Consider the following 144,179-nt stretch of genomic DNA (forward strand, 5'->3'; position numbering starts at 1 on the left):
AACTTTTAACTGATTTAGCTGATTACTCCTTTCTACATTTCATTCTTGCTTTCCTCCATCCCCTTGTTCGCTCTAACATTTATACTCTATTCTATGTAAGCTACACCTTCTTGTTTCCTCTACATTTCCAAATAATTTTGAGTAGTCTTCTTCCTCCAGTTTATCCTGCTTACTTGCTGAGGAACAGAAATGAGCAAGTTAGAATTTTATCTATCTTGTAGTAGTCAAGAATTATGCAAGGTCAAATCACCATAGATGGAGGAGAATCTGAAAACAAACTTATTTGGAAATGGCAGTGCTTTTGGTCAAAGGCATCTGTGGGGGAGAATGGTGAAAAGACAAGTCAGTGAACGGTATCAAAGGGTATCAAACTGTTGACATTGAAAGAAATAAATTGAAAATGGTGTGCTTATTAAAAATAAATGACATTTAAGAAAGAACCTGGTTCATATGAAGCTATCAGTGAAGTTAGGCTTGAGAGACAAAGTAGTGTCATAGATAAAACTTGGGCTTTCAGTCACTTGGGGTCCTCAAGAGGGTTACTTAGTTCAAGCACGCAGCTAACTGCTGAATGGGAATGACTCACCTGCTCACAGTGGGCAGGGTCTACTAGCTCTTATTAGGAGTCTGTAAAGCAAATCAGAGTCTCTGGTTTCCTTGCCTTGGTTCAACCTCTTCCCCGGGTGTTGGGATGCCACTATAGTGAGACCAAAGTAAACAGAGCTCAAATGTCATCATCTGGCAGCCTTTACCATCTAGAAATCAAATCCAGAGGCTGTTAAACCAGCTGAAGGAAATCAAGCTTACCAAGAGAAAGGAGTCATAGAAATATTGAGATTAGATGTTTCCAGAAGTGTTTAGAACTTGTCTTTTTTTCTCTTTGGCTATGTGTATTCTTTTTTTCTTTGTAAGAGAAAGAGCCAACTGCATACATAGCTGTCCTTGTTCAATGCATTCCTATAAATATATACATACATGTGTGTACATTCTTGTAAGTGCACTCATTTTTGTGTGGGCAGGCTCCGGCATCACACATACAGGACTGTGCATTTCATAGTAACAGAACAGCTGCTTTTCAGAGCTTCCTTTTTTGTTCAGTCAAACCCGGGACAGATTTCTGTGGTCCTCCGCAGAGAAACATTTGACCTTGCCTCCCTGCCTCACCAGGGTGCCCACACTGATATAGCCTTTCTTGTTGTCAGTCCTGGTTTGCCTTCTAGCATAGCATCTTAGTGTCTAGGTCTCTTCTTTAGGTGTCGATGTTGACGTGAGTGTGTGGCCAAGCAGGGTACGACTATGGCAAGACTGCCCTGAACAAAACAACACCACAACATGGGGCACGTTTGTTTTCTGTGGTTGTCTCCTACATGCATATTTCTCACTCAGTTATCAAGTCTTCTTGCTCCTCACCAGTATTCTTGTTCTTTCTCCTCTTCCTTCTTCTTCCTCTTTCTGTCTCGGTCTGTCTCTTTGTCTCTCTCTGTCTCTGTCTCACAAATACACACACACACACACACACACACACACACACACACACACAAACAATCTTCCCAGTTTAGTGCTCTCAGGCTTTGATTTCTGTTAGTAGTCCAAGGTAACTTTGTAGGGTACGTACTCACCATCTCTGCAAAGCATGGATAGAATAAAACAGATTAATAGATACTCACAGATGAAACATTTCCCTTTCCAGGTAATGTATTTACATAACTATAGGTGCAATGTGGTTCAAAGATGGACCTTTCAAAAAATCTGGCGCTGTAGTGTATTGGTGATGGAGAGAACAGATGTTTGAGGCGGACAGCTTTCCAGGGCTTCTGATATCCTACCACAAAGGCTCAGTTGTCCATGATTGAAGTCAGCCCAGCAGAAACATGCCTGATAAAGGAGAAGATTACACTGCTTTTGAACCATACAGGACCTGTTGCCTTGGCTGGGTGAATCAGCACTGATGCTCAGAAACCTGTCAGGGTGTCTACTTGCAGTATAAATCAATAAAAGAAGATTGCAAAATTAGACCATGTACACCAAAGAGTTCAGCTTCCTTTTATGGGAGAGCTGTTCTAGGTTGTGATCATAATGGGGTATTAACTTGTTTTATGGTGTATGGTGGGATATTTTTCATTTTCCTTGCCAGAGTAGGCAGCTGTCTTTACAGATAAATCTTACAAAGTTTGCCACCTTTGAGGAGTCATCTGGTTCAAAGCAGGATTGTTCTTATAACCTCAGGAAAAATTCAAGATCTCTGCTCTCTTAAATATCTTCAGAGCAAGACGTGTTAAAATCTTATTTTGTATTCCATGCCTCACATTCCTACAGTAAAAAAGTCCCTCCCACACTGGCTGGTATGGCTTAGTGGATTGAGCACTGGCTTGTGAACCGAAGGCTCACAGGTTCGATTCCCAGTCAGGGTACATGCTTGCGTTGTGGGCCGGGTCCCTGGTTGGGGGTACATGAGAGGCAACCACATATTAATGTTTCTCTCCTTCTCTTTCTCTCTCCCTACCCCTCTCTCTAAAAAAAATTAAATATTTAAAAAAAAGTCCCTCCTAAGAGCTAACTCAGATCTTTTTGCCACAATTTCAGTCATTTTTTTTGAGCATTGTAAAAGTGAGAGCTAAAAACTTAAAATCCTTTCTACAGATTGATGGTCAATTTGTCTACAGAAACTCTAGGTGAATACAAAGTGTCCTTGGAACTTTTCTGGTCCTGACATCCATCAATCTGGACCACTTTTCATTGTGATCCTTTGGGTTCTGGGATGCCTCTTCAATGATTTGTTGAAGGGACAGAGAGTAAGGATGCTCAGTATCCCTTCTGACTTTTCTGGTCATGTAGAATTGGGGCTATATTTTACAAGAGAAGAAGGCAATGAAGATACTTCTTGGGTGACTTCAGTGGAGCAGCTGTGGATGGGACAGTACTGGGAGTTACTCTCTACTGCAACAAGGAGAGCTGTGTTGGGTGACTGACACACGAGGTTTGCTCAGCTCAGCCACCCACTGTGGGTCCCAGCCTTGCCCAGGCCTGAGTATTAACCTCAGGGCTGCTTTTTCTGCACATGCTTCATTTACCAGCTTCCAACTGGCTCTGTATTTCGGCAGCTCAATGCAGGGGTTGTGCTGAGGAGGCAGCCAGCCTCTGGGAGCCAGGGCCCAGACTGTAGAAGAACCGATTAGCTTTTAAGAGCAGACCTCCACCAGACAGGCAGGAGTCTAAAGAGTAAATAGAGGTGCTGGCCTTGGAATTTTTTTTTTAAAGGCCCCGAGGGGTTTGTTCACCGGTGTTTGAATTTCTATAGAAAAGCTCTGTGGAACTCTAAATTAAACCAAGCTGACCCCTTTCACAGCCTGAGTTATTTACAGTTCACAGGTCTTCGGAGAGTTGCAGTTTGCATGCAGTTGAAAATAGGTCTCCGGTTGGCAAAGGTAGCCTACTGTGGGGCTATTTGCATCACACTACCTTGCTTTCCTTTGGTGTGGGAGAAAGCTGAGAAATGGAAGCCAAAAGATGTGGTCTAGCTGTAAACAGGCCTTTTTGTTTTTCAGCAAAGGGAAGGCGCCGCTGTTAGGAATAACTAAAGAAGAGCCAGCTACTAGAAAGCAAATAACAAAGTTCTCTCTATAATTAAATGCATTCCTCAGAATAACAACTAAGTCGTCGGAAGGAAATCAAGTAACACCCCTCCCCCAGCGCAACTGATTTCCTTTGCAGTTTTAACAATCCGATCAGTCAAGCAGACTGGCACTGATTACAGCGCTCAGTTTCCCATTTTGCTTCATACTGAAAGAGTAATTAAGTTAAATAGCTTTCAGTGCTTGAGATCTGGTTTGTGTCAAACTCAAGTCACCTGCTAGTTCAGGTTTGTAGATCAGCACCTTGAACTTACCCTTGGCCCTCACTTGTACTTACATAAAACCAGGGCTAGGTCTTGTACCTTGGATGGGGTGATCCTGAAACCCCACACAAAGCTCATTTCCTGTGATTGAGAATGTTACTCTCTTTTCCAAGACTGGTGAACTCAGCTGGGATGATATTTAGGAGAAACGTTTTGTGATTTATCAAATAAAGGAGGATGGTTTGCTAAGAGAAAGCCTGAATTTAATTACAGTGACAAAGCTGGATGGTAAAAGTACAACAACAGAAGTTGTAGTCTAGAATCAGGGGGAATGTGATAGCAGGACTCATACTTCCTATTTATAAAAACAAAAACAAAAACTAGAGGTGAAGTTATAGCTCATCCCTTTTTTCCTTCATCTACAACTCAGTTTAAAACACACCATTCTCTCTCTTCTAGGTAGGAGAGTGTCCTGGGTGTGGCTATCGGCAGTGATGACGGAGGGTGTGAATGCAGGGAGTGAGTGGAGTGGGGAGGAGGGCTGGCTAGTAGGGTGACTGCAGAAGGACAAGGAGCTATAAATCAGGCCTTTACGTTGTTTACACCTTACTTGGAAAATATGACAAACATACACAAAAAGCCACGAAAACACATTCATGCAGAAGAATGTGTCACTCACAACATTCATGAAGTGAAAGAATGAGTGGGCAGAATAAAAGGTGGGTGGTTGGCTAAAAAGTCAAGGATTTCAGGAGAAGAGGTTGTCATCATTGAAGCGTTCTCCTGAAAATGGAATTGCCTGTCTGCTGGGAAGAAAACCGTGGACCCTATTTCTCAAAATGGCTAAATTTGAACACACTGTTACGTGAATAGATTAGGTAGGATATGATGACTAAGCCTCTTTATTCCTATGCATTAACAGAATACTTACTTAAGCTCTAGGCAAACACAATTTTGTGAATGTGATACAGAAATTAAGTGATAAAATGTGGACATCTCAGAGTGCCAGTTTTATACAGTCTAAGTTAGGGCACACACAAGGAGAACAAGGAAGCTTGGCAACAGAGAAAGTAGAAACCAAGGTAATGGGAAATGAGCCCTACAGACAGAAGGAAAGAACAAATCTGTAGTCCATGTTCAATAGTTAGACTGGATATATCTGTATAGGAACCAATGGTTTTTCTGGGCCTGTGTGGGAGTCTGTAATCAATTTTTGAAGATGCAGGTTACACGTTGTTCTCTCTGGGAAGCCTTCCTGACTGTGCAGCCATTCCTTTCTCTGCAATTCCCCAGAGTTTCATTCTGCATTGCAATTATTTGCCTCCTTTTGCAAGGGCAAGAATCCAGCAGGTATTAGCAGGCAGAAAGTGCTTATTCATTATAGGCCAGGAGCTGTGCTAGTTCCTTCATATAAACCATCTTATGTAATCCTCGCAACACCCTTTTATTCTCATCATATGTATGCGGACCTTGGGCTAAGAGGGCGGGCAATATGTGTGGTAATAGGTAAAGGCAGTCTTCAAAGCAGAGGTTTTCAGACAATAGGTTCTCTGCCGTTTGCTCCATAGCAACTCCATTCTCTAGAACAGTGAGTCATATGTGAAATTTAAAAAATTTTAGTAGCTGCATTAAAAAATAGAAACAAGTGAAATTAAAATTTTGCTATAACATTTTGATTTTGGAATAGTTTTAGATTTTACAGAAAATTTGTGAATGTAGTGTGGAGATTCCTGTATACCCCATTCCCAATTTCCCCTAGCAATAACATCTTACATCAGTGTGACATATTTATCACAAATATTGCATCCATACTGATACATTCATTAACTAATGTTTATACTTTATTTAGGTTTCCTTTGTTTTTACCTAATGCCACTTTTTTGTTCCAGTGTCCCATCCAAGAGGGTATCCATCCTGTCTCCTTAGCTCCCTTTTTTTTTTTTTATTCTTACCTGAGAACATTTTTTTTCCCATTGCTTTTAGAGAGAGGCAGGGAGAGAGGAAGGGAGAGAGAAACATCCTTGTGAGAGAGAAGCAGCTGATATACACCTGGACCGGGAATCAAACTGGCAAGCTAGGCATGTGCCTGACTGGGAATCAAAACCACAATCTTTTGGTTATAAGATGAAGCTCCAACCAATGGAGCCACACAGGCCAGGGCTCCTTAGCTTCCTTTTTGATTGTGACAGTTTCTCAGACTTTCTTTGCTTTGATGATTTTGACGGTTTTGAGGGTACAGGTCAGGTATTTTGTAGAAGGTCCCTGAATTGGAGTTTGTCTGATGTTTTTCGCATGATTATATTATACATGGGTTGTGATATTGTGATTTATAATAAGAAATTATATTTGATCTTCTCTGTTTCTGCTACAGAATTCCTAAAACCCTTGTAATTTCCTAAATGATGACAGCAATAAAGGGGTCTCGATATTTGTAATAAATTCCTTTCGGCCTCACCTGAGGTTATGTTAATGAGGTGACCTTTGGAAAGCATTTAGGGATGAGGGCTTTCAGTCCCACTCTCAACCTCTGGGGAGGGGAAAGGGGTATGAGGTTGAACCCATTGCCAACGGCCAATGATTTACTCAGTTATGCCTATAAAATCCGCCTCCATAAAAACCCAGAAGGAGGTGGTTCAGATAGCTGCCAGAACCAGGACTACTCCATGTTCAGGGCCCCAGTCTCCTTGGGAACTGAAGTGTCTGACTGTACTGTCCATTCCTATCCTTTTATATACTTTGTAATAAACTGGTAATCTAGTAAGTAAAATGTTTCTCTGAGTTCTGTGAGCAGCTCTAACAAATTAATCAAACCAAGTAAGGGGTCATTGGAATCTCTGATCTAGAGCTGGTGGGTCAGAAGCACAAAGGTCAAACAGGACTTGCCACTGCTGTTTGAAGTGGGAGTTGGGGCGGAGTCAGTTTTGTAGGACTGAACCCTTAACCTGTATGAGTTGAGGCTATCTCCAGGTAGCTAGCATTAGAATTGAACTAATAGCTTAGGGGTAGTGTTAAATTGTACACATACCATGGGGATTATGAGAGTTTGGGAGGAAGATCATGGAGGTACATTGCCATTCTCATCACATCATATCAAGGGTACATACTGTCAATGGCTTACCACAGATGTTAACCTTGATCACCTGGCTGAGGCAGTGTTTGTCAGGTTTCTCCACTGTAAAGTTACTTCCCAGCCCTTTTCTTACTGTATTCTTTGGAAGGAAGATTTATAGGGTGGGAGTTATGTTCTACTTTCTTCAGGGGGGAATATCTATATAAATTATTTGGACTTCTGTGTGGGAGACTTATCTATTCTCCTTCATGTATTTACCTCTTGAAAATAAATAAAAGCATCATTTATTTATATTTAGTATAGATTCATTACTATTTAATAAAATTAATTTAGTCATATTTTGTTTAACTCCATAGATAAAAATATTATTATTTCAATTCATAATCAACTAAAACATTATTTATGAGATATATTTCAATTTGTTTTCATAGATGTCTTCAAAATCTGGCATGTTATTTATACTTATCCCACATGTCAATTTGGATGTTAAATTTTCATCAGAAATATTTGATCAACACTTAAATTTTATAAAATTTGCAATTGAAAAAGTAGGTTCGCATACTCAATTCTAAACCTACCCCAAAGTTTTCTAATAATTAAAGCAATTACCAAAAAGTCACTTTCCATTAATATTTGCATCCATTTGGCAAAATTGGTTCATTTAAATGCATATATATAATTAACACCTGAAAATTATATAGAACCAGCTACTATAAATCACCATTGCACAGTACATTCTCACTTGTTAGAAGGGAAGGTAATTAGTACTAAAAAGAAGCACTCCTTTCAAAATTATGTTTACCTAGTAACTCGGTTGGTTTAAATAAAGAATTAGGTAAGAGAAGGGATGAGAAAGAGACTCAGTATGATTATAATCTGTCTTAAAAATTCTAACCTCAAAGAGAAATGGTCACAAATGAAGAGACATGCATGCCATTGGTGTTAATACCAGAAGAAAAATAATTTCTCTCCAATTTGGAAAATAAGTAGATAAAATGGGGTAAGAAGCTTCTGATAACAATAGGGCCCATGGGTTTCAGCTGCTGAGGCAAGACTAGGACTCAGATTCAATTATCAACACCTTGTGGCTGTTCTGTTGTTCTTGAAGGAAAAGGAGATAAAACTTACAGGTCTTAAAATCATGTGAAATTTGGAAACACCAGGGTACCATATCAAACCCAAGCTTCACATTTCTTTTGATTCTTGATACAGATTGAATTTCTTTATTTATCTTGTAGAAAGGGGAAAGAGAACTAATCTGTGTTACTACTGTATATCTAGAGGAAAAGCAATCATGATTGAAAGTATGTTTGTTTTGTTCTAGTATCGCCTCTTGCTTATCTATCTCCTAAGTTCACAAGTCTTCAAGGGAAACGGATTTAGATGCCAGATCCCACCACACATTAACAAGTCTGTCTGGCCTGCCACAGTTGCTTGATGGTAGTGGAAGACATGAGACTCCCGGGTCAGAGACACAGGATAGTTGACCATAGCAACAGCAGGAGGCAAAGTATTGTGCTTTTGCAATGGCTCCCAAGGCACAGTTTCTATAAGGCAATGCAGGGAGCCAGGTGGCACCTGTGCACACAGAGTACCATGCATTCTGAGAGAGAAACCTTGAGCTTAGGAACCAGAATCTTTTATGAAGGACAGTCCACATACATACCCTTGGCTCCAGAGGGTAACATCATGTCTTCCAAAGCTGTTTACCATGCAAATATCCTTATAAAGATCAAAATGAAGGCAGTCAGCGTCTCTGCTTGCAGGGTACAGAAATGTAAAACCTGTGGAAAATTGTCTCCCAACACTCAGTAGCTGTGTAATCTAATGTCACATTTTCTTCATCCTTTAAGTGGGGATAATATCCATCTCCTGGCTGGGCTGTGGGGAAATCCTCTTTCCTCTCTCTCCTTGGGTATAAACCATCAATAATAAAGATTTTCTCGATCTCTTCTCCTGTCTTTCCTTGGAGTTGTTCTTAGGCGGTGACTTTTGTTTTGCTAGCAGATCCTTCTGTCCCCTCCATTCGGTAGGTGGAAAGCAAAGCTGTAGAGGTGGGCTTCAGGGTGGCCAAAGTCAGAATTCTGAGTTTGCTTGGAGCTGGTGTTCAATCCAACCTTGCTCACAAACATGTAAATTACTGAGGTCTTTGAGACACCTGAAGTCCAGGTGAGCCTAACTTGTTTACAGAGTTAATGCTGTGTCACACACTACCTGAAACTTGGGTAAAAGTGGGCTTTTTAGACGGGAGAGCATGCCAGCTGGAGCCTTCCAAACAAATGACACATTTTTCTCTTCATGCCTGCAGAGCCAGCAGCTATAACTGTACTGTGGGCCTCTTCTGGTTCATCTTTTTAATAATTGATTTGATATAGTTTCAAAACTATGTCTGAGTTAAGTAAATTTTACTAGCTCTGTCATCTCAGTATTATTGCTATCAAATTAAAAGTGGTGTTGTATAAATTGAAAAGCACCTTTATATTTATCACAATTATTATTTCACTTTTTCTTTTAGTTGTGGCAGCAATTCATATAATACTGTTGATTATAATTAAAATCTTTGAAATATTGAACCATGTTAGAAATAATTGCAAAATAATTATCATTGAATTTTATTATGAAAATTTCTATTTCAACATAAAATCCCATACTATATTGCGAGGTCACAAATGAGTTTTTACTTTCCTCAGAGCATCAGATTTAGCTCATTTACATTCAGTGTCATGTCAGTGAGAGAACACAAATCACACTGTCATTTTTGTGGCATAAATCATACTGTCATTTTTTTGTCTTTGTTTATTTTATATTTGGCAAACACTTCTTTTGTTTCAAGAAAATCTTGAATTAGAGTTAACATAGTAAATCTTTGTAAAACTTTTCCTCAACTGGCAAGCATTTGCAAAGCATACAAGATCATTATATTGTCTTCCATTTCTTTTAACAGTTTACAAATGGATGATTCTTCATAGCATTTGCGATTTACAGAATGATTTTAAGAACTTTATATCATGGAGTCTGCCTCAGAAGACTGATCACAGATACTTTAAATATGCATTAACATTAGCATAAAACAATAGAGAAAACATCAGTCTCTTGTTTTGTAATTATAAACAAAATCTAGGTTATTAAAATTTTTTTTAACCTAATATAGCTAGAACAATTTTTGTCATAATAGGAACTAATAAAGCTAAAATAATTTGATAGTTTAAAAGATTAAAAGATTCCTGTGCTGTGAATTTGATTTTTAGCATGGGAATTGATAACATTTCTTAGTAATTTTGGAAGTCCTTTGAGAAAAAAGATAATCAAAATATTTTAGTAATCAGGCTGTGACTTGTATCATACAACTTAACTAAAACTAATGAAAGATACTTGCAGTTTTTCAGATTTTGAATCAGTTAGTCTTTAATATTCATAGTAAGATCTTGGGTTCTATATGCAATCATTTTATGGCTTTATTGAAGATCTTTTACTTTTTTAAAAATATCTTTAAAATTTTTTTCTCATAATATTCTAATAATATTTCAATAACTGAAGTAATTATTTATTGCACCATGTCTTCATCTAAAATTGGAGTTCTATTTTGTACAAGGATCAAAACCAGAGTTGCAAACTTAGATCCATTGAAAAATAATTTAAAGTTTTATTGAACATTAAATCTAATTTCCATAAATTAATTTTGACTGTTTAAACTTCTTATCAAATATACATTTGCTGAAAATGCACCTTAAATTTGCCTACTTAACTTTGGGTGTGTATATATATATATTTACACCACAAAGAAGCAAGTTTTTTATTATACCTTGCTGCAGGAAATTGCAATGCTCATTCTTTGCGAAAACTCTGACATCTTCTTCCAGTCTCTCTCTCTCTTTTTTTTTCTTCATTACTGTTATGGCTGTAACAGTAGATTCTAATTTCCACTTGATTTAGCATAATTATGCCTTCATTTTAAATTTAAAAATTTGTGCATACTTATTTTTTTGCACCAGAAATATAATTTACTTTTATTATGATTAAAATAAATATTTCAATTTAATTATCAAGTGTAACTTCCATAGGTATTGCTATGACTTCTGCTCTCTATATGAAATATTCAAATAAGCATACTAAAATGCTATATCTGCCCATAGGAAAAAAAAATTATTCAAAATGAATCAAGCCATTGACATCTATTACATTAGTCATGCATTTATGTGTGTACTAAAAACGATGCATGGACCAGAATCACAGACTATAATGTAACAATTATATCTTACATAATGCACTGGTTAAAGTACAATGTAATCCACTAAAACAACATAGTAGTGTTTAATGGAAACAAGTTTATGTATATTTAATTTTTTAATTTAAATTAATTAAAGTTAAAATTAAAAATTCAAATCATTATTCACAATGACTCTATTGTAAATGTCAGTAGCCACATGTGGTTAGTAACTTCCATATTAACAGAGCAGTTCTGAAAGATAAAGTCTAAATGATCTGACTTTAATTCTAAAGTCAAGGTCCATAGAGAAGAAAGCCTTTAATCCCTTAACTAGGGGCTGAAAAAAATTGACCAGAGATTATAGGCACTTTCTGCCTCAATATGTTTTCTTACATTGGATATGTAAGAAAAAAAGGAAAAAGAAAAAGGAAGAGGCTCAGTGGTAGTTAATAGCTAATTCAGCTCACTGGAAGTAAATTTCCCTATCTTTTATAGCAGACCTCATCCTAAGGCAGACATGCCCCATTGGGTTTTAGGTTGTAAAAGAGAAATTTGACTTGTCCTATAAATGGATGAGGATGGAGGGGAGGAAGATTTTGACCCACTATTCAGAAGGTCCTTGTAACTATCAGAGCCAGACAATGATAGGACATACTGCCTTAATTGGGCTCAAGGTCTCTGTCACTAGACTGGTTCATCTAGAAATTGAGTGCAGAATTTAGGGCATTCCAGCATCAGAGTAGGGACTAGGCCTGGATGACCCAGGGAGTCTGTTCCAGTTTTTAGATTTTGTGGATCAAATTAGGAAAGGCATAACTGACTTTATTTTCTTTTAGAATAAAAGTTACTTGTGTGACAATGTATTTGTGTTCTTTTTTTTTTAATTCAATATTTTATTGTTCTATTGCAGTTGTCCCAGTTTCCCCCATTGTTCTCCAATGCCCCGCCGACCCAATGCCCCCTGCCACAGTCAAACCCCACTCTGTTGTCCGTGTCCATCAGCCATTGGTAGCTGTTCACTGACTAGTCCCTTTCCCTTCTTTTCCACTTTATCCCCCTTCCCCCTCCACTCTGGTCACTCATCAATCTGTTCCTTGTTTCTGTGCATCTGGTTCTGTTTTGTTCATTTCTTTGTTTTGCTCACTGAGTTCCTTTTATAGGTGAGATCATATAGTATTTGTCTTTCACTGCCTGGCTTATTTCACTAAGCATAATACTCTCCAGTTCCATCCATGCTGTTGCAAAAGGTAAGAGTTTCTTCTTTCTTTTGGTCTATGAAGTGTGTGGTGTTTTTGTATTTCATCCCAAATCCTAACAAGCAAAACTGTTCTGGCCATATAGATAAACATAATCCTTTGACAATTTCTCTATTGACTAATACATGACTCACTTTGACTCTGTTTATGGTTTTATACCCTTCTCACTCTGAGAGAAGATTTAAAGCAGCTCACAGTAAAAACAATATACTTAGGCACTTTAGAAAGTCAGGCTAAACAAAGGACCGTTTTTGGGTAAAATAGTTATTTCCAAAGAGAGAAAAATCCAGCCCCCCCTCTGTCTTTTTAATAATATTGATTGGTGACTTGAGCCCAAGGTGTTTAAATTTAAATCAATAGTAGGTTAATGACACAAATGAGATTATATTTTACTTTTAAAACATAGTTGCAGATTAAATTATCTGAACACTGTAAAAACTCACCCATCCTTGAAGCACTGTTTCTAAATGTAAATGAATAGCCAAAGTCAAAACAGATGAAAGCAACATGACAATCTTCAAATTAATTTTTCCCAAATGCACAGCATTTTCACATACTTAATGGATTTAATACACAGCCACTCTAAGTAAAAATCTGCTTTAGTAGACAACCACATCAAATCTAACCTAATATAATTAAAATTGTTTACTGCTACCATGTGAGTAATGTAAGATGTATTTAATTCATTGATTTACTCTAAGGGTCTTAAACTATTATTTTAGAAATAACATTTTAAAGTGGTGTTTTACATTTAGAATTTATTCCCCTTTATCCTTCCAGAATCAATAAAATGAGGATATTGGGCTATGTAATGTCTGATGTTGTGCTCTTCCTAGTCTATAATTTCCAATATTTCTTCTATCCATGCCTCTTTCACAGAGGAGACTACCTTGTTTTCTACACTGCTGTGGTTCCCCATCCCAATATCAAGCAGATCCATAAAGGACTACCACTGTTTACATGTTTACCCACAGAGACACACACATCTCCACAGAATGAGGCAGAGATAGTGAGAAACTGCAGACCCAGAGAGAGAGAAAAGACAAAGCATAGTCACAGAGGAGTAGAGTTCCCAGAGGTAGATGAGCAAAAGTATCAATGTAGTTCATACTGACAAACTAAAAGAAGCCTGGATTCTTGGCCACTCTTTCCTCCTGTTGTTGCAGTGAGCACTCAGTATGTCCAGGAATTCTGTTTCAGTTAGCTCTTGTACCCCATGGGATTCTTTCCAACACCCAGATCCTTCTTTCCTGCTTCCCATCTTTCTTTTCCTCTTCACCCCTCAGCCAGGTCCTAACTACTCAACCAAGACTTCTTTCCATTCAAGAATTTCTGCCTTTGCTCTATATTTCTAATTTTTATCCTTAAACCAAAAAGTTTGGTGGCCTCCTCATCTCACTCACCTGTTCAGATTTCTCCCTCTCCCTTCTTTCTTACTTTCTTCCATGTCACACAACCCTTTGCTAATTGTAACTCCCTAGTGGTTTATTCTTTGGATTCCCAAGTGAATTACCAGATTTATAGGCCATCAGAAAGGTTGATAAGTTTGAAGGTCAAGTACCAAGAATTTAGCGAAATACTTCTTTTTGATGTAGGCTAAGAAGTTGAAAATGATCTGATCAGAATAATTTAATTGCATAGAGAAAGAAGCAATGTACAGTATCAGTGGGGCGTTAGTCATTAAGCTGAGGCAAAGAAGGAAAGATTTAGGTGAACTATTTAAGAACCCACTCGTTTGTTTTTATTCAGCATATATACAGTGTATTTTCATTTGTGTCAGCCCTGCCCTATGAAGCTTGATCTTTGGTATGGAAGACAGATGTGAAATTATATATGTGTTATATATAGATAAACAATTTTGTTTCTTAGACGATAAAGGAGTGTTTGGGGCAGGGGGAGAATTGGAATCAGATGGTCCTGGTATAGTCCTAACTCAAATCTAGCTGTGTTGTCATGAGTGCGTTATTTAATTTTTCTGAACCCACTCACCAAATTGGAAGTTGACGATGATCTACCTCACATTATTGTTCTAAATAGTCAATTAAATAATTTATGAAAAGTGTCCAATAGAAAAGTGACATATGATATAATGAATGAATCTTTGACAAAACAATCACAGTGCTCAGACCTATAGCCAAATGTTTTCATTTGGCAGAACCATTTAAATGTATCCCTTTTAAAATTTTGGGTTTGCAATTGATTTACAGGGAAGAAAAAAATGTTAAACTATGGGTATTTGTTTAAGAAAATAATGATACTGCTACTTGCAACAAAAAGTTTTTAAAAAGGCCAAGTTAATAGAATTTTAAGTAGTTACTATTTACATGTCAAAGATGAATAACATATTTTTTCAGACCCAAGTAGTTTAAAATCAGTTGGAATGGTGTAACAAATATACTCAAAATAATAATTTTTGATATTTGTTAATGTGGACTGCATTTTCTCTCCCTTCAGACCTCTTCCTCCAAAAACCTCAGAGAATGGGGCAGTGAATGACATAATACATTAGTTAGCTATCACTGCCTAACAAATTACCCCAAAATCCAGTGACTTAACATAAATTATTTCTTCCCACTCACATGTCTGCTGCCCAGTTGGGGGTCTGCTGATATAGGTTGAGCCATGCTAGGTAGCTCTGCTTCAAGATGAGGGTCCAACTGGAACTGACTTTTTGATATGGCTTGTGCTCACTTTTGTTGCCTGTATATTCATTGTTAGTCACAGGATGAAGCAATATCAGCTACTCAGTGAGAGATCCTTTTTATGATCATTGCAGAGACCTGAAAGTAGAAGCAGAAATACTGGCTGCCCTTAAAATATAAACCTGGCGCTGGCATATTGTCACTTCTGTGCATGAGCCATTGGCCAAAACTAATCACACAACCCGATCCCAAGTCAAGAGGCAAGGGAATAAACTCCACTTCCAGAAAGCAAGACTCTGCATTCTCACTTGGCAAAGATTCTATCTTAAAGTAGGCTGGGAGTTATGGGCAAGGCAAGTACACTCACACCCAGTTTATAAGCTTTTTCAATACGTAGGTTAAAAGGAAAAAAAAAAAGAAAAAATGGTAAGGAAATATTATGGAATCACAAATTTCTCCATGAGGCATAGACAAGGTCTGTCTGGGAAAAGTCCAGCCATTGTTAATAAAATGAGAACACTTTGCATGACATTGATTTAACCTAGCAGCCAAGGAGAGTGGACTGGAATGTGCATGTGTGAACAATGACAACTTCACTGTACTAGTCAGAGGATGTGGTAGATGCCATTGAATGAGCATGTGTACTGCGTGGCCCATCACATTAAAAATTACTGAGTGAGTAGGACAATGAATCTGCATCAAATTTTGCGTTAAGCTTGAACATTCCTCTGTGGAAACTATTCAGATGATTCAGAAGGCCGCAGCTATGGGCAGCTGGTGATTGGCAGCTTTATCACCACAATGCGCCTGCTCATGCATCATGCCTTATTGCAGAGGTTTATTGTGAAACATCAAATCACCCAGATGATTCAGCCTCCCTACAGCCCAGATTTGGTCCCTGCAACTTATGGCTTTTTCTAAAACTAAAATAACCTTTGAAAGGGAAGAGATTTCAGATTATTAATGAGATTCAGGCAAATATGACAGAGTAGCTGATGGTGATTGGGAGAACTGAGTGAAGTCCCAAGGTGCCTATTCTGAAGGGGACTGAGGCATCATTGTCCTATGTACAGTGTTTCTTGTGTCTTGTATCTTCTTCCATAAATGTCTCTATTTTTCATAGTACATGGCTGGATACCTTCTGGACAGACCTCATATTCTAATAGACCTTTTTGAGTTTTGAAAGATCCCCTTGCTCAGTTGTTAAGTCCCACTGGATAGTATTTTGAACATTTCAAAATAAACTGTTTCAGTGAAGCTGAAATGTACTAATTTTGAATACTTAGCCATCTGGAGCATTAGCTGTTTAATTACAGCTGAAAACTCATGAATGAACAGTGTGAGGCAATTTTTCTTTCCAGCAGATCCCAATTTCTTTGTCTTTATTCTCAGGAGAGAGAAAAAGGAATATGCCAGTAGTCGTATTGTGCTATTTCTTGGGCTTTGTTCTTTTTCTTTTCTTTTCCGTTTTACGTATGCTCATCTTAAAAACATTGTCAAGCCATGCCAAGATCCATGTCTCTTTCTGATAAAACATCAACTATAAATGCAATATATCTGTTATATAATATCTGTTATATAAAATAACAATAGTAATAGAGAAGTACTTTATATTATTTTGTCAACTGCATTTAGGGTCAGTTTCCTTGAAGCTTATGAATTTTATATTTCTTTTGGAGCGTATTTCTCTCTGTTCAATTTATTAAATACTCTTTATAACTAACCACAATTATAAAAATAAAGACAATGATGGTTCTATTTTCAGCATGAGAAACAACATTAGCCTATAATAAAGTAAAAATTTTAAGAGGTTTCTTAAAACATTATCAGATGTAATACTATATTTAAAATTTTATATCATTCATAAAATTATGATTTTAAGAATCTTATTTTCCTATTCTTTCCTAAACATACTAAAGATCAGTAAAAGCCAACTAGGTAAACACTGTTAAATGAACCTAAGGTATGTTCAGTCCTGGTCAAGTAGTGTAGAATTTGCATATTTAATTTAAGATGCTTCACTGTCATTGAAGAGCTTGCATTCTGGTTGAGAAGAAGAGGCTGATATGAAATGGTCAACTGAAAATCTTGTAGTGCATTATATGCTCCATTTTTCTGCACTAAAGGTAACTTTCCTTTCTCTACCCTGTTTTAATTAGGTCTATACTCATTGTTATTATCTTTCACCCAACCTTGCTTATGTCCTTTAGAGCAACTCTCACAGCTGTGATTCTATATCTGTATGCTTGTTTATTGTCTGCTGTCTCCATTAGATCGTAAGCTCTAATGGCAAGTACATTGTCTGGTTTATGTACTGATAAATACTTAGTGCTCAGCATAGGGGTCAGCATCTATAAATACTGTTGAGTGCATGATTAATGAATGAAAGGAGTGAATAAATATCACTGAGTGAGTAATAGAAGTTCTTAGTTTGATTTAGTGTGTTACATGGAAGACATGTAATTTAGGTTTTGTTGTTGTTGGTTTTTAGAGGTAATATGCTAGATGGTAGAAAAAAGGGCAGTCAGGAAAGTAGATGTGAAAAAACGTGAGGAACCACCTGCTTCTCCACTGCCCAGAGTGTCTAGGTGCTGAGTCAGCCATGAAGGTAGAAGTCCATACTTCAAGGAGCAGAGGGTGAGATTGTGTCCACCCTGGTCTCAGACTTCTCAAAAGTGGCTCTTGGGGAGCTGAGTGTGTAATAATAAGAGCATCTTATTACTAAGAATAAATTGTAATAGCAGCTACTATCTACAAAGCACTTTTCAATATGCTGCATCTTATGGTTAAGTGCTTCTGAAGTATAATCTCATAATTCTGAACAACAGCTCTAAGAGGTAGGTATTATTACTGAACCCATTTTACACTGAGGTGACTATGGATCAAGAGAGGCTAAATAGTATGAAGTGTCTCTGCTGGGATTTGAACCCTGTTCTGTCCAAAAGAGTGCATGCTCTTAGCCCATGCCTCTCTCAAGGAAAGAGAAAGAAAATAAAACAAGGGTCTACTTCTTTTTCTGATGGATTAATTTGATTCCCTTTTTATCTTGTGCATGAAACAACTTTGGGACAGGTATTCATTCTTCCTTTTAATCAATAACTATTGAATTTCTAGGCTCTTTGGGATATAAAGATTTACTCATTCACCTAGTCAACAAATAGTTCCTAGACAGCAAATGTACCGGGCACAAGTCTGGGATACCTTATCAGAAAGTAGCAGTCAAAGATCCTATACCCTCACGAAGCTTACATTCTAGATAGAGAGACAAACCATAATCAATAAACACAATAACTAATAAGTGAATTACATCGTGCTTTAAAAAATACAATAAAAATAAATTTAAAAGGGTATTAACTGAGATGGATCCAAAGGTTAGGATCCTTACCAAGGAGATCAAGGCAGAAGAAAGGCCAGGTTGCACAGTTAAACAGGGAGTTCAGATGAGCCTCAGCAAGAAGCTGACATTTGAGCAAAGATATGAAGGAAGTAGGGAATGAGCTATGTTCATTTCCAGGGGGTGGGGTGGGGAGAGATATTCTAGGTCAAAGGAACAGCTAGTGCAAAGGCCTTAAGGCAGGGTAAGGACAAGGAAATAAAATAAATCCAGTGCTTTCCAGGAGTTCACATGCTTGTGGTAAAAAAGCTAAACAAACAAAGTAATTACAAATAATTGTAGTTGATGATAGTAAGTAGTAATTAGAAGGTGTGTGCCTGGAGGCATTTGGTCATGTCTTACAGAGGAGGTGAAGTTTTCATTTCTTTTGTTAAGCACAGGAAGTTTTCTGATTGACTGGGGAGAACTAACAGGAAGCAAAGAAGAAGCCCATTGGAGTATTGCATAGTCAGGAAGCAAGAAGTGCATCCTGAAGGTGACCAGGGTTGAGGGGTTGGAAAGGTAAAATAGGGTCAGATTGTCAAGAGTCTTCCTTCCTAGAACATTAATTTTCTTGAAGATGATGTGGATGCTCTGAAGGATTTAAGAAAATTGAACCCTTAGGAAGTTAAGAAACTTATAGGGATGGGGGCATCTATAATAGTGTTAGCAATTAATAAAAGAAAGAAACTTATAGGGACACAGAGCTACTAAGTGGTGTTGCCAAAATTTAAACCTTAGCTTGTCTGACCTTTGAGCCCAGGATGACACCAAAATTCTCCTTACCTGTGTAAGGGTGTGATGTTGTTAGTTACTGCAGAATAGTTAACTTCATGTACTGGAGAATGTTCTTGTTAGAGAAGACTGGTAGTCAGTGGTCAATGGGAGGTGAGACTTGTCTTTGGGAGTTGCAGAATCCACTCTGCATAGAACTCTACTTTTTCAAGGAACCCAGAATTCATGTCACCAGTTATTTTGCCAATGGTTACATCATAGACATAAATGGCCACTAATATTTCTCACTTTTAATAGCTGAGTGCATGGTGTCATAAGTATATTAAGTGAGTTCCTTGAATTCATCATCCAGGCACTCTCAGACCTGAATGAGGACGTGGCTAAACAATCTCAAATAAAAATACATGAATGTAGACTTCTGGTCAAGATGGAGGCATAGGTAGACATACTTTGCCTCTTTGCAAAACCACAGAAGGATCACAACTAACCTCAAAACAAAACCTTGCACAACCATAGAAGGATAACAACTAACCTCACCCAGAACTGCAAGAAAATCAAACTGTATGGAAGTATGACAGCCAAGGAATTAAAGAAGCCACATTCATCCAGATGGGTAGGAGGGGCAGAGACGGTGAGCTGGGGTGGAGAGGATGCAGTGTGGTGGTGGTGAGGCAGTGACAGCAAGGTGGTAGCAGTGAGGCGGTGATGGCCAACAGAGTGGGTGGCCCCAATTTCATGTGTGGTGTATAAAAGTTAGGAGGGATACCTGGGGAGTGAGTGATTTCAGCCCCAGGCTAGACTACACAGCCCAGAGTTCCAGCCCTGGGAAATTAAAGCCTCATAACTTGTAGCTGTAAAAGCCAGTGGGGATTGGGGTGGGGCAGAAAAAAGTGCCGGTTTCTCAGGAGAGTTCACTTAAGGGCCCACACAGTCCTAGAACATATGCAAACCCATCCATTCTGGGAACCACCACCAGCGCAACAGCTAGAGGGGCTCCAGTCATATGGGAAGTGTGTGAAGTGACTGAAAATGGGGTGAGTGCCGAGTAAGCTTCCAGCAGTCAGTCAGTGGCACTGTCCCTTCTCTGACCCTTCCTCTACTTACAGAGTCACAAAGCAGTGAAGCAGGCTGCCTTGCTCTGGTGATTACCTAAGGCTCTGCCACATACAACATAGCAGATGTGCCAAGACAGGTAGTCAAAGCAGCTCTACCTAATACACAGAAACAAACATAGGGAGGATACCAAATTGAGGAGACAAAGAAATACGCTTCAAATGAAAGAACAGAATGAAACTCCAGGAAAAGAACTAAATGAAACAGAGGTAGCCAATGAATCATATACAGAGTTCAAAACACTGATCATAAAGATGCTCAGAGATCTCATTGAGTACAGTAAAAGCACAAGGGAAGAAATGAATGCTACGCTAAGTTAAATAATGAAAAATCCACAGAAACCAACAGTGAAGGGAAGAATCCTGGGTTCTAATCGATTATTTGGAACAAAGGGAAGAAATAAACAGTCAACCAGAACAGAATGAAGAAACAACAATTCAAAAAAGTGAGGAGGAAATGAGAAGAGTCTGGGACATCTCCAAAAGTGCCAACATCTGAATCATAAGGATGCCAGAAGGAGAAGAGGAAGAGCAAGAAATTGAGAATTTATCTGAAAAGAAAACTTCCCTAATTTGGCAAAGGAAGTAGACATATAAGTCCAAGAAGCACAAAGAGTCCCAAACAAGTTGTACCCAAAGAGGACCATACCAAGACACATCATAATTAAAATGTCAAAGTTAAAAGATAAAGAATGAATCTTAAAAGCAGCAAGAGAAAAACAGAGAGTTACCTACAAAGGAGTTCCCATAAGACTGTCTGCTGATTTCTCAAAAGAAACTTTGCAGGCAAGATGGGACTGGCAAGAAGTACTAAGACTGATAAAAAGCAAGGACCTACAACCAAGAATACTATGTCCAGCAAAGATATCATTTAGAATAGAAAGGCAGATAAAGTGCTTCTCAGACAAGATAAAGCTAAAGGAGTTCATCATCATCAAGCCCTTATTATATGAGATGTTAAAGGGACTAATTTAAGAAAAAGATCAAAGCTATGAACATTAAAATGACAACAAACTCACAACTATCAACACATGAATTTAAAAAACAAAAACAAACTAAGCAAACAAGCAGAACAGGAACAGAATCCTAGATATGGAGATCATTTGGAGGGTTATCAGCAGGGAAGGGAAGGAAAATAATGGGGGGAAAGGTGCAGGGATCAAGAAGCATAATTGGTTGGTACAAAATAGACAGGGGGGTGTTAAGAATAATATAGGAAAGGGTGAAGCCAAAGAACTTACAAGCATGACCCACAGACATGAACTAAGGGAGAGATTGCTCTAGGGAAGAGGGGTACTGGGTAGAGGAGGGCAAAATGGGAAAAACTGGGACAACTGTAATAGCATAATCAATAAAATATACTTAAAAAATTACATGACAATAACAACAACAATACATGCATGTATTCAGTTGGCAGGAATATATTAGGCCCTATTTTTAGGAGTTGGAACTACATGTAACTATAACTACATGCTGAACAGACAAGCTTGGTGATTTAAATTGAAAGTGCATTGAAATTAGATGAAGGGATATTGGCTCAGTCGTGCAAGGTAATCATAGCAAGTTTCCATTTTCTGAAAAGGTCAATGTAGAAGGTACTGATATAACACTACTCTTTGCAGAGATGCTTTTGCATCATGATTGTTAAAGAAAAGTAATATATAAGCCTGAACTTAATGTCTTGATTTATTAATGTAAGTGTGAATATACGTAAGTTTAAGGCAAGGCCTGTAATATTTACATCATCCCTACTGATTTTCTGTTTCAATTTCTTTGCTGCTGCTGCGTGTGAGTGTGTGTGTATTCTAGGGAAAGATTAATGAAAGCATCAAACTTTCAGAATACACTTTTTAAACTTCAACATAATTTTGCTTGTCATTAGTTGTGGAGAAAAAATGCCATGGACCTGATTATGCCACTATGTTATCTTAGGAGGTTGGGGTAGGGGGAAACTGGTAAGAAAAGTAGATGTCTAAAATTTAGGCATTCGAAAAACAAAAAGTTGATCTCTCTCTCATGTAAGGTTCAGCCTGGGAATCCAGGTCTAGGGAAGCTCTCCCACAGGCTTCACATGTCATCCGAGTGCTGCTGTCACAGTCAGCCTGGAGGAGGAAGGAACTTAGAGGAGTGCACTTGGATATTGTTAATGGGTCAGATCTGGATGTGGCACACAACATTCTGGTACGATGCCCAGGGAGAGAGCCCAGTCGTGCACCACAGCTCACTGCAAGGGAGGCTGGGAAATATAGTTGTGTGCCCAAACAAGGAGAGAATGTGTTCTGATGCACAGCTAGAGGACTCTGCCTTCACTAGTGACAGCTTTTTGTTTTCTTTTATGCTGACTGGAGAATGAGTCCAGTAGCAAAAAAGCATCCCCCCTTTATTTACCACAGATTCTGTGCACTAAATAATAAGATTCATGAAATCTCCAGTCCCACAACTTAGTATCAGCTCACTTGACTTACATTTCTCACTTTATTAGCTTTCCCATGATTTACATCAATTGAATATTTTTCATTCACATTCAGGATGATACTAATTTGCACTTATTAATCAGTGATTCTCACACTTCATCAGGTTAAAATTAGAATTTTTTTAATCCTCAGTCGGAATCACCTGGAGTGCTTGTTAATACACGAATTACTAGACCTCATAGTCTGATTTTGTAGGTCTGGAGTGGGATCTGATTATTTGCGTTCCTAACAAATTTCAGGTGATATTGAATCTATGCTCAGGGTCCACGCACGTTTAAAACCACTGCCCTAGATTCTACTGAGACACCTGGGTTTTCCTCTCTGCTCTCTCCCACATTTTCACAGCAAAACCAGTCTTCTCTGAACACAAATGGACTTGAAGATTTCTGCCCACCTTCTGTAAGGCAAAACTGAAGTCCTGTTTGTGCTGGTAAGTGTTTTTGGTAAGATGTTTTAGTCTGGAATTGTGTTCTCTGACAAAGTTAAATTGGAGGGGTAACTGTGATTTGATTTATTGCAGATCTGAGGGTAACTCATTCTTTTCCACTCCACTATTCTAGTTTTTTTTTTTTTTTTTTTTTTTGCTTAGGTTTTCTTGTCTAACTGCCTAAATTCAGGTGTTGCTTGAACTCTGGCTCACATATGATATTTAAATAGTCTTACTCAAAGGCTGCAATGTGTTCCTTTCATCTCTCTTAGAAAGGTGAAATGCAAGTCCTCATTACTGGGTAAGTTGTGATTGTTATATCAAATGCCTGGCTGGTCTGGGACTTCTAAGAAATGTTTTAAAGTTAACAACCTAATAATCTTTGGGATAAGTAAAGGAACGATATGCCTACAAATATATATTTTTATGGTTTTATATCTTGGTTTTCATTCATTATTTGAAATAATATGCTTATTATTGGTTACTGCAAGTTGCCTATATATCCCAATATTAATCATATGTTAAAAACGTGGTTCTTTTGTTGTTCCTCACATAGCTATCTCAGGGAAATAGGATTCTGCATGAACCATGATCCTGTCCTTGACCCAATTTGTCTGCTACCTTCTTTTGGTGATTTAGAGTAAAACACAACAGGTACTAAATCAGCCTGGGGCTGGGAAGTGCAAAACAGATTTGAGACAACAGTTTCAAGTCTTACAGGTAATTAACTCCACATGATTTAGCTGGATTTGTACCAAGTGTTTGTCTGCCCATGCTGAGGAAAATAGTACTTTGTCCCTTTCATCAGTGGATCTCAAAATGCTTCATAAACATTTATTAATGCTTATCGCACATCCTATCATCCCTATTTCCAGATGAGGAAACTGAGCAACAGGGGCTGGGTGCAGTGAAGTTTTGAGCTGAATATTCATTTAGGTCTCTTGACCTTGGGGTCATGCTTCTTTCTGTTGATAGAACAGCTGGCACCACATCTTAAACTTTTGACAACCAAACTAGCCCTTGTATCAGCCTAATCTATTCAAAACACAACAACAAGATGGAAGGTTAGGAAAGATCTAGTTATGTTTTATGCAGATAAACCTTGAAAGGAGTGTGTGTATGTATGAGCTCATATATGTGCATGCTTCTGAACATGTATATAATCTTGAGATGGAATTATTTCTTGCTTAGACAGCATTCTATAAGAGTTAATCTATTAGACTTTGCCCTAGTAGAGAGAGTAATCAGTAGACAGCATTCTATAAGAGTTAATCTATTAGACTTTGCCCTAGTAGAGAGAGTAATCAGTTGAACAATTGAACAATGGAGTAGGAATGAAGGGTTGACTCTCTCCATGTGTCAGGTCATGAGTTAGCTGGGAATAGCGTCTCACCCCAACTTCCAGGGAGGGGCTACACCTCAACTCAGCTTTCCACAGGACAAGTAGCTTTTCCTCCCTGCATGGAAGGGGCTACAGCTAAATACAACTTCACACCATGTATTCACTAAGTGCTAACAGCTGGTGTTCCCAAATACCTCCCTGCACAGCAGGTGCCTGGCCCAGGCTGCTTGTTTAGCACCTGTAAGACTGCCCTCACACTTGTCTTATAGAAAGGGAGAGCAATAGGTGGATGGAGTTCCTCTCCTGGAGCATACCTCCATGGCCAGGCAGGCCTCTCTGCAGGAGACACATGCACCTGTTGACCCTTCTCCTTTAAGTTGCTGCCTGCACCATGAAACATTGCCAGTGTTTGCCTAAGCCCTTTGTACAATGTGTCCGTTCTGGGCAGGAGAGTCATCACTCTCAGTGAGATCCTCAGTACAGTCCTGGCATCTACAGTGTATCAATAGTAAGAACATTATTGTTTGCTTTTGTTGAGACCTTTTTGGAAAATGACAACATAATTAAAGAGTCTAAACTCTGATTGTGCATTTTACAGGGCAGCAGCATAAGCATAATATATGTTTAACATCACACTCTCTCTCTCTCTCTCTCTCTCTCTCTCTCTCTCTCTCTCTCTCTCTCTCTCTCTCTCTCAGTGGTGGATTTTGATCAACTTGAGGTCCTCCTTCCAGAAAGAAGGTCTTTAGAATCCTCTAGCTAAGGTGGCAATGAACACAGTTATTGCTTTCCTCTGACCTATGCCTCTTTCCTTTTTGCCTTAGATGTGGGTTTCTCCTTCTGTGGCTCAGGCCATTGTTCCATGCAGTTCGGTAAGATGATGTGGGATTTTTATTACTGCCTTCCTGTCATTTTGGTGGAAATCAAATGATGGTGTTCATTGGAATTATCTAGAATCTTAGTTAAAAACAAATTCCAACTTCCTGGCCCTGCCCTCAGAGGTATAGATTTAAATGTCTTGGATGGGGCCCAAATGGCTGTGTTTTTAACAAACATGCTTAGATCATTTGGAGGCATATGGTCCATGGACCACACTTTGAGAAGCATTAGTTGCCTTAGTTATTTTTTTTTTGTCTGTTTTTTTTGTTTGTTTGCATTTGAAATCATTCTAAGTTTATTTTGAGTACAGTCTTTGCTAAAGCTTTACTCTATAAAATACTGGTTGCTTACTTTGTTAGATAAACCCTAGGAATAGCTTTAGGTGGTTAACTGGTCTCAAAGCTTCCTGTCTAGATCTGTCCTGCCTGTGATCTCTTTACCCTCAGGTGTCCTCTCTTTCATTACAAGGGTAAAAAATAGAATTTGTAATGTTTAGGAAGCGTACCTTTTAGATAAGAGTCCTAGTTAAAAAGAAGTCTCTCTATTACAAATGGTTATGCATAACACCATCAGGCACCCCTCAGGAGGAAAGTACTGAGTTTTTATTATTTAAATAACTAAAATCTTATTTTATTATTTAAAATAAGTAATACAATTATTATTTTAATTTTATTATTTATTGTCTTAGGAAATTTAATGATCAGTCAAAAAGATGTCTCCTTTCTGTATAAATATATAATATAAGTATTATATATTGTAGAATATTAAAGGGCATTCTAAGTTTTGCAAGTTGAATTCCTGATGTTATTGTCCTCTGAATCATCCACTAGCCCTGTGCAGTGACCACACCTGTCAGCAATTTAATTCTAAGTCTCTGTTAGTTAGTTCACTACCATTTTATGTGGGTGAAAAACAGTAAACAAGAAGATTGACACTCATGGTTTCTCAACATGGAAGCTATGTCAGCTCAGGCTGCCATTACCAATACTATTGATGGCGTGGCTGAAAAACAAATTTATTTCTCACAGTTCTGGAGGCTGGGAAGTCCAAAATGAAATTATCAGCAGATTTCTGGCTGTATCCTCACATAGCAGAAAGAGAGAAAAGCTATTGTCTCTTCTTATAATGGTAGTCATCTCATCATGACCACCCTCATAATTTAATTATCTCCCAAGAGCCCTTCTCTAAATGCCATCACATTGGGTGTTAGGGCTTCCACATATGAATTGGGGTGGAGTGTGGTGGGTGAAGGAATGCAATTCAGTTCCTGGCAGCAGCTAATAGTGTGCATTACTTTAAAGACTGCAAACTATGACCTATAGGCCACGTAAGACACACCACCAGTTGTTTTAAATAAAGTTTTATCAAAACATAGCCACACTCACTTATTTACATGTTATCTATGGTTGCTTTTATGCTACAAAGATTGTACAGCCCACAAAGCCTGAAATAGATATTATCTGGTACTTAAGAGAGAAGAGTTTGTTCACATACTATGATATGAACTATTTCTGTGGTCACTGTCTACATGGAAAAAACAGCAAGATTTTAAATAAAATTTGACCCTCTGAGGCACAGTGTCTCTTGTGAGCTTTTCTGAAGTTTTGGGATCACTCATTTAAAGTACATTTGCAATACTTTAGAAAAACTTACCATTGGTATTGCCTTGAAAGATGTCTTATACCAGAGTTTTCTAAGTGTTATTCTTAGAAATGCTAGTAACCTTTAGATATGACTGTTTTTAATTACAAACATGTTTGGTAAATAATGGGATGAAAGTTATCTTTTAAAAAAATTTTTCTATAGAATCTCTTAGAGCTTCAACATGCTCCATCTCTAACAATCAAATATAGCATGGAATATCTTCCAATTTATTTAACCAAAGAGTAGTTTTTGAAGGCCAGTAATGGATGGATTGATTGATTAGTTGATTATATATCTAATTTTTTTTGATGGGGAGAATGGATTAGGATTTGTTGGCGTAATTCAAGCCCTTAATTTTTTTTGTTACAACATGGTACTAAATAAGCATGATTTGTGTTGTTTCACATTTCGGTCAGAAAATCCTATCTGATTTGTTGTAGTTCTGCTCACCTACTTGAAACACTATTAATTTGTGGCTTCAAAGTCTTATTTCAAACCACTCCAATGACTGGAACTGCTCATTCTAATTGTTTTTAAAAACTTGCTGTTGGAAACAGCCTTTGAAGACTGCCTCCAGAGGTGGTTCAATTATTTAAGATGTTGATGCAGAAAAGCAATACATCCTGAGAAAGACACACTTTAATTAATATGTCTTCTGGCTAATCGTTCTTCACATTTTATTCTGTTGTCAAGTTTGCCTGGGTTGTTAATAAATAAGGATGAGTTTTGCTGCATTTAAGAAGCTGCAGTGATTGTGGTCTTTATATATATATATATATATATACATATATATATATATATATAGAGAGAGAGAGAGAGAGAGAGAGAGAGACCATTATCTCATTACATACAGAAAACTTGGTTTTGTTTCCACCTTCCCTTGTTCCCTTGTGTGGTGGGTGGAGGTCATGGTGAGGTGCCCATGTGGAGAAGTAGTTCCAGAGCCTGTGCCATGTTCTAGCTTTACCAGGAGCTTTACCCTTCAGTTCACCATTGGGCTGAATTCATGATAAATGTGCTTTGGCAAGATCCTTCCACTGTCTTTTTTTGTTTGTCTGTTTTCTGATGGCTGTGGGGACTTTTATTATTGATATTTTACCTTTTCCCTACGTACAAATCACTGATTACCCTTAGAATTGCAGTTGTTATTGTCCAGACTGATCATCCCAAACCAATGATTGAATCGGTGGCTCTGGGATTAACTGTTACCCGTCTGTTCTGAGCCAACAGTTCCCCATTCAGGTTGGATAAATTCCAGAGACATTTATGAGGTTTAAAATTAATACTTTCTGGTAATTTAACATACCCAGAAAGTGTTATGTGAGCATTTAAACTGCTTTCTCCAAGCTACTTCAGATGGCAATCTGGAGGCCTAAGCACCTGGAGCCATTAAACAAGCAGGTGTGGAATGGGCAGCCTAACTCTGTTGGCTCAGGACCTACGGTGTAAAATTAACTTGCAAATCACAGCAGAGACATTCAGGTGTGTCCTGAGACCTCCGCTGCCCCTACAGTGTTCCCACAAGTGAGCTTGTGCTTCTGGAAGCAGAGCTCTAATCTGTATTGACTTCCTGTGCTGTATTTGTAGGTGTTGGACCATAGGTGCCTGTGTGGATCAGGACAGCAGTGACCGAAGGCAGTGGCAGTGCTTTTGTTCCCATGTCCTCTTTGGGAGGAAATCCTAGCATCTTAATCAGGAATAGCTGTGCTTGTAGGAGTCAGGTGTTTTTCTCATTATAGTTCACACCTGTGCAGACCACAAAGTGCCTCTGCCCTAGGACATATGCTCATGGAACACTGCTCACTGGTGGTGTTTCTCTCTCAACTCCCAACTTTGAATTTTTCCAGTGGTGTGTTGGAGTCAGCTTGTAATGGCTCCCAATAACCGATGTTGTGCACATCTCTTTTCAACTTCATTTCAGGGTTGTCAGGTGGCTTGAAAACAGCCAAGGCGGAGTGTGTGTATTAATACAAATCAGGGCTTTTCCCCCACAGAGGACTGGGTGTTAAACATTTACTAGCACACCACTCGATCGTTTCTCCCTGATCTAGTCTCCCAGGACTTACCTTTGACATGTAGAACTTCACTCAGTGTCTGCACAACTGAATCTAAATTATTCTACTTCTGGAACTGATATCTTCAGTTCATTCATCAATTTATTCATATCTGAACACATACTGTATACTAGAGAGTGTGTTGGATTCCAAAAATAAAATATAGTATGTCTTCTCCTTTAAAAAATTTATTGACTTAAAATTAATACAGTTTGCCTCTTTAACTTTTATGAGGATTCAATTCACTGGTTTTTAAATTATATTTGCAGTGTTGTGTGAACATTACCACTGTCTAATTCCAGAACATTTATATGATCCCCCAAAGAAACCCCAGCTCTCTTACTCCCCCAATCCCCTGTCAATAGCTAATCTGTCTCTTTGAGTTTACATCTTCTACTGGACATTTCATATCAATTGGATTATACAATACGGTCTCGTGTGTCTGTCTTTCACACAATGTTCTAAGGGTTCATCCATGTTGTAGCATGTGTTAGTCTTTATTCCTTTTTATGGCTGCATAACATTGCACTGAATGGATATACTACATGTACTTATTTGTTCATTAATGATGAACCCCTGTGTTATTTCCCATATTTGGCTGCTTTAATACTGTTGTGAACATTCATGGACACCTTTTGTATGAACATTTTTAATGTTTTGGATATATACATTGGAGTAGAATTGCTGGGTATCATGATAGTATAATGTTGAATTTTTTGAAGCATTGCCAAACTGTTTTTCGTAGTGTCTGTACCAGTACACATTTCCACTGGCAATGTATTAAGGTTTGTCCTTAATACATTCTTGCCAACACATTTTACTTTCAAATTATAAAAAAGTATAGTTATCCTAGCGGGTATAAAGTGGTATTTCATGGGGTTTTGATTTTTATTTCCCTGATGCCTAATGATATTTAGCAATTGTATGCGTCTATTGGCCATTTGTGTACCATCTTTTGAGAAATGTTTATTCAAATCCTTTGCCTATTTTTTAGCTGAATTTTTGTCTTTTTGTATATTCTAAATCCTAGACTCTTATCAAATATATGATTTGCAAGTACTTTTTCCAATTCTGGAAGTTGTTTTTGCTTTCTTAACAATGTCCTTTGGTGTAGAAATTTACCTGTTTTTTTCATTTGTTGCTTTTGCTTTTGGTGTCATGTTTAAGAAGCTGTTACCTAGTCCAAATTTGTGAAGATTTACACTGACATCTCCTTTTAAGAGTCTTATAGTTTTAGCTCATATGAGGGTATATTAGGTCTTTAACCTATCTGAGTTATTTTTATACAAGTGATGACCCGCCCCCCCCCCCCCCACACACACACAATGGAATTAACGTCTGGAGGGCAGGCCCCTTGTAGTACAGGCTTCCTCCACTAGGTGACTGTTCTAGAAACCTATCTATTCAGTGGACCAGCTGCTGTTGTTGCCAGAGGCTGAGTTTGGCTTCAGTGAATTTTTTTGAAGACTCTTTCAATGCATTTGCCCATTTCATGATGGGTGATGTATGAGCGCACCTGCCCACATTGCACTGAGTGTTCAGCAGTTTTTGACCAAAAACAACATGACCCCCATGCCCCAACCCTCCCTGTTTACCCAATCTCACCCTGAGGAACTTATTTTTGTTTCTCTGGATTAAAAAAGTTCTCAAAGGGAAATTTTTTTTTAAATGTATTTTATTGATTATATTGTTAACAAAGGGAAATTTTTTATCGATGTGAAAGAGGTGAAACAAAAACGGCAGAAGCACTAAAAAAGGCATCAAAACCAACCAGTTTAAAACTGCTTTGAGCAATAAAAAACGTCTTGCTAGGTGTATTGCATTGATTGGAGAGTACTTTGAAGGTGACTGAAGTTTAAACATGTAAGAATAAATACACACGTTTTTATAAATTCTGGGTTTTTTGGGGGGGGGGGTCTTCTTGTATGTGGTATGAGTTAGAGGTCCAATTTTATTCTTTTGCATGTAGTTATCCATTTGTTCCAGCATCATCTGTTGAAAAGATTATTCCTTCCTCATGGAATGATCACGGTACTCTTGTTCAAAATTAATTGACCATAAATGTGAAGGTGTATTTTGGCCTCCTGATTCTATTTCAGAGATTCTCATGTCTGTCTTTATGCCGGTATCTTATTGTCTTGATTATTGCAGTTTTGTAGTAATTTTTGAAGCAGGGTAGTATGCATCCTCCAGCTTTGTTTTTTAAGACTGTTATTCCTGTTCAGGACTGGTCCATTTTTGCAAAGAAGGCAGTTGGAATTTTGACAGAGATCGTGTTGGAACTAGATCAATTTGGGGAGTCTTGAGGTCTTAAAAATACTGGGTTGGCCAAAAAATTCATTTAGTTTTTTCCATTCAACAGCTCTAGTAGTGCTTAGTTGTCTTTAACTTCATTTGAAACAATTTTGTTAGATTATATTATACAGCTGTCATATTAGCGTGCATTTTAAAAAACATCAAAACTAATGAATCTTTGTGAGGCCATTTTAATACTGAGGATAGAAGAAGATACGCAACGATTTTGGCATATTATGCTTTATTATTTCAAGAAAGATAAAAACGCAACTGAAATGCAAAAAATTTAAAAAAGATTTGTGTAGTATATGGAGAATGTGCTGTGGCTGATCCAATGTGTCAAAATGTCTTGGTACTATTGATATTTTGGCCAAATACTTTTTTGCTGTGGGGCTGTCTTATGATTGGAAGATGTTTAGCAGCACCACTGGCCTCTACACATTAGAAGCCAATAGTGGGAGATAGCTACCATACTCAAAATATCCAAATCAATAAAATTATTGGTGATAATGAAAAATGTGCCTTTTATTTTACAGGAAAAACTAAACAGACTTTTTGGCCAACCCAATATCAAGCTCTTCAGTCCATGAACACAGGATGTCTTTACATTTGCTTAGGTCTTTAATTTCTTTCAGTAGTATTTCATAGTTTTCAGTGTACCAAGTCTTGCACTTCGTTGGTTAAATATACTTCTAAATATTTTATTCTTTTTTATGTAAATCTAAATGGAATTATTTCCTTAATTTTAATTTTAGATTGTTCACTGCCCATGTGTAAATGCAACTGATTTTTGTATATCTATCTTATATCTGACACATTGCTGAAGAAGAGTGTGATTTGTGTGTGTTTGTGCATGTATTTTTAAGGATTTTCCAAATACAACAAAAAATGATATTTACAAATAGAGATAGTTTTACTTCTTTCTTTCTAGATTGGATGCCTTTTATTTCTTTTTCTTGCCTAATTACCCTAATTCCAGTTCAATGCTGAACAAAAGGAGAGAGAGCAAACTTTCTTGTCTTGTTCCTGATATTAGGGTTAAAACTATTGGTTTTTCATCATTAATATAATGATAGCAGTGGATTTTTTATAGATATCCTTTATTAGGTTGAGGAAATTCTTTTCTCTTCATAGTTTGTTGAGTAGTTTTATAATGAAATGGTATTGTATTTGTTAAATTATATTTCTGTATCCACTGAGATAAGCATATGAATTTTTTTTTTTACCTTTATTAATCTGGTTTATTACATTGATTTTTTTTCTTCTCTTTTGGTATGTTGGACCAACCTTGGATTCCTGGGATAAATTCCCCTTGGTTATGGTTAACTGTCCTTTTATTCTACTAGATTTGGTTTTTGTTGTTTTATTGAGGACTTCGCATTTTTATTTGTAAGGAATATTGGCTTCTCATTTTCTTTTCTGTGATCTCTTTATCTGACTTTGTTATCAGGGTAATATGGGACTCTTAGAATGAATTATAGTGTTCCTCTTGTATTTTGGGGGGGATAGTTTGAGAGGATTGGTGTTACTTCTTCTTTAAACATTGGGTAAAATTTACAGTGAAGCCATCTGATTTTGGCTTTTCTTTATTGGAAGTTTTTGATTTCTTAATCTCCTTAATTGCTATAGGTGTATTCATATTTCCTATATCTTTTTGAGACAGTTTTAGCAGTATATGTGTTTCTTTGTATTTTCTGTTTCATCTAGGTTATCTGATTTGTTGACACATAATTATCCATAATATTCTTTTTATTTCTGGAGGGTCAATAGTAATGCCCAACTTTCATTCTTAATCTTAATAATTTGAGACTTCTCTCCTTTATTGGTAAGCCTGACTAAAATTTTGTCACTTAAAACAAATCTTTTCATATCACTATTTTAAAAATTGTGTTTTTAGTTATAGTTTATGTTCATTATTATGTTAGTTTCAGGTATACAGCATATACAACCAACTTTTGATTTTGTTAATTTTCTGTTTCATATTCTCTTTTTCACTTATCTCTGCTCTAATTTTTATTGTTTCTTTCCTTCTTGCTTTGAATTTAGTTTTCTAGTTTATTAAGGTGGATGGTTGAGTTATGGACTTGAAATTGATTTGAAAATGTTTAAGATTTAGACAGGGTCAGAGATTTTCCTTTTCTTGCAAGCAAACAAGTTAGTCTTCCACAGTTTCATGGATGCTAGTTAAAGATACTCCTGGGTCAGAGACAAAACACAATTTATTACTTGTAATAGAAGTATCTCAGACTCTTATTCCTACAGGATAACATGAAAAAGGTGACACCTACTCACACAATGAGATGTGTTATAGGAAAGGAACCCTGAACTTATGGAACCAGAATCTTTTATAATGGCAAGTAAGTATGCCTATACTTGATTCCAGAGAGAGAGAGACTCTCCTCACCTTTTAAGGCTTTTTGCTATACAAGCATCTTTAAAAAGCTAGTCTGCAACAAAGTGCAATTACTGCATCATACATAAAACATGCAGAAATATGAAAATCCCATGGAGAACTGTCTCCCCAAAAGTCAGAATAAGATTATACAAAAACCATGGTCTTAAGAGAGGTGGCATGGACTCTGGGTTTTACTTTGGGTAAAATGATGTCATGGTAAGATTATGAAAAACGGGACATGCTCATTTATGTTTTGAAAAAAGAAATTACTCTGGCTTCTCTGTGGAAATTAGACTGTAGGGAAGGAAGAGAGCAAGACAAGGCTATTTCAGTATCCAGGACAACAGTGATGCTGGTTCATTTAGTGGTGGAAGCAGGGTTAAGTTATAACAATGAGTTTTGATTTTGTTGGTAGAATCCATTGGATTTTCTGGTGGGTTGGAGAAAGTTTGGGAGAAAAATGGGAGTTAAACATGACTTTAAAAAAATTATTTATTTTTAGAGAGAGGGGAAGGGAGAAAGAGAGGGAGAGAAATATCAATGTGTGGTTGCCTCTTGTGCACCCCCAACTGGGGACCTGGTCCAAACCCAGGCACGTGCCTTGACTGTGAATTGAACCAGTAACCTTTTGGTTTGCAATCCACTGAGCCACACCAGCCAGGGCTAACTAAATATGACTTTTATGCTTTGGCATGAGCGACGGAATGGTAGTTCCATTTATGAGGTAGGCAACACTGGATGAAAAACAGGTTTGGGGAATATAATAAAGGTACTATTTTGGATTTGTTGCATTTTAGATGGCCATCTGACATCCAGGGGAGATGAAAAAGACATAACTGGATATATGTCCACAGACTAATGTCTGTGGTTTGAGAGAGATTAGAACAGACAATACAGACTTTGAAAGGCAATAGTATATTTGTCACATAAGATCTTGAGACATCATAAAATTACATTGATACAGAATATAATAGTCAATGATATCAAAATACTGAACCCTAGTGTCCTTCTGAAATTTGGAGGTCAGAAAGAAGAGGATTCAGCAAATGAAAGAGAAACCACAAGACAATTTGACCTTAGAGGTAGATAAATGATAATGGTGATGATAATAATGATGGCTACAATACTACTAGGTTGGGAAGTTGTTTAGAAAATAATCTGATTATTTTGTAATTGGTGAGATTAGCTCCTTAGTGTATAAATTAGAAACAATGTAATTGCTATTCTGCTTTTCGTGAAAATGAAGCACAAATTTGGAAAGATGAAGATAGTTTTAATGTGGGGGACTGGGAATAAGGGGAGCGTGGACAACTGAAAAACACGGTAAGGTATCTGGAAAACCTTTAGATTTTAAGTTATTTTAATAGCTTGGAACTAATATATCTGTTTCCTCAAGCCTTCAGTAATGTATGCTACACAAAAATGCTCTTAGTGTCTGGTATGTGTGCGTGTGCATGTTCATGTGCATGAGAATGAAGACAATTGTCTACATCTGATTCAAAGCAGAGAGCAGGCGCAGAAGAAGCCAGACGTCTTAAGGGAGTAGTGTGATATAGATTTGTATAGATATAAACCTGAAACCAGAGGGACATGGGAAGAGAAATCACTAGGAGTGCAGAGAAATCTTAGGGTCAGAGGATTAAGCTGGCATGTAGGCGTCACCTTTGTGACCAGGTGACTGCCTGATTCTTCTATCATATTAACTGCTTTGGGCCAGGACCTCTTGCTACTTAACTTTCAGTATTTATGCTTCTTAATTGCTCAGACTCTCAGTCCTGGCTGCTGCTGGACAACACCATTGTGCTGTCAACCTTGCTCTGACCTTGCCCTTTCCTTCTGAAACAGGCCAAGTGAGATTAATGTGCTTTTTATGCTTCCAACTAAATACAAATAATTAAATGGAATAAGGACATGGTCTTCTTGGAAGCAAGGAAGACTGTATCTTAATATGTTTTTAGCTGCCAAGTTTTCAAAACACACCCTGTGTTCTTGTTTTTGTAGATGGTAGTAATTAATTTCTTGTGTCGTCACTTGTAAAAATAAACTCCATATTTTAGAAAATATTTTTTGTTCTCCCTAAAAGGATGTTTAGTTTTTCACAAACTTCTTCTGCCTTTAAGACAATGGCTAGTTTATTATATTTTTGATAGAATTTGAATCCTCGTTTCAATATTTGAAGACTAGACAGAGACCACAGAAATAAAAGACTAATTATATTCAAGTAACAGGAAAAAACTATTTTATAAGTTTGTAAACTCCTTAAGAGTTCTCCATAAATTACTGGATTAGATAATGCTATTCCTCTGATCTCTACCTAATGTTGTCCTTCTCTAATCCTCTCCCATCTCTTTCTCCCTTCTTTTATCCTAAATGTATCCTCTAAACTCCAATGCTAAAAATTAGAATCACTGTTGAAGAGAAAAAGTTGAAAGTCCAGATCTCATCGAAATTCAAATCTTAGCTTTAGAACTTTCAATCCTTGTGAATGTCACAAGTTGTTTAACATTAATGCCTTAGTCTCCTAACCTTTAAAATGGGGATAATAATACAGTATTCCCATACTTATTGTGGGTATTATGTTCCAGACCCCCCCGCAAAGTAGGAACCTTACATTTTTTTCTACACTCTTAGACCTATGTAACTTTAACAACATGTATATACAGTACTGCAAAATCCCATGATATAGCGAAAAATCCACGATAAATAGTTAAATATAATATTTTTAAAAATCCTGCGATCCACTGAAGCTGCGATAGGTGAACCGTGATATAGAGAGGGACTACTGTAGTACTCTATCATAAAGGGCTGCTGGGAAATTTAAAATAGATAATATATATAAGGTGCTTAGAACAATACCTAGCATAATATACACTCAATAAATGCAACTTTTTGTTAGTCTTCAAAAAGACTCACATTTAAACAAGAAGCAAACTTGAGAAAGGTATGTTTTGCAGTGATGTCCTTTTGTATAGAAGAATAAGCTGGATCTGGGAGAAAGAGTAATCGATTTTAAAGTAGACAAAAAGAAGACTGATAAAGGCCTATCTTCTCTGAACTGACTCAGAAAAGACTGCACCAGTTGGTTTTCTTTCTCTATAGCTTCTCTTCTATGTGGATCTGCCACTTAGATGGCACTGAAAAAGTCAAGAACCATATGATTCCACTCATATGTGGAATATAAAATTTAAAGTAACAAGTAAATCAACAGGAAAAACAAACAAACCAAAACTCAGACACAAAAAACAGTATGGTGCTTTCCAGGGGGTTGGGGGCTAGTAAAAGGTAAAGCAGTCAAGCATATGGTGATGGAAGGAGATTTGACTTTGGGTGCTGGGCATGCAATGCAATATGCAGATGATGTATCATAGAATTGTACTCTTGAAACCTATAAATTTTCTTAAGCAATGTCATCCCAATAAATTAATTTAAAAGTGTTATTTAATATCGTCAGGTCTACTTACTATTTGCCTTGCAACTAACAAAAACGGTGACTTTGAGCAATTAATTTAACGTTTGGAGTTCTGATATTTTAATACCTAAAATGTGAAAAACACCTTAGTAAGAATCAAATGTACTATGGAATGCACCATGAACATATTACCAAGAGTGACTGCTGGTTGGAAGCTTTTTAAGGTTCCGCTGTTTGAAAAAATCATAACCACCTCTCATTTGCTAACCTCATTTGGTCCTTGCAGAGTGACTTAACCAACACAGCTTCTGCTGTTTCTAGGGAAATTACTTCAATTAATCCCTGAATCGCAGCCCTCTCCCCTGGCACAGCAGATAGCAGCTGTTCAATGCCCCAGAACAGGAGACAGCAGTCTTGGTTTGTGAAAAGGAGGACAAATGTTTTGTACAACTGTAATCACAGGGGAGTTTAGGAGTGGGTAGACATTTTTCCAGAGGAGAATAATTTCTTCTCTTTTATTCAGAACAGCAAAAGCAGCTTAAAAACTCATACCCATGCCATGACAAAAGAAATCCATTTGGTCAGGTCCTTCTGTAATGGCTGTTCATCCTTAGGGCCCAGGCACTTAATCTCTGAATCACCAAAAGACTAGAATGTAAAGACCCTTTGGAACAGTGATGGTCTGTCTAGTCAGAGACCTTTTCAAGACACTTTAATCCTTGTGTTAATGACACAATAACCTGAAAATGGTTCTTTGTAACTAATCTAAACCCCATGATTAAGTAATCCCAACTCAGCTGATTAAAAAGTCTTCTGATTTTGATAAAAATTATTTCAAGGTACAGACAATTGTATAACACTTTATAACAGCACACACACCCCTCCCCCTGCCTGGAAGTTGTAGAGTGTGGTAAGTTTACATTAGGGCCCTGTCTCCTATTGGATTTCATTGGAAATATCGTAGCTATTATAAATATTCTTTTAGTGGCTAAAATCATAAGCCATTTTTTGGACCCTCTAGTGCCTCTCAGAAGTGGTCAAACTGCTTTACATTAAATTTTTATAAAAAACAATTTACCTTTGAACAGGTCCTTGGTTTTCTTTGTGATGTTTCTATGTAATCTTTCCATTAACAGAATCAGGTATTTTTGGCAATTTTGTGTTAAATGGAAATTAATGGAAGTTTAATTCAATAAATTGCATAGCATTAAACCCAATACCCATTGTGAAGTGATGTGGGATATTTTAGCCAGGGTCTTAGCTTTCCCTCTTTCTCTCATGCCTCAGACTGGCTTCTACTTTGATAAAATTATTTGTATATTTCTCAGAGCTATTTTCCTGATAATGCAGGGTTTGTATCCAAGGTGGCCTATCTGATCCATCTGTGTATCTGTTGAGGTTCATGCCTGGCTAAACAGCTTTCTGAAAGGCATTAAGAAATGTTCTTTCAGACTAACCACAGGAAAGAATAGTGAGGAAAGCATTATCTGTTCCAGCTGAAAGAACTGATTTTTTTTTTGTATTTAAAGAAAAAGTTAGAAAAGAATTAGTGATTTATGAGTGAAACTAAGTCATGTAGGGGCTCTAAGAAGTGAAGGAGAGGGACTTCCAGCCAAGATGGAGGCATAGACTGACATGCCCCATCTCCCTCTACAACTAAGAAGGAATACATCTACCGCAAAACCAGAAATAACCAGAAGTTGCAGGAAATAAAGCTACATGGAAGTCCAACATATGAAGTTATAAACAAGTGGTGCTTGTCCAGATGGGTAGGAGGGGCGAAGCCAGGGTGGAGAGGTCAAGCTGTGCTGGCAGCAGCAACTGCGGTGGCGGCAGCAGGACAGTGGTAACTACAGACACCCATATTTAAAAAGAGGCGAGAAACACCTGGGGAGCACTCCTGGTGCAGATGAGACCCATCAGCTCACGATTCCAATGTTGGGTAAGGCAGACCCCCATTGCCTTGGACTGTGAAGGCCAGAGGGGGTGGAGATAGCGGAAGAAGCTCCTGGTCTCTCAGGGGAGAGTGAACAGCAAGAATCCATCTTCGACCCCCTCCCCCACACAAAATGCCACAGTGTGGCGAGAAGGGTCACCTGGAAATGACGAGTGCATGGGGCTCTGCCCCCTATAGCGTAGGAGGTGTGACAGCCCCGCCAAGGAAGCAAAGGTAAACACAAAACTGTCAGGATGGCACAGATCATGACAGAGATCCCAATCATGCAGCTGATTAGACAGCAAATATCTGATCTAACCGATCAGCAGATAGAAAATCTTTCTGAGGCATAGAGCTTTGGTTATCAGAAAGCTTAGAGACCTAACAGATTCTTAAACAAGACAGGGAAGGAATGAAGGCTAGTCCTGCTGAAATGAACAAAAACACATACAAAACTAGTGGTGAAAGAAGGAAAACCAGGGATCAAATCAACAAATCAGAACATAGGGAAGAAACAAACAATCAACCAGTGTAAAAAGAGGAAATGAAAAGTGAGGAAAACGAGGAGAGGCTCAGAAACCTATGGGTCAGCTATAAGCGGGCCAACATCCAAATCATAGGGTTGCCAGAAGGTCAAGAAGAAGAGCTAGAAATTGAAAAATTATGTGAAAAATAATGAAGCAGAACTTCCCTAACTTGGGGAAGGAATTAGACTTACAGGTCCAGGAAGCACAGAGAATTCCAAAAAAAGCTGGACCCAGGGAGAACCACACCAAGACACATTATACTCAAAAGGTCAAAAATAAGGATAAAGAGAGAATCTTAAAAGCAGCAAGAGAGAAGAGAATTATGTACAAAGGGGTCCCAATAAGACTCTCTGCTGATTTCTCAAAAGGAACTCTGCAGGCAAGAAGGCACTGACAAGAAATATTCAAAGGAATGAAAAGCAAAAACCTACAACCACAAATACTCCATCCAGCGAAGCTATCATTCAGAATAGAAGGGCAGAGAAAGTGCTTCCAGGACAAAGTAAAACTGAAGGAGTTCATCAGATCCAAACCACTGTTATATGAAGTGTTAAAGGGACTTGAATAGGAGAAAGAGGATCAAAACTATGAACATTAAAATGAAAACTGTATCACAACAACCAACAACAGAAGCTAGGGAATTGAAACAAAGGCAAACTAAGTAGGAAATGAGAATGGGAAAAGAATTATAGGTATGGAGAACATATTGTGGGGAGGTCAGCTGGGAGGGGGAAAGGGAGGGAGATGGTACAGGAATTAAGAAGCATAGTAGGAGGGAGTGGAGTAGACAGGAAAATGTTGAAAAGAACTATGCATAACAAGGGACATGGACTAAGTGGGGGGAACTGGAGGGAGGAGGGTCATTGGGTGGAGGGGAACAAAGGGAAAAGAAATTGGAATGACTGTAACAGCATAATCAATAAAGCATATTAAAAAAAAAAAGAAGATGTGAAGGAGAGATGATTCCCAGGAAAGGAAGTTAAATGTAGGTGAAAGAAACTGAACAAGAACAATAAATTAAGCTTAGGAAAACAGGAGGAAAGAATCAAGTATAGATGTAAAAACTAATGAATTAGAAGAATAATAGCAGAATTATTAAATATATACAATACTATTTTATAATAAAACAATTCATGATAACAAATAAGAATATCCAGTTTTAGGTCACTAGCTCATCTAATCAAGAAAGAGAAAATACCCAAATATATAATTAAGAATGAGAAATGTGAAATACCCACACCACAGAGAAGATATCAAAGGTGTATATGAGTAAGCTAATTGATAAGAAAACTTGGATGCAAAACTCTCTAGAAAAATATGAATTACCAAAATTAATTAAAAGTTAAACATGATAGGCCAGTAATCATGAAAAAAAATGAGAATATTAGGCAAGCTATAAACATTTGAACCTGTATGATATCACAGAGGAATTCTTTTAAATCTTAAGCAACAAGTAATTCCTACATTATTTCTACTGTTCTGGTTTTGTTTTGTCTGATTCCTTCACATTCCATCTCTTTCCCTCCCCTCCTTCCCTACTCCACCCCACCAAGCCAGAACCCACTCACACATAAAATATAATAGATTACTCTTACCCATAAATATTGTTAAAAACAAGCCTAAGGTGGAAAATTTCAAATAGAATATAAGAAAAAAAGGTAACCCTATAATTAGGTAAAGTGTATTAGAACTTTTGTGACTGCATGCGTAAAACTCAACTGAAATCTTTCAAGAGGCCATATTGGTTTATGGACTCAGCAGACCCAGGCTTAAGTATCTCTTTAGACATAAAAAGTATCCACAGGCTCAAACAATACATTATCTTTTACTTATCAGTTCTGCTTCTCTCTGTGTTGTGTTAAAGTAACCAATCAAGGAGGCCATTTGACTGGGTGGCTCTAAAGCCTTGGTAACCTATGTAAGGAAACCAAAACCTAAGCCACAGTCACTGCACTTGAATCTGAGAAAATGAAACTCAAGAAAAAAACAATCACAAAGAGCCAACTCAGCTTTCCCAAATAAGGCACTGCTCAAGCTACAGCCAATCAAATAATTTCCTTGATTTGCTTCTACATCTTCTCTAGGAAAATTCAGCTTAGCTTCTCTTGGTGAAGAGCTCCTAACCACTTTTGGTTTGGTGCTGCCTGATTGGATTGATGTGTGCTTAAATAAACTGAAGCACATTAAAATTTTCAAGAGCTTATCTTTCAAGAGTTGGTGACACCTTCCTCTATATTGAAGGAAAGATGGCTAAAAGCAACTTGAGCTACATAGTCTCTAAGCTCAGCGATTCCAATTGTAAGAGATCATTTTTCTTTCAGCCTTTTGACAGCTACCCCAGGAAAAAACTGTGGCGCACTCATGTGTTGCACGCTTATCTCTGTCTGCTTCAACCCACTGTATTGTTTCCTAAGCTTTATCTCTGTGCCCTTGTATATTGCCAATAATTGAGTGTGCCTTTAAAACATCATGAGATGGGAAAAAAAAAAAAAATCATGAGATGGGGAGAGGCAGCCCCTCAAAGAAAGGGATGCTGACAAATCAATACAATATGATCATTACCTAGGGTTCCTTCTAGAATACAAGTCTGGTTCAATACTATAAGATGCTTATTATGATTTTACTATATTTACAGTTCAGATAAGAACAAACATCAGATCATTTCTTTAGACGCTGAAAATACAATTTTTATTTGAAAGCATGACTGACAAACTATGCTTATTTAGACCTGGGTATTTGGCAGGAATTTTACTAAAAAGTGAAGTAAACCTGTTACTTCAAGGAAGGCAACTGACAGTATTTGCTGCCATTAATAAAATTTAAGCTTTCAAGTAAAAATTAGAATTTTTGAAAACTTGAATCTACCACTATGAGCTTGACAGTTTCCAAATACTAAAGCTTTTACTGTGCGATTGATGGTAATACTAACAAATGTGATTTTATTGATAATGTGTAACACAGTGCGCCAGTTTATCTGGAAGATCTGCCTCTGAACTCAGGGCTGCAATATTTTCCAAACAGTTAATGCAGGACTTCCAGAATCTATCAAGCGTGTCTAAAGGAACTTTTCAAAGTACAAGATAGACAAATGCATTTTCATGTAACATAGCATGAGAAATTTATTTCTATGTTTTCAAATCTGCAAATTGCAACTTAACTTTAAAAAACGACCACTTTTCAAATTTTAGTGGGGTATCAAAAATAATATACACAATTATTTGTAATGCTTTAACATATTCCTTCTTTCTCCAACTATGCATTTTTTATAAGGTTGCACTTTCCTCATATACTTAAACCAAAACAACGTATTGCAACAGACTGAATTCAGATAATATGAGAATACAGTAGAAGATAGCTATCTTCTATAAAGGTAAACATTGAGGAAATTGACAAAACTTTGAACAGTAAAGCAATGCCACACCTCACTAAATTTTTTTACTTTGGAATACATAATTATTTTTCATAAAAAATCTTATTTGTCATACCATATGCTAGGTTTATTATCGTTACTTGAAATATAGAAATAAAAAAATTAATTAGTTTTAATTTCAAATATTGAGAGATATAACCCATGTAAAAATGTTCTTTGAGGAAGCCTCAATACTTTTTAAAAGTATAAAGACACCCTAAGTCTAAGGAGTTTGGAGACTGCTAGCATATGCTAATCTCTCAATTTGAAATTCTCCTTTCCAAATCTGCTTCTCTCAGCTGACTCCATAACTCAGTCTAAAATAAGGTCCCCAAGCTCCCAGACAGGCTTATGCTTCCTGGCAAAGAACTCCCATGAGTTCTCAGGCTGCATTCCCTCCTGCTGCCTTCTTGCTAAGTCAAGAAGGTCCTTTCTTGGTCTTCATAAGTACTTAAGAGGGCATTTGAAGAGAGGGCCATATTTTACTTGGTGTTAAATTTTGGATCCTTTCAGAATAGACGTGTTTAATTTTGAAGTTTACTCCAAATACCAAATTGTGATTGTGTTAATTGGTATGTTTTATTTGGTGTGTCTATTTCCTCCTAACCTTATTCTGTCATTGATCACAAAGACTTTTCCTCTTTCCTCCATCCCCAGCCATATTTCCACCAGGTGTTGGAGGATATTATATTGCAAAATATGAGGGTCAGACCCATTGCCATTTATTCAGGCTGGTCTGTGTAAATCTCAAGAATTAGAAACTATTGCTTTTCATCTCTGCTTCTGAAAGTACAGGTCATTAGAACAGGTACTAGTAGTCCATGGAGAGAAAAGTGTAATTGGTTAATTCAGTTTTTCTTTTTAAGATTTTTATTTACTATATTTTTAGAGAGGGGGAAGGGATGGAGAAAGAGAGGGAGAGAAACATCAGTTTTCCCAACTGGGGACCTGGCCCACAACTCAGGCATGTGCCCTGACTGGGAAACGAACCGGTGACCCTTTGGTTTGCAGGCCACACTCAATCCATTGCACCACACCAGCCAGGATGGTTAATTTAGTTTTGATTACAACATTATTGAGGGTTAGTGAGGATCTTACAAAGATTCTAGACCGTGAATTAAGCATCTTGCATTGTGAAGCAGAGGGCTCTCCCACTCTTAAGGTGCCCTGATAAATTGACTTTGGTAGACGTCTTCTTAGGGTGGGTGAGCACATTCCCTCCAGGAATAAGTCTCACTTGAAAGAATGAAATGAAAACCTACCAAAAACAAAGACATTATTAATTTCAAGTGGAAAATATAATTCACAAAGCTGAGGTCAGTCACTTCTCATGTGTAAAATATTTCCTTTTATATACTATGGTCACCTTGGTATATATTATTATACAGGAACCAACCAGAATAATTTTATTTACACTCTTAGATTTTCAACACCATTAGTCCCATGAGCTCAAAAGTGCTGCAAACTTCAAAGTATATACATAGCTACATTATTATTCCTCCAACCACCCTTCTCTAGCAACCCCCAAACTTCCGACACCCTGAGTAGGTGAGTAGTAGTTAAAGAAACTATATATAAGTTCTTGTCTTCTTGCAAGGTGCCACCTCCTGGGGTGGAAGGAAGAAATATAAAAACAGTTCTGAAAATACATCAAACCCTCAACGGTGTTTTTTCTTGATTTGTGTGGAAATGAATTACAGCATATAGATTAGGTTTCCCCCCAAATTCAAATGACTTCAGGGAAATGAAAGAGAATAGTATATGGCACAGATATAAACCCCAGCAATTTCTCTTTCAAATAGTTTTATGAAAGCTCACCATTGTTTAATTCAGTCCCTAACTATAAACTTAGACTATTTTAATTTTTGAAGTTAACCCATAAAATTATTGCTCTTTTTTTCTTAGGAAGTCACATCTACTAGTGTTTTAACATTTCACTTAAAAACAATCTGAGTATCTTTGTTCTCTTCTGATTCTTAATTTGCTTTCTCAAAGGGAAAGATTTAGTTCATCACTGAGTTACTTGAAGATTAATGTTGAAGTCCATTCCATATAGAACAATGTGTATGTAAGTCTATGTGTATATATGTATGCGTGTATGTGTATTTATAATAATGTAAACATGGATATCCATATACATATACATACATATATTTTCTTTTTCTTCCTTGTTAATTTGAAAGCCTTGATAAGTCTTTCAATGACAATTCTAAGTGTCAGGTTCCACAAACTAGAATGTCATCACAATTCTGATTTACAGTCCTGAGATTTACTGTAAACTTGTCCTTCTAGGTATTTAAAAATAAAGCATTTTTTCAACAGTGTGTTGTTTCCTGTATGATCCTTGCAAAGGCTGTAATTACATGGAATATAACACACAAGGGATCCAAACTTTTTGCTTATTAATTTAAAAGTCTGCAAGACCTCCTACAAGTCAGAACACCCATTATAAAGTGTGGTAAGTGACAGTTTTTGGTCTTGTAACTTTAAAAAAATCATCAGATTTTGAGATTGCATTGCAGAAATCAAGGTAATAGCGTATATTAATTGTTAATGTATAAGTAACACATGTTAGGAAGACTGAATGTTTGCTATCCAAACTTCTTGTTATTATGTATAGTGGGGGAAACTGAGGCTCTGAACTTGACATTTTGCTGAATAGAGAGTCCACATCTCTCGATCCCCATCCATCCTCTGCTCAAAATTAAGTGAAGTCATATTTTTATTAATGGACTTAAAAGGAGAAAACAAATTCTTGTTAAGCATTTTCCTTGTCCTCACTTGATGCAGTTCAGATTGTGAATGTATTGTTTGATATCTTAAGGCCCTTTAGGGTGTTGAGATCATGCATATTGACTCTCTGTCAGGGCTCCCTTGTTACTGAACGTGTGGGAAGCTAAACATACATCTTGAGAAATTTGTGTATTAAAAGTAACTCATCCAAACTCAAATAAAAATAGAAGTCACATGAAATATTTTCTGTGGTTACCGTGGGTCGCAGGGTTGAATGAAAGTTCTTGGAGCCTGACAGTACAATAAGAAAAATAAATCTGATCAGCTCAAGAACTGTGGAGGCATGAGAGCGATGGTTCTAGACTACATCACAACAAACAGGGTTTGCCGGGTAGGAAATACAGTTAACAAAGTTGAAGAGCTTAGCTTTTGGTCTGTGTAAGTATTAATACCAAAATTTATTTTAAAAGAATTGATTTAGCCCTGTTAAGAAATAGGAAGAGACAGCTCCCCTCTGTCTGAGATGCTGCCTTTTGTTGGCTTAATATTTCTTTAATGCTGTTTGGAGCTTTACTTATTTCTAGCTAAAGACACTCTTAGAGGAACATTTAGTTGTTTGAAATTTCTCAGTTGCCCTTTTTCCCTCCTTTGCATAGTTGCCCTCATTTCAGGAAAAGGTGTTCTCAACTGTGGCTGATAGCTCTCTGAGGTCTTAAGGATGCCCTGGTGTCTCACTCAGGGCATTGAGCCACTAAGTGCATGCAGAAAGGCAAATGCAGAAAAACGTGGGAGTAAAAAAGGAGATTATTTCAAAATCAGCATACTAATAATTTTTAAAAGCTACTTAAAGAGCCAGTTTTCCTCAGTGCTTGAAACGCTCCCTTGAGTGAGTTAAGAAGCAGCGTTAATCTCTCAGCACTCAGAGCCCCAATTTGGCACATGGCTCCAGTTTTACATCTGTGGTTTCTTAGCCTGAAAGAGTTAAAGCTCTTGAGGAAAAGAGGGTGTTGGTGTGTTCCTGGTTTTAATTATTCCAATTGACTGTTAATCAAATGTAATAAATAATGTCTGCTTTAATCATATCATATTTATTAAAGGTTCACATCTTATCAAGTATGAGAATTTAAACATCATATTTCAAACCAAATATTTCATTAAACTGATATTTTGACTTTTCATATATTCTCTGTGTGCTAAGCATATGTGGATTTTAACAGTCTTCCTAATTTTATCTGCAAACTGCCTTATGTTTATAATCAGACTTAGGTCAGATGAGATAGAATATTGCATGAAAGGTATTAACATGTGGGATATGTGGCTTTTCAATAACTTTGGAATGAAATACCCCTCTCTTCTATCTGACATGTTTATTCTAATTGTTCATTACCCTTTTTTTTTGCTATAGAAAAACAATGTAACCTTAAGCAGATTGATGGAGATACAGGTTAGGAAATGCCAATTCACAATAGCATTAAGGATGTGTGTGTGTGTTCTTTTTTGTTGTTGTTGTTGTTTGTTTTTTATATTTGCAGGTTTATTATAAAGTATATCACGCAGGAACAGCCAGATAGAGAACTGCAGAGGGCTAGTATGGGGAAGGGACATGAAGCTTCCTAACCCTCACTGGGTGCATCACCCTCCCAGCGCCTCAGTGTGTTCACCAACCTGGAAGCTCCATGAACCTTCTTTAAAAAAATTGTTACTCTATTACAGCTGTCCCATGTTTTCTCCTTTGCCCTCCTCCGCCCAGTCCATCCCCTGCTCCCACAGTCAAGCCCCACACTGTTGTCCATGTTTATGGGTCATTCACACATGTTCTTTAAATCCCTTTTCCTTCTTTCCACCATTGTCTCCCTCCCCCATCCTCCCTTATCACTGTCAGTCCTTTTCTTGTTTCCATGTCTCTGGTTTTATTTTGCTCATTAATTTGTTCTGTGCATTAGATCCCTCTTATAAGTGAGGTCATATGGTATTTGTTTTTCACTCACTGGCTCATTTCACTTAGCTTAATACTCTCCAGTTTCATCCCTGCTATCGCAAAAGGTAGGAGTTCCTTCTTTCTTTCTGCTGCGTAGTACTCCATTGTGTAAATGTGCCATAGTTTTTTGATCCACTCATCTACTGATGGGTTCTTGGGCTGTTTCCAGCACTTGATTGTCGTAAATAGTACTGCTATGGACATCAGGGTGCATAAATTCTTTTGAATTGGTGTTTCAGGATTCTTAGGGTATAATCCCAGCAGTGGAATCTCTGGGTCAAAAGGCAGTTCCATTTTTAGTTTATTTGAGGCAATTCCATACTGTTTTCCATAGTGGCTATACCAGTGTGCATTCCCACCAACAATGTACTAGAGTTCCCTTTCCTCCAGATCCTCACCAGCACTTGTTGTTTCTTGGTTTATGAATGATAACAATTGTGACAGGTGTGAAGAGATCTCTCATTGTGGTTTTAATTTGCATCTCTCTGATAGCTAGTGACATTGAGTATCTTTTAATAAGTCTATAGGCCATCTGTAGGTCCTTCTTGGAGAAGTATCTATTCATGTCCCTTGCCCATTTTTAATTGGATTGTTTGTCTTCTTGGTGTTGAGTCATATGAGTTCTTTACATATTTTGGAGATTAAACCCTTGTCCGATGTATCATTAGCAAATACATTTCATATGTTCTCCCATATGGTTAGTTCCCTTTTAATTTTAATGATGGTTTCTCTAGTCATATAGGAACTTTTTAATTTGATACAGTCCCTTTGGTTTATTTTTTTCCCTTTATTTCCCTTGCCCTAGGAGGTATATTGGCAAAAATATTGCATGTGGAATATCTGAAATTTTACTACCTATGTTTTCTGTTAGGAATTTTATGGTGTCATGCTTTATATTTAAGTCTTTTATCCATTTTCAGTTCATTTTAGTGTATGGTGTAAGTTGGTGGTCTAGTTTCATTTTTTTGCATATACCAGTCCAGTTCTCCCAACACCATTTATTGAAGAGATAATTTTTACTCCATTGTATGCTTGTGCCCCCTTTGTCAAATATTAATTGATCATAGAGATGTGGATTTATTTCTGGGCTCTTTATTCTGTTCCATTGATATATTTGTTTGTTTTTATGCCTGTACGAGACTGTTCTGATTGCAGTGGCCTTGTAGTGTGGTTTTATATCAGGTGTTGTGATCCCTCCAACTTTATTCTTCTTTCTCAAGATTACTGAGGCTATTCAGGGTCTTTTTTTGGTTTCAAATAAATTTCTGGAGTGTTTATTCTAGATCAGTGAAATATGTCATTGGTATTTTAATAGGGATTTCATTAAATCTATAGATTGCTTTGGAAAGTATGAATATTTTAATGATGTTAATTCTTCTAGTCCTTGAACAGGGTATATGCATCTATTTATTTGTATCTTCCTCAATTTCTTACTTCAGTGTTCTATAGTTTTTCGAGTACAGGTCTTTTACCTCCTTGGTTAAATTTATTCCTAGGTACTTTATTTTTCTTGCTGCTATAGTAAATGGAATCCCCCCCACCCCATAGTTTCTCTTTCTGATAGTTTATTGTTGGTATACAAAAATGCCATCAATTCCTGAATATTGACTTTGTATCCCACTGTTTTGCCAAAATCAGTTATTAGGTCAAGTAGTTTTTTTGGTGGAGATTATAGGGTTTTCTCTGTTCACTATCATGTTGTCTGCAAATAATGACAGTTTTACTTCCTCCTTTCCAATTTGGATGCCTTTTATTTCTTTTGCTTGTCTGATCACTTTGGCAAGAACTTCCAATACTATGTTGAATAAGATTGGTGAAAGCAGACACCCTTGTCTTGTTCCTGATCTAAGGGAAAAGCTTTTAGTTTTTGTCCATTGAGTATGATGTTGGCAGTAGGTTTCTCATATATGGCCTTTATTATGTTGAGGTATATACTCTCTCTATTTCCTCTTTGCTGAATGTTTTTATCATAAGTTGGTACTGGATTTTATCAAATGCTTTTTCAGCATCTATTGATATGATCGTGATTTTTGTCCTTAATTTTGTTTATGTGGTATATTACATTTATTGATTTGCAAATAGTATACCATCCTTGAATCCCTGGGATAAATTCCACTTGATCATGATATATGATCTTTTTAATGTGTTGCTGGATCTGGATTGCCAATATTTTGTTGAGGATTTTAGTATCTATGTTCATTAGAGTGATCGGCCTGTAGTTTTCTTTCTTTGTTGTGTCTTTACCTGGTTTTGGAATTGGGATAATACTGGCCTCATAGAAAGAGTTTGGGAGTCTTCTCTCTTGAGGGATGGGAATTAGTTCTTCCCTGTTTGGTAAAATTTGCCCATGAAGCCATCTGGTCCAGGGCTTTTGTGTACTGGGAGTATTTTGATTACTGCTTTGATTTCTCTAGTTGTTATTGGTCTGTTCAGGCTTTCTGCTTCTTCTTGATTCAGTTTTGGAAGATTGTGTGTTTCTAGAAATTTATCCATTTTTCCCAGGTTGTCTGATTTCTTGGCACATAGTTGTTTGTAATAATTTCTTACAATCCTTTGTATTTCTGTGGCATCAGTTCTTACTTCTCTTTTGTTTCTGTTTTTATTTATTTGGGTCCTCTCTCTTTTTTTTTTCTTGATGAGGCTGGTTAAAGGTTTGTCAATTTTGTTCATCTTTTCAAAGAAGGACCTCCTGTACTCATTGATCTTTTGAATTGTTTTTTTTTTTTTTTTTGGTCTCTCTGTAATTTAATTCTACTTTGATCTTGACTATTTCCTTTCTTTTATTCACTCTGAGCTTTGTTTGTTGTTTTTCCTATAGTTCTCTTAGATGTAGTGTTAGATTGTTTATTTGAGGTTTTTCTATCTTTCTTAGGTAGGCCTGTATTTCTATGAACCTCCCTCTTAGGACTGCCTTCACTGTGTCCCATAGGTTTTGGGTCATTGTGTGTTCATTTTAATTTGTTTCCAGGTAATTTTTGATTTCTTCCTTGATGTCATTGTTAATGTATTCATTATTTTAATAATGTGATATTCAGTCTCCATGTATTTGAATGTTTTTGAGTTTTTTCCTTGAAGTTGGTTTCTAGTTTCAAGCCATTGTGGTCTGAGAAGATGCTTGATATGATTTCAATTTTCTTAAAATTTTTAAGGCTTGTTTTGTGTCCTACCATGTGGTCTATCTTTGAAAATGATCTGTCTTTGAAAAGAATGTGTATTTTGCTTCTTGGGCGAAATGCTCTGTAAATATCAATTAAGTCCATTTGATTTAGGGTGTCATTCAGTGCCACAGTATCCTTGATTTTTTGTTTGGACAATTTGTCCATTGTTGACAGTGGTGTGTTAAAATCCTTTACAATGACTGTATTTTTGTCAGTCTCTTTCCTGATGTCCTCTAAGATTTTCCTTATGTATTTAGGTGCTCCCATATTGGGTAGATATATTTTTATGATGATAATATTCTTTTGTTGGACAACTCCCTTAAGTATTATGTAGTGACCTTCTTTGTCTCTTGTATGGCCTTTGTTTTGAAGTCTATTTTGTCTGATGTAAGTATTGCTACCCTGCCTTTTTTCATGTCCATTTGCTTGGAATATTTTTTTCCATCCCTTCACTTTCAGCCTATGTAGATCTTTTGTTCTTAGGTGAGTCTCTTGTAGACAGCATATATGTGGGTTGGGTTTTCTTTTCCATTCAGCTATCCTATGTCTTTTGATTGGCGCATTTAATCCACTTACATTTAAGGTTATTATTGATAGATATGTATTCATTGCCATTTTTTCCCTTTGTGCCTGTGTTCCTCTTTCTCTCTCTTTGTCTGCATCTTCTTAAAGCAGTCCTTTAGCATCTCTTGCAGTACTGGTTGTGGAGATGTATTCTTTTAGCCATTAAAATTTTTTTTTTTTTTTTTTGGTCAGGGAAGCTCCTTATTTCCCCTTCCATTTTAAATAAGAACTTACTGGATAAAGCAGTCTTGGTTGCAGGTCTTTGTTATTCATTACCTGAAATATTTCATGTAATTCCTTTCTGGCTTATAGTGTTTCTTGAGAAATCAGCTGGTAACCTTATTGGAGCTCCCTTGTGTGTTACTAGCTGTTTCTCCCTTACTGCCTTTAAGATTCTCCCTTTGTCTTAAATTGTATTTAAAATTATGCCATGCCTTGGAATGGCCCTCTTTCAGTTCATCTTGATTGGGGCCCTCTTTGCTTCTTGAACTTCTATGACTTTTTCCCTCACCAAGTTAGGGAAGTTTCCTGTCATTATTTTTGAAACAGATTTTCTATCCTGTGCTCCTTTTCTTCTCCTTCTGGAATCCCTATGATGTGAATATTCTTATTTTTTATGTTGTCATGCAGCTCTCTTAAACTATCTTTGTAGTTTGTTAGTCTTTTTTCCTTTTGTTGCTCTGACTGGCTGTTTTTTTTCTACCTTGTTTTCCAACTCGATGATTCAATCCTCTGCTTCACCTAACCTGCTTCTAGTATATTTCATTTTCTCCTGGTTCTTATTCATAGTTTCTATGCCCTTTTTCATGCTGACTTAGTTCCCACTGAGTTCCTTGTAGTTCTTGTTGAGTTCCTTACCATCCTTTTAACCATTACTTTGAACTCGTTATCTGATAAATTGCTTGCCTCAATTTCATTTAGCACTCTTTATGGGGATTCCTCCTTTCCTTTCAATTGGAGGTTCTTTTTCTTCCCATTTTAGTTGACTCTTTTGGTTTGTTTCTGCATGTTAGGTTGATCTGCTTTGACTCCCTGTGTTCTTGAAGTGGCCTTTTTTGGTAGGAGTCCTGTGGGACTCAGTGGTACAGTCCTTGAAATCCTGAGCTGGATGCGTCTGGCATGCCTTTTATGCAATTTGTGTGGCCTCTCTTGTGATTGTGGTTTGGTGGTTGTTGGCTTGTTCATTAGTGGATTCTCCCCTCTGTCTGGCAGACTGAGTCACAACCCCCACCACATCTTGTACGCTGTCGTGCAGGATCTGCCAGAACAAAACAAAACAGCTCAGCAGACAAAATCCACACCTGCAAAAGTGCTCCCCAACCACTACCACAATGTCAAAACAAATGAGCTAAGATAATAAAGGTGAAAAGAGACTAGGAATAGTAGTATATGAAAGGAAAAAAGAATATGAGGTGACTAGTGGTAAGAAAAGTGATTTTGAGAGGGAAGGTGGGAGAGAAACTATAAGAGTAGGGAATATAAACAAGGCAAAGAAAAGGAGAAAATAAAATTTACAACCTAAATAAAATAGGAAGGGAACAGGGAACAATGCAGTAAGGAAAGGGAAGAGTACAATATAAGGTTTGGAGGAAAAAAAGTAGTGAAAAGATAGGAAGCAAATTGAAGAAAAACAACCACCACAGTGATATCAACAATGAATGAGCAAACATTAAAAGAGGTGGAAAGAGAATAATAATATAAGAAAGAAATGCAAAATTTTAAAGGTTGTGAGATGTCTAAAGGAAAGAAAAGTGATTTTGAGAGAATAGAGGGAGAAGAAGTAATAAGTGTAAGGGTTAGAAACCAAGCTAAAGACAGGGAGAAAAAAATCTTAAATGAAAATAAAACATGGCAGGAGGAAGACGAAATGGAGTAGGACAAGGGAACCATAACATATGAGATTTTAAATAAAAAAACATAGTAAAGAACTAGGGATAAAAATGAAGAAATGCAATAACAAGCCTAATATCAATGACAACTGAGCAAATATTAATAAAGATCTAAAGACAATAAGGCTATTATAAAAAACAAAAAATGATGTGAGATGACAAATGGAAAGAAAAATGGCTTTGAGAGGATGAAAAGTGGAGAAATAGTAAGAATGAGGATAAAAACAAGGTGTAGAAAGGGAAAAAAATAAAATTTAAAACAAAAATAAAAAAGAGAAGGAAAATGGAAATATTGCATAAGAGAAGGGAGTAGTAAAATATGAGACTTGAAATAAAAGTAAAATAAAAATATATATAAATAAAATTAAAATAAAAAATCATGAAAAAGAAGAAAAAGCAACAATTTTAAAACTTTGCAGGAGAAAAAATGGTGCAAATAATGAAAAAGAATGAGGTGGAAGTCATCTCTGCAGAGTCTCGTGTTTGTTGGGCTACTGTTTTTTCCTTTAGGATTTGTCCCTGATGTCAGCTGGTGTCCCAGTCTAGCTTTACGCAGCTTGTTTGAGGCTACAAGTGATCCACAGTCTGTGGCTGTCTCCTTCAGGCTTGGGTGGTCCTCGCTGTCCTGCCCCTCTGGCTTTTTATCAGCACAAGGGCTCTGGTGATGCACCTAATGTTTGACAGCACCTCATGGACCACCTCCACCTGCCTCTGTAGGGGACCTCTGGTGCAATCAGATGGTGGGACCCTTGGATCACCCCCTGGGAGGTGCTCTTCAGTCTTCAGGGAAGATGGTTGATGACTTCTCCCACCCACCCCTTTGCCACATGTCTTGGCCTGTCCCAGGTTATTTCCAATAATGTGTAGTTTCTGATAAATTAGCCAATCTGTGTAAAAGGGTCAGCTTTTTCCTGCTTGGCACTGATGGCAGTTCTATGTGAGAGCCAAGGCTGGGTGGGGCTCTGATTCTCCAATTTCTAATCTCTCTGCTCTGCTGGTTTCAGTGGAACTAGGAGGAGCCCGCATAGCATTTGATAAAGTTCATAAAGGGCTCCTTTGGAGATTCTCTTTCTTTCCCCTGCAGATATGAGCCTGGCAGGAGGTTCTTGATCCTGATCTTACTATTCTGCAGAGTTTACAAATCCTGCAAGTGGGCGGTGGGCATACCTTCCCCTTTCCAGAGGTTTGTACTCCCTGGTGTAAGGGGACATGTCTGGCTGCAAAGAATCTTAGCCACTCAGTTTAGTTCCTGCCCATCCAGTTCCTAGCTCACTGCTTTCACAGAGGCTCAGACCCAAACCCTCCCTCCAATCTGCACACAGCACCCCACTTGCTAGCTGCTCTGGGTGGGGCTCCGCAGTCCTTTTGTCGTGCGGCCTTCTTACTCTTCCTGGCCAGCTGGGTTCAATGGGCACAAACTGCGCTTTCAGTCTGGCCTCTTGGCTGGTGGGGCAGCTGCGTGCCTGTGTTGGGTGCCTGCCCAGCCACACCTCTGCTCCCCTCTTTAAAAAAGCCCCTACGTGGCACCCACACTGCAGCTCTAAGCCGCTGCCCAGTTCTCCATGCACTCCACATCCCCAAAAGGCAAAACGTCTTTCTCAGTCGGGGCTGACCGCAGGCTGCTGGTGCCTCTGACAATTTTAGGTGAGACAGACTTCCTTTCTGGACTCCCCAGGTTGGCGCTGGAGCTAGAGACATGCTGCTCACTGTGTGTGTGCAGCATGGGTCTCCCAATTAGTCTTCCCCGATTAGTCTTGGGGGTTCCCTGTGCCAGACCAGGCCGCTCGCTCTGGAAGGGGTGAGAGCTACTGAGCTGCGTTTTCTTTCCTTTGTTCTCTCTTCTGCTACAGGAATCTTGCTCAGGGTATTTCCCCTTCAACTTATAAAATCTCTTACTGGACGGTGCAAAGCTTCCTCTCTACTCCTTGGCTTCAAAAATTTATATCAATTAAGATTCCGTTGATTATTCAGGTCACTTGTTGGAAAATAGACTGAAAACCCATGCCGGGGCACAAGCAAGGGAGCTCAGCTTCCACCTACTTGGCTGCCATCTCACGCCACCCCCTGCACTTCTTCAGTTAGAGTTTTTATGGAGGCTTTATTATGTGGGCATAATTCACAAAATCACTGACCATTGGTAATTAATGTAACTGCTAGTCCCTCTCCCTCCCAGGGGTTGGTGTGGCATCGAAGGTGACTGAAATAGCAGAGGGGATGTGAACCAGCAGCACCCCCTCTCCATCCTCTCCCTTTGCTAGTATCTTTATCTCCCATTGGTGTCCAGCAGCAGTCCTTGTATGACGGGAGCTGTCCACCATAAAGTTGATGGGAACAACTCACTGTGGTCAACCCAGCCTGCCTGAGTGATAGACTGGAGAAAGAGCACAGGTCTGCAAGGTCTTACTTAGTCTGCTCCTGACCTCATCTGTGTGGGTGCCAGTTACAGACATAATCTTCAGTGAACCTGTTTTAGCTCATTCCTATGCGCTTTTGTTGTTGTTGTTTTCAGGTTTGTTGCCTCCACCATGCTAATGACTGCCAAAAGCCAAAAAAGGTTGTGCTCTCTCTCTTGTGTTCTAGTTTAACTAAAGATCGAAGTATGGGCTAAGTAAGCCAGAGAAACTTCAAACATTTGTTGACATTTTATTTTCAGAATATCAAATTCCCTCTGATTTGGGATCATTTCTGTCTATGTAAGTAGATCTTTCAGGATCCCGTGAACTAAGAAGGGCTGTTCGTTGTGAGGTGGGGTCACAGACCAGGCTCGCTGGCAGAGAATGGAATGTCCCAGTGATGGCAGCTGTGCTTGTCTGCTTGCTTGGTCTGAACAGTTTCTGCACATTTATCTGATGATTTATTGCAAGCCCAGCTGCTTTGCTTATTTTTTTCAGTACTTGAAATTAAAACAGATTCATTTGTAATTGAAGCTCAGAGAGAAATAATATTAAATATGACTTTCCATCAGACAAGGGGCAGAAGGTACAAATTTGTCTCATGATTTAAAGCCATCCGCAGACAGATGCATGGTTATTTAGAGTAGACCTCTGGATGTTGGATGGAATGCATTTTTAGCTGTAGGAGGTGCTTTCTCTTGGGACTTGAGCTTAGAAACAACTGTGTTTTTCTGATTAGTATAACCAGCACTAAATCCAGAAATAAAATGAGACTTTTAAGAAACATGCACAGACACGCCTACACACATTCATTCATGCTTTTACACACACACACACAGAGTATTGTATGGATTCAGATCTAGAGTAGAAAGAATGGAGTGGAAATATTTTTAATAGTAATAAATGAAAGCACCAGTTGAATCTGAAAGAGAGGAGTATAGGAAAGGCGGGAGAAAGCTCCAGAGATCTCTGTTCACGTGGTCTGGCAGCAGTTTTTACAATTACTGTGTCCTTCAGAGTAGAGAGCTGGTGTCAGACTGACAACTGCAAAACAGGCCATTGTTTAAAGAGCAGCATTCAGTTTCTTCATTCATCCATAGTCTTCACTTGTTTGTATTTATTTATTCGTTTTGTCATTTTAATAGCATTTTAATGAGAAATATGGTTGTTTCTCCCTCTTTGCAGGTTCTGTGGTAGTACTGGGGGGACTCAAAATTACTAGGGTGAAGTCCCTGATTTGTGTGAGTGTATGAGATAGACTTATAATACATTATTTTTATAGTGACCACATGTAAATAGAATATACAAAGTGTTATAGGACCACAGAAGAAAGAGTGGCCAGCAGCGTTACTAAAAAGAGCTGTTAGTATGGTTATTGGCCCTTGAGAATTAATCTTTTCAATCAATCCTCTTTTCCTGAAGATCCTAAATACAAGGGAATCTCTTCTATTTTTTTTATCCCTGTTAATTTCCCTTCTCTTCTTCATTTCTCTAGGGTTTCTGTCTCTTTATTTTTTTATTCATTGAAGACTTAAGAATTAACCACCCCCATTTTATTTAAATTCGGGAAGACCCTGAATATTAGCTTCCAATGTGGCTAACTTCTGACCCTAGTTTCATTAAACAAAGAAAACAAACACAAAAAAACACCTTTCAAATATCTTGTCAAGTTTCAAGTGGGACAAACAGTAAATATTCCTGGCAATATTGAACAACCCCATGGATGCAAGAGGCATCCCCAAAGAAGATGCAAAAGGCAAAAGATACTACTCTCCCAAGATCCAGAGTTACTTCCAAAGATAAACAAAAGAAAGAAAGTCTTAGACAATTTCCCTAAGCATTGGCAACGGTCAACAGATCCTAGTCACAAATGCAGTTCAACCAATATTTCTGTCTGGCCATATTTTGGGGGTCCCCAACCTGATATGACAAATTACGTTCTCGGGACACAAAATAAGAGATACAAAAAGGCGATAGCTCTCCCGGGGAAAGAATGGATGGACGACTAATGGATACTCAAAAGCAAATTCACAAATCCCAACTGAAAGATGCAATTCTTACAAATGTTTTTTGCCTGCCTATCTGTATTTGGAAAGGAAGGGACAGCGTGAAATGTCTCCTTCCTCTCTTCACCAGGCACCTCAGACAGAGATCCAGGAGAACTGACTTTGATAAGAGCTCACCCTGTGCTGGCTTCTGCCAGTGTTCCCAGGTCCCCTCTGCAGGCTCTTGAGTGAGTAAGGTCCCAAGTGGTTCTCATTCTGGTCTCTGGCAACTATATAGAGAAGGAGAAGTAATTTTCCCCATTCTCTTTATGGTGGGTGCTTGGTTGAGACCTCTTTTTCTTTTAGGGCATCTTGTAAATGGATAAACTTATCTAGGTTAAAAGTTCTCCCCTTTGGCCACTGTAATCCAAGATTATTTTAGGTAAAGTTAACCTGTTGTTTAGCCTTAAAACAACACAATGGAGTGAATCCAGCTTAAGTCGGGCTGGGCCTGGCCCTGGTCCGGCCCTGGCTGGTTTCCAGTGCTGGTCCAGAAAGATAAATGCTCAAAGGGTGACAGCTTGTAATGTAAAACAGTGGAGCTAGGATCCCAGAGGGACTTACCCACCACATCCAGAGGCAGCGAGAAAACAGTGAGCTCAAGGGGCTTAGCAGGCACCTTTGCCAGGTTGCTTGTTGCCCCTGGGGGCCATTTGGAGTCTCCTTTAGTTCCTTCTGCCTCTGGAACTGTTAAAAGAAAAACTGAGGCATAGTAAAAATCTTAAGAGTTTATTTGAGCAAAAAATGATTCGAACTGGACAAGATCCAATCTAGCAGATAGAAAGGAGCCCTGAGGGGGAACTGTACAAAATGAGAGAATTTTGTAGTCAGGAGGTAGTAGGAACAAGGAGGTTATGTTAGGTAAAAAAAAAGAGGGTTGGCTATTACAAGATTACTTTAGAGGATGGCAGAGGTCTATCGGGCAGATTACCTAGCCAGTGATGATCAGGTGATTCCTGACTGATTGATTTAAGATTGCATTTCTGGGAGAAATTAAGTGTTGGTTGGTGATGTGTAGTTTCACACAAGTGACTCCATTTTAGACCCGTTCTCTTGGTTTTAACACTAAATATTTTGGATATTAGCCTCTTATGAGATAAGTGATTTGCAAACGTTTTCTCCCGTTTTGTAGGTTGCCTGTTCATTTTTTTTCCTTTTGTCGTGCAGATGGTTTTTTGCTTTTGTTGCCACATTCAGAAAAACCACTGTGAGACTAAGATCAATGGTATTTCCTTCTTCTAGTAGTCTTATGATTTCATCTCTTAAATTTAAGTCTTTAATTCATTTTGAGCTCTTTTTGGGGGTGGAGTGGGGAGTGAGTTGTTTAAGACAGGGGTCCAATTTTATTTGTCTGTATGTAGTTATCCAGTTTTCTCAACACCACATATTGAAGAAACTCTCCTTTTCTCTATTGAATATTCTTAGCTCCCTTGTCAAATATTAAGGCACCTAAACAAAGTTCTGGGAAGCCATCAAGAGGCTGTGAAAGAAGAAAACAAGCAAAGCAGCCATTCTCTGTAATAAAAATAAGGAAAGATCTAGAGATCAGAGATGACTTTCAGGTCTATAGGCGACATCCCTGCCGCTACCTGTTTACCCTTTATTAGCTGGCTGCCTCCAGAGAATGAGAAATGCATTTCTTGGGCCTCAGTTCCTAAATCTCTTAACTGGGAAGTGCGACTAGATCAGAGTTTTAAAATCTTTTCTTTTTTGTAGCAAATGAGAAATGTGATGACCTCCCCAGTGCAAATCCCATTCATTGTCCCTAAACCTTTTTCTCTCCCATGAAGTTTTAGCAGAAAGCAAACAAGTGCCATTATTTTAGGATGGCCTTGAAATCTCAATTTAAATAAGTGAATTTTGCTGTTTTAATGATCATAATACTAAGTTACTTGTGATCTCCTCACATTGTTATAGACAACTGCTGAAAGGGATTCCATAAAACTGAAAGAAACATTCAATTTCACATTTTATTCTGCCTGTGCTAAAAGAGGTTAATATAGCCAGGCCTGAGACTGCTATTCTTAAAAAGGTCTGTTTGTAAGGTTGGCCCTTGGCTGGCACCTGGAAATTTGACTGGTAAATAGTTCCCTACATTGATATGAAGTTTTTCCTAAATGATAAGGGTGACACAGTGTGTCTAAATTGTGCAAACAAAATGGTTTATGCTGAACATCTGCTTTCTTTCTGGGAGTCTAAAATTTTGACACGTGCTAGGTAGAGGGTGCCCATGTGGCCAGCCCCTCAATAAAACCTTGGATGCTGAGACTATTGAGCTTACTTGGTAGACAGCACTTGACAGATGGTGTCGTAATTTACTGCTAGAGGAACTAAGCACATCTTCTGTGCCTCTGCTGGGAGAGAACTCTTGGAAGCCTGCACCTGGTTTCCTCTGGACTTTAACCCATGTGCCTTTTCCCTTTGCTGATTTCACCTTGTATCATCTCACTAATGTCTACATTCTGAGTCTTGTGAGTCCCTGTAGCAAATCACTGAACCTGGAGGTGGTCTTGGGGATCCCTGAAAGAGTGCCACTTAGTAATTAAAAATAATCATTTGTTGAACAAATACTGGCTATGGAATATCTTTTGGGGTGAGGAGACAGAGTAACGCGGGAGGAACAAAGATGAGCGACACATAGACATAAGCAGTTCAGTGGGTTAGGTTGGGAACAAAGGCAGTGGGGAGCGATTAGCAGGTGGGGCAGATGAGAGGGGGTGGGGCATCGAGTGTGGGCTGGTCTCTTAGATGCTACACTGAGATTTACAATGGAGATATTAGGGTTGTGATGTGCGCTTCTTTTAAATTCCACTGTGACATATAGGTGATTTTGCCTGATCTAAATCTGGGTGCAGGGAGAAGCCCCAGGAAATGTTAGAAAAGAGTAAGGATATATTTGATCAGGGTTGTTCAGAGACATAAAAACGAAGGATTATGTGGTTAGTCTTTTTCTAACTAAGGGGGGAGGTGTTAGTATTGAGTGAGGGACACTTTTGAATAGTTTTCAGGTTGGGGCCCCAGGAATTTCAAGTCAGCTTGTTACCAAGCAAACCAGGGCGCATTCACGTGGCACCGTGGTGTATGACCCAACAATTAGTGTAGGGAAAAACAGGCCTTTATTTACAATATTCCAACCTTGGGGGGGGGGGGGCTGGGAGCACTCTTGTTCAGAGCTCTGTTTTCCCACAAGACCCAGCACTTCTCTTGCTCCTCAAAAGGCTCTAAACCAAAACCAAGCCCAATAGTTACCCATCCCTTATCTATCATCTCTCTCCTTTAGGATCTGGGATGTGTTATCTTCATCCTCCATATAATAGTCCAGAAAAGCATGTGCCGTGTTCCACTGGATCATGGTGAAGTCCAGGAAAGGCACAAGTCCTAAGAGAGTGTCTTCTCAATATGTCCCGAGTTCCAAGAGTCCAGATAGAGTGTGGGTCTGCAAGGCAGAGTCCAGTCCTTGGTGGCTTCACAGTCAGCTAGAGATGGCATGATCAGAGCAGCAGCGTGCCTGCTTTCTTACTAGCCTAGGCTGCATTGCTGAATCCTGAGTGGTTTACTGCTTCCCACATGGCTGCTACATTATTCTCCTACATCATGGCAGCCTTACATGTTCCTCTAACATGCTCCTTTTCTCAAGGCTTCCCGCCCTTCCTGGAAGTCCCCTATATCTTTTGCCCCAGGGCAATAACACAGCTATTATCTAGCTATCAGCTTGCCTTAGATATGCAAAGTATCTTAAAAGCTGTATTATCTCCTTCCCCCATCCCCCAAACCACAGACTGGGGGGACTTTGGGATCCCCCTCACCCCCACATCTATACTCTGTTTCAAACTGAATGGAATCTATATCCTTAAGTAGCAATAAGCATTGGTTTGATGATCATGAAAATAACTTACCGAGTGCTTTCTGTGCAATGGATACTATCCTAACTTATATATGAAGTTGAACCTTTTAATCATTTCAACAACCTATGTGATAAGTACTTTCCTTATCATTCCTATTTTACAGATATAGAGTGGAAGACCAAAGAGTTACTTTTCCTCAGGTTATAGTGTGTAGACCAAACTTCTAACTTCTGTGTCATACTGCTGTGGAAGTTACTATAGGGTTCATTTACTGAAGGTATGACTTTTTTTTCCAATAGCATATGCATTTTCTAGGAATACTCTAGAGCCCACCCAAGAATACTGGAGAACTGGGGAGAAAGGAAGTGGCCTCTTTTCCTGCCTGACACGTGGTGAGGGAACTGGGGGAAAGCAGCCAGTTCGGTGCTTAAATGCCTGCTTTAGAGTCAGAGGAGCCTGGACTGGACCTGCTCTGCTGCTTCCTGGCTGGCTGGTTTTGAATAGGTTGCTTAGATTTCTTTGTGTCTCAACTACTTTATTTTGAAATAAGGGGAAACTAGTATCTATATGGTTGTTGTGAGGACTAAATGTCTTAAGATCGTAACTGTAAGAGTTCGGCACACTGCCTGGTACATAGTAAGTACTCAACAAATGGTAACTATTACTAATCAGCAGGGGATAGGTTATTCTCATACCAATTTCAATTTCATGGCCACTTTTAATTTACTGCTCATTATGTTCTGTGGCGTTTGCATATAGTATTTAATTGACTGAAAATCCCATTAATACTTCATAATGGAGTACACAAATTACATGGGGAAAACATTGTTAGAATGTTATAAAGGAAGGCCTACTTTTCTCTTTTATAAACATCTATATCTCATGAGGATGACTATATCACAGTGGTAACTGTTTCATCCACATGGAACCATTAGACTCCTCATGAGCAGGAGATGAAGTCATTTTATATAGCTTTACCTCTTTTCTGTATACCAGTAGGCAAAGTGCTCTACCCCCATTCAGTGCTCTCTCTACCACCACCAGGACCATGTCAGTCAGCTCCCTTCCCCAGGGCAAACGTCTGACTCCTGTCTTTACTTACTTGTCAGCCATTACTCTGAGGAGGAGTCTTAGCAATTCTGGTATATCCTCAGCTCCCACCTTCTGAACATTAGTCAGTTGCGGTTTCACACACATGGGGACATGGTGGCAACTTCTGGGATTGGTTTGCCACCACCTTTATCCTGCCTCTACCAATGACCTGATGGTGACCTCAACCGCATGTCACTGGCTGCCTTCTTTCTGCCCCCTGCCTCCAACCTGTCTTGAAAAAGGTGAGAAAAATTGTTCCTAAGGCCTCATAAAGGATAGTAGAATACAGAATCAATTAATCAGATATTATTTGAAAGTTATAGGAGAAAATTCTTGATCTATCTTTTGATGGTGTGGAAACAATTGTTGTCTCTATTTCAGTCATATGAAACATCTTTAAAACTTTTTTATTAGATGCATATACCTTCTGTACTATTATTTACTTAATATGTTTAAAGTCAAATGTCCCCTTGGGAGTGGAATTGCTAATACAGTTCATGCACCTAGATCTCCTCACCTTGGTATCTGGTTTTTTAGTGCAAACCTAAAGTCAGTTTATACCAACAAGATAGTAGCTGGACCATCCTTACCTGTTTTGTGATAGAGAGGATCATATGAGATGTAAAATCAGACTACACATATTGTTTATGGAGGCTGTCATACTGACTTAGAAGAAAACTAAATAAGTTTCCTGAGATTTATCCTTCTCTTGGTTGCTATGCAGTATCTAAATCAGGGCACTGTGTTGTTCTTAGAGGCACTAAAGAAGAGCTACCCTGTCCTTCACTTGAAGACTCATCACTTACAGAATGGGTAGCTGAGATTGGGGTGCTGCTGATTGCTTGACAAGTCATGGGAGGGGTAGACAGCTCACAATCAGCAGATGCCACCACAGTCCTTACCTTGTCCATGTGTTTTCCAGCTGTGCCTTTGATAAGGCTATGAAAAAGCATAATGCTATTTCCCCTTCTCTGGATCTATACTTGGATAAGTCCAAGTAATTCTTACTATTGTAGGAGAAGAACATACCCACACCACATACAATTAAAAAGAATTTTTTGCTCAAGTTACAGTTGGGAATAGGTTGGGAGGTCTTCTGAGGCATCTATTCTCTCTTTTAAAAAAAATTATTTTTTTGTTTGTTGTTTTGTTTATTTTTAGAGAGAGGAGAAAGGAAAAAGAGAGGGAGAGAAACATCACTGTATGGTTGCCTCTCACTTGCGCCCCCATCTGGGGACCTGATGTGCAACCAAGTCATGTGCCCTGACTGGGAATTGAACCAGTGACACTTGACTTGCAGGCTGACGCTCAAATGAGGCATCTATTCTCTAAATGCTTACTTTGGGGTTTCTGCTGCTGTGTGGTTACAGCATCATGGACCAGACCAGAAGACCAGATCTTCCACGGAAGATCATTTGAGATATTTTAGAAGCCAGGATTAGCAGTGGCAAACTTCACTTCTCTCCCTATCCATTGTTTACAACAGTCTACCTAGATACAATACAGATACAAAGCATAGTTGTCTGTGCTCAGGGTAAAAAGAAAATGCTTTGAACACATAGCATTGCTTCTATTCCACTACCAAAGCCACTTGACCTCCACATGAAGACCTAGGCTTGCGTTTGGATTTGGAACTGATTTCCTAAAATCAGGGGGATAATGGAGAAGTTGTAGTCTATAGTTATGGTATTCAACTTGAGGTTTATCTCTGACCTGTGTCTCAGTTCTAGTTATTTGGCTCTTGCCATATAGCTGAGTCCAAGTCCTCACCTTGTAATAACCATAATGTATTAGTTTTTGATTGCTGCTATAAAAATTACTGAAAGTTTAGTGACTTTAAATAACACAAATTTATTACTTTACAGTTCTGTAGGTTAGAAGTCTAACATGAGTTTCACTGGCACACTAAAGCAAGGTGTCATCATGGCTGCATTCTTTTGTGGGGTTCCAGAGCAAAACTAGTTTTATTTTTCCAGATTCCAGAGACCATTCACATTCCTTGGCTTTTGGCCTCTTCCATCTTCAAATTAAACAATGTTGCAACTCTGACTCTTCTTCCATTGTCACATCTCCCTCCCATCCTCACCTCAGCTGGGAAAGGTTTTTCTTAAGGACCCATATGATTAGATAATCTAGGATAATCTTCTCATCTCAAGGTTCTTAACTTTAATAACATCAATGTTCCTTTTTCCATATAAAGTAACATGTTCACAGGTTCCAGAGATTAGGATATGGTTATCTTTGGACCTTTTATTCTGCCTACCACATCTAACAAACACTGATATAGTGCTTACTATCTAGCAGTTTCTCTATAATGCCCCTTACATGTATTTCCTAACTTAATCCTCATAATCTTGTGAAATAGATCCTAATATTACATCCATTTTCAGATGAAATTTTAGATGACGAAACTATGGTTTATAAAGGTTAAGTCATTCAAGTTCATAGAGCTGGGAAGTGGTGGTGATGATATGCAATCCTAGGCAACAGGCTCCAGTATCCAGACCCTAATTATGACTTTATATTATCCGTGTGCTGAAGCATAGTAATGTATAGTATATAACATGTAGCAATATATAGTGAGTTGTATTAGAGCTCTGGTATGCACTTTAACTTATCACTGAAAACCTCCCTGTCTCCTATTTTGCTTTCTTCTTTCCATTTTCTTACATATTAGGCCCTCCTGTTCCTGAGCCCTCGTTATCCTCAGGCCTGGAGTCCTGTTATTGACTTTAAGTGCATGAATCTTGTTACCTCCTAACTTACTTCTTAATGCTAAGTCTGGATTTTTTCTAAATATGGGTTGAATACTACTACTGATGGTCCATGAAAGGTATAATCACTTTCAATTCTCTTTTTTATATTTCCATATAAATCCAAGACAAAGCTTCTCCCTAGCACTTAGTCTTTCACCCTAACACTTGCTAATTTTTCTGTTTAACAAAAGAGCAGGCTAAAATCCTTCTGTGGAAAAACAGTAGTGACTGAAATTTAATAATTTATTTTTTTATCCTTACTAGAAGACTTTTTTTTTTTTTTCAGAGAAAGAGAGGAAGGGAGAGAGAGAAACATCAGTTGGGTTGTCTCCCATACATTCCTCGGCCAGGGATTGAACCTGCAATCTTGGTATGTGCTCTGACCAGGAATCGAACCCACAACCCTTTGGTTATGGGACAATCCTCCAGTCAACTGAGCCACACTGGTCAGGGCTAGAATTGTTTTAATTGTTATTATTTTGTTTACCTTCCATTGATGGCAGGTGATCCTATTTTTCCATTTACAAGCACAATGAATGATCAACTTACTTTTAAATAAAACTTTATTCACATAAGAGAAAAATCTATTTTAAGTAAATATTAAGTACTTAAAGTGGGAGAGTAAGTATGTGATTATGATCAAAATTGTGAGGGAGGTTTATGAGTGGATAATGTTAGTGAAATACTCGGTGACTGCCTGCATCCTGTACTGCTCTGTGTCCTATAGGACCACTACCTGATGGGGATCTTGTTGGCTCTCTGGGCCATCTCTGGGTGCCTGGCTGCCTGCCTGCCTGCCTGGACTCCCTGTTTTGCCCTACAGTGCTTTCCTGATACATCCCCCACTTCCATTCCAGATCCTAGCTGCTCTCAGTCTCCATCACTCACTACACATTTCCCTTTCTGGTTCTCTGTGATGAGATACAGCAGCTGAATGGATTCAAACTGCTCTACTGGGACTGTAGACTGAAATCCCAGGAAATGAACTGTGACTTACAAAGTTATAAACCCGGGCATTCCAATGAGAAGGAATGCTAGAAATTAACTTCTCACATTAGATGAGATTTTGTTAGAGAATGCACTTTAAAAATAATGTGTGAGAGAAATGTGAGGTTTTTTTTTAATACTACGCCTATCAGAGATGGCATTGTGACTAAAGTAAGGAGGCTTTCCCCATCAGCAAAACCCAAAGCCAGTCTCACTACAACCTGGCTCCCCCGACAAAGACAAAAAAGTAACAACAGTTAGATTGTTTTCAGTCTGAGGTATATAGCAGGTATTTGCATACACTTGATTTACATAAAAACACTAAAAATATCTGTAATTGTATGTGTACAGATAATGCAAAAGAAGATATTAAACTGAAAATCTAAATTTTCACTGTCTTCTGTTAAGATTTTTTTCCTCCACAAAGAGGGCAATATAATTTTTCTAGATCTCTTGTACTCATCATGCCAAGTAATATTGTTGGTTATATTTTATATCTTGATTAGTTTAACCAAGTAAAACAATGTTGAGCAAATTGTGAAAGAGGCAAAATCTATTTTCTAACCATCCTATTCTTTTGCTTTTAACTACACTTTTAGATTCATCTTTCCCTCAGATACAAATATTTTTGGCTGTTTTTGTAGGTTGGGAATGCTAGAGATCAAAGTTAATGGACTTGATTCTTTGTACTTCTTCACTCGTTTGCACAGGGACTTTAGAGAGCAGGGTGCTAGCAGTAAATGATGGGCACCTTGAAGCCTGCTTATCTCTTGTCTATTCATTTTGCTTTCACTGCTGTTAAGTGAAAAAATTCATGCAATGAAACTCATATACAGGGTGAGGAAAAAGTAGGTTTATGGTTGTTTGTATGAAAAAAAATAATAAAAAATACAGGGAGACACTCTGTTTTTTGCATACTCGCAACTGTAACCCTACTTTTGCCCCTCCCCCACCCTATATATTGTGGTATTAGGGGACTAATATGCTGCTTCCTGTAGAAGAAAACTTATGTCCTTTTTAAAGCTACAGACATTTTGTTTGTGACATCAAGATATTTAGAAAATGCAAATGAACTTTAATTTCATATACATGAATTTTACACTTATGTATTTGAAACTGAGTTTCCTCAGAACACACTGGCCTTTGGAGGTTAATAATAGAACTAATAGACTGGCAACAATCATAATAAAACTGTTTTTTGGAAGAGGCCCTTGTCTGGTCAACTTTGTTCTTAATGAGTTTGGGGTTCCCCAGGCATGCCTTTTCTGTCTGTGTACCCTCATAGCCATGAGGTCTGCTGCTGCCCATGCTGTGTATACTATTCCTGGAACCAGCAAGGCTCTCTGAAGCCCAATAGCACTACCTTCTTCTATTGTTGCAGTTACTCAGTCCACGTTTTCACATGCTCTAATCGAAAGCTCTAACCAACATCATCCTCTTACTCCTCACTTGGGATTTGATCCTGAGCCTTGGAATCAGAGTCTTCAGTGAAACAGATACCATGATGAGTTGAATGGTGGCTCCTCTAAAAGACATGTCCGTGTCCTGACTCCCAGAACCTGTGAATGTGACCTTGTTTTGAACAAGAGTCTTGTTAATTAAGGATCTTGAAATGAGACCTTTCTGAATTATCTAAATGGGCCCTAAATCCAACAACAAACGTCCATATAAGAGACAGAATAGAAAAAGACACAGGCAAAAAAAAAAGAAGGTCATGTAAAGATATAGTAAGGGGTTAGAATTTTTCAGCCACCAACCAAGGAATACCTGAAGTCATCTGAATTTAAGAGACAGGGTAGATTCTCCCTTGGAGCCTTTAGAGTCCCACTCTGCTGATACCTTCCTTTCAGGCTTTTGGCCTCCAGTACTGAAAGAATCAATCTATGTTGTTGACTACCAAATTTAAGGCAATGTGTTATACAAATGTACTTTTCAGACTTCATTTCTATTTCTTAGCTTTAAGATTCCTCTATCCATTCCTGGGAACTGGCTTCAGGACCTTCTTTGTGACAGCCACAGAATCAGTCCTCAGTCAGACGCTGACTCCATGACCTTGAAGCACACAATGTACGTCAGTATCCTCTTCCTTAGGTCCAAGTTTGTGTGTGTGTGTGTGTGTGTGTGTGTGTGTGTTTTCCCCTCAGGGACTTCTCTGGGGTCTGTGATAGACTCTGTCTGCTTAGGAGATGGGTCTCTAGCAGCCACGTTAATTTACTCTTGCCTTAGCAGGTAAGTTTAGAGATAGACACCTGACTCACACTTAACCATCAGTGTGAGATGGTGGTGTTTGGAACCCAGAGCAATGGGCAGTTGGAGTGGTCACATATAAATTCAGAAGTGGGTATGGCCACATTTCATAGAGGATGCTAGGAGCAAAGGAAGGACATCTGCAGAGAGAGAAAGGAATAAAGTGGATCTACAGAGAGGAGAAAGAAAGCATGACCCCAAGGCTGTCCACTTTTCTGGTTCAGCCTGAGGAATACATTTTGACTCTATGTTCTTAATCATGAGTGCAACACACTGCCATTTTTCCTTATGTAAGACTGAGTAGGTGGACATCGTCGTGAAAGAGTCCTACATGACCGCAGATCCTAACCACAGGCTCCCCAGTTACTGAGAAGAGTGAGACTCACACCAGCACCCTGCTGTTTATCACTTCATAACCAGCAAAGCATTTTTACCACATTATCCACTCCAACCTTGCACAGGAGAATGAACTTTGAGGCCCTCCAGGCAGGAGATCTGACCATATTTGGCTTAACAAAGACACTAAACTTTAGAGAGAATGATAAGGACTCTGGATTTCCAGTACTATTCTGCTGTGTAAAACACCCAAAGCAAATCTAATCAACTTCAGCAGGGTCTTTTTCAGCATAGACAGTTCTGAGCAGAAGGAATAATGGGACAAGTGCATTCTGTGACTCAATTCAGGCCAGTCGGTGAGAAAGAGAGGGTTGGAGAAAGACAGGAGAAGGACTCAGGCTGAGAGCTATTAGGAGCCCTCTGCCTTGGAGAGGATAACAGGGAGCATTTAAAAGGTAATTGGGACCCTGATGTGAGGAGTAGTCACAAATAAGCCAATAAAGCCACATATAAGTTTGAGGCATCCAGCCATGATTAAGCACCATTAGCTAACCTGTTAGCTTAGAAGTATTTGGCTCTTGGAAGATAGTTTTACTCTAATGCATTGACCTATGCCAGTTAACCGTAAGTGGAAAGCAGGCTTTGTGGTTACATATTTTAGGTTTCAACATTTTAAAAAGAGTTTGGGAACACAGATGATGAATATCAGAGAAGTTTCCTGCAATTCCCATCATCCTCCTCATCTTCAAACCTAGTTCAAACTCATTGGGGGATTTTACAGTATAATTATCAGTCACTACTCTCTTTCTTTTATAGCCTATTTTTCCTCTCTAAGCATCTGATTTGCAGCTACTTCTGCTAGCAGTATAATTTTTTTTTTATGGTGTGTTAGGCCAAGTACAATAGAAAATCCTACCAGTGGTTTGGTCACTCATTCAACCAATATTTTATTGAGCACTAACTATGTGCTAAGCATTGCTCTGGGAGCTCACAGCATATCAGTGAAAAAAAGATCTCTGCCTTTTTGGAGATTATATGATAAAGTATGTTAAAAAGGGCAAGTGCTATAGAGCAAGGATAAGAAATGGGGAGAGTGGGTTGCTGTTTCCAATGTGGTGTGCTATTACTGTTACTATGTTTCAAACTGTTTCCACTCTGCTGATCTTCCATAAAATCTCCTTTGATCTGCCCTATGATCTGTTCCTCTACAATTCTAACTAAATACTTAAGGATGGCACTGTGATCCTGATTTTAGGATTCCTACCTTTGTCTATGAAAATTGAGGTAATACTAGTAAGGGCTCAGGATTTTGGGTATTTAGCACATAAAAACTCAGTAATGAGGATGATATACTATAGTATCTGTGTGTAATTGACTGCATCACTGTACCTACTCCAAAGCCTTGCCCAATGAAAGGGCAGCCTTCTTTCCCTGTCATCATAACAGGTTTGGCATTAATCCTGTTCCCTGACTGTCCCCCATTCACCTTATTAGGAAAATCATTCAGAGTGGAGGAAGACAAGTACATCTTACATAATCGAACTGGCTATTTCTGACGTTTTTAAAACAAAATTTAATTTTCTATTTCTCAAGACTGAAAAGAGAAATTTCCATTTATTTTCTAAATTACCTTTCTTGCCTTCTCCACCTTCTGAAGAGTTGATACTAGCAGGGAAACCTTCGACATCAAACAAATGAATCTTTTAGTGAGATGTCAGGATCTGAACTTTCTTAACCTGATTGATTGGGAAAGCCTTTCTGATTTCGAGTTCTCATTTTGCCTTTGAGAACCAGCTACGTAATGCTCAGGGCCCAGTGCAAAGCGAAGTTTTGGAGCCCATGTTCAAAGTTATTAAGAATTTCAAGATAGCAACAGCCGACTGTTAAGCCAAATACGGGACCCCGCTGAGCAGGCCCTGAAGCTGGCCCTATCTTCCCCACTTCTGTGTTTGCATCAGGTGTCCACTTGGTTTTAAAGTTACAGGCAAAAAACAGTACAATAAAAGCATATGGTAGCACTTTTCTGCTTTAACTTCATGAGAGGAACTTTGTAATTAAACTGAGAAAAAGAGCTAACAAAGGAACTGCAGAAAACACAAGTCTTTTTTTTGTGTAATTAAAAGAAAAAATCTTTTAAAAGGAATTAATCTAAGAGAAACAATCAGAGAACTAGTTCAACAGTTTCCGATTAAAAATAATCATAGCTAAATTATAATCTGTTTAAACAAGCTTTCCAGGTCTGCATATGATATTCACATACCAGGAAGCATAATGAAATAGGAAAATAGAGCTAGAATAAACCAGATTTTAATGTCTAGTTCTTGGAGGAAATGGGAGGTAAGGAAAATCCTTTCCATTTTGGGAAACTGATACGGTCTTCATCTATTTAAGCTGTATTTTCTGATTCACAACTGCCACGATTGTCTTCTTCATCATTATTATCCATTTACACTTAGGGGTATGGCACTATTATATGATGTGGTTTATGACCACTGATATAAATACTTTTGGTACCATTTAAGCAGAATCCCCAATGGAAGTTAAAGTCATATTAGTAATATTGGTTCTAGAAAATTACAGACATGCTACTGCATGCATATAGATCATTGTGTGCATGTATGTGTTTGGATGTTCACACACTCTCCAACTGTTGAAAACGTAGTATTTTAGTGGTTGGCAAATGATGACCCTTGGGCCAAGTCTGGCCTACAGCCTTTTTTTTTTTTTTTTAATCAGGTTTTATTAGAACCTAACCACACATCCTTTTATTTGCTTGAGTCTGTGGTGACTTCACACTGCAAAGACAGAGTTGAGTAATTCCTGCAGATTCCTTACAACCTGCGAAGCCTAGAATGTTTACTAACTGGCTCTTTACAGAGAATGTTTGCTGGTCACTGGTTTAGTTATTTAAAGTAATGATACATTTATCTAGCAGATGATTAAGCCTGCAAAATAAAAGAGACATTGTTTATTCACATACATTAATTTTTTAAATAAGTGTGTATGATGAAGCAATATTTTAAATAATTTAATGGGCATAAATCAATATTGAGAAATATTTTTTCTTTAATTATAACAGAACTATATTGTATGTATTCCTGACATGATTGATTGATTCCCAGCTTGTCATCCTTAATATGCAGTGTTCCTAAGAGGTTAAATAATCATATATTTTCTTTAAAAAAATAATTTTTAAATTACAATTGATGTACATAATACATTAGTTTCAAGGGTACAACCCAAAGATTAGACATTTATAGAACTTCTGAAGTGATCATCTCAATAAATCTAGTGCCCATCTGATACCATACTTAGTTATTATGATATTACAGATTACATTCCCTGTGCTGTACTTTACATCCATACAACTATTTTGTAACCACCAATTTGTGCTCCTTAGTCCCTTATCCTTTTTACCCAGTCTCCCAAATCCCCTCCGCCCTGGCAACCATAAAAATGTTGTCTATATCTATGAGTCTCTTTCTGTTTCATTCATTTGTTTTTTCTTTAGCTTCTACTTATACATAAAATCACATGTTATTTGTCTTTTTCTAACTTATTTCACTCAGCAGAATACCCTCTAGGACCATGCATCTTGTTATAAATGGCAAGATTTCATTCCAATTTATGGCTGAGTAATATCCCATTGTATATATGCATCACATCTTCTTTATCCATTCATCCATTGGTGGGCACTTGGTTGCTTCCATATCTTAGCTATTATAAATAACACACTTCTGATTGGGTGTTTTCTGTACCGTATCTTCCAAATTGCTGATTTGACCCTCTGCTTCATCTAATTTACTGTTGATTCCTTCTGATTTATTCTTCATTTCAGTTACTAAATTCTTCATTTCTGAACATAATGTTTTAATGATTCATCCATATTGTGGTGTCTATAGGTGGTTTGCTTCTTTTTGTTGCTGAATGGTATTCCTTTATATGATTGTATCACAAAGTGCTTATACAATCTCATATTGATAGACATTTGGATTATTTCCAGTTTTTTGCTATTGCAAGAAAAAAGCTGCTGTAAATATTCTTATACAAGTTTTTTCGTGGACATGAGTTTTATGACTCACAGAACAATGTTAACTTTATAAGAAACTGTTGAAATTGTTTTAGGATTGTTGCAGCAATTTAAAATTCCTACCAGTAATGTAAGAAGGTTACTCTACATACTTGTAGATAAAATACTATTAACATTTGATTCTGGTTGCCTTCAGAAATAATTTTTAAAGTGTCCTCTGTGTCAGATGGGGTTCTTTTGGTGCATGCAGCAGAAACAGATTCTTGCTAAGTTTAGGAAGCAGAAACACATTCGATGCTGTTAGTGGCTTGCACAAACAATGGGACTGGAAGGAACCACAATGACTGGCTGATGGCAGGAGCCATCCCCTGAGGGTGGGGATGGAACACCCAGCCCCACCTTGAAGATTGAAATACCAGGCAAGAATAGCTAACATATCTTAACACATTGTATGCGGGACACAGAAAATTACATTTTTTGCAAACTGTGCATAGAGAGCCTTTATCTTTCATAGTAACGATGAAGAATACATTCTGAGGTAAGAAAATCAAAGTTTTGTAAAGAAAATTCAAAGCAGTTTTCAATTTATAGTGATTTCATGTAAGGACAAAATTCGTGTGCATACTTCAAAAAATCTCCCGCTCCCACTATAATGCATCAGCGCAAACCCCCCACATATCATACAATGTTAATTGAATCAGATAACTGTCTCTTGGCTGGGGATCTGTAGGTCCCCAAATACATTTCTACTAGGTATTAATTCCTCAATTATAAAAAAAGTTGTTAGGAAGGGGGATAGATCTTTGAGTGTCAAATTTGACAAATACCCACTATAATCTTTTGAGTTTTATAGATGATATTTCTCTCATTGTCCTGATGTATATTTTTATAAGTATCTTGCCTTTTCTTTTTACTGTTTTTGTATCCCTTATTTCAGATGAGGAAGCAGTCTCTGCAGACCCAGTGTTCACCAAGAGCATAGTAAAAATCTTTCTTTCTTGTGTTAATTTCAGCTTTTTGACAGTCTGACCCAGCAGACTGTGTGAAAATATACAATCTCAAGATTATACTGCTTTAAGGTTTTTAAATCAGAGAGCCAGAATCAGTTTTTAAATTAAAAACAAACAAAACCCTCCCTTTTGAATTTTTGACTAATATGCAGTAATTAAACCTACACAGATAAATAGGGACATGATGTTTTCTGCTAGCAAAGCCTGTGTCATTTGCCAAAATTAATCCAAATTCAATCCATGGGTTTTGTAGCTTTTCAATTTTTAAGATTTTTTTCTTCCAGTTTTATGAATTTTACCTCTTTCAATGATTTTATAGCTGTTATATCAGAAAATTAGAAGGGATATCAGTAACTGACAACCATGTTTAACTGAATATGTATTTATCACTGATTCTGTATACTCAAGTAGGTAACATAATTAAACATTCGGTCTTTGAAGAGTCTCTTGTTTGTTTGCTGTACTAATTAGAGATACTCTCAGGACTGCAAAGGAAGGTTGGAAATGAAAAGTTTTCTACATGGGAATTTTTTGGAGTTTACCCACTTCTTCTCCAGAGTGTACATTCAATGGTTCGTTCAAGAAACATACTCAAGTCTGTAATCAGCTCTCTGGGAGGCATGAATACCAACCATCTATAACAAGAGTTTAGACTCCGATTTGGGAGAGAGTTATTTTCTCAAGAATAAGGATTTATTTTTGGTACATTTATACAATTACCTCAATCAAATGGTGTATTTATATCATTGTCTTCTTTGTAATGGTATTTAAATCTGTTCTATTTAATAATAGAACGCCGATGTGTTTTTTCTTATAAAGATGAGTTTCCATAGATGTTTATCATAATCGTAGGGCTTCTTCTGAAATTTCTGCAAAAATGAGAGAAACCAGACTGGCACTCACATACCAGGATGGATGAGAGAACAGCAAGTGAACAAAGGGAAAAGGCAGGCTTTTGCGTTTTCCCTGACTATTCGTATGTATCTAATATAATTTGTTCCAGTACTGAAAAAAAGAGACAAGGTATAACTGAAAGAAAAAATTAATCCATTCATCAAAATTAAGCCACATGAATAAGTAAAGGTAGGCATAAATAGGAGAGAAAATACATTTCATGTTTATCTTTTCCTCCAAGTTTGAAGTCAAATGCACAGGAAGAAACTCAGTGTATTTCATTTCGAGCTTTTGAAGTCTTTTCTTGAAACTACAAATGATTGCTTTGCATTTTAACATCAAGTTCTGGGCGTGATTGTTTATTTTGGAAGTCTTTTTATTTTTTATTTTCTCTGGTTAAAGAGAACTAAATCCTGATCAGTACATGCAAGAACAATTGCCCTTTCCTACAGAGAAGTGTACCAAAGTGTGTCTGAGTAAGAAGTGACCTCCAAAGGGAACTTAAAAAGATATTCCATTGTAGCATCCAGCATACCATATTGGAGGCCTTAGTTTGGTAGGACCCATACCGGATATCTAGTATTTTTTTCTGTACGATAATAAGTAATAAAAAGTATCTGATGTATTTTCATTGGTAGAGGAGCTAGAAGTGAAGGTTCTTCTGAGAGCTGAATGACATCTGCCAGGAGCTCCCTAATCCCTTCTCTCTAAATAACTTCTTGTGAGGTCAGGATTTTGACCCTGTATTTATCTGCTTTGCTCGAGCTTCTAAATAGAAAGATGCTGTTTGCTGAGTGTATGATATGGGAATTAGCTCACAAAGGCAAGGTTGCACAGGATTTATGTAGCCATGTGCTTCCATTAAAGTCATAAAATCTGCAGCTACAATGCCCAAGTATAGCAATAAGACTGACTTTTAGTTTCTAAAGAGAAAGTTCTCATCTTGTCAAAAATCTTGGAAATATATGAGTACTAAGGTAATTTTAAGTGAAAAAAATACTTTTCTAAATTCTATTTTTTATTCATTTATTTCTAGTGGTTTTCGAAAACCTGCTTCATTTGGAAGTATTCTTTTGACCATGGTGCATGTGAGAGGAATGTCCTATACTAAAAGAAAATAAATTGAAAGTACTTAATCCTAATTCATAAAATCTGAAGACTAGAAGCAGCCTCTGAGATAATCAGTCCAGTCTCTTCCTAAAGATCATCGTCACTTGAACATTTCTAGTGATTAGAAACTCATTATGTTTTAGTCTTTCTCTTTGGGGACCTGACTAGAAGTTCTTTCTTATCTTGAGATTAAATCTGCATACCTGTAATTACTATGTCTCAGAGCAATACAGAGGAGATGATCAGTTATTTCATATAAAATAGCAACTATTTTAGGCCTCTTCAAATATTTGAAGAAAGTTTGTTCCAGTCTTCCTGTCAGCCTTCCGCCACCCACCATCACTGTCCCCAAGGTTAAAAACATTTACTTTTCCAGCCACTTGTCATAGAATGTTTTCAGTGTTTCACCAAACAAACCTCCTCTGGACAAAATTACAGTCTCTGTAACACTCAGATAGTTTCAGCCAAGTAGAATCACTTTAAACCAAGTGGTTCTTGCTCCTACCGATACATTTGAAGTACCTGGGGGAAGAATTGCACTCCATTTGGAGACAGTCACTTTAAGTTGATATGGGATAAGGCTTGGATATCAATATTTTCTAAGAAGTTTCTCAGTGAAGAAGAGGTAGGATCCTTCTACCCCAATTGCCTGGGTGCAGGGCAGGAATTTAGGATTGAGGACACAGCTGACTAATAAAGGTGTGAATAGGCCTAACTGAATCTTGACAAAGCCTGTCTAAGTATTTCAGGAGAAGGTGATATTTACCGTTTATCAAATGCTTACTCAAAGCCTGACATCAGGCTAAGTATGAACTCATGTAAGTATAAAACTTATAAAGAAGAACCTGAGACTCAGTGTAACTATTGACACAAACAAGGTCATCTTGCCAGGAACGAAGAAGCCAGGAGATTCTACACCATGCTTGTTGATCCTTGATCAGCAGTCTATTCTAGCATACCTGGCCTGCATCTAATAAGGGCCAGAAAAGAGTTGGTGGTTATTGCATTATAAGGGTTAGTTTATAGGCTACTGGTAGGCTTAGTGTGGGTAAAAGCTGGGGTGAGGCCCTTTGCTGTTCAGATTACTTGTTGCCTGGGGCAGGGAAGACCCAAGTAGACAGGTTTCTCCTACTGTTGCCCTTCTTCCTCATCCTTGCCCACAGAATATTCTGAATACAGGAGGAAAAGCTGGGGATGGAGAACAGTTCTTTTAAAAGGCAAGTTACCTGGCTGCAGAAATGGTTAGTGTAGTAGAAGCCATCTCTCTCCTGACCCTCATGTGGATTTTTCTCCTATACTTCAAACCAGAGCATCAGGTCTTTCTCCAGGAAGCATGTGAGAAGAAAATAGGGCTGTCACCTTGAGCCGACATAAAAAACTGATCACTTTTGACATACTGACTGCCCCATTCTAACTCTTAATTCCTGATATTCTTTTAGACCTGAAGAACTGACCATTTGGTACACAAAAACCAACTGTGTTAAGCACTTGATCAGATTCTGTCTGTCATTGGAGACATTCTGACCACATCATACAAAACGTTTTCTCAGATACATTGTCCTTTGTGGGTCCTCATGAAGGCATATAGTAGAGGCAGTAGTGAGAAAACCTGCAGCCCATAGGGGCCATTTTCTATTTAAATTGTAATATTATTTAAAAAACCAAATCTTTGGTTTTTAGCTTTGTCTATATTTAATTTTTCTAGTCTGTGAACTATAAACATTGCCTGTTAGTTACAAATATTGACATTAACAGGTGACAATTATTAACCTGTTTATGGAATACCTTTTTCTTTTTAGACCTGTTACATGGACAGGCTTGGGTCAGATTGGCTTACATCTTATTGAAACTTTAGTCACAGACAATATGTATTACTTTCCCAAGAGTTTGTTCATTGGTTGTCTTACTTTGGGTTGCCCCACAAGCCAACAGACCTGAGTCAGTGATTTGAGTGTAAGAAGTTATCAGGAAGTCAAGGAGTATTGGCATAGGGAAGGAGAATTGAGGTAGGGAAGGGAAAACAGAAAATACAGGTCAATTATTAAGCTGCCTCCAACAGTGAGTAATTTAATTACACAGAGAAACTCTGGAAAGTAGCAAAACCCAAGCCTTAGAATTATCCTGCCATGGAACAAAGGATCTGAGGTATTTGTACCACCACATCTTTCAGTCATTGGGTAAGGACTTTTTCTGACTGTTCTCAGGTACCTCTCTCCTTTAGAGAGGCAGAAGCTGGCTGTTGGAAGTCTGGTAGGGTAAATATGGAATGGTACCTACATATATGGGTCAGAGGAAATTTTGGGGAAACACAGTGGACAAATTAAATGTGGTATCTGAGAAGGAAAATAGAACTTATTATACTGGCCATGAGAGGTAGAATGAAATACATTTTATAAATATTTTATTTATAACTATTAAGTTTAAGTCTTTCAATTATAAGTCTTCAGTAAATACTTTTCTTAAATAAATACTTTCTAAAACTGTTATCAGAATGGTCCACATTATCCTAGAATTATAAATTGAAAAAGGTTTTGGTCCATACTAATCTCTAAAGATTTAAAAATCTTGCATCTCCTAAAATATTTATTTTTTCCTAAGTTTATGTTACTTTAATTTTATTTATATTTAACATAGTGCTAGCCACTTACTGTATAATATAAAGGAGCTTATAGTGAGTCTCTTTCAACTACAACATAATACATTTTAAAAATAGGTATGTGTAGATTGTTAAAGGAGAGCATATTACCATTGTGGCAGTAAAAAACAGCCACATATTCTTTTACACTCCTCCTGTTGATAAGTAGGGTCTATGTTCCCTGCCCTTGGTTCTGGTGGGCTCTGCAACTACCTTAATAGAATATGGCAGAAGTGATGTGCTAATTTGCAGGTCCTGGCCTAAAGGAACTGGCAACTTCCACTTTCTGTCTCTGGGAATGCAATATTCCCTCTGTGTAACCCATCTGCCATGATGTGTTGTGAGAGTCTCAGGCCACCCATTTGACATCCTGTATAGGTGCTCCATCAACAGCTACAGCTAAACTCTTATCAGAGAACAAGAATCAGCTTTCCACCATGACAATGAGCCATTTTGTGTGTCCAGCCCATGTGAGTCTTTGCATGACCACTTCCTCAGCTAACATCTGATTACAGGCTTATGGGACACCTTAACATAAGAACCATTCAGTTGAGCCCAGTCAACTCATAGAACCATGAGAAGTAATAAAAACACTCTTGTTTTAAATCACTAAAGTTTTAAGGGAGTTTCTTATGCTGAAATAGATTAACTGGGCCACCCATTTGTGTTTTAGGGAAGGCTTCTTAGAGTTATAAGAAGGCCATTTTTTAAAGACCTTCTTATATACATATACAAGGTTATTTATTTTGAGGTAGAAGATGAGTTTTAGTTATTAATAAAAGTCAAAAGAAACCGTAAGATCAGTAATACAGAGGTGTAAACAGTGTGGTATATTTAGGAAAATAAAAGCAATTAAATTTTCCTAAGATTAAAATGATGATAGAGAAGACTAAAGAGTAGAAATTGGACTGATCATGAATGTTTTAATGTACTTCTCAAGGATCTGTGTCCACTAAGTGGTCTAAATTTTCTTCAAGAAGCTAACAGTCTCAGGTCATCATTAACTGGATAACAGTAAACCCATTGGTTCACCCAAATTTTTTACATATACGTTAATTAACAATGAATAAGGCTCATTCTTTCAGTTATCCAGAATTACTGAGCATTTAAAGAATGAATGTTAAAGGGATTAGAAAACCAAAAACTCATACTTCTTTTCCTTCAAAAGCTTAGGATGTTTTTAATGTCTGATGCTGAAAAAGTAAAAGCATATAGAGCAGTGAATGATAGATGGAAAAATGCACCTTCCAAATGCTCTGGGAGTTAAGGGAAGAAAACATGATTATGACCTTCATTCAACCCAAGAAGGGGATACGGCTATTTACATCTTGCTAAGGACTGTCAACATCACCCTAATCCAACACCACGGCAATGCTTATCTTCAGAAATGACTAATTCTGTCCTGGCTGGTGTGGCTCAGTAGATTGAGCGCTGGCCTGTGAACCAAAGGGTTGCCAGTTCGATTCCCAGTCAGGGCATATGCCTGGGTTGAGGGCCAGGTCTTCAGTTGGGCGCGTGTGAGAGGCAACCACACATAGATGTTTCTCTCCCTCTCTTTCTCCCCCGTCGCCTCTCTCTAAAAATAAATAAATAAAATCTTTTTAAAAATGACTAACTCAGCTATTTGAAATAATAGCAATGAAAGCCAATATGTAAATAGCATTAATTATGTGCTAAGCACCATTCTAAGTGCTTTGGATATACTAACTCATTCAAAGATAGTAATCTGCTTAATTTTAAAACAATTCTATGTAGTGCTAGTATTATCCCCATTTTAGAGAGAGGCCACTGAGAGAGTCATTAACTTGCCTAAGGTCAAATAGCAGCAAGTGGCAGAACTGGGATTTCAACACAGTCCCCACTCCTAAGCAGTACATTACTGCCTCTCAATATGCTATGGGATTTATCTGAATGTGTTTTGTTTTTTAATTAAAACATTTTTAAATTCTCACTTTCATTGATTTTGGAGAGAGAGGAAGGGGAAAGAGGATGAGAAAGAGACATCAATGTGAGAGAGAAACAGAAATATCTATCAGTTGCCTCTAGTACGTGACATCAAATGTGCAACCTAGGTATGTGCCCTGACTGGGAATAAAAATTGCAGCCTTTTGGTGTATGGGATGATGCTCCAACCAACTGAGCCATCTGGCCAGGGCTGAACATGTTTTATAAAATATTACTTTTTAGGCATTGGCCAGGTAGCTCAGTTGGTAAGAGCATCATCCTGATATGCCACGGTAGAGGGTTTGATCCTTGGTCAGGGCATATACAAGAATCAACCAATGAATGCAAAATAAGAACAACAAAAAATTGATGTCTCTTTCTCAAATCAATAAAGTAAAACATAAAAAGCTAAAATTTAAAAAATGATTACATTTTAATGACAAGTTGGTGATCCACTTTTACTTCCATTGTTTATTACCTATGAATGCTATTGGAAAATAGCAAAGGAATATTATTTGGTCAAAGCAGCAATCAATTAAGCTATTGTTTGACTATTTTAAATCATTTTTATCACATACTTTAATGTGAGACTAAATTTATTTTTATTGCTATGAATTCTTTCATAAGAAAAATAGAACCAGGACTTTGTAAAAACCCCAAAATCTTTGAGTAAACTCTGATGGCTCATCAAATATATACATTGATACTGCTGGTTAAAATCATGTTTGTGCCATGGTTCTAACATTTCCTTGATGCTCTTGTTTGAACATACCCATCAATTGGACCAATTTGGCCAGATAAATCAGCTTACAGTGAGAAGAATTGAGGGTGAAGGGAGGGCATACACCTGTGGAAAGAGTGAGCAAAGCACAAGATCCCTTTTGCTTGTGTAGTAATTGCACACGAGAGTCTGTCCCAGACACCCACACACGTGACAGGCGTTCTGTTGGTTTGTTTCTTTTTTCCCTCTAACAAAGCTATATTTAATTTAGTGCTCTTTGCTTAATAAAATCACTGTCTCACTAGCTTCTAAGGATGACTGGGAACAGGCAGACCACCAGTACTTTAACTTCTCATTTTTACATAGACGTAGACCCAGAGTAGAATTGTTTGAAACATATGATAGTAATAATAGTAATAGGAGGAGGAGGAGAAGGAAGAGGAGGAGAAGTAGCTGCCATTTATTGTGAATATACTACACATCAGGCCTTATTCTAAGCACTATCTCATTTATTCTTCATATCAACCCTATGAAGTAGGAACTATTACAGCCCCATTTTAAAATGAACCAAGAGGTTCAGAGATCATTGGTAACTTGGAAGGGCCATGCAAATGGTAAGTTTTCAAGCCAGGAGTTGAACCAGTGGTGTTCTAAGACAAGTAATTTGAGAATCTCTTAGGACAAAGTGCCCATCAGAGTTAGGTTGGCATGCTCGTTTTTTTGTTTGATGCTTGAAAAATTCCCTTTCCCCCAAATTTGGCAATGCTACACTCATAGCTCACCTCTTCCTTTAGAGCAGTGGTTCTCAGCCTTCCTAATGCCATGACCTTTTAATATAGTTCTTCATGTTGTGGTGACCCCCAACCATAAAATTATTTTGGTTGCTACTTCATAACTGTAATTTTGCTACTGTTATGAATCATAATATAAATATTTGATATGCAGGGTGTATTTTCATTGTTACAAATTGAACATAATTAAAGCATAGTGATTAATCACAAAAACAATATGTAATTATATATGTGTTTTCTGATGGTCTTCGGCGACCCTGTGAAAGGGTCATTCAACCCCCAATGTGGTCGCGACCCACAGGTTGAGAACCGCTGCTTTAGAGGCTCTCTCTGGAAACTAGCAACTCTTTTCAAAGTCATTGTTTGGTGAGATTTGAATAACCTTGCAAGTATTGTACCAGGAAAATGAATAGTAGACTGCTTAAAAACTGGATAGATGGCATGCCTGTGCCAAATTCTCAGTCAGTCAGGGATTGAAGGGTGTATCCCTGTGGATCCTTTCCAGGAAGGGTATGTGGAGGTGTATCCAGCTGACCAAGAGAAGGAAAAAGGAGAACTCAACATCATGTGTCAAAAGACTGGCAAGTTTCATCGAAACCAGTGTAAAATCTAGAAGATTAAACTATTACAAATATAAGCACAGAATTCAATGAGAAATCTTGGAACTATTATTAAAAAAAGTAGTTCAAGTGATAAAAAAAATCAAGCTGGTTCTATAACCCTCAAGTAAATACACTTGTAATTGGAAAGTAAAAGGGTAGGCCATTTAATGAGTGGTGTGATCAGGGCAGGACAGGAGAACGCACAGGCCGAATTGACAATGCTGTGCCTCCCTGTGGTGGAGGTGGAATCCATGCTCCTGACAGAATGCAAAGCAGTAGGATAATGCCTAATTTTCAGGCTACTCAATAAAATATACACTTTCTGTCCAGAAGGTATCCAGCCATGTACTATGAAAAAGAGACATTTATTGAAGAAGATAAAAGACAAAAGCATTGTATATAGGACAGTGATGCCTCAGTCCCCTTCAGAGTAGGCACCTTGGGACCTCACACTGTTCTCCCAATTGCCATCAGCTGCCCTGTAGTATTTTCCTGAATCTCATCAATGGTCGAAATCTCTTCCCTTTCAAAGGTGGTTTTAGTTTTGGTAAAAGCCAGAAGTTGCAGAGTGCCAAATCTGGGCTGTAGGGAGGCTGAATCATCTGGATGATTCAATATTTTGCCAAAAAACTGCACAAGATGCATGATGCATGAGTGGGTGTGTTGTTGTGATGAAGCTGCCCATCACCAGTTGCCTATAGCTGCGGCCTCCTAAATCATCCAAATAGTTTTCGCAGAGGAATGTTCAAGCTTAATGCAAAATTTGATGCAGGTTCATTGCTCCACTTGCTCAGTTGTTTTGAATGCAACAGCCACGCAGCGCACATGCTCACTCAATGGCATCTACCACCCACAGTGACTTGTACAGTGGAGTCATCATTGTTCACACATGCACGTTCCAGTCCACTCTCTTTGGCTGCCAGGTTACATCAATGCTGTGTAAACGATTTTCATGGCTGGATTTTTTTCCCAGACAGACCTAATATATATATTTGCAGGATTTCCCACAATCCCAGTCTGAGTTTTTTCTTGATCTGAATTAGAGCATCACTTGGTGTTAACAGTTCAAAAAATATCATGTCTAGCCCTGGCTGGATAGCTCAATTGCTTAGAGTTTTGTCCCTGTATGCCAATGTTGTGGGTTCCATCCACAATCAGGGCACATAACAAAAGCAACCAAAGAGTGCATAACTAAGTGGCATAACAAATCAATGTTTCTCTCTCTCTCCCCTTTCCTCTCTCTCTGATATCAATAAATAAAAAAAAAATTAAAAATATATTTTGAAGATGCTCAAGTTTTAGAGCATCTAACCAACTCTCAGACCTGAGACTACAGTGGCCCTTTGTGTGACAATAACTTCCAGGTGCTTCACTTAGGTGCTATAGACTTAGTTTCACTCCCCCCCTCACTGTATCCAATCTTTAACTCTTTCTAACACACAGAATTTCACTTGGAATGTGTTTTCTCTTTTCTTCATGGATGAGAATCCTTTGTTCATCAAGGCCTCTCTTACTATTCCAGTCTCATTTATCTTCCCTCAGTTCTCACAAATCAACCTTTAATAATTGTGTGGATGTTGCCACAGATTTTTATGTATGTTAGTATCTTTACAACTAGGTAATAAACCTCTTTAAATGGAAACTATATCCTGACTTTTCACAATTCTGAATGTGTATAAAATGACTAATAAATATGTGTAGTTTAAGAAAATTTGCCCATGTCAGCTTGGTTGGCACTTGGTCTTGGGGAATTGAGGGCTTCCTTATTCCTATGTAGAGCCTAAAATAAACACCACTTTGTTATTATTTCATCAGCATCACTTTATTATTAAATATTCCCCCTAGGTGGTTGGCTAGCTCTCTGCACAATGATTTTTTGCTGTAGAATTTCAGGAACACACTTGCTTCATTCAGTCAGGGTCAGTTCTATCCAGTTGTTGCTTAGCAATAATAATGACATGTTGAGAATCATCTAATGGGTTTTGAACACTCTGAGCTGCGGATAGCCATGGGCAGCTGGTTGGTTAATTGTGGCCTCGAGTCATTACCAGGAGGCCAGTGCCAATGAGGAAAGAGAAGTGCTGAACCACCGCACAATGCATTTTAAATCACATTTTGGTACAAGTACACATTAAAAAAATCAAACAGTAATAAAATCCTTAATATGCAGGCCATTTTCATGTGCTTGAAACAATAGACATAGACATTTGGCCTGAAATAACATGTTCTCCCCAGGAGCCCAGGAAGCTATTTGACTGTATGTGTGGCTCCTGCCTTCCAGAGTGGGTGATGGATGTTGATGGCCGTGGCACCGGTGGCAGAATGGTCACCTGCGGAATGGCCACTTGTAAAATGTCATTTTTGAACAGAGCTGTTTGTGAATGATTGGAGTATATGTTTGTTCCACACTCCCACCCCCGCCTTTTAAATATAACTCAAAATAAGGTGATTATATTCCTGCACCTGGGGCCTTTCATGTCAGGCGTAAGTTGCCAGTGGACCATGAGTCCCAAGTTATAAAATCCTGAATATATGTGTTTCTACTAAAAACCTTGGAACTGCCCACTAGCAATTAGAGACTGACTAATGCTCTGGATGACCTCATAGTTTCCTTTCTTTTTCAGGCCCCAGAGCTTTGTGGTCATGTCACAATTAGTGATGTAGAGATAGAATGTATATATAATGTTGTCATTACTGATGACTATTTCTAGTGTCTTCCTGATAATGTTACTACTATTTAGAAGAGTGATTTTCTACCTTTTCTGTTTATCTCATGGCACACATAAACTGATGACTAAAATTCCATGGCACACCAAAGGTTTTATACTTTTGGCTGATCTGACAGAAAGTAGGTATAATTTTGATTGAGTTACAAAAAATAATAATAGTAACAATCTACCCTTTTTGCTCCAATGTGACTATTTTTTCATTCTTTTCAATTACAGTTGAAATACAATATTGTATTAGTTTTAGGTGTACACCCCAGCGATGAGACATTATATAACTTACTAAGTGATCATCCTGATAAATCTCATACCCATCTGACACCATACATACTTATTAAAATATTATTGACTATATTTCCTAGGCTGTACTTTACATCCCCATGACTATTCTATAACTACCTATTTGTGCTTTTTAATCCCTTCACCTTTTTCACCCATCCCCCCAACACCCCTCCCATCTGGCAACTGTCAAAATGTTCTCTGTATCTCTGAGTCTGTTTCTCTTCTGCTTGTTCATTTATTTTGATTTTTATATTCAACTGTTGATAGATATGTACTTATTGCCATTGTATTGTTCATGGTTTTTTATCTTTTTTCCCCTTCTTTTTAAAGAAGACCCTTTAACATTTCATGTAATACTGGTTTGGTGGTGAAGAACTCCTTTGGCTTTTTTTTCTAGTAAGCTCTTTATTTGTTCTTTAATTCTAAATGATAGCTTTGCTGGGTAGAGCAATCTTGGTTGTAGGTTCTTGCTTTTCACCACTTGGGATATTTCATAACAGTCTCTTCTGCCCTGAAATGTTTCTGTTGAAAAATGAGCAGACAGTCTTAGGGGAGGCTCCCTTGTAGGCAACTAACTGCTTTTCTCTTGCTGCTTTTAAGATTCTCTGTTTGTCTTCAACATTTTGCATTTTAATTATGATGGGCCAATAAGTTGTGAGGACCAGCTGTGACTACAGTGGAGGTGCTACTGTGCAGGAGCTGACCCTACAGAGTAAGACTTGCTTCAGTGTGGCTTTCATACTCATGGAGTTCATCCCTTGAGTGTGTTACTTATGGAAGTGTTAGGGTCATAATCCAGCATGGTCTGAAGCTATCCACTGGGTACACTGGCTCTGGGGCCCCCTGGAAGGTGCAAGGTCAGCCACTGTCTATGCCCTGCCTGGAGTCACCTTGCATGAGCTACAGCGTGATCTTCAGATGGTTGCTACTTGTGCTGGGCTTGGTAGTTCCAAGGAGAAGCCAAGCAGTGAACCAAGGCTGGATGCTGCTAGTGCCAGGCCTGGGGCCACTTAGCAACAGGTAGGGGGTATGCAGAAGCAAGATGTTGCTATTTGAGAGTTTTTGGGAAAATCTGAGGCATGAAGCATGAGGCATATGGAAAAGCCATTGGAAACTGCTTGTATGGGCCCATGAATTGGATGGGTCTAGGTCTGAGGAAATCACCAGAACAGGGCAAACAACATGAGCCCAGTTGATCGAGACTCTGATATGGCACCCACCTGTTGGATCTCAGAAAATTAGCCATGGCCTCTGTCAGCATTATCGTTTGGCAGAAAGCTGTCCCCAGGTTCCCATCCTGGTGGCAGATAATTTACTTCCTCTCCTTATCTCCCTGGTTCCTTTCAAGCTGCTGCTCCAGCACTGGAACTCAGAAGGAGTGAGTCCATTTAACTAAATTTGTGTACTGGCCTTTAAGACGAACTGCTTGGGGCCCCAGTAGCCCTTCATCTCTCTCAGCCTCAATCCCTGCTGTTTTTTACAGCCAGAAGTTATGGGGACTTCTCTTCCTGGCACTGGAATCCTGGGCTGGGGGATCTGGATGGAGTGGGGCTGGGACCCCTCACTGCTGTGACCTCTGCCGCCATGACATCCCTCCTGATTTTAAACCACCACATGTGTGGGATCAGCGTGTTCCATATCTCTGTCCCTTCTGTCATTTAGTTGTAATTTTGATGTGGTTGTGAAAGGATTTGAGTACCACATTTACCAATGCTGCCATTTTGAACATTGGTTAATAAAATCATATAGGTTTCAAGTATACATTTCTGTGGTACATAATCTGTATATTGCATTGTGTGCCCACCACTCAAAGTCATATCATCTTCCCAAAGTGACTTTTAAAAAAATCAGGTGCCTATACTTGTATATGAAGAATTCTGGTACCAAGAAGTGACCAATCAGATGCAAACCTTATTATGCAATATGACCAATAAGATGCAACTTTTATATAATCTATATATTTGTGGTTCAAGACAGGGCATTCATACTGGATTGTGATTGTTGTGTTGGCTGTTGTCGTTTTATGATTTGACAATCTAAAGGCAAAGGGATCAATCAAGTATTGCATATTTTAAAAATTCTTACAGCACACCGTGTGCCTCTTACGGCACAGTGCTTAAAAATCACTGACTTAGAATATTAAGATCCTAAAGTGTTCTAGGTGTAAGACAGAACAAGTCTGGGAATCTGAAAGATAATTCAAGTAAAGAAAAGGATGGACATAATTACAGAATAAGAGAAAGAAGTCAGGGACTGGATAGGTATTTCAATAGGTGATCATCATCGGATGTAACATACAATACAGAGATGAGTTTATGATCCTTTAAGATAAAAACATTCTGGAGAGCATCAAGTGAGAAAGAGTATGGCCAGTGACATTTCATTTGATGAGGTCTAGTGCTTGGTTCTTTGCAGAATTATTCTAATTATAGTGCAGTCAATTCATATTTTGGTTAGCTTTCCTGCAGAGAATTTTCCTTGTGGTTCTCTGTATTCCCTTATTCCTAGAACAAGGGATAAAATATTTTAAAGTAACTTCTGGGCATATATTCATTAGCAGGTAGGGTCTTTGAACTTTGAAAATGAGATGTGAAGAATGAAAGATTCTGTCTACCTCTAGTAAAACCCCTAAGTAAGTTTGAAGTTTGTTTTCAAACAAAAATGGCTGTACTTGGCTACAAAAGATTTATTTTTGCTGCTATCATCAGACCAACTCACAGTCATTGGTACCGGATTCCTTTCTGGAACATCAAGGTCCCAGGATGCTAGTGTACCTGTGCATAGGACAGAGCAGAGCCTGGCATCTCTGAGAGTGCACCAGGGGAAAGATAGACAAACCCCAACAAGAAGAAAAATTATCCTTGAAAAACGTATCTCTTAAGAAAACATGCCTGTCTCTTTCGGATACTACCTTTATGAAGTCACTTTCTGGCTCAAAAATTACAATGTCACCTCCATACTTGTAGGAGAATGTGTGAGCATTATGTTCAGGCCTTCAAGACTCACCCCAGCTAATTTTCCTCTCAAAATCGAAATGCATCTCACCCCATTTTAATTACAAGTAAGGTTCTTTATTTCTGCTGTGTCTTTCCCAATTAGATTGTAAATATGTTGTTCTCAGGGATCTCTTTTCTCTACCTTTATATCATCCGTAGTATCAATGTTTGCCTGCCTTTGCCCCTTCCAAGAGGAATCACTTACGCCTCACTCTGCTTAGCAAAGATTAACCCCTCCTCTTCCCATGTTCATCTTTAGCAGGGCAGCAGCTGCAGGCCTACCTGAGTCAGGACTGCAAATTAAGCTGTCCTGCATCAGGCAGATGGTGTGCTGAGATGAGTCTCAGCCAAGCCATCACATCCAGGCCACCGACCTCCCCTGTTCCAGAGTGTTGATTTGTACTTTGCACCTGGGGTTCTGTTGTTTTTTTCCTAGTGTCCTAATAAATCACCTGGCGACCCAGAATTACCACGCTCCTTTCCTACCTTAACCAGTGGCTGTACTCCCACGCACATTTAACCTTGTAAACTTGTTTTGACATTGTAAACATGAAGACCTGTCTAAACCTGGCCAAGCAGGACACCAAGTCTTGAACTGCTCTGCTTCCTTTGAAGCTGCACCCTGATGCAAAGAGAAGTGTCTTTGTCAGCTTCTTAATTCTTTCAGGCTTCTAGAGTTTTGTAGTCCAAGGGTATTCATGTACTTTCCACATGTGTAGTGTTTAGCAGAAGGCAAGACTGATGTCTTCCTTTAAGAAGATTGTGAATTCAGTTTGATCTAAAGACAGGATAGGCAGAGTGCCTGGAAAAAGCCCTTTGTATCTATAACTTAGTGGTGGAATCCAAAAAGGCCCCTGAGGTATGAAGTCATTAGCATACTTTATAACAATCAAAAGTCTTTGTCAATAAGGCAATTGTGTATAATCTGGAAAAATCTGCTATAATATGTGATTATTAGCATTGGAAATTTAAGAGCAAAAACAATTATTGGTTATACTTAGGATGCTAATAATTGTGAGAAAGTTAATACAGAGACTATGTTCTGAAATTCAGAAAATTCACATACAATTTGTTTGCTTAACTGATATTCATGTCCGTATCAGTGTATTATTTGTGCTTCATGTTTTCAAGAGAACTATATCATGCACCTGAAATTATTTCTCTTAATTTATATTTGTTTTAACAATTATAATAAAAACATACCTTAGATAGGGAGAAGTGCTTTGTTGAGACTGGGACAGTAAGTCACTGGGAAGATGCATTGGAAATGTGGTCATGAAAGACCAATTGGAAGAGATAACATTTACGCCAGAGTGTCCAGGTAGTGAGAACAGCTTGTACAAAAAAAACTTTATTTATTTATTTTTAGAGAGAGGGCAGAGAAGGGAGAAAGAGAAGGAGAGAAACACTGATGTGTGAGAGCAACATCAATCAGTTGCCTCTCACACGCCTCCAGCTGGAGACCTGGCCTGCAACTCAGGAATACACCCTGACTGGGAGTCAAATCGGCAACCATTAAGTCAGTAGGTCAGTATGCCATCCACTGAGCCACACAAGCCAGGTCTATAGTCAGTGTTCATAGCAGCACTATTCACAACAGCCAAAAGGTAGAAACAATCCAACGGCCCATCAGCTGGTGCATGGAAAATCAAAATGTTTTCTATCCATACAATGTAATATTATTCAGCTATAAAAAAGAATTAAGTACTGATATACAGTATTCCCTCACTTATCGCAGGTATTATGTTCTAGACCCCCACCACGAAGTAGGAACCTTACATTTATTTTAGTATTTATATATATTTTAAGGCTTTATGAACCCTTCCCACATACTTATAAACCATTCCCAGTCCCTTATTAACCTTTCCCACTCCCTTATTAACCTTTTCTACACTTTTATTAACACTACTTATGTTCTTAAATATATTCTACACTCTTAAACCCATGTAACTTTAATGACATACGTATACAGTACCGCGATATAGCGAAAAATCCACGATAAATAATTAAATATAATATTTAAAAAAATCCCGCGATACAGTGAGGCTGTGATAAGTGAACTGTGATATAGCGAGGGGCTACTGTATACTACCTTGAAAACATTAGGTGAAAGGGTTCAGTCACAAAAGGGTACATATTGTATGATCCCATTTATAAGAAATATCTGGAATAGATAAATCCACAGGGACAGAAAGCAGGTGAATGGCTGCCAGGGGCTATGAGGTGATGAAAATGTTTTGGAACTAGATAAGGATCATTGCAGAACATTGTAATTGTACAAATGTCGCTGAATTGTATGTATTAAAATGATTAACTTTATGCAAATATTACCTCAATAAAAAATGTGCTAAGGTGAGTACCAGCTTACCATGTTTGAGTAACAGAAAGGTCAAGGTGGGTACCTGTGAGAGTGGTAGGGAGGGAGTTGAGTTTTCTGTCCTTAGCCAGGGCAAATAATTTTTGCTTGTATCCCTTGTGTAGTAGCAATAGATTTTTGCCAACATCATGTGGAAAGGTGGGCTTCCTACCCCTTCTCTAGTTTCACTTCTGCCCCTCCTGGAAAGCAGCAGATAGATGCCTGGATCCTGGGGGAGCAGGAGGGTTTGGGCCTTCTGCCGGCATTTGCTTTGTAGGGGATAAGAGTCTGGGGAAGTGGGCAGTGTTTTGCTCCCTCCCTCAGCTGTTGACCACCTCCTGCGGACTATCTTCACTCTGGCAATGGTGGTGGTGGCAATGACGATGGTGATGGTGAGAGTTCTTCTGCCTCCTCTGCCATGCCTGTAGGCTTTCTGTGGGAAAGGATCTCACCAAGGAGTGCATACGAGGAGTCTAGAGTTTCCAGCTATTCCATACTGACACATTAGCCCATACTTGGCCTTTAATAATAATAATAATAATAAAAAGCTGATTTGTTATTACTTGCTTGTCTGGTGCTGCTTTTTTCTTCCCCATGCTCTGTCAAATGTGGGACAGTTGATATATTTTATCCTTCCAGGAAGGCCTTGCTGGTCTTGGGAATTTTGTTCACGTGGTTACCTAGCATGTTCAGCTCCAGAAAAATTGATTTTTTAGATTATCCGTCTTTTTCTTATTGTTAGGTTGGGAATGATGATTGCTTACAGCTTTCTATATTCTAAGAGGAAATGGAACTCTATCTATATTTTGTTTGTATATAGTCAAATCTTTTTTTTTTTCCTTTATAGTTTCTGCTATGGTCACATTTTTAGGGAAGAAAAACTTTCTCGCTAAATGTTACATAAATATTAAGCTGTATGTTTTTTAAACATATTTCATAGCTTGTCTTTTTCATATTTATATCTTTAATCTACTTGCAATTTACTCTAGGGTAAAATTTAAAGTAGATAATCTTACATATTTTTCCCAAATGATTGGAAAGTTTTATAACATAATTTATTAAATAATCCATTTTTTTCTTCTTGTATCTGAAGTAGTCGTCGTAGGCAGCCGTCCGTCTCGAGAGACGATGGTGTAGCTTCTTAAGAGTCTATCTGCACCGCCGAGAATGACTGTGCAGTCCGACTCGGGAGTGACACGGTATCTGTCTCCTCCCGTGTTGAATCGACATCTTGCGATGACGCTGGAGTGTCCTCTCCAGTGAAGCTGAAGCTACAGAGCCTGGGCAGGGTGATATGGAGGGTCTGCTGTTGCCCATGCAGCAGACCCCCCCTCTCTTCGCAGCTGAAGGGTCCAAGGGAAAGACGGAGTCAATACAGCTTGGCTTCAGGTGCGCCGCAGGAGTTGCCGGTGTTGACTACAACGTCAAACCGCCTTAGGGACTCCGGCTCCGGATTTTCTGTCAGGGTTTACTCCCTTAGCCTTTCCCCTGAAGAGGTATGCCGCAAGGCAGCGGAGGTTTTTTGGAGTCAGAGTTTTCCTTCTCTGATCTGAAGTAGTACCACCCCAAAATCAAGTGCATACAGGAGACACTTTTTTCTTACCAGTGTCATCACAACTTTACCTTTGATGTTCACTGTAAAGGGTACACACTATTGCTTATATTGCTCTATGTATTCATGAAGAATAGGCAACTCCCAATATGTCTGCATAATTCTGCTCCCACTTGGTGATTATAGTTACTAATAATTAGTTGTGCTTATTCCCAAATCTGGTTATTTCAGTCCTTTGTGGTTAAAATTATGCAACCCAACTGAATCATAATATTCAACTAACAAATATGCTTGAAAATAAAGAAAACATTTTCTATGAGATTTATGTTTGGAAAGGTAAATTGCTTATAAATAATGCTGTCAAACTAGATAATCAGCAAGAAAACTATAAAGATTGGAACACGTAAAGATCTTAGATTTTATACTTACACTGTTTTTCTAAGATAATAAGTTTTTAAGTGCTTCTTAAATAAAACTTCAGATTATAGGTAATATAACTATTCCAAGAAAATAGATATAGAACTCTAATTCCTGGGTTCATTATTAAAGGAAAGGCCTTGCTCCCGTATCAGTAGTTGTGAATTACTTTGTTTTATTTTTTTAAGTTAATATGCTTGTATTTTTCACTTTATTAGTTTTCTGATTTAACCCAAGAATAAACCAGATTTTATAAAATGCATGAGCTTCTTCTACATATAATAGTTGTTGCCTATCTGGCTTCTACAAAGAATCTTTTTGTTCCTTCCATTTGTATAGCACTTTATTTGTGGGGTACACCCTTAGGATTGCAAAGCACTGACACTTATATGCCACTCTATTCTCTGCCCTTTGATTTCTCGGAGTTTCTATCTCTTAATAAAAGTCATGCAATATGTAAAAAAAGATTAGGTGAAAATGATGAATACATATGTGCACATGTATCCACATACACTGAGGGAGACTTCTTGTAAGCATTATTTTTATCAGTTCTGTTTGTGTAAGGAAAATAGAAAAGTATGACCCAGATTTTCTTGGGGAGAGAAGTATTGGAGGTAAAACTTTATGTGATATGCAAAATAAGTGAAAAGCAAACTGCAATGCAGTGGGAGTTCTGCTTTCATGCTGTAAATTCATTTGTCAAAATAATAGATGTCATGTTGACATGGATGACCTATGTAGCCTCTCATTAACTTGGTTTGATTAGACAGCTAAACTACTTAGTAGAGTCTAAGAAAGATTGTAAATGAAATTGGAGCTAAGTGTTGTATGCATGTGGAGAGACCAAGACTGAGTAGGTAAGAATCTAAATTCATTCTTGGAGATGTATAGAGCCGCAAAAGAAATCAGAATGATCTCTGGACATCTTTGTATTATGCTAACAAACACTAATCTGTGTGCTTGGATAAATTGCTAGACCAATGGAGGGTGTAATATATTTAATAATATGTGTTAGAAGTTGCTTATAACAGTTTACTATATCTGTTCATTTTCTTGGTTATTTTAAGAACCAACATAATAAGTGTTCATTGTTCTAAAGTGATAGGGATAAAATAGGTCATATATGTATGCTTTCAAATACTTATTTGTTCTAATTATCGAGGATGACTTGAATTGTATCTTCCCCTTGGCAAATGGCAGTTGGATTCATTGTAGAGGATACTCACATCTCTTATTTGTTAAAAATGATGACAATGGCCTGTTTTCAGTTTGTCTCTGTTGGTTGCCATAGTTTCCTAGATACAATGATTCTCAGTTTCCATGGGCACACCACAGGCTAGGGCTGAAATGCTCTCTATCATGATACAAGGGTAAATCTGGGAATATAGTCTGGCTAAAGCCACATTATTTGAAGTTTCAAAATGGAAGCATTAGAAAAAATATAAAAGCAGAGACTCTTCTTGCCCCCAAAAGGCATAATGTAAAGGAAATGGCAGCTGATTGTAGGGAAGTAGAAATTCATAGACAAAGCAAAGGGAGAGGGATGGACAAAGATGGAAGGGGATGCAGAGCAGCAGATTCAGGAGCTAAGGAGAGAAGTCACAAACAGTTTTAGATAATTTGAATCACATGAGTTCAACAGATTTTTTTTTTAAATGTTTTTTATTAGAGATGCATTTATAGCAACGGTACTGATTTTATCCTTTGGTTTTATATCAGCTCGTTTTTGGCACCTTTGCACCTTTTTTTTTTCAATGTACATCAATTATAAATGAACTGTATGTTGTGTGAAAAATTCATGATCCTGAAAGCTGTTTCCTTTAGTGTTAAATCAAGTCCTTGTCTTTTCTACAGATCCCCATGCAAACATTTCTTTTCATATGTGGGTTTCCTTTGCCTCTCCTTCCCCTCTGTTTTCCAATTTTGTATGCCTTTCCTTCCAGTTTGTTTCCAGTGCTACTATTTTTTCACCACTCTTCTGGAAAATAGTAGGCAATGTTGTCAGAGAAAGAAACAGGGTGTAAAAATATTTGAAGTGAGGAGAAAAGAATGGATTATTTGTGGAAATAATATTATCTACATAGAACACTCCAGATAATTGGGAAACTATTTAAAACATTAAGAGAATTCGTTCAATACAGTAGCAGACTCTAAAATTAATTTGTAAAAACCAGTCGTTTTTTCATATACAAGTAATAATAACTTAAAAATATAACCAAAAGATCTAATTTCTAAAAAATACCAAAACATTAAAATAGGTAGCTGTAAATTTAACTTGTGAAGATCCTATGTGGAAAACAGCTTGAAATTCAATTGCATGTCAACTATTGTCTAAATTAATCCATATATCCATCCAGTCCCATAAGAAGATCTAGTTTATTTTTTTCCTGGATGGAAACGGTGCAAAAATTTATCTTGTAAAGTATATTATGCAAGACCAGCTAGAAATGTTCTGAGAAAAAAATAGTGAGAGAATAACCCTGAAAGATATTTAAAAAAATAATGATGACAACTATATTTGATATTTAGAAGAAATAAATCCAAGAAATAAAACACAGAGTATATTAATTGGAATAGGCTGGTAATAAATTAACTCTGAAATTCTAGGGACATTTTCTTTCTTGCTCATAGTTCAGATTGATTTTGGATCGATAGAGTGGTACAGGGCTCAGTGCTAGGTTGTCCCTCAGGGATTCAGTCTCATGTTGGCTCCCCTAGGTCCCTGCAGTCTTCACAGCAGGGTAAGAAAGCCTGAAGAATGATGCATAGTTACTTCCGCTTCTCAGCCTGGAAATCACGTATTTGTGTCAGACATTGGCCTTGCTACCTGCAAGGGGGCTGAGCAGCACTGGCCTCTAGGCACCCAGGAGATACTAGGAATGTCTTAAAATGGTGAGGTTAGAAATACCTCCAAATACATGTGGGATGTAGTTTGCAATCTAGATTCCACTTCAGATTTACAGGAAAAAAGGATATTACTCAATCATTTGGTTGGAAAACATTAGGTGCTGGTATGGGAGGAGAGTCAAGCAACATTCCTTCCCCACTCCTGTACCAAAATATATTCCAAATGGAAAAAACTTGAAAAGAATAAATTTCTGGAAGGAAGAAGCAACAAATCTTAATCTCGGGATGACAGAAAACTTTCTAAGCAGGACACCAAATTCATAAATACAAATATGAATGACCCCATAGAAAATGGTGATTAGAGGTTTGGGAAAATAAAAAGATGAACTCCAAACTCATTCATGATTAATTGCAAATGAACATAATAATGAAATGCCATTTATTTTCCTTTCCAAAAATATGCATGATTTGATAATGCTGGGTACTAGTGAGTATTTGGAGAAGTGTTCATGTTCATATTTCATTGTCAAGAGTATAAATCGGTATAAACATTTTTGTTTGTTCAAAATAAAAGTGTACACATTGATACACTGTTAGGAATTGCAAAATATACCCCAGGGAACAAGGCTTATTGAGGAATTATATAGAATATCAATAAGACTGATATAATTCAAATAATTCCTTAGAGAGAACTGGATAAATGAATTGCACTTTCTCTTTATCTTAAGATGTACCAGATACTTAAAAAAAAAAAAAAAAAAATAAGTAGAGACCTGACTGGTGTGGATCAGTTGGTTGGGCATTGGCGTGCAAAGTGAAAAGTCACCAGTTCAGTTCCCAGTCAGGGCACATGCCTGGGCTTCAGACCTCGTCCTGATTGGGGCCATGTGAGAGACAACCAATTGATGTTTTTCTTGCACGTTGATATTTTTCTCCCTTTCTCCCTCCCTTCCCCTCTCTCTAAAATTAAATAAATCAATCTTTTTAAAAGATGAAGTAGATCTGTAGGTGCTAGTATATAAACATCTTGAAACTACATTATTACATGTAAGTGTGAGGTACAGAAAATTATCAACAATATATATTTTGATTAAATGTTTGCGAATATATATACATATATACATAAACACATTTATATATATTATACAGGGGAACAATTTTTAATATAATTCCTGTTGAGTTCGATTGTTCAGCTGTTTTAGAATTAAATAAGCATGCTGATTCCAAAACTGTAGTTAGTTTTCCTCTATCATGTCAAGTTTTTTCTGTACAGCTTATCTTAATGTGACCACTCTAGGCTGGATCAAGCCTGGATCGAGGGAAACACTAGTGCTCTCCTATTGGCTGAGAGCAAACCTCCCTTAAGGGGGGAGGGATGAGGGATGACCTTGGAGATAAGTGACAGGTTCATACTTGTCTAGGCTATTCAGTTACACATTCGACAGTGTGATGAGAGGTTGTCTGCCACTCTGTATAGTGAATCGTACTCCAGAGTGTAGTCTGAGTTTTGTCTGTATAAAAGGAGTTAGCAGAATTCATTTTTTTATTTACATAGTACTTATTTCCTTTCCTTCAGATTATGTCTGCCTCTGCTATTTCTCACTGTAAGTGCCTAAACAACCCTGATTCGTTTTGTTAATAAAAGGTTGATGCAAAAGTAATGTCTGACATTTTTTTTTTTAATTTTATTTTTTGGTTATTCAATTACAGTTGTCCCATTTTTCCCCCATTGCTCCCCCCTCCCAGTCCATCCCTTCTCCCACAATTATATCCCTCCCTGTTGTCCATGTCCATGAGTCATTCATATATGTTCCTTGACTAGACCCTTCCCTTACTTCTCCCCCATCTCTCCCTCCCCCCTCCTCCCTACTGACTACTATTCTAGTCTTTCCCTATTTAGTTCGTTTGTTTGTGTTGCTCTTTAGTTTCCTGTATTAGGTGATATCATATGGTATTTTTCTTTCTTTGCCTGGCTTATTTCACTAAGCATAATTCTCTCTAGTTCCATCCATGTTGTCGCAAATAGCAGGAGTTCCTTCTTTCTTTCTGCTACATAGTATTCCATTGTGTAAATGTACCACAGTTTTTTGATCCACTCATCTACAGATGGGCACTTAGGCTGTTTCCAGCACTTAGCTATTGTAAACAGGGCTGCTATGAACATAGGGGTGCATAAGATTTTTTGAATTAGGGTTTTAGGATTTTTCGGGTATAATCCTAGCAGTGGAATCACTGGTTCAAATGGCAGTTCCATTTTTAGTTTTTTGAGGTAATCCCATACTGTTTTCCATAGTGGCTGCACAGTGTCCGACATTTTTAAAAGAAAGTTTTAGATAGTATTTATTAGATTTGTGCCTTTTATAATTTTTTGATGTCACAGTGACTATACCTTATTTTTCAGATTATCAAAGTATTGTTCATAATCGTCAGCAATATTTGCACCCATGTTTGTCCCATCTAAAGACTACATTAGAAATGTTTTACTCTATGAGTTTCATAAAGGTGCCAATGCAAGTACAGCAGCAAAGTCTATTCAGAACACTTATAGGGACAATGCAGTGACTGAAAGAAGTTGCAGGAGGTGATTTTCCCATTTCCGAAGAGGGGATTTCAGTTTGAAAAATGAGCCAAAAGAGGATCATCCAAAAAAACTTGATTCCGAAGTGTTGGAAGCTGTTGTCCTAGAAGACCCCACCATTACCTCTAGGGAACTTGCAGAACAATTTAACATAGCCCATACAACCGTGCTACGCCAACTGAGAAGGATCAGAAAGGTTTCGGTAGTTGGAATATGGGTCCCACGCGAACTGTCTCCAGAGAATCTGCAACAGTGTGTTGCTTGTTGTGAATCATTGCTTTCGCTACACCTCCAGGTACCATTTTTAGGTAGGCTTGTTACAGGTGCTGAGAAGTGGATCCTTTACTGTAATATTAAATGCTGCCGATCATGGATCAGTCGAGGAGGAAGAAGAGTTCAACAATCAAGAGGAGGACTTCATCCAAAGAAGATCATGTTGAGTGTATGGTGGGATATGGAAGGAATTGTCCATTACGAACTGTTAGACAACGATCAAACAGTTACTGCTAACCTTTACTGTGAACAACTTCATCATTTGAAAGCAGCTTTGAACCAAAAGTGACCCTCCTTAGTCAACAGAAAGGGTGTCATTTTCCATCACGATAATGCTCATCCTCACACAGCTTGACTCACCAAAAATTTCTTGAAAGAGCTTGGTTGGGAAATACTGCTTCATCCTCCATATTCTCCTGACCTGGCTCCCTCTGATTATTACTTGTTTTGGGGACTACAGAACCATTTTGATGGTCTTAGGCCGATATCAAGAGAAGAAGTTGAAAATGAATTGGATTCCTATTTTGCTTCAAAATCTAAAGAATTTTACAAGCATGGCATTTATAAGCTAGTTGACAGATGGAATGAGGTTCTAGAAAGCAAAGGAGATTATGTTAATGAATAAATATTTTCATAATCATGGGCTTCTTCATTTTTAAAATAGACCTCAAAATCAGATATTATTTTTGCACCAACCTTATATTTCCTTGACATCCAGAAGACATGTTCTTGCCTGTATTGCTACATCTCTGATGTGCCTTTGTTGGATGCCTCCTCTTTCTCTCTTGACTGGTCTCTAGTATTCTAACTTCTTCCTCATTTCTGATTCCCTTTTTAACAATTTAATTCACATTCTTATACTTCCAATTTTCAAATATTTATTTGCCAAAATGAGAAGTAGATTTACTATTCAACACTCAATCTTTTCTTCAAATTACATCATATTTTCAAATGACTTTCCAGCACCATTAAAAGGACACAACAAGCTCAGCTTGTCTGTAAACAAATGTACAATATTGTCCTTTTCCCCACATTCCTTTTAAATATTTCAATTCAGTTTAAACAATTACATGCCTTTTAAGCATCTAAAGTATCAATGATTTATTTTTTCTGCTTAGTTAAATCTCTTTTGGTCTTTTTTCATCATCCTCATTAAGGAGAAGAAGCCTGGAAGGGAAAAACACAAACACAATATATGTCAGATACTGAAACAGAGCTTTTCTTGTACATGAAATAGGGACTGTTTAAAAATATTACTGATTCATTTATACTGAACTACTTAGCTTCACTGCGTCTCTCCAAGCATTTGCAAAGGAATTCATAATTTCTGGAGAAAGAAGGTGCCATATAAAATTGGAATTGGACAACAATTTTCCTGTAAAAGACTATAATAAATATTTTAAGCTTAGTGAGCCAAATATCTTCTTGGTTTATATCTGTGGCAGTTTCACCATTCCCAACCAAAGGACAAACATCAGCGCATTTGTCAGGCAAGCCAATTTTGCATATTTTAAAGTAAAACTTGGTGATCAAGATAAGTTTTGGGCCCCTCACAAGGTGTGCAAGCAGTGTGTCGAGAGTTTACGGATGTGGATGAAGGGAACACATGATAAATTGCCATTTGGTATACCTATGGTTTGGTGAGAGCCCAGAGATCATTCAAGTGACTATTACTTTTATATAGTGAAAACGTCAGGATATAACAAGAAAAATAAACGTAAAATAGAGTATCCTAGTCTACCACCAGCTATACACCCAGTGCCTCAGTCAGCTGAAATCCCAGTGCCAGTTTTCATTGAACTACCCTCTTTCAAAAAACAGGAGTATGGTGAAGAACTAAGTGACAGCAATGATGAAGATTTTGAAACTGAAAGTGACTGAGTTCATAAGGGATTTGATCAGCATGAGTTGAATGATTTGGCATGAGATTTGGGACTATCCAAAAAGGCTTCAGAACTCCTAGCATCAAGACTGCATGAGAAAAACTTGCTTGAAAAAAGGAGCAAAGGCATCCTACTTTCTATCAAGAGAAAGAGCATTTCTGCAGTACTTTTGAAGCGACAGTGACTTTGTGTATTGCCATAACATACATGCTTTAATGGAGGAATTGGGAATTCCAATCTAGGATGCAACTGGATGGTGACTGTTCATTGATAGCTCAAAGCAGAGCTTCAAGTTTGTCCTCCTACACAATGACAATTTATTTGGTGCAGTCCCAATTGACCATTCAGTTTGTTTTTGTGAAGAATATGAAGACATAAAGAGAGTCATTGATCTGTTGCAATATCACAAGCACAATTGAATCATCTGTGTTGACTTTAAAATGATCTGCTTCCTTCTTGGTCAGCAACGCGGATACACCAATATCCCTATTTTCTGTGTATGTGGGACAGCAGAGCTCATGAGAAGCATTGGGTGGAGTCAAATTGGCCTCCAAGATCTGACCTCAAACCTGGTGATCCAAACATTCTACATAAGCCACTTGTTGACAGAAAGAACATTCTATTCCCACCTCTGCACATAAAACTGGGTCTCATGAAGCAATCTGTGAAAGCTTTGCCAACTGAAGCAGACTGTTTCAAGTATCTTATTTTGGCATTTCCTAGCCTGTCATTTGAAAAGATAAAATACCTTAATATGTATGTTTGGTAGCAGAACTTTACTACTTGTACACAGCTTGACTTACAGTAACAATATATAGCCTTTCTATGAATAAAATAACCTAAATAAACAGTATATTCAGGTAATTTTTTCTTTATTTTCCTTTGTATGTACATTTTATATGATTTTTGGGACAAAGGGAGGGTATTCTGTACCTTAAAAAGTTGACGTGATAGAGAAAAACTGGGGTCATATTTGGATTCAGATGCCAAAGTTAGTCAAAAACAAGTGTCAGATCTAACTCAGCAAAAATTATGTTCCCAAGTGTTATTTATACATGTCCCCTACCCCTTATACTTAGGAGGAATTATAAGAAACTAATAGTGGTTATCTTTTTGGGAAAGGACCTATGGAGGGATGTCTGTGGAAGAGAAAAGTTTTATTTTATTTTTTCATGATTTTTACTAACACTATACATGTACTAATTTTTTGTCTTGATGAAGTTTATGGCAATTTCTATTTCTTTATTGCATTTCTTAATATTTAACAAATATAATTAGAAATTTTATATATATGCATATGAAACAACAAATAAAACCTTTTTCTCCACATCATTTTCAAATATTATATAGGATAGGAAGAAAGTGAAACATGCAGGTTGTATTTTGATTAAACTATTAAAATCTTGAATCTCATTTCTCATTGAGCTTGTTTTTTCTTTTTCCTCAGCTTTACTGAGGAAAAATTGACAAAAATTTTGTATTTCAAGTGTACAACATGATGCTTTGATATACATGTACATTGTGAAATTATTACCATAATCAGGTTAATTAAAACATCACCTCACTTAGTTACCATTTTTCTGGTGTGTGTGGTGAGAAGGCTTAAGATCTATGCTTAGCAAATTTCAAATGTGCAGTACAGTATTACTAACTATAGTCATCATGCTCTACATTAGATCCCCAGAACTTAGTCATCTTCTAACTGAAAGCTTGTACTCTGACCAGCATCTCTCCATTTCCCCACCTCCAGGCCTGGCAACCACCATTCATCTCTCTTTTGATGAGTTTAATTTTTTTCTTTTATACTGCATTTCCTGTCTATTTCAAGAAGTCTCAATAGATATGCCTATGTAAGTATATTTACTGATGCATTAGGAATAGCACAGGTTAAATAAAGCAAGGTATAGCTATTTTTCTTATAAGTGCCTGTAGGTCTCACTTATAAATCTCACTTTTAAGTCTATTATTAATTTCTCAAACTTGAAAACTTTCTCAAACTCATAAGAAATCTTGTAGAACTTGAGAGAATGAAGTAGGTATAGGTACTTATACAAAAAATATCTAGATTATATTACTTTGGTAAAAACAGTAAGGTGAGAAACAATGTGTAGTATGCTACCTTTTGTTTGAAATAAAATTATGCCCTCTATACATGCAGCCTGCAGGTTCCCACCCGCTCCGCCTCTCTCTCTTTCTCATCTTATTTTGGAGAAATACATAATTGGACTGATAATAGGTGTTGCTGTAATGAGAAGTGGGAATGAGGATAGAAAATTTATTTTTCTCTGTTTTGCATTTTTATATTTCATTTGTTTTGCCATGTAAAATATTTCTTTTTTAAAAAGTAAACCAACTAATAGCAAGTCAAAGAAATAAATACATTATGCTTTTCATTTGTTACCTTAGGTATATGAGCAAACAGAATTAAGGTAAATACACCTTAATTTTTGAAACCTTGTCTTTCATTGGTTTTCTGTGAATGGTGATATCTGTATTTTTATTGTGTGGGGAGTCACGTTATGTTCATCATGACAAAGATCTTATCCAGTCACATTTCTTTTTGTTTAAATTCAATTATGAGCTAAAAGAAATATGTGGAGAGAGAAAACAGTAAGATGGTGGAAGTGGCTGTTCATACAGGAGCAGGGAGTCCACTTGCATCCAAGGCTTATCTCTTGATTGCTCTGTTGTCTTATGCAAACCATGTGGGCTGAGTTTCAGGCTTCCTGGCCTCTAACCTGGGCCTGTAGCACCCATGCTGCCCTGCGGTATTCACACGTGCCTTTTGTCAAATATGAGGGAAAATGTATGGAGGAGCTTTACAAATTGTGATGTTCAATTTCAACATAAGGAGGTGGGACTGACATTCTTTTTAATGGCAGTAGGATGGGTGCTCTAGAGATGTGTACAGAATGTGGATGTTTAAAATCAGGCTTTAACCTGTGCCTCAAGCTATGGCAGTCCTGTATTCCGTTAGTTATTCCGCAGGAAGAGAGATCAAATGGCTATTTAATAAGAAACCAGGGAGTGTAGTGTCCTTGGAGAAGTTGGAAATCTGACTGTTAGAAGCTGATGAAAGCTTCCCTGGCAGCAAGGTGTTCATTCACAAATCACCTCCGCACCAATGGGAGATCTAGGCACAGATCCAGAGAAAAATGAAACTCGATTAGAATTCAGTTACTGTTTATTTCATTCAGCTTCTTAACACTCGCTATTTAATTCTGGTTTTAATTACAGTAGAGACAACAAAAAGTAAAACAAATTAGCTTTTGAAAATTATATATACATACACATTTTTGTATTATCAAAGAGTTAGCAAGAAAGAGATAATGGCACTAATTACCTTTTTGCTGTACTTGTCGTGTTTAGCTTTCCCTTTGGCTGTGATTTTTGTTCAGTAGCTCTGGAAAATAAGGGTATCCAATCTACTCTAGCATCCCTGACATCTTTTGAGCAAATGATAAGTAATATTTTGGGTGACTGCTGGGGTAATTACAAATATAGTGATAATATATGCACATCTCATGTGAGAGAAATTATAGGTCACTGCTGTTTGTATCATACCATTTCTGTGGTGATAAAAGAAATTGCTGTTAATTACCAGATTATTACCATCTTTAATTTTGATAATTCTAGGCTATCAAACAGTGTTTTGAAATTTAAATCATATTTTTTAATTTTTCCAGCAAGATGGTAGCACTAAGTTCCTCAGTCATGATCCCTGCAAATTTGTGTGTGTGTGTGAGAGAGAGAGAGAGAGAGAGAGAGAGAGAGAGAGAGAGAGAGAGAGAGATTGCACATTTGATAAATCCATAGCTATTATGGGGTAAACAAGGATTATTCATGAGGCTTGGAAGACAGTTTCCTTTTCACTGGCCCTGATACATATTTCACTCCCTGAGAGCTTCACTGCTGAATTCTTCTGCATAAATATTGCTCTTCTTATAAGCTTCCCTAGGGAAAAGTGAAATCAGAAACCAATAAGCGTAAGTTGTGGCGTATTGGAGAATGTAACAGATTCTCAAAGTTAAAACCTGAATGTGTAATGCACTTGGACGCTGCTGTTACCACAGTCACTGGCCTGCTGAATGTTGGACAGGAACATTGCAGCTACCCTTGCAAGTGGGTCAGACTGCATTCAGCCCCCGGCCACCTTTAAACCGCTCATCCAGGGCAGCCTTTGTTACTGTCCAGAACCCTGAAATGACACCGAGTCTTTCTGGGGTGTTACCATTCGTTTATAAAAACGGAATCCTATGTTCACCCTTTTAAGTATGAGATAAAAGAAATTATATACAAGGATTGGCAGCTTTATTTGATTGGATGTGGTTAATACGTAATTACTTTATATTTGTAGCATTTAAGTTCATGCATTTTCTGAATATAATTATTGAAATAATTTTTCATGTTCATGGGAGAAATTCTCACCTACTCAAGACCTAGTAATTGAGGTTCAGTTGCTCTGTTCCTAACTAATTAAGCCAAAAAGCAAAAATCTACAAAGCTCCTTTGTGGAATAATTGATAATAATAAATATATAAATATTACATAAATATAGCCAACTGCATTTTCAATGTCACCCATCAAAAAGGCAATTTTGAATGCTTACAGAAGCTACATTTCAGTCCATTATTAATTTCTCAAACTTGAAAACTTTCTCAAACTCATAAAGACAACCCAGCTGGGCTATAAACTCAACTTATTTCCAGAGTTCATAGTTTTTTATTTTTATGACAAAGAGACTAAAATTGCTCAGGGGAAGATTGAACTTCTCTATTTTTTTTTTTTATCAGAAATGGGGCAAATATCTATGTGCCTTAAAAGTCCAAGAGCAGAGAGAATCTTCATCTTAGTGCCACATAGTCACCTCCGTTTTCTCACCTATGCTTACTGATAGAGTGTATTTACTTTTGAATTTTATGTACTTCTTATTTTATAGGAAGCTACCATACCCCTACTAATACTTTGGATGAGAAAATTCTAAAGATAAAATTCTTTTGATTCAAATCCTTATGGGTTTACAGATGATTTATATCTTTGAAAAATTTTCTCATCTAAAATGTTAGTAAGTGTTTCCCTCCTCCAACTTCTTCACTGATGTGAAATTTTCAGGAAGTCTCCCCTTTCTTCACAAACAAACCTTGAAGTTGACTGATTCAGATTGAATTCTTAAAAACTCCATTTTTGTTTTGTGCCCATGTAAAATCAAAGCAGCTCAAGCTACTGCAGGTTGTATAGGGCACACAATATTCTGTAACAGCCACATTGCCACTTCTCTCTTTTGAAATCCCATTTATTTAAAGAGAAATCTAAGGCATTCACACCTGTCTTACTATAAACTGTGGAAAGAATAGCATGATGTTCACAAAACTATTGATTATTTTCAAACGTGGTGCTCGAAAGATATATGTTCTGATCCAATGAGTTTTCTTATGCCATTTGTGAAGACTTTTGCTAGCTGCATACACATGGTCAGGTTGTCTGAAAAATCATGTGATTGAGGGAAATACCTTTGTACATCACTTTCCAACTTCAACTAGTCAGTTAACATAGCTCACAAAAGCAAAGGCAATGTAAAAGCTGAGACTTCTTTAAAGAATATTTGTAGATAACTAACTCACTAAAAAGTCTAATTTTCTCCTAGATTTTCATTAAAGTTTATTAAGTAATCACACAAAGAATTATAGAAAATTAAGTGTAAATGCCACAATTTATTTCAATGTACTTATGCTTGTTTTAAATATTTTTGAGACTTGTAATTAATACTAATCACGAATTCTGTCTCTTTAAAAGGCGAAGGCTATATTGACGTTTAAAGATTGACACATGAGACTTGAGTGTAATCAATAAAAAAGGTAAAACCTCAAAGACATTGTTTGTCAAGCTTTAGTGACATAGCAATCTCTGTGGCACCTTCTCTAAAAGGCAGATTCCTGGGTTTTGATTCAGAGGCTCTTATTCAGGGATCTGGACTAGGGCCCCAGAACTTGGAATTTCTAACTAGTTCTTCATCTTCTAGACTATTAGTTGGATACCCTAAGTCTAAGATAATGATAATTTTTACTAAGATTTTCCTGACTAAATATGGTAGAAACACATATCAGGCTCTGTCTTTCCCCCATATATATATATATTAAAGGGAGGTATTAAAGGGAAAAGTTTAGCCTCTTTTATAGAATTTATAATGTACCTCTAGTCTTCATCCTTAGACTAGAACACATGAGGTAAAGTTACCTCCTTCCATCTGTAAGATGTTGGTGCATCGTTATCTTCTGGAATAGGCAAGTCCTGGTAAATGGTGGCTATGATAGATTTCTTCACAAGCTTTATTTCTCACAAGAGTCTAGTTTGGTTCTCTGAAATAATGATTCTAATTTAAGTCTCCTGGTTTTAAAAATGATTCTCTTTGTAGGCATGTAACAGCACTTTGAGCTCCAAAGTCTTGAAAATTCTGCTTATTTTCACTGCAGAAGGAAAGCAGAGCAGTCTATGATCACCGTGGCTTTGGGTGATTCATGGTCAGCAATATTCTGATGCCTCCTTCAGCCAAGTGTGGCATGAACATGCCAAGCCCTAAATACACACATGTAGATTCCAGGGAGCTGCTAAACTTTCTTAATGATCCCAGTTGGCAATTGTCTGAGACTTTTCATGGAGTATTTGTAAGGCAAAGCATTTCTTTGAAAGACAATTCCTGTTTTGATGATCTTAGAGATGTCTTCACCAGAGAGCTAACAGACCCATCCTTCTCCTGCCTCTCTTCTTTCCTCCAAAAGAAAAAAGCGAACAGATGAAAGGTTAGTCCAGAGATGTCTTATGTTTCCTTCTAAAGCCCCAGAGGAAACAGAGTGCTGTGTAAGCATGTTATAAAGTACCTTGTAGTCCCAAGGACCTTGTGTCAAAGGAGGGAAGCTGAAGGAAGAGGAGACGGCAGAAATTGAAATTGATTTTAGAGAAGGGAGATGTATATCTTCCATTGAAACAATGGCTGTGGCTTGATTTTCCCATTAGGTAATAATGTGTTGTTTCGGTATCAGCCAAGACCATGACTCTGGCTTGTATCTTCCAGTTTGTTCATAAGCCTGGCCAAGAGGAGGATAAAAAGTTAAAAAAAGACATTAAGGAAGCTTTGCACATGTGATTCTTATGAATTTGACAGAAGCAAATCCTAAAGATATGCTGTTATCTTGTTCAAAGTTACCCATCAAGTATGTATCAGATCTCAGAGTAAAAACTTCAAGAAGTTTTGCTTCCCAGACCATGACTCTAGCTGTCAAAAAATTCACATGACCCTATGAACTCAATGAAAGAATTCAATAGAAACTCTAGTTCTCATTCAGAAAACCATTTAACAGGGGTATAGACTAGAGATTTTAATAGTTGAGAACTGTGGTATCTTGGATTGAAAAATTGATTTACAGTAGATTTTAATGCTCCTAGCAAAAGATTTTTCGCATTTTATATCCTACTGTTTGTCACTCTCTGTGCTGACACAGCTGTAAATCTCAATTATAGCTCTATTTCCAGTTAATATAGACTTTAATAATGTAATTTTCATCTCTTTTCTTCTGAAAAATGAGAACATATTAAAACAAACCTTAAAGTTTTGTAAAGCAAAAATATCAAAAGGAATCATAATGACATATCCTATGTGGTGAAGGACAAAATAGCATTTTAAAAACCACCCAGATTTGTGGAGGCACACTGAATATGAAAGAATATGTGGCTCCATACAAGATTGGCTGTTACATTTCTGGTTAACATGACCTTGTATATTTTTTTACTATGTAAGAAAGTACAATTTCTTATTCAAGTTTTTATTTTGAGGTAACCATAGAGTCAGATGCAGGTCTAAGAAATAACACAGATCCTAGCTTTCTACAATGTAGCATCTTGTAAAACTATAGTACAATATCATAATCAGATATTGACATTGATATACCAAGATATAAAACATTTTCATCACCACCAGGATCCCCCATGTTGCCCTTTTATAGGCACATAAATTTCCCTTTTGCTCTTCCTCTCCTTTTTAACCACTGGAAGTCACTAATCATTTCTTCATTTCTATAATTTTGTCATTTCAAGAATGTTATGTAAATGGAATCATGCAGTATGTAACCTTTTGGAATAGGAATTTTTGCTAAGAATATTTTTTGTTGGAATCACCCAGGTTGTTTTGTGTATCAATAGTCCATTCTCTTTTATTACTGAGTAGTAGTCCATAATATGAATGTAAATCACAATGTTTACTTTACGCAATGATAGGCATCTGGACTGTTTCCAGTTTTTTAGCTTTTATAAAGAAAGCTGTTAAAACTGTCACATACTGCTTTTTGAATGAACATAACTTTCATTTCTATGGGCTAAATGATCAGGAGTGCAATTGCTTCATCATATAGTAGTTGTGTATTTAGTTTTTTTAAAAAAACTATCTAGCTTTTTCACAGTGTCTGTATCATTTTATATTCTCACCAGCAATATGTGAGTGATCCACTTTCTCTTTACTTCCAGGTGGGGTTAGGTGTGTGGGGCTAATACCTCCCTTGCTGATGGTAATAGGAGTGCCTTGTTACTCCTCCCCTCATGGCCCCCACAAATGACAGGGAGCACAGGATGGAGTGCCCTCATTAACTCTAGGCAATGATGAAAGTCCTTTACCCCTCATTGAGGCCTCCTCTGATAACCACTTAAGCAGGGAGATGGATGGACACCTTATTAATGCTGGGCAGGGGTGGAAGTCCAACCTAATTTAATAGCACCCTGGCTGGGACACTGGGGTGCTTCATTATAGTCTGGTGAAAAAAATTTCAGCATTTTATTTAGCCTTTTCTGGAATTGGTGTGGATTGGGACACAGGTTTTCTGTGGTGTTTGACTAGAATAGAATAGTTCTTGTCTAAAAGTTATCTATTTTGCTAGGTTATCCCTTCCTGGTCTTTTGGCTCCAAAGAGCAGGCTTTTATTGGGACTTTTTTTAGTCTGTGCCTATTGGTATTACCAGGTATATATTTGGCTTCTTCAGCTCTGTTGTCTGGGATATATGAAGAAAAAAAACAAAACAAAACAAAAACCCAGGAAATCACCACTCTGACTTTCCTTGGGTCCCCGCGGTCTCTAGGCAGTCTATCTTCTCTCTACTTTTTAGAATTTCCTTATTAGCTCTTTTCATAAGTGATAGGCCTTTTAGCTATACTTCGTGGGAGACGTAGGGAAAAATACATCTACTCCTTTTGCCTGGAAGGGAAAATCATCATACATCTTTAATACAAATTTAAGTTCAACTTTCTATAAGCTCATTGGGAAATTAGCTTGATTCCTTTATTCACCTAATTAACAAGAATTTATTGAGTTCTAAGGTTGTACCCAGTACTAGGCTAAGCAAGAGAATACCGCAGTAAATAAGATGCAGTCCAGGCCTCATGGAGTCCACAATTTAGTAGGGGAACAAGAGATATTTAAAAAACAAACAAACAGACAAACAAAAAAACAAAGAAACCTGGTTACAACAGAGTAATAACTTTTGTAATAATGATGTGCACCAGGCATTATTTTTGGTGAGACAGGTTTTCAAAATCTCTAAACTCTCACCCTAAGTCTGCTATACCCAAATAATCCTGGGACAATCTGATACATAGAGAAGACAATCTGACACATGGATAAAACCTATAGGATTTTCTTTTTAGATCTCTTACCAGAAGATTAAATGGAAAAAATTAACATAAAGTTAACACATGTAATTTTAGGTCAGATTATGGCATACAGAAGCTAAAAATGCCTCTTGAGGGCAACATTCTAATCTTTGAAACAACCTACAAGTCAATAAGGGTGGCTAACAAGTGTTTCTGTTCTGACTTTCTTTAGTTTCTTTTCTGGCCTTAAAAAAAAAGCATCCTCACCCAAGGATATGTTTATTAATTTTAGAGAGAAGAGAAGGGAGAGAGAGAGAGAGAGAAACATTGATGTGCAAGAGAAATAGATTGGTTGCCTCCTGTACATGTATGAATGGGGAGATTGAACCTGCAAGCTAGGTATGTGCCCTGACTGGGAATCAAATCTGCAAACTTTTGGTGTACAGGACGATATTCCAACCAACTATGGCTTTTTCTGAGCTTTCTGATGCACTTTTCCTGGCTTTCTTTCTCTTCCCTGATGGCAGATGTGGGCATCATTATGTGAATTTTGTACTTCAGATTATTTTGAAATTGATTACCTACATATTCTTATAGGATGTGAAACAGAAATATGATAGTTTTTAAATTTCTGGGTGGCTGTTTTTACTTTTCTCTGAAGAATACTGAACCCCTGTATGACTTCCTTCAACCCCATCCTTTCTTTAAAAATATATTTTATTGATTATGCTACTATAGTTGTCCCAATTTTTTCTTCCTTTGTCCCCTCCAGCAATTGCCCCAAACTTTAGTTCATGTCCATGGGTTGTGCATATAAGTTCTTTGACTTCTCCATTTCCTTTACTATTCTTGACATCCTCCTGCCTATTTTGTACCTACTGATTACACTTCTTAATCCCTGAATTTTTGCCTGCATTCTCCCCTTCCCTCTCCCAGCTGATAACCCTCCATGTGATCTCCATATCTATGGTTCTGTTTCTATTCTAGCTGTTTGCTTAGATTGTTTTTGTTTTTTAGATTCAGTTGTTGATAGTTGTGAGTTTGTTGTTATTTTAATGTTCATAATTTTGATCTTCTTTTTCTTAAATAAGTCCCTTTAACATTTCATATAGTAATGGCTTGGTGATGATGAATTCTTTTAACTCTACCTTATCCGGAAAGCACTTTATCTGCCTTTCCATTCCAAATGATAGCTTTGCTGGATAGAGTAATCTTGGTTGTAGGTTCTTGTTTTTCATCACTTTGAATACTTCTTGCCAGTCCTTTCTTGCTTGCAAAGTTTCTTTTCAGAAATCAGCTGACATTCTTATAGGAGCTCCTTTGTAGGTAACTCTCTGCTTTTCTCTTGCTGCTTTTGATATTCTCTCTTTATCCTTAACATTAGACATTTTAATTATGATATGTCTTGGTGTGGTGCTCTTTGGGTCCAACTTGTTGGAACTCTGTGCTTCCTGGACTTGTTTGTCTGTTTCCTTCACCAAATTAGGGAAGTTTTCTTTCATTATTTTCCCAAATAAGTTTTCAATTTCTTTCTCTTCCTCTTCTCCTCCTGGCATCCCTATGATTCAGATGTTAGTATGTTTAAAGTTGTCCCAGTGGTTCCTAAGCCTATCCTTGTTTTTTAAAAATTCTTTTTACTTCCTGCTATTCTGATTGAATGCATTTTCCTTCCTTGTGTTCCAAATTGTTTATTTGATTCTTGGCATCATCCTCTTCCCTGTTGGTTCCCTATAGATTTTTCTTTATTTCAGTTAATGTAATCTTCATTTCTTCCCTTATGTTTCAGCCATACTCAATGAGTTCTTTGTGCATCCTCATCACCAGTGTTTTGAACTCTGTATCTGATAGATTGGTTATTTCCATTTTATTTAGTTCTTTTTCTGGAGTTTTGTTCTGTTCTTTCATTTGAGCCATATTTCTTTGTCTCCTCAATTTGGCAGGCTTCCTGTGTTTACTTCTGTGTATTAGGCAGAGCTGCTTTGACTCCCTGTTTTAGAAAAGGCACCTGTAAATCGTGTGGGGTGGAGCCACCCACTTCACTGCTTTGTGGTTTCATGGGGGGAAGGTTCAGAGAGGGGATAATGCTACTGCCTGGCTTCTGGAGGTTTGTCTGGCGCTCACCTCATTTCCAGTCACTTCACCCACTTCTGGTATTCAACTGACCCCCTTCCAGCTTTGTCTTGGTGGTGAATTCCAGAGTGGGTTGATTTGCATATGTTCTAAGTATGTGAGGGTCCTTTAAATGGGCTCTTGTGAAAACCTGGCAGTTTCTTCCACTGCCTCAACCCATACTGGTTTTTACAGTCAGTAGTTATAAGGATTTGTCTTCCTGGAGCTAGAACCCTGGGCTGTGTGGTCTGGTCTGCGGCTGGAACCACTTGCTCCCAAGGTAGCCCTCCCAATTTTTATCCACCACAAGTGAGTGTGGGGCCACCCTTCCACTGCTGCCACCCCTTCGCCATGCCACAGTACATCTCTGAGCCTCTCCATCCATCTCCCCAACTCCACTCCTCCTACCTGTCAATATGAATGTGGCTTCTTTAAATCCCTGATTGTCGGACTTCCATACAGCTCAATTTTCTGACAGTTCTGGATGTTATTTGTTTTGAGATATAGATGTAATTTTCTCTGTGGTTGTCCAAGGAGGTAAAGCATGTCTGCCTATGCCTCCATCTTGAATTGAAGTCCCCCAACTCTTTAAAACTTTCCATTCTCCTTCAACATCTATCTCTCTCTTTATGATATATATATTTTATCACTAATCAGGATCCCCTTCTGATGATAGTGGCTCTTTTTCTAATTAACCTGTTATTTTTTACTAACATTTATTTCCTATACTCTTATTTTTGCACATTTTACTTTTGGTGTCTCTGCAAATCAGTACTAATCCCAGAATGGCTTTTAAAAATACATGTTTTCTTTTTAATTCTAACTTTATTTCCTTTCTTCAAATTGAGAAAAATATATATTTTACATATGAAAACCATTTTTATTTAATTGACAGAACAGTTCTGTTTTGTGTTGTGTGTTTTTTTGTGTGTGTTTTGTTTTGTTTTGTTTTTGAGTATATTACAGAGCCAGGAGTCTAGAATTGGGAGTGTCTCAATGGGCTTCCTGCTCCATGTCCCCTGACCCTCATTCACTAACTCCATTAACACCAGCCTTGACAAATGGCATGAACTATTATAGAAGCAATAATTTCTCTCTGCTTTTCCTGTGTTTTGGCAGGCTATAGTTTTAGTGTCTTTATTCCTTTTCTTAGAAAGATATGGGAGGTTGGAGTATTTTTGTGTCTCTTAGTACTTAACTTTTGCACCCAATTATGTGCTCAGCAGCAGACGCAAGGAAAAGGGGGGAAAAAAAGAAGACCCAATAGCTGCAAGGAGAAACATGAGAAGAAAAGGGCAAAAAGGGAAATTCAGACTAGTAAATTGTCATGGCGTATCACTTAGCTAAAGTGGCACTACTTGAGAGGAAGCTTTACCTCCTCAGAAAGGCCTTAGTAGAATTTTCTCTTCTTGTGAAGATCACTTGAGATAAATGTAGATTTCATCAGAATGAATAACTTTGCCTCTGAATGGGTACTTGCTGAAAATGGATTTGTTTTGCATATCTATTCCCTTAGGCTAACATAAATTAATACTTAGGTATTTTGGAATACAGTTTGGAAAGAAAATCACTACACTTAAGTTAACAAAAACAACATGTTATATTTTATAATGTTTACGTAGTCAAATAGAAAGCACTTAAGCTCTCTCTAATGAAACACTAATTACTTTTGATTTAGCATGACAAGTAAGCTAGGCCTGAAGAAACTGGGTCCTCAAACTTGTTGTTAATAAGATGATGGCTTCAGTTTTCTAAAATGATAGTATATTGTTAGTGCTTGAGTAGACCATAGAGTTTTAATTTTTATTGTAGGATGGTATTTTGTAATGGCTTTGCATTTTGGCCCAAGATTTTAGCTCTTTCCCAATAGGTATAATTCTTTCATCCATGCTGTTACTATTTCTTAGCTCTTTAAAAAAATCTCATTGGTTAAACTGCCATAACAAATATATTTTGCTCATGGCCTAGGCTGGTGTTGGTGGTTAGTAGGTGGCTTTCTCCATACAGTGATTTAGGAATTTGGGTTCCTTTCAACTCCTACAACTGCTGTCTGCTGGTTAAAACTTGAAACTAGCTGAAAAGTCCATTTGTTCTTAAAGGCCCTGCTCAGGAGTGGTGTACACCATTTGCACCTGGATTCCTTTGGAGAAAACTAAGTCATTTTGTTTCTGTGGCGAGTTAGCTAGTTATTATTAAGAAAAAAGAGCAAAGGAAATTAGACATTGAGTTTAATAAATGGGAGCAGAAGCCTACTTCCTTGGCCAGGAAGGTATAGCATTTACAGACTCATTCACACTCTCTAGGGGACTGCTGCTGACCAGACTTAATTTTAGGAGCACAGGAAATCTCCCCAGAAGCACTATTTGCTCTCTGGTACCAGACTGTTGGTGGGGAGCAGGAGGAGGTAAGCACTTGTGCAATAGAAGTCAAAATGGTGCAGGGGAGGCCTGTTAGTCTCACTAGGGGGTGGACCTATCAAAAGCCCGCAGACCTTGGGGAATTGATTGGTTATTTCGAAAAAGTTCCTGTTTGGCCGTCCTCAGTGTAGCTCAGTTGGTTGAAGCATTAACCCATAACCAAAAGGTTGTAGATTTGACTCACAGTCAGGGCATGTCTGTGTTTCAGGTTCAGTCCCAGGTCAGGGCTCATGCAAGAGGGAACCAATCGATATTTCTCTCTCATACTGACATTTCTTTCCCCTTCTCCCTCTTCCTCCCTTCCACTCTCTCTAAAATCAATAAGCATATCCTTAGGTGAGGATTTAAAAAGAAGCTCCTAGTTATAATCCCAGGGGAACAAAGAATCACACACATTCTCTCTCTCTAATTCTGATTTGTACTGTCCCCATTCGTCCACACACTCTCTCACCCAGGAGCATGCAACCATGTGTGATGATTGCAGCGGTGGGGTGGAGTTGATTAAATGGTGATAAAAAAAATTAAATGAAAAAATTTCAGCAGAAATTAAAAGGTACTTTTAAAGTCTTCTCACATCCTCTTTAAGATTTCAACCTTTTTCCTGCCCATCTTGAAAATATAGGTAATTATATAAACAATTTATTAATGTGTCGGGGTTGATAATGAACCTTGTTTGAATTTGTATTAGGAATATCTGAAGAACAGACTATTTTAACTTAAAAGAACAAGTAATGTTACAACAGTTAGTATTTATTATTTAAATGTGTGCCAGAGACTAAGTCTAAAAAGTGAAGTATATTAATCCTATACTAAAGATTGCTTTAGACTCTCTCAAAAAAAGAATAAAAGGAAGCCTAGAATAGTTAATTTATTTCAAATAATTTAACTGTAGGACAGAAAAACTTCAACACTATTTAATAAAATCAAGTAACCAAAAATTTAAAATTGAAATTACACAACATCCATTTAAGCATTTGCTATTCTTTATGCTTATTGCTTTGCATTTATTGAGCTGCTTCTATCTCTGCATTGATATTTTAAAAAATTATACTTGAGATATTTTTTTATTTCTTTAATTTTATTCTGCTTCGTTTTTTCTGACTTTCTGGATTCCAACTGCATATTTGTGAGACTATTTGATTTGGACAGTTTTTATCAATCTGCCTTCAAGTTTGCTGGTCTTTTCTTCTGGTGTCTTCTACTGAACTTAAAATGTCTGCAGGGGAAAATTCACTTATTTTCAGTTTTTGAATTTGCATTTTTTTATTTTTAATATTTTTAGTTCTTTTTGGGACCCCTCAACTATTCCCTTAGCATACTCATCTTTTCCCTTAAATCCTTGAATATATTTATAATAGTTTTTAGAAGTGCCTTTATCTGTTAGCTTAACATTTGTATTATATCTAGAATTGTTTTTGTTGACTGATATTTCCCCTCTAGTTTTAGGTCACATTTTCTGTGTCTTCATCTTATAATTTCGTTTATTATTTCTATATGCTGTTCACTGTGGATGCTCCATTGAGAATCTTGATTATGTTATCTTCATGTAATAGTGGCTGGGTCTTATTCTCCATGGCAGTACATTTAATGGAGGCTCAACTTGAACTTATCAAGGATTGACTTTGGTGCTTGTTAGGCCAGTTCTAGAGTAGCATTTATTTTTAGGATGAGAGTAGCTCTACTCATAAGATACATCGGTTTTGGGCTGAAGATTTTTCCACTGTGGCTTTTCAGAACTACCACATCTTATGAAACCTTCTGGAATTTTTTAATGATCCTCAACCTCAGTAGTTGATTTGTGCAGTGCTGTATGGTGTATTACCTACGTGTGCATGTATAGCTTAATATTTAGCTTAAGACTCAAGGAAACTCTTATGAAGATTTCTATGTAGTTTCTTTCTCTTCAATTTCCTGTTTCACAAATTCGAGCCTTCTCAGTAGCCTGGAACTCTAAGTTCTGTCCTTAGCCTAGCCAGACCACTCTTGGGTGTTGGTCCTTTCCTTCTCTGTGTTAAGATTTGGACAGTGCCCCCAGGCAGAAAGCCAGGATGAATATGGAATTCAGCTCATATGTTTTCTTGCTCTGCAGTATAATAGCCAGGTGCCATCCACTCTGCAATGACAGAAAACAGTTGTTTTACATAGTTTTTTCCAGTTTTATAGTTATTTACAATGAAAGTTTTAAGTCTAAAACTCATTATACCATTATAATCAAAATTGGAAGTTGTGTATTTACTTTTTTCAAATAAGCTAAATTGGCATCAAGTCCCTTTCACTAAGTATTTAGTACTTCTAGAATGGTCTTGCCTCTGTATCTTTCCTTGGCTGGCTCCTTATCAGCATTCAGATCTCAGTTCTAGAGTCAACTATGATCTCTGGATCTAAAGTACCACGAGCCCCTCTCCTAAGTCTCCTTTTCAGTGTAGTGTTTTATTTTCTTCGCAGCCTTCTTCATAATCTGCAGTTATCTTGTTTATTTGTATACTTGTTCATTCGTTCATTATCTGCCCTTCCTCCCCACAATGTAAACTCCTTGAGAGCACCGACCTCTTCAGTCCTGTTTACCACTGCACTTCCAGAGCTAGCAGCACAGTGACTGGCACTGAGAGGCGCTTAAAGAATGGAGGTTAAATGAATGAGAGAAGAGAGTTGCTAAGGTGCTTAAATCCTGGAGTCACCAGGGGTTTAGAAATTATATTGACTCATATGCTGTGGAACTGCTTATCTGAAGTAGGTTTAGTTTCAAATATCTGAAAAGGTTATTTCAACCTGAATCTTCCTGAGAGAGAACCCTTGTGTCTGGCATGGGGAAAATATACCTATTTTATTTTGAAGAAATTGAACATAAAATACTTATCCCTAGTTTATGTAGTTCTGTTTTACTTAGTATTTTATTTAAAACATTTAAACAATGTTTTGATGTAAATATAAATATATTAGAAAATCACATTCTATAACTGGATATATTTTGTGAAAACTTCCACATGATTCAATTATTAATTAATATTTGAGAAAATTAATTTTGTTCCTAAAACTTTTTAAAGTTTGAATAAGGAGAAAAGATGTAGAAATATTTTGAAAGAAACATGAAAGTGTATGTTCCTCACCATTGTACATTTAAATTTTTTATCTATTGAACCTAAAAATCTGTTTTACTCTTTTATATATTTACATAGATTTCATTTCTTTATATGCCTGATCATTTCAATATTCTTTCCAACTGAAATTATTTTTCTGTTTTAAGTAACTTGTACATCTGTAAAGTCACAAAGATTTCTTTCACATTTATAACACTTATTTCAGTCTTTTAGGACTAAGTACTTGCAATAAATAAAAATCAAATAATGATACATAATTTTAGCACATGCGATATATTTGTCTTAAAAATGTAAATAAAGAAGATAATAGGGGGAGAAACAAGATGGCGGAGGAGTAAGTGGAAGCTACACTAACTTCCTCCCAGAACTAGTCTGGATTTACAACGTAATTTTGGAGAAATCATCTGGAATAACCAACCGAACACCAGCTGGAGAGAAGTCTTATAACCACGGAGAGACAGAAAAGGCCGCTACATCACAACGTGACCGGTAGGGAGTGCGGAGACGCGGAAGGGCTGGCTGGGCTCACACGGGTGGCTGCTGAAGGGACTGAGAAACAGAACAGCAGCTGGGGATTCCCCCTGAGAAGGGCAGGGTCTAAACCCCCAGCTGAGCTTCCCAGCCTACAGCAACAGAGTGGAAAGTAAAATAGTATCCAGCTGAGAAAAGCAAAAAGCCACAGGGTTTCTTGCTAGCCGGAGAGAAACAGCTGGAGAAAAAGAGCTCTTAAGTGGATCACATACAAAAATATTTTGGCCCCCACTTACCCTGGGCACAAGCAGAGGGAAGACAGAGAGGACTGGAGATGCTTGGGGAGAGTTTGGTGTGGTGGCTTTGAGGGGAGAGCTGGGGAAGCGGCCGACTGGGTCCCAGTGCTGACTCATCCCCACACTGCAGGCAGACCATTCCCGGCCAAGTGGCGTCAGCCTGAGGGGAAGCAAAGGCCCTGCCTACAGGAATTAAGCTGCCACACCCTCAGTCCTTAAGCCTGACGGCTAATCACAGATTGAATAGATTAACAAGAAGCCAGACAAAGGCAATAGATCCCTGGAAGTCTCCAACAGGCTGCCTAGGCCCACACTGGTATAGGATCTGACGCCACCAGGGGCAGATCCAGGAAGTGCAGATCATTCTAAGAAGCACCAACAAACAATAGGAGTCACAAAAATGGGGAGACAGAGAAACAACCCCCCATCGAAAGGAAAGGTAGAGTCCCCAGAAAGAGTGCTAAATGAAATAGAGGGGAGCCAACTATCAGATATGGAATTGAAAGCATGTATTATGGAGAAGCTCAATGAGCTCAGCAGAAACTACAAAGAACTCCAGAAAAACTACAGTGAACTCCAGAAGAACTATAAGGAACTTACTGAGAATTATACCAGCATCAAAAAGGACATGGAAGCTATCAATAAGAGCCAGGAGGAAATGAAGAATACGATCTCTGAATTGAAGAACACAGTAGAAGGCATTAAAAACAGGCTAGAGGAAGCAGAAGATCGGATCAGCGAGCTGGAGGACAACGTAGACAAAAACTCACAGACAGTGCAACAAAATGAAAAAAGGCTGAACAAGACTGAAGAGGCTCTAAGACAGCTGCAGGACAACATGAAACGTAATAATATCCGTATCATAGGAATTCCAGAAGGAGAAGAAGAAGAGCAAGGAATAGAAAGCCTCTTTGAAAAACTAATGACAGAAAACTTCCCTAACATGAAGAGAGAAAGAATCATGCAAGTCCAGGAAGCACAGAGGGTCCCAATGAAGATGAACCCCAACAGGCCCACTTCAAGACACATCATAATTAAAATGCCAACATTCAAAGACAAAGAGAGAATCCTAAAAGCAGCAAGAGAGAAACAACTAATAACATACAAGGGAGCTCCAATAAGGCTATCATCAGATTTCTCAGCAGAAACACTACAAGCCAGAAGGGAATGGCAAAATATATTCCAAGTAATGAAAAACAAAAGCCTACAACCAAGAATACTCTACCCAGCAAGGCTCTCATTCAAAATGGAAGGTGAAATAAGGAGTTTCCAAGACAAAAGAAGGCTAAAAGAATACATCTCCACCAAACCAGCATTGCAAGAGATGCTAAAGGGTCTGCTTTAAGAAGATGAAGAAACAGAGAGACAGAGAGGAACACGAGTACAAAGGGGGAAAATGACAATGAATAAGTACTGAAAGAAAGAAGGAACTTCTACCATTTGCAACAACATGATTGGAACTAGAGAGAATTATGCTTAGCGAAATAAGCCAGGCAACAAAAGAAAATTACCTTATGCTATCACCTGTTACAGGAAACTAATGAATAACACAAACAAATGAGCAAAATTGAACCAGAGGTATGTAAACGAGGAATAAACTAACAGTAACAAAGGGGGAGACGGGAGGGAGAGAAGTGGTAAGAAGGGGAAGGGTCTAGTCAAAGAACATGTATAAATGACTCATGGACATGGACAACTGGGTGGGGACTGAATGTGGGAGAAGGGAGGGACAAGGTGCAGAGAAGCAAGAGGGGGAAAAAAGTGAGACAACTGTAATGGAAAAACAAACAAACAGAAAAATTTTTAGTGGGGGAAAAAAATAAAAATATAAAGAATAGAAATGCAAGTTCAGTGAATATTAGAAGGACAAGGATTTTCCTTCACACTCTAAATATTTTCTCCCTATCTGATCCCTCCAGAATTTGGCATTCTAAAGAAGTAAGTAATGACCTAACTTTCTTTGCATAAAACTAATAAGACCAGTTGTTAATAGCGATTTTTTGACTAAGACTTTGACTGGAATGTCATGCCTAAAGGAGACATGCTTGGGCTTTGGTTGTTACCAAAAAGCCCTGAGCAACTGGGACTGACCTTCAAAGGTAATAGAAGTCCACGAGATAAAAGGCCTGGTACCTTGGATGGATGAGTGGTCCATAGCAATCTTTCCAAGGAAGGAACGAAGGTTGTTTTCCTGAAAGATGGCTAGAAGGGACCTTAAGGCACAATGGAAAACCAGGAGGACCTGGAAAAGACAGGTGTTTACAGGCAAGGCTGAATGCCAGGTATGTGGCTCAGCTTCTGTGCCCTGAAGGGCAGACTGAAGGTCACCCTAAATGTTCCTTGCATAAGTTTCAGCAAAGCAGAACTAAAGATCATAAGTGATCATTTGCTGCTCTTGTTGTGTTTACGCAAATGAACAGGATAAATTAAAAATGAACTTAATGCAGTCCCTTTAATGACAAGGAGGGTAAACTTAGGGAGAAAAATCAAGATTCAAGGAAGATCACAATGCCCAGTGGTAGACTATAAAGTAGTGCAGCTAACCGTCTTTAAAGTTTCTTTTCATTTAAAATTTGTTTTCATTTGAAAGTTAAACTATGTCTGTGGCATTATCAAAGATGTTTAATTTACAGGCAAGCAGAATGTCAAATGCCTTGCAACTGGATGTCTTTCCGATAAGACAGTCCTACAGATTTAGAGACATGTATGTGGGTTATGTTACATAAATTAACATGTGTTTTCTGTTTTCAAAGGGCATAAGCCTACGATCTCATTACCTGTGTGATTGTCTGTACGTATAGGCCTCACTTAATCCTGTCTGCATTGCTGCCTCCTGAGACTCAATGGTTTGGCTGAACTAAGTGGCTGGGTTGGTGAAGAATGGGGTGGTCTGTGGGCTTCACTTTAAAACTGGTTTCTCTTTTCTATCCTAATGGCTTGGACAGAAAGAGCCCAGAGGCCTGAGAGGGGGGATACCCAAAATATTTCCCTCAGTCCAAACTAAGTATAATGGGCAAAAGGGTTTTGGACAGGTGAAATGTGCCTGGCATACCTTCCTCCAAAGAAACCCTTCTTTTCCCTAATGTGGGACATTGAAAAATTAATACCTGTCTTTTGTCATCTAGTGGTTACGGATTGAATGATGTCCTTTAACCCTGTTGCCCCCAGAATACAACAAGGATGCCAGCCTGTTAAACCAAGCATGCCATTGTCCAGAGACAGTCAACCAACCTGGAGTCTGCACGATTCTTCCCCTTGTGGGAAGGTCACCCTCCCCTCCACACCCCCACTCTTATTAGGGATTTCTTGACCCAAGGGTAGGTAGGACGACGACCATGTCCAGCTTGAAGCAGCTAGAGGAGCTCGAGACCTTCATCCATTGTCCTTTATAAGATTGTAAAGGGTCTCAAGTCTGAGAGGGAGGGATTGTTATTTTTTATTGTTAAAATATTTAACTAATTAATTATTTAAAAAAAAAAGAAGAAGAATATATGAAAGGGTGAGCCATGGGCATGGACTTGGGGAGGGGATTGTCAGGGAAGGGGGGTGCTGGGCGGAGGGGAGCAAAGGGGAAAAAATTGGAACTATTGTAACAATATAATCAATAAAATATACTTTAAAAAAAAGAAGATATTAGGGAACAACTTTTAGTCACATAATAGATCTCAAAATGGTAGGAATATGCAACTATGTTAGGATATATAGAGAAATATTCCACTGAAAATTCTAACTCATAATTTTTCTTATACTAGATTTCATATTTGAGAAATACTTTTCAAGGCAATAAAATGAAAGGTTCTGTAAACAGCTATGTAAACCAGTGATTTGAAAATGAAAGACTACGGGCACGACTTGGGCTTTATGCTATGTATTAAATGCCTTGGAGATCAATGAGCGTTTGTAGCATCTGTGTTGAAAAATGGTGCGCTCTACTTGAGACATGCTAAAGAAATTGGAGCAGTGTTTTCAGCACTCTTCTCTTCCTTGATGAGAAACAAGGGCTACAATACAATATGCATGCTAGGATGACATGATGGCTTTAAAGGGTTTGAAAATATTGACTTGAGCTGTCCTTGATGTGTTTAGTGAAGCAAAATCTTAAAAGTTTTAATGTTGAGGCATTGAGATAGTGTATAGATTCTTCTCACAGCATGCTGAGACAGGACCAGATGTGCTTATGGAACAAATTTCCTTAATGCAAGTTGCATGGAAAACAGTTTTCAGAATGTAGATCTTTATTTCATGAAACATCCATTTTGATAAGATATAAACAGTCAGATTTGGCAGTGATTCAGCAAGTTAGAGCTAACTTTGCTTTCTGTAGGGACCTAGCATAAAGAACACTGGAATTGAGGTTTTATTAAGAATTTTACATTCTTTGCCTATTTTTGTTTTTTAAATACAATAGTTGCTTCTTTTTCTGAGATTTCATCTAGAGTGAGATCTAGTTTATCTCAGTCTAATAGATATAAGTTTCATTAGAGAGGCTGAAATGTATGCATGTGGCATGCAAGAGACAAATGGAAATTTTGTATTTAGACGTCCTTCAGTTACACTGAGAAACACCTCTAACCTCATTTATTTATCGTGAGATGACAAGTTGTATTTGAGAAAAATGGAATCATGCCTGTCAGTATGTTACAGACATGAACCCACCACGTAATACATATTCTGTAGTGCCTGATCATTGATGAAACACGTTTACAGGACCTTCATGGTGGAAAGATGGGAAATTGTTGGTGCTATGCCAATTTTTACCTGTAGCTTCTTCCTCCAGATCATCTCTTTAGGAAATTGTTCAGGAAGGCCAAGGTTCTCAGGTTCAGATGCATAATTAGAGTTATTAATTAGCCTTTTGGCCTTTCTTTGCTGATTTGTCTTGATTGGGTAATTATATATGAGATATTTAATGAAGCCCCCCTAAAACTGTTGTATGAGAAAGGATTTTGTAGAATTGAAGGCAGTGATCATATGGGTATGTAGAACAGCACTCCACACTGAGAAAGTGGCAAGTACAAAGGTCCTGAAAGTAGTAAATATCATTGAGTTTAGACCATTCATTATTTGTTCATTGATTCATTTTTGTTCATTTGTTCATTCATTTATTCAGTCAGTCAGTCATCTACTGATCATTTAACAGCTCTTGAACCCTTACTATTTATAAAGCTTTGAGTTAAGTACTAGAAGAAACTAAGGTGAACACACATACTAATTTTACTACATTTATTATATATGAACTTTTAGTCTTGAAAATAAGAAAAACATGAATAAAACTATTTAAAATACTTGTAGGTCTCTTACTTACTCAGCTACAACCACAACAGACTCTTTGTTTTCCCTTGAACACAATCCTACTTCAGACCTTTGCACTGTTCCCTCTATCTTAAATTCTATTTCCCCAGAGAGCCACATGGTTAATACTTTAACTGCCTGTGGGATGCTATTTTAAAAGTACCTTTTCAGTGAGGCCTCTATTGGTCAGCTCATCTAAAATGTTACCTTATAACATTTATTTTCTCCTTTTGCTCTATTGTTACTGCTATTTCATACTTAGCACTTAACATCTAACAGTAAATATTGTATTTATTTTGTTCCTTGTCTGTCTCCCTCTGTAAAATGTTAGCTCCATGATGGTGGAACTTTGTAGCTTTTTTCTCTTTCTCTACTACCTAAAACAGTTCCTAGTATATAGGAGATGCTCTATAAGGATTTATATTTGAATGGGTGAATAAATTATGTGAGCACTGTGTAAAGTACACCGTTATTTGTGTGAAAGGTGGGGAAAATAATGTGTGTGTATATGCTGCTATGTACATAAAACATCCCTGAAAAGGAGCACAAGAAAACAAATTACTGGTTGTTGGAGGGATGAGGAACAGGGTGGCTAGAGAGAGAGATTATTCACTGTGTTTTTAAATACATTTCCACTGAACTGCATAAATTATCTACTTGAAATATTAGTTGTATTTAATTTAAAAATTAAAATAATTGCAAAAGATAGTAGGAAGAAAGTAAAAATGCAACAACAACAACAAAAAAGGTGAATAAAGTGCTATGTGACTCCCAATAGGATGGGTGGTATGTGTGGATGTGAGTGTGAAACTGGAGGAAGTGCATTTCCTGAAGAGAACAGCATGAGCTATCCAGATGCTGAAAAAGAGGCCACAGTTCTGGGAACAGATGTAGTTTTGAAATCAAGAATATAAAGAACTGAAAAAAATGTGTTGATAATTTAGAACAAAATTATGAATGCCTCAATCTCCAGATTAAGGAGTTTGTTTTGAATTTGTCAAATAACTTAATTCCTAATAATAACAACATGATGTACAACTGGAATTCTGTGGCATTGTTAAACTAAAGATGTACAGAAGTATTCATAAATTACTTTAAAGATAGGGCAAGATAAGATTATATTGAGGGACAGGAAGGAGAAAGAGATAAAATTGGGCATTTAGTAAACATCTACTTTTTCCAGATCTGTATTTTTCTTAGAAAAGTTAGTATACATATTCACTGTAAAACTGTCCAATTGACATGACATAGAGTAAAATTAAGTTCTCATTTTCAATCAGTTTCTCAGATGTAACCATGTCCTTGTAGGTACATGTTTAGATTTTTTTTTTCTCTGAATTTATATATCCCTTATGAAAATAAGATCCTGCCCTGGACAGTGTGGCTTAGTTGGTTGGAGTGTTGCACCATACATAAACCAAAAGGCTGTGAGTTTGATTCTCAGTCAGGCCACATGCCTAGGTTGCAGGTTTGGTCCCAGGTTGGAGCCGTCTGGGAGGCAACCAATTGATGTTTCTCTCTCTCTTCCTTCCTCTCTCTCTGAAATAATAAAAATAAATCCTATCTCCTTGTGTGGTATTTAAGAAAATAAAAATGAGATCCTTATTGTGCATTCTGTTTTGCAATTTAATTTACTGTATTGCCATTTTTTCATATCAATTATATAGGGCTAAAACATTCCTTTTACAGTGTATAATGTTCCATTGGGGGTTATATCATAATTATTTTATCCAGTTCAGTATAAATGAATATTGATATTTTTCTATATTTTTTGTTATGTAAAGACAATGAATATTTTCAATTAAAAAAGATCTCCAGACACTGTTCTACTTTTGTTGCTATTACCTTTGCATTCTTGTTTTATTTTCATGAAGCTGGTAGATGACTTAGTACTTGAATGGTAACCTCTATTGTTATTTATGAATTTAGAAAATTTAAATTTCAGAGAAAACTGTGAATCTAATTGTGTGTTTCAGTTATTTATTGTGGTGTAGCACACCTCCCCAGAATGTAGGGCCTTGAAAACACTTGTTATTCTTTCTTTGGTTATGTGGATTGACTGGGCACTGATGGGTTGTTTTCACTTGGGATTGTTTGTACAGTGTTGGTACATGGTGCCTGGGGCTGTTGTCATCTGAAGGCTCAACTGGGTTGGCGTAAAATGACTTCTTCATTCACATGTCAGGTGCCTCAGTGTTCCTTTTTCTTCATTTCTTATTCATTTTCTCTTCATGTGTATTGGGCTTCTTAAAGAATGGTGGCCCAGTGGTTGTACTTTATACATGGTAGCTAGCTTCTAAGAAGCAGGAAGTGGAAATTGCCAGGCCAGTTAAGTGTAATACCACAAATTGGCACAGCTTTACATCTGCCATATTATTTCAGTCAAAGTAGTGACAGGGCCCACTGAAGTTCAAAGAGGTGAAGACCCTAATTCCTGACGGAGAATTGACAGGGTCACATTGCAGAAAACCATGTGAGACGGGAGGGAAATAGTATAGTGGAAAATACTACCTGCCATAGTATGTTACATGTGTTACCTCTTAGGATAAAATGTCACCTAATTGTATTATGGCTACAAAATCAACTTGGCACCAATTGTTTATTCTGTCATTTTATTGTTTGTACTTAAATTTCTCATGTATACATGTTGTACAAATTAACTACATTTTCACTAAATATTTATTAAGCAGTACTATGCATCTAGTCCTTGCATCTACAGAGATAGATGTTACACATTTCATGTCTTCAGAATGTTTATAATCTAATGAACGAAGTAGGAAAAACAGATATCTGAAACAAACATAGTGGAGTGTTCAAGACACAAAGAAGTCATTTCAGGTTGGGCTGGTACAGAAGAGGGGAAGGGAGTGGTTATCAAATGTTAATGGTGCAGTCCTGACCAGGTAGCTCAGTTGGCTGGAGCATTGTCCCATATACCAAAAAGTTGTGGGTTCATTCCCCCGGTCAGGGCACATACCTAGGTTGTGGGTTCTATCCCCATCTGGGGTGTGTACAGGACGCAACTGATCAATGTTTCTCTCTCACCTCGATGTTTCTCTCTTCCTTCCTCTCTCTCTAAAATCAGCAAACATATCCTTGGGTGAAGATTAAACAAAAAAAGTTAATAGTGGAGATGACAGAAAACAAGGCTTGGGAGTAAACGAGAGTTATACCAGGGTCTTTGAGATAGAGGGCAAAAAGTCATGGTGACATGAAACAGATGGCATAGGAAACATGAACAGCTCTTCACTTTAGAAAAACAAAATACCGTGATAGTGCTATGGAGAATGAATTGGAAGAGTATGAGATTAGAGACAGCAGATCATATTAGAGTCTGTTTCTTGGTGAGGAATCTGTGTTTGAATATTCTATGGGAAATGTATTTGCAGATGCCCTTGACTTCATTTAAGGGTCTTAAGCTGGACATGCAGATTTTTGACTTATCAGCAATTAGGTAGCAGCTGAATGCATGATCTCAATTAGCTGATATGGGGGAGGAGATATGGAAGAAGACAGCAATAAAGATGAGAGAAAGAAAGAGATCCAAAAAAAGAGTAAAACAGGAAAATCAGGGGTGGACAAATTTGCAAGATGAGGGTCGTGAGCAGTGTGAAAACTCCAGAGTCACGCAAGTTGGATCAGAGATGAGTCCATTCCATTTGGGCATTAAGAGATCACTTGTACCTTCCCCAGAACCTGTTTAGTGTAGTTAGTGTCAGTTAAAGGTAGTCAGTATTGAGTTGGAAGGGTAAGGGAAGAGTGAGACAGAAGTAATAATTTTTTAAATTGTAGGGGACGTGAAAGCTGAAGTTAAAAAAGGCTGGGATCAGGTATTTGCAAGGTCTTGCCTGATGGAATACATCTGCAACATGTAGCCTTTTAGTAACGAAAGCTGGAGCTGTAGGGGCTGGAAACAAATCAGGAGCAGGGAACATCCTGACTATTAGGTTAGAGCAGGAGCTACTTGCAAGATATTCGAGAACACTCCGCCTACAGCTTTCTCAGGAGTTTCTCATTAGTTTTGGTTCTTAGAAGTTTCACTTTTTAGTTTTACCTCCTGACTGCTGATGTCATTAGCTGATGTAATAGGACATTATAAATAAACTTGGTGGACTCAGGCCGGTGTCATTGTCTCTCCATCCGAGGGCAACAGGCCACCTGACCCCCACTTTGCATTAATCTTGTGTTTTGTGTCTGTGTTTTTCTTTTAATCTCCAGGTCGCCCCTCTCTCTGGTACCTTAGGTTTTGAAGTCGAGCTGTGTGCGTCGCAGCATTAAATGAATTAGTTGTTTTCAATATTTGCCTCAATATTTTACTATGTGTCCACTTTATTGGTCTTGTTTTCATGTCTGAATGTGCAACATACTTTATTGCAGGACAAGCAGCTTTAATTTTTTCATGCACATGAATTGTTTTCTAGTAATCATTTTTCTTTAAACCTAAAATTATTATGTATATGTAGCTTGATTGGTGACCTATTTTTATTTTTCTACATACTGTCTTAACATCTAAGTGAATTTAATCCCCCGACTCAACAAACTTGCCCCTGTGCTTGAAATGTCAACATCAGGAATCACAGTTATGGGTTTAAATATTTTCATTTTAAGTTACCCTCCTTAAAAATACAAACTTCTTTGGTTGACATAATATGTTATCAAGAATAAAACTATATTAAGGAGGTATAGGAAAGATTGTCATGGGAAAGAACATACCTTTTGAGCATGCATGTAGGACCATGGGCTTCTACTGGGACATTCAGAAACTAACTTGAGTTTCCAGAAGCTATGCATGAATATTGGTGATGGCATTCCATAGGGAATGAAGAAGGGCAATGGTTTATACTGAGCACTTACTATATTATATAAATATCATCTCACTTTATAGTCATAAATATTATTTAGGGTAGGTACTATTATTCTTGCTTATAGATGTGAACACCGAGTCCCCAAAGCTTGAATAATTTGCTCAAGGTTACATTGCTAATTAAAGTACCAGAAGGTGAATGAAATTTTTTCCAAAACTCCTACACTTTAAAATTTCTGAGCTAATTTTATTACTGCCAATATGTGAGCCTTACATACATTCTTGGGTTTTATGGTTCAATGCCTCAGATCAGCTCTCAAAGTCTATCATTTTATGTATTAGTCAAGATTCTTTTGGTTGTTAGTAGCAAACACTTCAAACTGGCTTAAGCAGAAAACATAGTTTATTGGCTTACATAAGTGAAAGATCTGGGGGATGTTTGAATTCAAGCATAGTTTGATCCAAGATGTTCAAGGAAGGATATCAGGAATCTGTCTCTGTGTGTGGTCATTACTTTCTCAGTTAGGCTGTCCCCTTATAGTGGCAAAGGTCACCACTAGAAGCTACAGATTTGGGTGGTACTAGCTTAAAATCAGCTGAAAGTGTATGTCTTTCACCAGACTTTCCTAATACATCCAGTTAGTCTCAGTCATATGCTCACCCCCGGACTAATCTCTGGGATTGTGTTGTGTTGTTTTTATTGACCAGGCCTAAGTCACACGCTTACTTTTTGAGCCTTAGACTTACCTAAATCATGTCAGTTAGAAGGAGAAGGGTATTTGTCCACAGTACAATCAGGACGCTATTGGAAAAGAAGGTAAGTAGAATCCTGGATAGTCACAAACAACGGATGTCCGCTATCATTTTCACATTATTATCTTCCTTGGGCCTTCTGCTCCAGTCAGCATTACTGACATTATGAATAAAGATTTTCTCATTTGTACATTTCTACCCGCTCTTTCCAATCTACTTGCTATTCCATTCCAACAATCATTTCAGAGACTTTCTCTCAGAAGCTTTCCCTATCTTATTCTGCATTCTGGAAGTATTGAGAGATCTGCTTATTTTCCTAAAGTATATGTTGGCAACTCTCTTAGGTTATTTTATATATGTGTATATATATGGTGTGTGTGTATACCTGGTTTTCCATATATTTTGGTGCAGGGTATATTTTAATTTACTTATGTATTTAGATTCAAAACCCAGGTTATAGGAATCTACAGACAAAATGAATGAAAATCTAACTGCAAAACAATTATCTTTCCCCTACTACCAGGGCACGCAATGAAAGTAAAAGGCTGAATTTAGGGAAATCTTTTAGTCAAATTCTTTGTGATTATATTAGAAAAAATATTTCAAGCCTATTAGAAAGACATGCATATTGGTTTTCTCTAGGAAGACACAGTACAGCCCTTTCCCCTACTTTGTTCCCATCCTGAGTTGGTGAAGATATGTATTTATGCATGCATGCATTCATGCTATGTTTTACTAAAGACATTTTGGGCTATTCTTTGGAATATTTCATCTCCTTAATTGATGGATGAAGTACAACTCCACAAGTTTAAACTTTGCTTCAACTTCTTATGACCTCAGTCTCTTTTCCTCCTCTTTCTTCCATGCATTATCATTCATCTTTTCTCTTCTGTCCCTCTCTTTTCATTCTTACATCATCACTTTTCTCCCTTTCTAGCATTTCTTCTCCATTTCTTGACTTAATTAGTAGTATAATTAAATTCTACTGGGCCACTCAGTATTTTTCCACATTCATAAACATCTTTGTTACATGTACTTTTATAAACTTCTCTACAGTCAGTGTAGAAGAAATATCATTTCTATGCCTTGAACAAATACTCCACTCAATGTACCCTGTAAGTAACACTTTCATAAGCATCATTAACACATTTGCTTTTTTTTTTTTTACTTTTCTGATATTATTGATATGTTATTGACATACCACACTGTAAAAGTTTAAGGTATATAGAATGATGTCACTTACAGTGTGAAATGATTACTACTATAAGTTTAGTTAACTTTAATCATCTCATGTACATACAAAAGAAAAAAATTCCCTTGTGATGAGAACTCTTAGGACTTACTCTCTTAACAATATTTTTTGTGTGTATATGTGTGTGCGTGTGTGTGTGTGTGTGTGTGTGCAGTTTGTCCAGAAAAAGTTCTACCATTGTTAATCTAATGAGAACAGTTTGCGTGACGTTGATATAACCTGGAAGCCAAGGAGAGTGGACTGGAATGCACACGCATGAAAAATGACACTTCGCTGTACTAGTTGGTGGGGGGCATAGACACCATTGAGTGAGCATATGTACTGTGTGGCTGTCACATTCAAAATGAATGAGTGAGTAGAGCAACGGATCTGCATCAAATTTTGCATTAAGCTTGAATGCTCCTCTGTGGAAACTTTTTGGTGAATCAGAAGGCTGCAGCTATGGGCAACCGGGGGATTGGCTGCTTCATCACAACAACACACCCACTTGTGCATCATATCTTGTGAAGAGTTTTTTTGTGAAACATCATATCACCCAGGTGTCTCAGTCCCACTGCAGTCCAAATTTGGTGTTCTGCGACTTCTGGCTTATTTCAAAACTAAATTCACATTTGAAAGGAAAGAGAATCCAGGCCATTGATGAGATTCAGGAAAATATGATGGGACAGCTGATAGCAATTCCAACAAAGGATTTTTCAGAGTGATTTGAATAGTGGAAGAGATGCTGAGAGAACTCTATGAGGTCCCAAGGTGCCTACTTTGAAGGGGACTGAGGTGTCATTGTCCTATGTACAATGTTTCTTCTATCTTGTATCTTCTTCAATAAATGTCTCTATTTTTTATATTAATGGCTGGATACCTTCTGGACAGACCTATATATCATACAATAGTGTTAAGTATAGTCAGCATACTGCATATTACATCACTAGTACTTCTATATCAGGTAACTGGAAGCATACCTTTTGACCACCTTTTGTCAGTTCTCCCTCCCCTAATTTCCTCTCCCTCAAATTAGATATACAGTTGCAAATATTTTTCTTACATTTTGTAGGTTGTCCTTTCACTTTGTTGTTTCTTTTGTGGAGTAGAAGCTTTTTTGTTTCATGTAGTCCAACATGTTTATTTTTCATTTTTCAGCTTTGGCTCTAGGTGTCATATCCAAAATATCACTGCCATGACCCATGTCAAGGAGTTTTTTTCCTATGTTTTCTTCTAGCAGTTTCATGGTTTCAGATCTTACATTTAAGTCTTTAATCCATTTTGAGTTAATTTGTGTGCATGGTATAAGGTAAGCGTTTAATTTCATTCTTTTACATGTGAATATTCAATGTTCCCAGTACCATGTATTGAAGAGACTTTTTTCCATTGAGTATTTTTGCTCCCTTGTCATATATTAGTTGACTGTATATGCTTGGGTTTATTTCTTGGCTCTTGATTCTGGTCCATTGATCTATTTGTCTGTTTTGTGCCAGTACCATGCTGTTTTGATTACATAGCTTTGTAGTATTGTGTAGCTTGCAGTCAGGAAGTAGGATGCTTCCTCTTTGTTCTTTTCTTCTCAGGACTGCTTGGCTATTTGGGGTCTTTTGTGTTCCATCTAAATTTTAAGATTTTTTTCTATTTAATTAAAAAATGCCATGGGAATCTTCATAGGAATGGACCACACAGTTTTTAAAAAGCCCATAAGAGATTGATAGCAATAAAAATTATTGAAATCTCTGTACTTTTATTGGCTAGAATTATTGTGACCACTCAGAGGGGAAAACTGGTATTGCTAAAGCTCCTTCTAGAAACAGAATCCAAACAAAATAAGCAAATTTGTATAGAAATTCTCCTAAGCACCTACCTGATGGTTCTATATCTACAGGAAATTTGAAAAACAAATTTTCCAGTAAGGCACTTCTTGGGGTACTATTTTTTATATCATGAAACAAATAAGCAAACAAACAAGGCTTCCTTATGAAATATCCACTCCAGGCAAGTGGGGAGTCTCAAAGTCAGTACAGGGCAGAACTCTTCACAGCAGATATGCCATTCTTAAGATACACTGGTATAGGTTTCTGATGAATGTGGGATAAATTTTTCCCTAGGTTTAGAGGCTTTCTGAATTTCTTTCCAGGAATTTTTCAACATTAAAAAAAATATTACACAACTGCTTTAAAAACTAACCAAAGATTTTCCCCACATTTCATTGGTGCCTTTGTATAATTAAAAACTTTTATTAAACATGTTAAGTATATGCGTGGAAAATGAATATAGGTAAACATTAACTCCAATGAAACAAGCTCATTCAGGTCTACATTTTAAAACTTTTAAACGTAAAGAAATCTATAATTCACGCTCCATACATTTATCCTACCACACCAGCTTTGAGGTAAATCTGCATTGCTGTTGCATCTGTTGTTCTGCCTTCATGCCTGAAACTTTCTCTAGTGGTCTGAAAAAATGAAAACAGACCTTCCTAGAGAGCCTGTCATATGACCAGGGACTTAACCACAGGCAGAATCTTTCTGAATCTCTAGTAATTAATTATCATCAGTTGTCTCATTGACAGCTGGGGGCCACATTTAGCCAACCAGCTGTCCTGCGTTGCACAATACCATGTTTGTTCTAAGTCCCTTGGGTGATCCTTGCTGTATGTAAAATAGCAGCAGTTGGAGTACCATTTGCTTCTGCATAGATGCTTTATGACTTGTATATCAGGACTATGGCAACCCTTCAGACCAATGAATGTCTGATAAATACCGTGAGATGAGTCCTTGGATGTGAGCAGAGAGAACAGGAAATTATTAAACCGCAAGTGGAAGTAAAATAGAACACCCAATAAAATGGCATTAAAGTGTGAAGTTTGTTCAAGGCTGACTTAATTATTTTGTTTATTAGGAATTTTATGTGGAGATTTTAGGTGTAGGATCAAACTCTCAACAGGATACCTGTGAATATTTATGTCCAGCTTTAGAACCTCGTTTGGTGCAAAATGTGTTTTATCAGTATGACCAACATAATTAACAGACACTAGCCTGTAACTGGATCTTATTAATCTATGAATTAACAGAAGATATTTTGCATGCAATATCCGGTGCCCTTATCTCTTTCTTTAAGTATGAGAAACATACTCTTTCATAATATACCCAAATAAATCTGAGCTTTGGAAAAAACACAGTGAAGTAAGAAAATCCTGATTTTGATCTGTTACCTAAACAAAAGTTCTCAGAATTAAGAGGCCAAAGGCTAATATATTCATCCTCTTACAGGAAGTTCTGAAAACTGGATGCTGTTTTTGTCCAAATTTTCTTTTGGTGTTTTAAACATGTTTCTAAATGATTTTAAATATTTTGCCTGTTTAGCAGAGGCTATTTTTATATTCAGAGAATGTTGTTCAGATAAACTCCTTGTTCATTTCTTTAGCTGACTGATATCTTCTTAAGAATTGTTTCTTATGAATTTAGTATTAATTCAGATTAATGCAGGATGTGGACTGGGAAATAGTTAAAGGGATCAATTCTGAGTTCACACAAGCTCTATCTTGTCCACTTAAAAAATTTTTTTTTACTTGATCAGATTTATCAGAGGCAAGTTTCAACCTTTGTTCTAGAACTGGCTAGTTGCTCCTAGTTTCTTTTTGAAATGACTACTATTGTGGACATCAAGATTTAAAAAAGCTCAACCCATAACAATTTTGTAGTTAACATTTCAACATTTTCTGAAATAAAAAAATAACGTGTGTATAAAGACTTGTAGTCATGTTATATTTGTGTGTTTTTACTATTGTGTAACTATAAATTTGGTTTTAAGTTTGCATTAGTAAACTTAGGTTTACATTGGTAAAGACATCTTTGAACTATTAGTCACTTAGGATTTTAGTTAAATAAAGACATTTTCATACAAAGCAAATCTTAGTAGACATCACAATTTTGCCGATCTTTTGGTATTCCTTTTCCTGGTTTCAATTTGATAGTCTTCTGACATGAATTTGAAAAATATTTTTCAGCTTTGTAAAATTCACATCAACATCTGCTCACTACTATTAAAGTTTATGGTTACATGGAAATTTGAAATGTAAATCAGATATCATTTTCTATTACAACTTTCAATTAAAAAGAAATAGATATTTTAAAGGAATGAATGTTAGCAGAAAAATTATCACATAAATACCTTTTTACCTAGAATCTAAATTCTGGTAAAATGTCGTTTTCACTTTTAGCATCATTTGCATCTTTGTTATGCAGTTAGGAACATGGTCCTTTTACAGAACACTTCTGCTAATAGGAAACGTTTAAAATTTGCTCATATCAGGCAATCTATTGTCTTCGCCTGCATTTTATTAAGGGTTATACTGGTGTTTATGAAGAGTTGGAAACAGATTTTTCCACATTCAAAATTACTTTAGATTTCTCTATTGTAAAAGACAGGTTTCTCTGACCTAGAACTAGGTAGATTTCAGTAATAGTGAAAACATTAATGAAAAGGTTTTACACACTCTTACATGTTTTACGAAGCTAATGATGTATAATAGACACTCAATAATGGTTTGGAATGAGTAAAGGCACAGAGGGAAAAATGTACAATAAAAGCAGGAGAAAACTAGACTAGATCCTGGTTATGAGCAGGAATACTTTTTATCCAATGGCCCTGTATATCCCTCTCCTGATGGTTATATGTTATTTGATCTTTAGTTCTTCTTAAAGGATAGAATATATTGAGAAAATTAGTGTTAAGACAATATGGTAAACCCAAGGAAATCTGAACCTTTTGAATAATTCTTCACTATCTGCTTGATTGTTTAGAATTTAAAACTAAATAAAGGACTGCTGAAATTGATGTTATCTAAAGCTGAATGTTTATACTAAAAAAATCAATATTTCATTTTCACTTTTTATATTTCCACTTAGTCACAGATCTCTTTTTTTCCCATTGTCAAGGGTGAAGTTTGATAGTACCCTAAAGTAAAGACAGGTACTAGGTGGATATATTCATTTGTCACATTTTGACTCTAATCAGTATGATATGCTGATGAGTTTTGGTATCAGAGAGCCCTAGCTTTGCAATTACTGTCAATTCTTGAAATGTTTCCTCATATAAAAATGGTCATAATGATACTTAGCTGTTAGGGTTGGTAAGGACATATGTGTGAGAGGTGTTTCAGCCCAGTTTCTAAATCCATTCAAATGGTGAGCTATTATCAAAACAACTTTTGCTGGTCTTTTCTGGTTAGGATGAACAGATAATTTTATCATCCAAGTCAGGAAGGTTTTGAGAATAAAGGTAGAAATTATTCACGATTACATTGGGTCACCAGGCATAAGTCAGAATCATGGGCAAGCTGAGAACTATATATAAGTACCCTAATCCTGACACATTCATCCTTAAGTAATAGGTTTGTTAGACCTTAATGAGAAACAATACATAAGCCTTTTTAAAAAATGTGATAAAAACAGGAATATCTAGGTCTGGTGCCCAGGAATCTGTTTTAAGAAGGTTTTGGTGTATTTTTTAGCAGATGAATGGTTTAGAAGTATTGCTCAAGGAGATCCAGAAATTTTTGAGGTTGGAAAAGCAGCCTTAGACATAGGCCAGCCTCTTCATTCTACACATAAAGAAACAAAGTCTTGGACTTTCGGCCAAGATGGAGGCGTAGACAGACACACTGCATCTCACTCCACAACTAAGAAGGAATACAACTACCTCAAAACTAGAAACAACCAGAAGTTCTAGAAAATCAAATTGCATGGAAGTCCAGCAAACGAAGATATAAAGAAGAAATACTCATCCAGACAGGTAGGAGGGGCGGAGAGGATGCGGTGTGGTAGTGGCGGCATTGGCAGCAGTGGTGGCAGGCAGGCAGAAAGTGCAGTCACATGTTTTAAAAAGTCAGGAGGGACACCTGGGGAGCGTTCCCAGCTCCTCATCAGACCTAGCAGCTCACGGTCCCAACACCAGGGAAAATCAAGCCTCATTGCTTCTGACTGCAGGCCAGTGGGGGTTGGGGTGGAGGCAGAAATTGCCAGTCTCAGCAGAGTCCACTTGTTTAAAGGACCCCACAGTCCTAGAACATCCACAGACCCACCCACTTTGGAAATGACACACAGGGCAGCAGCTAGAGGGGTGCCAGTCCAGTGCGAAAGTAGGAGACGTGCCTGGAAAAGGGGAGAGAGCTGAGCAAGCGGCATTATTCTCTCTCGGACCCCTCCCCCGCATACAGTGCCATAACGTGGTGAAACAGGTTGCTCTGCACTGACAAATCCCTAAGGCTCTGCCCCTTTAACATAACAGGAGCGACAGCTCTACCTGGGATGCGGAGGCAAATGAACACAGGAGCCTGTCAGAATGAGGAGACAGAGAAGTATGGCCCAAAAGGGGGAATGAATCAAGGTTCCAGTGGGAGAACTAAGCGACACGGAGATAGCCAACCTAACAGATGAGGAGATAGACAACCTAACAGATGTAGAATTCAAAACACTGGTGATAAAGATGCTCACAGGCCTGACAGATATGCTTGAGTATGGCAAACGCATAAGAGAAGACGTGAAGGCTATGCTAAGTGATACGAAGGAAAATCTACACAAAACTAATGGTGAAGGGAAGGAAACCAGGGTCCAAATCAATGATTTGGAACATAAGGAAGAAAAAAATAGTCAATCAGTGCAGAATGAGGAAGCAAGAATTGAAAAAAATAAGGAAAAGTTCCCAAATTTTGTGAAGGAGATGGACATACAGGTCCGGGAAACACAGAGCGTCCTGGGCAAGCTGGACTCAGAGGGGACCACACCAGGATGCATCATGACTGAGATGCCAAAAGTGAAAGATAAAGACAGAGTCCTGGGGCAGCAAGAGAGAGACAGAGAGTTGCCTATAAGGGGGTGCCTATAGGACTATCGGCTGATTTCTGAGAGGACACATTGCAGGCAGGAAGAGACTGGCAAGCAGTATTTAATGTGATGAAAAGCAACCTACAACCAAGATTACTCTATCCAGCAAGATTATAATTTGGAATGGAAGGGCAGATGAAGTGCTTTCCAGACAAGATGAAGCTAAAGGAGTTCATCATCACCAAGCCATTATTACATGAAATGTCAAAGGGACTTAAGAAAAAGAAGATCAAAACTATGAACACTAAAATGAGAAAAAACTCACAACTATCAACAACTGAATCTAAAAAATAAAAACAAAATCTAACTAAGCAAACCAAAATAGGAACAGAATCATAGGTACGGGGATCATTTGGAGGGTTATCAGCTGGGAGTGGGGAGGGTGAAAAATGGGGAAATGGTGCAGGGACTAAGAAGCATAATTGGTTGGTGCAGAATAGACAGGGGGATGTTATGAATACTATAGGAAAGGGTGAAGCCAAAGAACTTATATGCATGACCCATGGACATGAAAAGAGGGGTTGGGATTGCTGGAGGGAAGGTGGGTAATGGGCAGAACGGAGCAAAGGGAAAAAAAAAAGGAACTACTGTAACAACATAATCAATTAAAAAAAAAAAAAAAGGAAACCAAGTCTTGCAAAAGGTTAAATACCCCATTATATCCACAAAGTTAAGGTTAGAGAAATTAAAGGTATAATTTGAGTTTTTCCATTATTTATTTCTAGCTCATTATAGAAATAGAGGGCATGTCTACTCACACCAAAATGCCCTTATATTGGACATTTGAATACAATTTATCCATATTGACCAGGGACAGATTTATACTAATCAGTATTGTGTTCTATTCCACAAATTCAAAATAATTCAAAGTATTTCTGGGATGTGTGAGAAGTTGGTAATTTTCATTATGAAATATATTGACTTTTGACCTAATGGATTTATGTTTGCAATAAGTCTGATATTCACTTGTTTTAAATGAAATATATAATTTATAGGTGCAGACATGAGAACAAAATGAAGGGTGTCATAAATTAAGATATTACACAATATAATGAAGAACTTGGATTCTCTGGAGGTGTGTGGCTTAGACAACTCAATGAAAACAAATAAGCAATGGAGTCAGAAAAATGAGGATATAATTTGGGCTAATAATAGCTGACATTTATTGACTGCTATTTACATGCCAGACAACATAGTGCTTCATATGTATTCTTATTTTTCTTTTTTTAAAGTATATTTTGTTGATTATGGTGTTACATTAGTCCCAATTTCTTTTCCCTTTGCTCCCTACTGCTCAGTACCCCCTTTCCCTCCAGCAATCCCACCCCCCTTAGTTCAGGTCCATGGGTTGTGCATGTAAGTTCTTGTGCTTCACCCTTTCCTATATTATTCTTAACTTCCCCCTGTCTATTTTGTACCAATAAATTATGTTTCTTAATTCCTGCACCATTTCGCCCCCTTCCCCCTCCCAGCTGATAATCCTCCAAATGATCCCAATACCTATGATTCTGTTCCTATTCTGGTTTGCTTAATTATATTTTGTTTTTATTTTTTAGATTCAGTTGTTGATAGTTGTGAGTTTGTTGCCATTTTAATGTCCATAATTTTGATCTTCTTTTTCTTAAGTAAGTCCCTTTGACATTTCATATAATAATAGCTTGGTGATGATGAGCTCCTTTAGCTTTACCTTGTCTGGGAAGCACTTTATCGTCCCTTCCATTCTAAATGATAGCTTTGCTGGATAGTGTAATCTTGGTTGTAAGTCCTTGCTTTTCATTGCCTTGAATACTTCTTGCCAGTCCCTTCTTGCCTGCCAAGTTTCTTTTGAGAAGCCAACTGAGAGTCTTATAGGCACCCCTTTGTAGGTAACTCTGCTTTTCTCTTGCTGCCTTTAAGATTCTCTCTTTATCTTGAACCTTTGGCATTTTCCTTATGATGTGTCTTGGTGTGGTCCTCTTTGGGTCCAGCTTCTTTGGGTCTCTCTGTGTTTCCTGGACTTGTATGTCTATTTCCTTTGCCAAATTTGGGTAGTTTTTCTTCATTATTTTCTCACATAAGTTTTCAATTTCTTGCTCTTTCTCTTCTCCTTCTGGCACCCCTGCGATTCGGATATTGTCACGTTTAAAGTTGTTGCAAGGTCGCTGTGCCTCTCCTCATTTATTTTCAATTCTTGTTTATGTATTCTGTACTGGTTGACAGTTTTTCTCTTCCTTATGTTCCAAATCATTGATTTGAATCCCGGTTTCCTTCTCTTCATCATTGATTTTGTGTGGATTTTCTTTCGTTTCATTTGGCATAGCTTTCACTTCTTCTCTTATGCATCTGCTGTACTTAAGCATATCTGTCAAACCTGTGAGCATCTTTATCACCAGTGTTTTGAGCTCTACTCTGTTAGATTAGCTATCTCCTTGCTTGTTAGGTTGGCTATCTCCGTGTCGCTTAGTTCTCCCACTGAAACCTTGATCTGTTCCCTCTTTTGGGCCATCCTTCTCTGTCTCCTCATCTTGACAGGTTCCTGTGTTTGTTTGCCTCTGTGTCTTAGATGGAGCTGTCACACCTGTTACACTGTAAGGGGTGGAGCCTTAGGTATTCATCAGTACAGGGTGACCTGTTTCACCACGTTGCGGTGCTGTGTGTAGGGGAGGGGTCTGAGAGAGAACAATACCACTTGCTCAGCACTCGCCCCTCTTCCAGGCACTTCTCCCACTTTGTATGGGACTGGAGCCTCTCTAGCTGTTGCCCTGGCTGTCATTCCCAGAGTGGTGGGTCTGCGGATGTTCTAGGAACATGGGGCCTTTAAACAAGCAGACTCTACTGAGAAACTGGCAGTTTCTGCCTTTGCCCCAACCCTGACTGGTTTGCACAGTGAGAAGCAATGTGGCTTTATTTTCCCTGGTGCTGGGACTGTGAGCCGTGCGGTCTGGGCTGGTGCTGGGAGCACTTCCCAGGTGTCCCTCCCTAGTTTTTAAATGTGTGCCAATGCTTTCCGCTGGCCTGCTTTCGCCGCTGCCACCACCCTTCGTCCTCTCTGCCCTGGCTCTGCCCCTCCTTGTTTGAATGAGTGTTTCTTCTTTATATCTTTGTTTGTTGGACTTCCATGCAGCTCAGTTTTCTTAAACTTCTGATTGTCTTTAGTTTTAAAGTCGCTGTATTCCTTCTTAGTTGTTGAGGGAGACATAGCATATCTGTCTAGGTCTCCATCTTGGCCAGAAGTCACATACCTGGTTATTTTTTGTTGGATTGCCAAACCTTGTGAATTTTAATTTTAGTTGTGAATATATTTATATTCCTGTAAATATTGTGATTTTTTAGGGAAGCTATTTGATCCTGTTGAGTCATAGTTTTATGATCTGTTGTGTGGGTACAGAACAGTACTCAGTCTAGGGCTAATTGGTCCCCGTTACTGCATCAAGATCTTCCTCATTATTCTTTTCAATGCCTTGTAAATTATGTGGTTTTTGTTCTTTCAGATAGTTTTTTCCCTGGCTTTAGGTGTTTTTCCTCACATGCACACACCAGTCAATACTTTGCTGAATAGTTTTGTGGGACCATTTGCAGCTCTCTAGGGCTCTTCTCTCTGTGCAGTCTCTCTTATTTATTTATTTATTTGTTTGTTTGTTTTTTTGGTCTTTGGTCCATGAACTCCAGCTGCCGTGATCTCTCTGAGTTCTCCCCTCCATCTTCTCAATTCAGGGAGTCCTCTGCATTCTCCTTGGGTTTCCCCTTTCTGCACCTCTCTCAAATTCTTTCAATGCGATAGACCTAGGCAATCATAAGGCTCCCCTCATTTTTTTTTTCCTGTCTCAGAGAGCACTATATTTTGTTGCCTGATGTCCAGTATACTGGGTACCATTCTTTAATATGTTCTGTGTAGAATTATTTTTTTGTTTCACGTGGGAAGGTAAACCTGGTTTCTGTTACTTCATTTTGAGCTGGCTGTACACTTTTTACTACTTATTTGTACAAGAAAATATTCTCATTGAGAGTGACTCCCAAGAATGTAAAGACATTATTCTTAAGTCTGGATTGAGAATTGCATCTAGCCATTTTCAGAATTAAACTTTATATTGAAAAGTTGTGTTTATAAAAGCAAGCGAATGATTTTTATTAAATATTTAAAAATACTTTATTTGTACTTTGATGTCCATTATTTTCTTTTTAATGCTTTGAATTTTATGCTTATAATTACAAAAAGCAAGAAAATGTAATGAATTTTAAAATCACTTCCTGCTTAGATTCCCTAAAATCCCTTCAGTTTTCCCCATTGTGTTATATAGATACTATATTTTTCTATTTGTACTATAATATGAACAATGTTTGGAAGTGCTGACTTATAAAATCTATTACAGCAGTGAGCTGTATTTCTGAAAAATGTCTACAGAAATTGAATTTTACATATAATTTTGGGGGCAGTGTTTGACCTCTTGAAAACTATTTGTGGACCCTGTCAGTTAAGACTCTCTGATTTAGTAAGTGGGAAGGCTGCAGGCCATCCTTCAAAAAAAGATTTGTCTCTCAACAGGGCATTTGAAAGGTATTTAGAAGGAGTGAATTAAAAATTCATAGTAGAAAACATCTTTAAGAAAAGGCTGGGTTCTAGAGTGAATCTTACGGCTAGATTTACTTTTGAAATGTTCTTAAATCCTCTTTAAAGTGAAGTATACATGTTTTTGTATACAATCCTGTTCTGTGATTCTTAAACATGATGAAATTTGAGAATGCTTGAGCTGAAAAAAGGAACAAAAGAAATGTCTGTGTATAGCTGTTTGGGCTGCCAAAAGAGCCCTCTCTAAACTTTACAATTCCTGGGTTAAATAGGGTAGAAGTAGAAATGCTTAATGTAGGCCTGGAGACAGGTTTTGGTTCATCTCATTTTAAGAGTAAACATTTAAAACATTTAATTTTAACCTAAATATATGTAAATAGATTTTGTTCTTATGAGAATTAAATAAAGTATGGAGTCTAGCCCGAGGAGAATTGTTAGTAGAAGTAGTTTATGATATAAAATTAGAGTAATTTAAAAGCTCTTATAAGTTTTTTGGGGGTATAGTGAATGGGAGAATGTTTCCAAACAAGCAAACAATTTGAGAACTTTCAATGTCAATCTAATATAATTTCAAAAATCTATAATATTTGACTGACCCCCCCAATGATGAAATAATGCATAATCTCTAAATTTCAAGAGTCTTTAAACAGCTTTTTTTTCTTATATTTTAGACTTAGACATGTATATATTTCTTAAGAGACAAAATATAAAATTAATCAAATAATAAATATTGGTCAGAAGCAGAAACTTCACTGAGCAAAAAATTCCATAATTATCTGTTCTAACATATAAATCTCTTCTAAAGTTTTAAAATTCAGGATACAGAGAATACTAAAAGCATTTCAATGTAGCAGTTGGTGGAAGTAAGAATCTCTCTAGATATAAGAGTAAAAATTGGGTAGTTACAGTTTAGAAGGGTCTGCCTTCATGAGAATGTGTCTTATAACTATGGCATGATTGAGAGTTGTATATAAATGATTTTAAAAATTGCACAAATCCCCAATAGAGAAAAATCAACATCTTATTTAGGGGTATGTATGAATGTGATAAAATATTATACAACATAAAAATAGACAAGGGGATGATGATAAAATAAAAAATATTTCAATGTTGTTGGTGGTTATGTCTGGGCTGAAGGAGAGTGATGGTAAAGAAGTAGAACTCAGAGGTGGATTTGGTGTAGATATTCACTTCTTACTTTGACTCAGGTGATAGGTTTAAGGATATTTATTTTTATAACTGTGCTTTCTAACTAGTGTATTTGGTAAATCTAGCTGAAACATAATATTAGATTTTAAGTTACAATAAAGATGTTTTCACAAGCTTAAGAAATTAAAAGCATAGTATTGACCTTTTTTGTAAAAAAAAAAGTTTGTGTATTTGCTCTTTTAAGTAGTTATAAATATGTAACAGGATAAGCTTGGCAGTCCCTACAACTTTAATGCAAAATTTGTAACTGAGTAATTGATTCAGTCTTAGAAATTTTAGAAATTTTATCAAGTGAATAAACAGTGTTGTGATATTAATAACATTAAACTCAGGATATTTACAAACATAATTATGTTCTTGAGGTATTTATTAGTGATTTGTATTTATTACTCAGAGAAAAGAATGCTAAGAAGGAAGTAAAAGTCACAAATTTGAGAAATGCTATTTAACACTTTTAAAGGTGTTTTGCTAAATTTTTTAGTACCACTAGATATTATTAAATGGCCCTTTATAAATAAGTGCTAAAACCCACCAGATTGTAAATAGATGGTATGATTGGTAACATAAATCTAGAAGCCTAAGGAGGAATGAGGATTTTAACATTTTGACTTTAACAAATTTAACACTAATCATTAAAAACAAAATTAAACTTTCATTAGTATTTTTTGTGAATTAAAATACACATATATCAAAAGTATACTTAAGTTTGCCAGGTAAATGCAGAATCATAGGCTTTAATAT

This window comes from Furipterus horrens, unplaced genomic scaffold (assembly GCF_987537825.1).
Source record: "Furipterus horrens unplaced genomic scaffold, mFurHor1.1.pri manual_scaffold_5, whole genome shotgun sequence".
NCBI lineage: Eukaryota > Metazoa > Chordata > Mammalia > Chiroptera > Furipteridae > Furipterus > Furipterus horrens.